Here is a 144179-nt window from a genome sequence, read left to right on the forward strand (position 1 = left end):
CATACATGTAACAAGATTCCTTAAGTAAAAGCACATTTAATTTTATTTGAATAGGTAATGTGAACACCATTAAGTGTAAAATGGGGTTCGTGTTGCTTAGTCTTTAGTTTTCAAGGTTTTGTCTTCTGTACTATTATTTGTCTGTTTGTCTTTTTATTTTTGGACATGGCTTTCCCAGTTTATTTCCAATCTCTGGTATTTTTCGTCCCTCTTTTTCAAGAATAAACAACTAAAAACAAAAAGCACATTAGATAGGCTTTCAATTTACGATTTTGTACGGATGAGCATGAATAGTAAAAAATATATATATGACGCAGAAAAATAATGAAATATGTCTATTCCAATAGTCTTTTATGTAACATGTATAATGTCAGTCAATAAGTCAATATCTTTGTTTTATTCTAAATTGTTCCAATGAAAAAAGTTAAATAACAAAAATACCAAACTCCGAGAAATATTCTAAACGGAAATTACGTAAGTAAATGACAAAGTAAAAAGCTCAAACACATCAAACGAATGGATTAAAGCTGTCATATTCTTCTGCGCCCTTATTCAAACACTTAAACTGGATGACAGTTGAACTGAGAATAAAATATCACTAGTTTGTGATGACATTTAAGTGCATTAAAAATGATGCCCCATCATATCTTACTAACAAGTTTCATTATGTTTCAGACAGAAATCCATACCCCTTGAGAAATGCTCAAGGAAACCTCATACTCTTTAAACCAAAAACAGAATTGTTCAAAAAATCTTTTATGTATTCTGGACCGTTCTCGTAGAATAATTTGCCAATACCGTTAAGAAATATTACAAATACTAATTCTTTCAAATACAAAATAACAGATCATTTATTCAAATCAACCTAGCTGTATAAATAATATTAAAAACTGATTATGTCATCATGTTTATTTTTTCATCACATTTCATCAAGTTGTATTGATCATTATTATCATACTTGACTTTTTATACTACTGTATGCAATGTATATAATTGCATTTTGTTTGATTTTTCATGATGAGGGCCTCAGGGAAGATTAGTTATATAGCTAACTGTGTAACCCTCTTGAAATAAAGTATTGTTGTTGTTATTCTGACTTGGTACAGGCATTTACTTGTGTAGAAAATGTTGGATAATACATGTTATAGTTAACTAAACCTCTCACTTGTATGACAGTCGCATAAAATTCCATTATATTGACAACGATGTGTGATCAAAACAAACAGACATAATACCATTTATAAATGTCAAACGTAGAGGTAGAGCAGTCATATTGTGTTATAATCTTAATAAATATAAAAACAAACAAATATGTACATAAAGAAAAACTAAATGGCATATAGACAAAGCACATTCGCATAAATGAAAAACAAGAATGCAAAAATTTTTAATACCACAACAGTATTTTGTGTTTAAAAAAATACATATTTTCAATTTATATTTCAATGTAACGATTGTTCATTGTTTCGGAAAAAAAAACGTTTTATTGATGGATCGTTTCGTTTTCTTTGATGCTTAGAAAAATTTACCACGTGGTATTGATGTGTGGTAGTGCAATTAAATCCTGAAAAAAATGTTACACGAACAATCAATCACAAAGATGCATTTCGTACCTTATTTCACCTTTCTGACATTTGTGATTTCAGCGTCACTAATGAGTCTTCCGTAGAAAAAACGATCGTTTGGCGAACAAAATCGAAATTCTGGTATCTATATGATGCGTGACTTCACAAAGATTCACGAAAAGGTACAATAAAAAAATCCGAAGCCCAAGGAAAATTCAAATTGGAAATTTCCTTATCAAATGGCCATATCAAAAGCTGAAACACATCGAACCAAAGGAAAACAATTAACAGTCATATTTTGTCTCGGTACATGCATTCCCCAATGTAGAAAAAGGATTAAACCTGGTGGAGTTTTTATTCCCCGAGGATATCACCAACCAAGTAGTCGGCACGTTTGTGTTGTTTTGAATTATCATTGATATGGTCATAATTATAAATTATAAATTTACATTTTTGAATTACTGACGCTTTTCTGTTTCAGAAATAGATTACTTAGCAGTATTTGGCAAAACCGTTTAGGAATTTTTGGTTCTCAATGCTCTTCAAATTTGATCTTTTCAACTTTGTTTTAATCGAGCGTCACTGATGAGTCTTTTGTAGACTAAACGCGTTTCTAGCGCAAATACAAAATTTCAATCCCGTTATCTATGATGAATTTATTTATAGCTAGCTTTACATCTCACTTGTACGACAGTCTCATAAAATTCCATTATTTTTTCACCGGTGACTGAACAAAGCAAACAGACATATTAGGTTAAACAATGTCAACAATGGGGGTACAGCAGTCGAGATATTGTTATAATCTAAATCACTATGAAAACATACAAGTATGACACCAAAGAAAATTAAAATTGCATACTAGTATTGACAAAGCACATCAGCAAAATCAACTAGCACAACTACCAAAAGCTATTAATATATCATCGAAACGACTTGACATTAATCTGGTCTGGCGTTTATTATAGTTGCGAATTAAGAATAAAAAAGACTGCACATTTGAAATATACATTTTTTAATATTTTTGGTAAGAAGTAATGGGTTTTCAAGCTAGTCTTCGATTTAAAAACTTCCGGGCCACTTCACTGATATGAAAAAATACACCGAACATCATCTCCTCTTGGAAATAGAAGTAAAATCTTATCTGTTCTCTGCGAGAATAATGAACCGTTAAAAAATGACTCGTAGACCTATAAATTATAACTGTGAATTTGTCCTAGTACTACTTCAGAGGAATCTCTGCACATAATCGTGAGATTGATAAACAAACACTTATTAAATGAACCCCTTGTCAATACATTTTATCATACAATAAATGTTTAAGTGTTAGTTTCACTCTGGATAAAAACAATATACATGTACATGTAACACTGAAATGAGCTGATGAGAGATGCATGTACATGTACAGTTAAGATGGGGTCAGCAATTTTAATTCAATTGTATATAAAAGATGGTTGTTTCGTGTATCAGGATTTAAAGGTGCATGTTTATGGCATATGTATGTGTATATTTTTATTTGTTTTTTTTTTCTTTTTTCTTCAATTGTATTAGTGCATGTACCTGTGTTGATAAAAAATGCTCTGTTGTTATTATGTTTGGGGTTTTTTTTTCTTTTTTTCGTTCCTTTACTTTCTTTTATTTAGCATGGGGATTATAAATTAGCATATTGACTTTTCTTATTATATATGCTATTCTTTGGTATACATTGTCTGACAATTTGTCTCTCTTAAAAACGAACAATACACAAATTTAAAATTAAAACGTGCAAATTGAGGTACAAATGAAGTTTCACAGAACTTTTTTGATATATCTTTCAGTTTTACTTTAGCACAAAAATATTTGCTCATTTTATTTATACTATGATGCTCTCGACACTTTTTTTTGGGGGGGGGTTGGGGGTAACTCTAAGTAAAAAATTGAAACATTGGGAAAACACTTTTACGTATAGATGCACATGTGTATGGTTTGTTGATACTGCTTGGATATATTGGGCTTATAGATATTTATATTTATTATTATTTAAGCTATTCTTGTTTAACCACTTGATAACATTATGTCGACTATAACTATTGGTAGTGTAAACTGCAGGGGTTTATCAGAAACAGTTAAAAGAATTGATATATTTACAAAATATAAGGACTTATATGATATAATTATATTAATAGACACCCATAGCACATCTGAAAAAGAAAAACAATGGCTGCATGAATGGGGATATGTGGGGAAATTTAGTTCTTTCTCTAGTAAAAGTAGAGGGGTAGCTGTTCTTTTCAGAAATACTTTTGAATTTAAAATCCATGGAGAAACCATAGATTTGTCTGGTAATTTTGTTATATTAGATATCACCATTCAGGACTATCGTATAACTTTGGCAGCAATATATGGACCGAATAATGATGAACCAGCCTTTTTTGACAACATAAAAAACAAAATATCCCACTTTGGCAACTCGTCAATTGTAGTCGTGGGAGATTGGAATGTTGTTCAAGATTATGAGATGGACACATTATATTATAGAAATGAAAATAACCCCCAGTCAAAAGCTAAGATACATGAGGTTATGCATGACCTTGATTTATTAGATATATGGCGCCTGCAACACCCTTTTGAAAAGAGGTACTCATGGAGGGGTCCAAATCGCAAACAAAGTCGTTTGGACTACTTCATGATTACCTCTGATATAGAAGCATTTGTAATTTCATCAGATATAGGAATTAGTTATAGATCGGATCATTCTCCAGTACTTATTGATTTAAAATTTTCAAGCCAAATTAGAGGGAAGGGTACATGGAAATTTAATAACAGTCTTTTGAAGGAAACTGAGTTTATTGAAAAAGTTAAAGGGGATATCAAAACTGTCATTGAAGAATATGAGTCTGATCCATCTATTGATATTGAGACAGAGGACAAACAGTTTAATATAAGCTATCAGCTTTTATGGGATATGATTAAGTTGAAAGTTCGTGGATCTGCAATCTCATTTTCGTCTTTCCGGAAGAAGGAACAAAATAATAAAGAAAAAGAATTATTATACAAGATATCATTATTAGATAAAAAACTCATAGAGAATAACTTGCCATCAGTACAACAAGAAAGGGAAGGGTTGGAACTAGAATTAAAAGTAATAAGAGAAAAAAATGTTAAAGGGATAATTACAAGAGCAAAGGCAAGATGGCAAGTAGAGGGGGAAAAGGGAAGTAACTATTTTTGTAATTTGGAAAAAAAACATTATACAGAAAAAATTATTCCCAAACTTATTCTGGAGGACGAATCTGAGATAACGGATCCATGTATTATTAGAAATGAACAAAAACAATTTTATAAAAAATTGTATACTAGTTCTAACCCATTGTTACTTGAGACTCACAGGAGCACATTTCTTCAGCATGACAATCCGTTTATTACAAAACCTATTGAGGAAGAGGTGAAATCATGTGAAGGACCTTTATCAGTACGGGAATGTCTGTCTTCTCTTAAACATATGAAGAACTCTAAATCACCTGGTATAGATGGATTCACTGTTGAGTTTTATAAATTTTTCTGGAATGATATTAAATTTCCACTAGTAAGATGTTTAAATGAGGCTTTCGAGTATGGAAAGTTCTCTATCACTCAAAGACAGGGACTCATTACCTGTATACCAAAGGAGGGTAAGTCAAAGTTTTATCTTAAGAACTGGCGACCTATCACACTGCTGTGTGTAGACTATAAGATAGCTACAGCCAGTCTAGCAAATAGATTTAAAAAGGTCTTGGTAAATATAATTAGTCAAACACAAAAAGGTTTTCTTAAAGGTAGGTATATTGGCGAATGTACTAGATTTATTTATGATCTAATGGAAAAGATGGAAGAAGACGACATTCCTGGACTTTTACTTTTAGTCGATTTTGAAAAAGCTTTCGACACAGTCGAATGGTCTTTCATATATGAGGCTTTGCAGTTTTATGGATTTGACCATACATTTATAAATTGGATTAAGGCTTGCTACTGTGATGCTTCTAGTGCTGTGTTGAATAATGGTTATATTTCAGAATTTTTTTCATTAAAAAGGGGGGTCCGTCAAGGGGATCCTCTGTCTCCTTACCTATTTATTTTAGTGCTAGAATTACTAAGTGCAGCTATTAAAAATGACCCTGAGGTTGCAGGTGTAACAATTAATGACTCTGAATTTCTGTTGAGTCAATACGCTGATGATTCTTCCGTAGTCCTGGATGGTAACCAAAAATCCCTAAATCAGTGTTTATACTTGTTTGATAAATTTTCAGAATGTGCTGGACTTAGGTGTAATGTTGACAAAACCGAAGCCGTATGGATTGGGTCAAAAAAGGGTAGTATGGAAAAACTTTTGCCAGAAAAAAATCTTGTTTGGAACCATTCTGGGAGGTTTAAACTACTAGGTATATGGTTTGAACTTGCTAAAATGGATAAAACTCTATGTAATTTTACAGCCAAGATAAACAGTATCAAGTCATTACTCAATACTTGGGCTTATAGAGAACTGACATATATTGGGAGGGTTGTAGTTATTAAGACTTTAGCACTTCCCATTTTGGTCCAAGTTCTGACTGTCCTTCCTAACCCCCCAGAAGGGGTTTTGAGGGAGATTCAGAATATATTTTTTAACTTTTTATGGAAAGGAAAACCTGATAAAGTGAAAAGGGCAGTGATAATGTCCGAACACTGTGATGGTGGTCTTAAGATGCCCAATATTTATTATTTTTGCTATAGTGTAAAAATGTCTTGGCTGTATAAATTATTAGATCCCCAAAACTACTCTCCTTGGAAAGTCTTGCTACTTAGTTATATACAAAAATTTGGGGGGGACAAGATTTTACACTTAAGTCAGGAAGGTCTACTTTATTTAGCAGAAAAGGTTAATCCATTTTGGCATGATATCCTGGTAAATTTTTCCAAGTTAAAAAATAAGCTTAAAGCTGAAAACAATACTGAAATTTTGACCCAGTCCATATGGCTGAATCCAAACATCAAAATAGATGGCAAGATGATTTTGAGGTTCAAATATGTTGAAAATGGTATATTCTTCATTAATGATCTTATGTCAGATAATAAAACATTATTCTCATATGATGAATTTAAAAAAAAGTATGATATCAATACTAATTTTGTAGAATTTTATAGTATTTTAAGTGCGATTCCAAAGAGATGGAAAAGTATAATAGAAGGTAGTTCAAAACTGGAAAATATTGAAAATAAATTAATAGATAAAGTTAAAAAGGAACCAAAATCTTGTAAATTTTTCTATACATTATTTTTGGAGGATAATAAAGTGTTATCTTTATCTTCCCGTGAAAAATGGGATAGAGATTTAAATATGCAGATTGAGGATTGGAATGCTATTTATTCCATGCCCTTCATCATAACCAGAAACTCTTTTTTGCAAAACTTCCAATTTAAGATTGTTCATAGGATTCTACCATGTAATTCATTTTTATTGAAATGTAAATTAAAAGAAACTGAACTTTGTACTTTTTGTTCAGAAATTAAAGAAAATATTTTTCACATTTTTTGGGAATGTAATGTATCACAAAACTTCTGGCTATCCGTTATAGATTGGATTAAAAATTATGGCATTCTCCTGCCTTTCAGTGCAAAAGAAGTCATTTTAGGTGTGTCTGAGGATTTTGTCAACAGTAAAATAGTTAACAATATTTTGTTGTATTTCAAATATTATATATACAAATGTAGATGTAAGAACATATCCCCCACAAAATGTGGTGGGGTAGAATATTTAAAATATTGGATTAATATAGAAAAATACTCTGTATGTTTCTTAACCCCTGTACAAAAAGTAAAAATGGATCAGAAATGGCATTTGTTAGAAGCAGCTTTTATTTAATTTATTTGATTAATTAACAAAATCTTTTTGTAATATTTATATCTATATCTTATTATATCCATATGACTTAATTGATTTATCAAGTATTACTTTATTTTTAAAATGTGTATCGAATACTGTAGTATGTAATTTCACATGTTTCATCATCAAAAATAAAATAATTACAAAAAAAGAATAAAAAAGACATCTGTAATTGTTCGTAGCAAATATACTTTGTGTAAAAACAATGACATTTTATGACTACCTACTTCTGGTTCGGGTCAATGAAACACTACGAAAACAAGATCCGCTTGTAGATGTAAACTTTCGCCAAGTCATTGACTAAAAGTACAATAGAAGTATATACAAAACAAAGTATGAAACACCAAATTATTTCAGTCATAAAAAAGCAATATGTCACTCTGTATCATATTTGTTAAAAGATAGTTGAGCTGCTTTTGGGATACAAATGTCACATAAATTTTTCAGGAATGATCATTTTTATTCTTATTTATTAAGCTTACATCTCAAAATTAACATTTCCAAGCGCAAAACAGTATATCATTATGAAATAATTGTATCGTTGTCATAATTATTGGGATCCACGTCGTTATACAATAATTGATGATTACTGACGTTAACCCGTTAGCAAACTTCACCTCTTGTCAATGCGACGGGTGTCATATGAGTAGAAAAGTTTGCTATTCATATTTCCCTATTTTAGAACTTTAGACAACAAAAAGTGTGTAGACTTACCAATTGTGTCATATTCCCGATTGTGACGTTTTGACTGTCTGCTGATTCGCATGACTGGTCATGCACGAACAGCAGAAGACGCTGTTACATAAATGTTTTGTTTTTTCTTGTGATTTACCTTCATTGTGTTTGAATTTCGATTCCTGTTTGATAGAAAAAAATTAAAAGCGACTATATAAAACTCCTCAATCAAAAAGAATTTTAACATTCCGAACTCCATAAAGTCCCTTATCAATAATACATTTTAATGTATCTATTTAAGTTCAGTGAATTCCATAAAAAAAAAACATGGCAGTCAAATGTTATCAAGAAGTAAAATAAGATGGAAACTTTACATTTCAAAAATAAGGGTTCGAATGATTCTTACAATTATTAGCGGTACCATAACAGAAAATAACGATATTTTTAACATTGCCATATCAGCGGGAGGGTTGGCCAGTCATAAAACTAACCATTTTATCTTCAAAAGTCCTGAATTAAGTCAGGAATCTTGCAGTTTTATCAAACAGTCCGTTTTTTGTGTATGTTGGCGTTTGTTTTTGTAGCAGTTAAGTGTTTCTGTTTGGTTTATTTTCCTCTTTTAGTTGATGTGTTTCCATATAGTTTGGTTTGTGACCCGGATTTGTTTCAGTTAAATCAATTTATGACAATTGAACAGCGGTACACTACTATTGCCTTTATCTATGTAAGTACAAAAGTTCTAAGTTAGAAGTGAATTGTCCGGATCGGCAATAGTTAGTCAGCACGGTTCACTTTTAAAGCATTTAAACATACGTTAATGTGGTAAGACAACTCTCTATCATAGACCAAATAACGTAGAAGTTAATCTTATCTAAAATGTGCCGTTATCAATGACCACTGAACAATAATCTGTCTATTGTTAGGGCCAATGTTATATTATAGTTCGTTTCTGTGTGTGTTACATTTTAATGTTGTGTTTCTGTTGTGTCGTAGTTCTCCTCTCATATTTAATGCGTTTCCCTCAGTTTTAGTTTGTAACCAGGATTTGTTTTTTTCTCAATCGATTGATGAATTTCGAACAGCGGTATACAAATGAATCTTAATCACAATAAAAAGAAACAAATATGTAAAAAAAACCCACAAAAATCCATATAGAACAAGAACATAAGCAACTCGAATGTATCCATAGTACACGGCTGCCTCACTCGCACTATCATATTCTATGTTCAGTGGACCTTGAAATTAGGGTTAAATCTCCAACTTGGCATTAAAATTAGAAAGATCATGTCATAGGTAACATGTGTACTAAGTTTCAAGTTGATTTGACTTAAAAAAATACCTTGACCAAAAACTTTAACCTGAAGCGGAACAGACGGCCGAACAGCAGACGCACAGACCAAAAAACGTAATGCCCATAACCCGGGCATAAAAATGAAAGACAAAAATACAAAAATTTACCATAGCACAATAACACAATGATAAAGCAAATTAATTGGGGAAATTGCATAACATTATCTCTAAAAAAAAAAAAGAAAATAACAATTAAAGTCATGGGCATTGCAATTGTTTATGCATTTTTTTTTCATATTTTTATTTGTTCTTTCCAAAAACACATTGAATGATTTTTAAGATAAAGTGCCATAAAAGTTTGGAAAACTTTTCCTGTTGAATTCTTAACACTGCAGTGTTTTGATCCACAAACACCTCATCTTGACCTCATGCAGTATTCCGGTTGTTCCTTTGTTTCTCTCGGTTTTAGTTTATAACCCGGATTGGTTTTCTCTTAATCAAACTATGACTTTTGAACACCGGTATACTACTGTTGTCTTTATTTGCACTTTTATGGTGTTTGTTAAATTATCAAGATGTGTTATGCTTTTCTTCAAAGACATACACGTGTCTCGTGGAATTAACTGTAATGCAACGAGGAATTATCAATTTGTTTTCAACTTTAAGCTGCCTAATAAATGTTTAATGTAGTAGTATGCAGCTGACAAATGTTAAAGATCTAGGCGTGAACGTCAAGATTGACAAATCACATTTTAATACAACATTAATTATCATTTTCTCTTACTTTATGTCTTTTCTTGCTAAAAATAAGTTACACTATAGATTAATCTTAAAGTTAAACTATACCAGCTGCACCCTCAAGATTCATTTAGCCATGTTTAAAGACGGCAAGTTCAATGCATCCCTTCGTATCATCAGCTGTCATAACGGTCTAAAACAAAATTAACATAACAGTAAATTCAAAAAGGGGGAGGGTCCATAACAGCTGACAAAATCAAACGTTAGAACTATACCAACTAACGGAACGAATGGGAAACATCTGTCATATTCTTTGATTTGTACAACAGTTCTCCGAATCGGATACGTCTTATTCCTATAGTATAAAGTTATCAAAGGTACCAGTCTGAGGATTATAATTTAATACGCCAGACGAGCGTTTCGTCTACATAAGACTCATCAGTGACGCTCAGATCAAAATAGTTATAAAGCCAAACAAGTATAAAGTTGAAGATCATTGAGAACCCAAAATTCCAAAAAGTTGTGCCAAATTCGGCTAAAAAGTTGTGCCAAATTCGGCTAAAAAGTTGTGCCAAATTTGGTATATCTGTTTTAACAATGATATTTAATCTGTGATAGCAACATGATTTTGGGTTTTTCAGCTATACTCATATTTACGGTAATTCCTGCCATGATTATAAATACCGGTGTAGTGGTTGTGAACAAAGGGAGCCGCTCTGACCTGTTCTTGTTCAAAGTGGTTTGAAGTGTGTCGGACTATAGCAGCATACTCGACAAATGATCTGATCAATACGTAGTAGTCTGTGTCGGCGTCTTTGCGGAGAAAGTATTTGTTATATAGGCACCTTCGTTTTGATATTGAGTTTTATTGTGTCATAGATCAAACGTATTCCTTCAGTTAACTTGTTTTTGTTTAAATTCTTTTGATAGTGTTAAGCCATTTCAATTGATATTTTATAGTGTACATTTTTATGTTGTACATTACTTTTTTGTTTAAATTCTTTTGATAGTGTTAAGCCATTTCAATTGATATTTTATAGTGTACATTTTTATGTTGTACATTACTTCTCAGGTCAGGGTGAAGGTTGGCACCTATTAGAACGCTTAACCTCACCACATTCTATATGTGCCTGTCCTAAGTCAGGAACCTGTAATTCAGTGACTGTTGTGTATTGCTGTTTCTCATATTTGGTTATTGCTACTTTTCATATTTTTTATCGTTTTTTGGTTTTGTAAATTTCAATTTTGTGTTGTGTTGTTGCACCATTTCCCAGCTCAGGGAGATTTTGGCACCAACAAAATAGTTCAAACCCTCTGCAGTGTTATGCATTTGTTCTATGTCAGGAGCCTGTTGTTTAGTGAGTGTCGTTTGTTGATGTCGTTCATATGTGTTTCTCGTTTTTTATATAAATTAGACCGTTGTTTTATTGTTTGAATTCTTTAACACTAGTCATGTTAGTGCCCTTTATAGCTTGTTTTTCGTGTAAGCCAATGCTTTGTGTTGAAGATCGTACTTTGATCTATAAGTATTGTTAACTTTTTGTGCGTTGTGACTTGGATGGAAAGTTGTCTCGTTGGCACTCATTCAACAGATTCTGGTTTATATACTAGGGGTTGCAGTCTGATGGCGTTGCATTTTCTAGATTAAAAATACATCTGCCACCTGCGTTCCCATTCTTCAGGGGGAAAGTGGTCTATTTGGGTTGTCACATCATCAGTCTCAGTTTAATTATTTAGGAAGACAGGCTTTCGCTTGCAATCAATCTGGCATCTGCAGATGTCATTGCTTAATTTGGCAGATTATCTGAGCTAATTTTTTGTAGAGAAAGACTTAGATCGGCTTGCTTGCTTTGTTTGTATAAACGCTAGCTCAAGCATTGTAATTTTAAGATTGACATCTGCAAACAACATAGAGAGGCAAAGTTTAGAAAATCAGTTTTATAATATACGCTAGGAAAAAGGTGTGATCCTAAGACAGTCTTATGGCAGTGTAGATAAAACATGAATGGTGTAGATGTATGTTCCTCTAGTGTATTGACTGTGCTCAATAAGTCTGTTATCAAGCTTACTAAGGTAGTTTCCCTTACTCCGCAGTGTGTTATCTTTATAAGTAACAAGGTTTGTGTTGTGCCATTCATCCGGTACCTTAACATAGTATATGGATACCTTAATAAAGGCAACAGTAGTAGACCGCTGTTCGAAATTCATAAATCAATTGAGAGAGAAAACAAATCCGGGTTACAAACTACTGAACTGAGGGAAACGCATCAAGTATAAGAGGAAAACTATGACACAACAGAAACACAACATTAAAATGTAACACACACAGAAACGAACAATAATATAACAATGGTCATTTTCCTGACTTGGTACAGGACATTTTAAGAAAAAAAATGGTGGGTTAAATCTGGTTTTGTGGCATGCCAAACCTCCCGCTTTAATGACAATGTTAAATATAACATTAAAATGACAACATTACATGACAGGATTACAATACAAATAAATGGGAGAAAATATAGGACAGAGAAACATTTGTGTAAGATATGGAGCTAGTGGATATGTTGCCTGTTTCGGATAAAGACTGGAACTTGGTCTGAGACTTGTCTATAAGTACAAAGATTGTCAACATCTAGGAATTGTGTGTTCTTCATTGTCTTGTATTATTCTTTCACGCCTTCGGTCGGTTGCGGATTTTCTCGCTGTGTTGAAGACCCATTGGTTGACTTCTGTTGTTTGCAATGCTCTTTAGTCGGGTTGTTGTCTCTTTGAAACCGATTCCCCATTTCATGTCTTTGTCAATTTTATTTTTTCACTCATGGTTTATAATATAGTGTTTATATAAATGCCTGTAAAATAGTCGTTTCTATATAAAAAGGCTATTTTGCCGGCTTGAATTAAGATATTTTAATCAGATCCTTATCATGATTAATCGTCAGACTGTGAGTTAATACAACTTGAGTGTTACGATTGAAAAGAAAACGTTGTTTTTTTTAGATAAAACTCCTTGACATCAAATCTACTCTTGCCACCAACTCTTTAATACGATTGTTCAGATATTCCTTCTTAAGTTTTGGCTTTATGAAATTTAAATATTTTTCCTGATGTTTAACATAATTTTACAAACAAACAAACAAAAAACAAATATTTTGTTTGCCAATCACGGCGCCCAAAATGTGCAGAATAATTACATTATAATTTTCAACCATAATGTAAAGTAAATTAAAAGTAATAGGTTAAACAAAGTACATAATATGATTGATTTTGATTTAATTGATTAATATAAAATATTAAAGCAAATGTAGTAAGCAATTTGTAATAACAAAAATATATAATATAATATGACCCATTGTCTGTTACTCTGGTCCCTTTATTGGACAGCACACCTCATAGTATACTAATAATTTAAAAGAAATCACTAATGTTAATGCATATATGATCATACATATCATTCTATATCTTTATATAGAGAAATCTTATTTAATATTGTATTCCTGTTTATATTTAAAACCTCTAATAATTGACAAACTATTATCAAAATGTTTTATCTTCATTTCCCATTAGCCAAATAAAAAGAGATTTGTTATCAAGTTTTGAAATATTTTTATTTTTACTATATATTTTGCTAAGAAAGGGATTTCTAACATTATCCAAAGTTTTACATGTAAAAAGAAAATGCATCTCATCTTCTATTTCCTCATCACAGAGTTTGCATATTCTATTTTCTAGTTTAATATTAAAGTAACGACCTTTTTCTATTTCAAGTTTGTGAGCTCCAATTCTAAATCTTGTTAAAACACACCTTTGAATATATGGTTATTTCAATAAGTATGGCTCAAAATTAAAATTTGGTTTGAATAATCGATAAGTTCTAATAAAATTGAGAATGGAAATGGGGAATGTGTCAAAGAGACAACAACCCAACCATACAGAAGACAACAACAGAAGGTCACCAACAGGTCTTCAATGCAGCTCGAAATTCCCGCACCTGGAGGCGTCCTTCAGCTGGCCCCTAAACAAATATATATTCTAGTTGAGTGATAATGAACGCCATACTAAACTCCAAATTGTACACAAGAAACTAAAATTAAAATATTACAAGACTAACAAAGGCCAGAGGCTCCTGACTTGGGACAGGTTCAAAAATGCGGCGGGGTTAATTAAACTTGTTTATGAGATCTCAACCCTCCCCCTATACCTCTAGCCAATGCAGAAATTAAAGTAAACGCATAACAATACGCACATTAAAATTCAGTTCAAGAGAAGTCCGAGTCTGATGTCAGAAGATGTAACCAAAGAAAATAAACAAAATGACCATAATACATACATAACATCAGACAACTAGCAGTTAACTGACATGCCAGCTCCAGACTTCAATTAAACTGATTGAAAGATTATGTCTTCATCATATAAATATCAGGCACAACCCTTCCCGTGAGGGGTTTAGTATCATATCCTCATAATGTATATGAGAAGAACATAACCCGTGTCATGCCAACAACTGGTTTTTAAATAAATGGGTTTAGTTCCGATGCAAAGACCCTATAAGTGAATCAATATTAACGCCAAAATATGCAATCTTTAATGACCTGACAACAGTATCTTAACTATATCCCTTCCTAATACGTCTATTTAAAGGTTTTGTTAGCTTTTGATGTGAATGCTAACATTTTTGTGCTTTATAAAGAATATTTCCATAAAATATTGGATGTGAAATACCTGAACGTATAAGAAGTCTGCATGTTGAGCTATATTTACGAATGATGTCCTTATACCGATGATAAAATTTAGTTAATGTTTTGACTAGTTTGTGATATCGAAATCCCTGGTGTAATAATTTTTCAGTAATACATAAATTACTCTCGTTAAAATCTAAAACATTGTTACAAACACGAGCGAATCGTACAAGTTGAGATATATAAACACCGTAAGATGGTGACAAGGGAACATCACCATCTAAAAATGGATAATTAACGATAGGAAATGAGAAATCATCTCTTTTATTATAAATTTTAGTATTCAGCTTTCCGTTAATGACATATAGATATCAAGATCGAGGAAAGGGCAGTATAAGCTTTATTTAAAGTAAGTTCAACAGGATAAATTTCTTTAGTATACATACTGAAGTCGTCATTATTCAGAGCCAAAATATCATCCAAATATCTAACAGTATTATTAAACTTGTGTATCAGATGTTGTTTTGATGGGTCTTTGCTGATTTTTGTCATAAATTGTAACTCATAGCAATACAAAAACAGGTCCGCAATAAGTGGTGCACAGTTAGTCCCCATTGGAATTCCGATAACCTGGCGATATATACGGAATCTCTAAAGCGAACAAAACATTTATCTAGTAAAAATTAAAGGGCAGATATAGTATCAAAGCATGTCCAATTGACATAGTCTTTTTGTTTACTGCTACTGAAAAATAGCATAAAAGACTTTAAACATATATATATTCACATTCTGACTTTTTAAATGTCTATTTAATTAGGTGTGTTATTTTTTTCTTAATGAGAATGTGAGGCAATGTGGTATATAGAGTAGAAAAATCAAAACTGTGAACAGATTAAAAATCACCAATATAAGCATGCAATTTATCAAGTACTTCCAACGAGTTTTGACACTCCAAAAGTAATTAATTCCACTATTTTCGAAGACCTTATTTGAACAATTTATTTTATCAGGTTTTTGATTGTACCAAGTGTACTGGTAAGAAGAATAGATAATTTAGTAGTGGAACAATGGCTTGAAGACGAAATAAATCTATATTTGTAAGGTGTTTTGTGTAGCTTCGGAAGCCAATACATAGTTGGGACTTTCATTGTTTTTGGTTCTGCTTGTATATAAGCGGTAGCTAAAAGTTTATGTTTGATACAGATGTCGTTTTCTGAAAATGGAGTCAGTTGGAATGTTGGTGAATTAGTGATTTATTTTTGTAGAACCTCAATGTAAATTTACGTCAAACAATTATAATATTATTAGCAGCTTTATCGGCCGGGACAAAAACAAATTCCTTGGCTAGTTCTTTTAGTTGATGTTTGATACGCGAAATAGGTTTATTGTGGTTATTATAAGAGTAAAATGTTCTTTAAAATATTGAATACGTATATCAACTATGTTCATTACTGAATTAAAAAAAAAAGAGTTCAAAGATTTTTTTGTCAGCTTTTTCCCGTTTTATCCATTTCAAACAGCAAGTACTGAGTGAGTCATGGATGATATTACGACACTCATTCCAATTAATAATTGACGGGGGACGGTATTTAGGTTCTTTACTGAGGAATGATTTTTTAAACGTTTAAAACTCTCGGTCTTGAACGATGTTAAGATCTCCTGTTATAATGTAGGATTTAATAATGTCCCCCATGAAAAAATGTCCACTGGACACATTTTCATAGTAAATATTGTCCCATGGACAATATTCACTTATTTAAATGTGTCCTGGACACAATTTCGTATGAAACTTTGTCCTCATGTATGAAAAAGTGTCCATGAACATGGACATTATTCACTACCATAATAATGTCCAGGGGGGACATTTTTTTCACAGGGCATTTTGTCCGCCAGGGCATTTTTTGATATGATTAAAGTATTAAATGATATCCATTGCCTTGTTATTACTGGACACATTTTAACTTTGAATTACGAACTTTAATTAATTGTTATTTCGACAAAGAGTTGATTCATTGCCACTCATACCAATTCATCTTCATATTTATATCTTTTAATATAATTATATACATGTATAATTCAAACTCAAATAAGTAGCATATGTACATATGCTGTACAGTATTATTTTCCTTGGGGGACACAATTTAATAACATTCACTACAAAAATGTGTTCTGTAGATGGACCATATTTCATAACTGTTGCTGTAAAATGCTATCTACTTAGGAGACAATATTTCATGGCAATGGACATTATTTATTTTCAATTGCCTTCTTTTCTGACATAAAAAATATAGTCTTTCTATAGTTCTCCAGACAGGGGCGTAGCTAGAAAGAAACGATGTGGAAGCAACTACCGCCGAGCGGAGCGAGGCGAAAAAAATTTGGGACCCTATTATGCAGAATTTCTTTTTTTTCGGTTTTCGGTCATAGGACGGTTAAAAGATGAGCTATATGTAGATAAAAATTTATGAATGTAAAACTATTAATAAATCTTCTGAATATAGTAATACATACACAACACATTTGTGATACAGAAATTGAATTCGTCAAAATTACATGCTAGGTCAGTTTCGTATGTTTCAGACATTGAGATATATTGAGATTTGTTCGTTTGTGCCGGATATTTCCTACAACACGATGAAGCAGATACAGCACAAAGAAGCGATTTTCTGATAACTTGAAGCGACTCCAGTTGCCTTATCATATGGTCTATGAACGCAAAAAATAATGAGACTTTCCAATACTGTTTTGGCGTGGTTGCAGGGTGATTGGCTCCGGTTGTCTGTCAACCACATCGCCTCGGCATATTTCAGTTCAACGATATCGAAGGGATCTGATAATTCTAATGCCGATTGGTACATCTCATTCCAAACTGATGAACTGTACACTGTAAAATGTGCTCCAAAACTACATATATTAGACTGAGTATTACAAATTCAAAGTAAAAATCTTGTAGAAGATACAAGTAACCTTCCGATTTTGTCATAATCTCAAAAAAAAAAATATTTTGAAACCAAATGTCGTTATTTAATGATATTTCATCAATTAAAAAAAGTGACAACATAGGTGTTTCCTTTAACATTCATTTTTTTTTTTATTTTGCCATTTCTTTTTTTTGCATGCCGAATCAATGTGCACGCAACTTCGGAGCTACGATCTTTTTCTGAATGAACAGCTTCATCAACACTTGTAACTAGGTTGTCAAACAAATATCCGGGATAGACGGGAAAGACACCAACAGTCTCCGATTCCGATTGACAAACTCATCTCTCTCTCTTCTGCTTTTTTTTTTTTTTTTTTGTGAAAACGAAGTGGATGCACGTGCTGTCGTGCCTCCGGGTAGCTACGCCCCTGCCAGATTTAATTTTACACTTCCTTCTTATTGTTATTCTTTCATTGTCATTACCATTTGCTTGAAATTTCTTAGAACTTTAATTTCTCTATATTCACCTCCATCCATTATATGTTTGTTTACATTTGTATATTAATCAATTTCGCATCAATCCTTCATATTTTATTTAAATTCAAGTATAATAAAACTTTTTAATGATCTTTGTATTACTTCCCTTGAAGGACACAATTTAATAGCAACTACTAGGAAAATTTGTCCTGTGAGTGAACACTATTTCATATCTTTTGCAGTAAAAATTTGTCCATTTGAGGGACACTATTCCATGGCAATGGACATTATTAAATACCAAAATTCTATGAAAAACTGTCCTCATGGACACATTTTCACAGGACACTATTATGTCTTACAATAACATGGGAAATGGGTCCATAAATGTATTCGGAATTACTATTGATGTGAGGTGTACTGTCCAAAAGTATCTCAAAATGTTCTACCATTTAGAATTCTAAATTTATATTGAATACGTAAATGAATTAAATATTTTTCCCTTTAAGAAACTATATTATCTTTAATACTTCTAGAGGGTAAATCTAACTCAGGGCTGTATGAATTAAAAAGGGTAGATTTGAACTATCGCCTTGAATTAGGTCAGGTTCATCTGCAGTCCTGGCGTTAAAGTCCCCTGCCAATATAATATCCCCATCGTTTGAGTGTTTAGATATATCTTTTCGCATTTAGTGAAAGAATGTCAGCATCTAATTGACGACTATAAATTGATTCCGCTGGTGGGTCATATAGGAAACATATATAAATATGACTTGATATTCCGAAAAAAATATTTATCTAATTTTAACCAGATGTAAACACTGGTTTCATGTTCAAGAAATTTTACCCCTTTTCATATACCTTTATATCTAAATAGCGCTTTCTACTTCTTGGAGTGGCTAGGCCTTATTAATGGCATATCCAACAGTTTATTTTACGTCAAATTCAGGTACTTTGAGGCAATTTTGCATATCACAATGAGTTTACATTAGACAGAATATATCCTTTTCAGAGACCAGACTAACAAACTCAGGGTCTTCAAACTTAATAAAATCTTTTGATTTGTACCCATTGATATTCCAACTAGCAATATGAAGTAATGTTTTTTCCATTTAATCTATCTTATATTGGAATATTTCTTTTACCAAAAAAGAGAATTAGTTAGTAGATTAGAACTGTAATTACGTTTTTGTTGAAAGTTAAAGTCAATGCAATATAGTGTAAACATTAAAATGAGATAACAAAAAAATAAATTGTAAAATCTTTGGTTATAGTCCGGATTATTTGTCCGAGTTCAATTTTACCTGTTATAATTTAAATATGGCAGCCTCCAGTGGAAAGAAATTCCTCATAAATTATTTTGCTTCTAACGACTCATTGAAGCCTGAAACGATTTTATTTTAGGTAAGGAGTAGGGTTGTTTTTAAAATGAGACAGGATGTAACTTATAAAGAGGACGAAGTCCGAAAAATTAACTATAAGAGTACTGAAATTTTGCTAAAATCATGAAAGTAAAACTCTATCTGTAGTAAAAGTATCTTTATTACTTAAAGGATAATGTACCCTTCTGTTGTTTATTTTGTTTCAATTAAAATGAGACAGGATGTAACTTTGAAAGAATACGAATTCCGAAAAAATTAACTATTGGAGTACTAATTTTTGCTATTTAAACATGTTATTAAATAAAACTCCATCTATCATTTGTCTATAGTAAAATTATTTTTAAGGATAATGTACCCTTCTGTTGTTTATTTTGTTTCAATTATAAACTTTTTGAAAATGTACTACTGCATTTTGCCCTTGGCCTTGTTCTGTAATATGAGGCAGGCATAACCTGTGAATGGGGACGAAGTCTGTATGTATTATTTTTTACTTCAAACATGTTATTAAAGGATAAGATATACCGTAACGTTCCCGATTTTGGTTCTGTTGTTAGGGATTTAGCTGTGACGTTCTTTAAGTTATGACGTCATATTCAATGTAAACAAAAGAAACGCTTCCATCAGGTAACGTTTTTTTCAAATCAAACAATTATTAAAATGAAACTGTATTGAGTTCCAATCTTATATTTTACTAGACTGATAAATATAATTTTTTTTCAAAGTCTCATGCAAACAAGACAGATTTCTGCGCAAATGCGGGGAAAACTGGAACAGGAACTAGATCTGAAAAAAAAAGTTAACGATTTTGAGTTCATTAGTAGAATGAAAAATTCGGGAAATTTTCCCGATTTTTTTTTTTTTTTATTGATTTTTCTACCGTAATTGGGGACTTTGTCCCCATAATATATGACAATTTGGTGTTTGATAGATAGACTATTTTTGCAAAGGTATGGTTCATGTATCTGCACAGAAGAACACAAAATAAAATTGCCATTTCACCATGAATAAATATTTAAAACTTTCTTGCAGGTTGACCTTTTTACCGATTTCACAAAACACAATGAATAATGAACCGTGAAATAAAAATGGCAAAACATGTTGCTCTAAAATAAACCTTTACCATACATGGCCAACATGGTCAACAGGTCAACTTTTCAAAATCCATATTGGGGATTTTTAAGTCCAAGAGGTACATGAGGTACTTATGCTCCTCTTATATTGCCATAAGTGTTTTTAATCTACATGTACAACTTAATTGTTTGAATGAGTATGTATATGCTTAAATACCCTTTTGACTCATGAATGACTGTTTTGAGGTGTCTATGTTATAAAAGAAAGATATTCAAAATTCTGGTCAACTACATATACTCTCATTGGGAATTGATAAAACTCCATAACTTGAGATAGTTGGCAGGTCTGGTAGTGCTAGCAATGATTTTGGGGAAACTACAGCAATACTTTCCTTAGGCGTCGACGTCAACTTCCGGTTGACAGGCTATCGCAAATCACATTTGTTCCGAGATAATGTTGTACTTGACTTACTTAATCCTCTTCGTTCCTTGTGGAACATAGGGCTGCTACAGTCACTTTCCACCTTCCTCTATTTTGGGCTATCCTTTTTGTTCGGTCCAGGTATATCCAATTTCCTCTAGCTCCTTGTGCCTTGATCTTCTCCAGCTGTGAATTGGTCTTCCCGGTCTCCGATGTCCTTGGGGATTCCATTCTAATGCCTGTCTAGTGATGGTACCTACAGGTTTCCTCAAAGTGTGCCCAATCCATTGCCAAGTTCTCCTCTTTAGCTGTTTAGTTGCTGGTTCCTAGTTGGTTCTTTCCCATAAGATTTGTTACTAATAGTTTCTGGCCACCAAAATTTACAAATTTGGCATAGGCATTTGTTGATAAAAACCTGGATTTGATGTTGTACCCCTGCTGTAAGTCTCCAGGTCTCTTCACCATAAAAAAGGACTGATTTAACATTTGTGTTAAAATTTCGAATTTTGGTGTTTTTCTGTAAATGCTGATGATAATGTAGTACTAGTGTTTGAATACTAATTCTAGTAAGATGCTTTTGAAGTTTTGATTTACTCAGGAACATATATGAGAGGGGGCAAGGGGTTTAACTGTTATGCTGTTATGGGGCAATTTAATTCTTTGTTATCTGTTATTTTGAAAATATATTTGCTGTTAGCTGTTATTGTCTTATTCTTTGTTAGCTGTTATTGGGCTTTTAGTTTTTTTGTTATCTGTTATTGTGATAATGTATTTGCTGTTAACTGTTATTGAAAATTGGAATGTTAGCATTTTTTTGACAGTCAATATTCGGTATAAATTGAAGATCATTGGACATTGGGGTCTACCACTACTAATATGTTTGTCCCGTATTCAGAGAAGGATTCCATTAACATATACCCATCATAAAGTGAGGTCCAGGACAATCCAAGTATATCTTATGATAACCCTTTGTAATAAATTCCATTTTTTTATGAATGTGTATTTAGAATTATCTTAATTTTTTGTATGAGAATAATGTTCCTTGTTTCCCCTACGAACATATAAAATTAAAACAATTCTTAATATGACAAAAAGGAAAACATATGGCCAGGAATATCTGACAAGGATCTCAATTAAGGACTAGGTCCTAACAACCACTTAACCTTTTATATAATATGGTACATAGACTCAGCTCTGTGATTCTTTTCACAGCAGAACCAAATGCATTGTACAATGAAAGTTCCAACCATGTACTTGGGTCCGAAGATTTATTTCGTTTCAAGCCATGGTTTCCCTACTAAACTATGTATTCTATTTACTAGTACACTTGGTACAATCAAAAACCTGATAAAAAATTGTTCAAATAAGGCCTTTGAAAATAGTGGAATGAATTGCTTTTGGAGTGTCAAAATTCGTTCGAAGTACTTGATAAATTGCATGCTTATAATTGGTCTTTTGATTTTTCTACGCTATATACCACTTTGCCTCATAGTCTTATTAAGAAAAATTCACACACCTCATTAGATGGTCATTTAGAAAAAAGTCAGTATATTCAAACTCTTTTAGGTCATTTTTTTTATTAGCAACAAAGGGACTCTGGCTTCATGTAATATATATAAACAATACACCAACGTTTCATGAGAACTGCTGAAAGCATTTTTTGAGTTACTTTTGAAAACTGGAAAATACAACCTTTTTCTAATGAATAAAATCCCTTAACTTAATAACATAAAATCTAAAATTAATAAAAATCGAAAGGGAGTTTGCAACAATAAATATAAACTTTTCAGCAAAGTTTCATGAAAACATTTTTGTGTTAATGTCTGAAAACTGGAAAATCCCTCCTTTTTCATTAATAAAACCCGTTAACTCGGAAACATAAAATCTAAAATTTATAAAAATTGAAAGTGACCTCATGTTAATAGATATAAACAATTCACCAAAATTTTTGAGATATTATCAATAAACTGAAGAAAAAAAACCCACCAATTTTATTGAATAAAAACCCATTACCCAGAAATAGATATAAACAATTTCCCAAAGTGTAATGCAAATTTGTTAAAGAGTTTTTGAGTTAATGTCCGACATGTTGACAACAGACGGACAGCAGTATACCATAGTACGTTCTGTTAACGAGCGTATAAAAAATATTATAATATATTGAGTAGTAATTTAAACACATTCTAGAAACATAAATTAATAGTAACAAGATTGTGTCCATAGTACACGAATGCCCCACTCGCACTATCATTTTCTATGTTCAGTCAATCGTGAAATTGGGGTCAAAACACTAATTTGGCTTTAAAATTAGAAAGATCATATCATAAGCAACAAGTGTTCAGCTTCATCAAAAACTACCTTGACCAAAAACTTTAACCTGAAGCGGGACGAACGAACGAACGGACGGACGAACGAACGGACAGACGGAAGAACGAACGGAGCCACAGACAAGAAAACATAATGCCCCTCTACTATCGTAGGTGGGGCATAAAAACATAGTCATAGAAAATGGTATGCATTACAAAGGATTATATATATCCGTAATAAGAAATACTGATTTGTGAAAGACTGTATTATTTTAATATTTCATTTACTGTTATCTGTTTTTGTCCATTTTAATTCCTTGTTATCTGTTATGAGCCAAATCAATTTGCTGTTTTGCTGTTCTTGGGACCCCCTTTGCCCCCCCTCATATATATTAAAGTTAGATATACTGTTCCCAGATTTACTGTACTCTTTTGAAAAGATTACAGCTTTAATAAAAAAAGGATTGAATGTTCATAGACATTGAATTCAGATGAATTTAACTTCATTTTGAAAATGAGTATCACAAAATCTACTTCTCTGATCTGTCATGTGCTGAAGAGAAAATCAAAAGAAATCTATAAGACAGCATTTCATTCATAAATTTTTCATGAATGAACATTTATTTACTACCTACGATATTTACAAATGTTTATTATAAAACTAGTAAAAGCCCAAGAATATCGAAAGAATCCGGTATGCAACATGTTAAAAGGTTTCGACCAAGCCGTTATTATTAGCCGTCAGATATTTGACAAGTGATAATGGTTTGATTGATTAATACACAGGTGACAGAGAATATATAATACCAGATAATCATATGGCTGAAATTATGTCTCACGCCAAGGATGATTTAAGGTAATTAATGGCTTTAATATAAAAGTGCATTGTTTTTGTCAAAACATCGATAACTTTGGTTTTGATGCAAAAAACATTTGAAAACTTATAATCATTTATTTGAATACTAGCTGTATCCAATGTGGATATCAGGACCTTCACTCGTTCAGCATGCTCCATTGGATCAAGCAGAAAAACATTGACTCAAAGACAATTCATATCCATATCACTAACCTGGGGTCCTGGCTAATCTTGTCAGTATGACACGCAGCCTTCTCAGTGCAGACTAAAAACCAGACTCCAAATGTTCCACAAAGTCATCAACAATGAAATTGCAATACCATCTCAAGATATACTTACAAAAAGCCAGTCTAAAACAAGATTTACCCATCAACAAACATACACTACAGACAAATTCAATGTAACAAAGACGGCTTTAAATTTTCTTTCTTCAGCCAGAAAATCAAAGATTGGAACAAATTACAACTTTAAGGATGCACTCACTCATGAGGTGTTCTTTAAAACATTCTCTCACCTAAACTTAATGTGCTTATTGTTTTTATCTTATAGTTATAAAAAAAACTGAAAAAATTGTAAATTTCATAAATAAATAAAAGAAAAAAATTGAAATTAACCTAAAACAACCTCATAGAGGCATGTGCCGGAAAGTAATCCTCAAAAAGTGGAATGTATTCCGAAACTAAAGAGAAGAAGTAACGATTAACAACTACATTTGTACACAAATTGTTACGATAAGGATAAGGCTTGCATTAAAAGCAATCGAGTCAGCTTGCCTTCTATTTCCGTTAAAATAGCTCTGAGTATCAAGACAAGTGCTGTTAAAATTTATTAACATGATTAAATAGCATTTACCCATGTTCTAGCAAAACAACTTTCTTAGTGCTTAACAATGCAGTGGCGGATCCAGAACTTTTTATCATGTTTATCCTCACACTTTGTGTCTAGGACAGTATGACCAATAATTAACAATGTGTCATCTTAACACAGATGGGATGATTACTAGTACATCACATGAATGGCTGAAAACCAAAAATCTCAAATGTTATTGTCTCATTGCTAAATTTCACAGCAGCAATTAAAATTTGTTACAGGATTATAAGCACCTCTATGAATCAAGTGTATATAAACTTTTTATTCCTGTCGTCATACTGCTATTGTTATGCCCCAACCGTATTAAGTTTTATGCCCTTGTTCTTATTTAAGTATGTACGTCTCTTACTTTTACGTGCGTTAGTAGATCCCAAAATTGGTTTCTGTTATCATGGTTATGATCTTACTTTAGTTTGCCTGAACAAAATTGTATGAAACTTATACACAATGCTATAACCATGATAACCACAAAACACAGGTCTCGTTTGAATTTTGTTGGCGTCACTTTTACCATTCTAGAGTTATGCTCCTTTACAATTTTTTGGAAAAGTTGCTGGAATTTTTAGTTTCCGTTCTTTAACTATAGTTTGTCTTAATGAAATGTTATGAAACTAATACTCACTGCTCATGACCTCAAAATACTGTTCAAAATGGAATTTTTGTTGTGTCAGTTATACCATTCTAGGGTTATGCCCATTTACAAATGTAAAAATATCTGATTTTTTTTTGTTTCCTTTATTTTCTTTAGTTTGCTTAACCAAATGTTATGAAACTTATACACAAAACTTTTAACCATAAAACCAAGATCAAGTTTGAATTTTGGTGGAGTCATTTATTATACTGCTTTAGGGTCATGCCCCGTTACAAATGGAAAAATTGCTGATTTTTTCATTTCTGTTTTTCAACTTGAAGTTTGCCTCAACTTAATCATGTTAATGTGTAGGAATGTATACACAATGCTTTTTACTCCAAAACTCAGATCAAGTACAAATTTTGGTAGCTTCTCTTTTACAGTTCTTGAGTTGTGACCCTTTATAATGTTAAATTCTAGCAGGGGCATTATTTGTGTCCCATCGAACATTCCCTATTTATTGATCAAAGCCTTTAATATAAATTCACTTTCATAACAGTTGCACTAATATAAGTTAACTGTCTCATTTGAAAAAAAAAGATGTGGTATTTTTATGCAAATGAACCAATACTATCCAAAAGACTTCAAAGGAGTAATATATACATGATATATTAACAACTATAGGCCACCATGCATACGTTTGTCAACAAACTCATACCATAGTAGTAAGCTATAAAAAGGCCCTGATATGAAACATGTAGAACAATTCAAACAAACAAAAATAACAGGTTAATCATTAACAAAACAATTTACTAAAAACAAATATGAAGGACCTAAATCAATAAAAAAAAAACTTAAATCACAGGCCCTTCACATGGCATGGGCACAGAAAGGAATTAACAGCGCTTTCTGTGAATTTGATTCTTTAAGAACTTCAGTTTAAGGTATACAGGAAAAATTGCAACATATGATTTTCATATGTTTTAAAAAACATATGAAAAACATATGATTTTTACATGTTTTTCATATGTTTTGTTCAACATATGATAATCATATGTTTTAAAACATATGTTTTCTGTCTGTTTTGAAACATATGAAAAACATATTCATATGAAAAACATATGTTTCATAAATCTTATGAAAAACATATGTTTTTCACGAAACATATGAAAAACATATGTTTTTTATGAATCATATGATAAACATATGTTTTTCTTTATGTTGAAAATTACGTGAAAAAGGTATTTTTGTGGTATTTGAAGAGCATATTTAGCCTATTATACTCCCAGATTCAGCATATTAATCTATAACATGTATAATCTAACACCATATATTAGTGATAAACCCTGATAGTTTTGCATGGTTCACAAATCTCATTAGTGATCTTAGATCGAAGATGTTGAATAAATGTGTAAACATACATATGTTTTGCCTATGTATAACTATGATATTACAACAAATGCATAAGATAATGCATGAATCTTTAAAGAAATGATATATGCCAATGCTAAGGAAAATGCATACTTAATATTATTAACTTAAAAGTACTTGTTTCAGTCACAATATAATCATAAACTTAAGTTATGAAAATATTGCAAAGTCAATAAAGTCAATCAACAACGCATAGGGGTTGTAGTAAAAAATCTCCACAGAAATGAGATGTGCAGACGCTTATATAATAACATGTCAAATACCATAGACTTACCATACATTAGGTGATCCCTCGTAAACCAATTCATCAGAAACTTTAACATGTAAGCTATAGAAAACTTCAAAGTCAATAGACCATGACTGAAGGGGCTTGGACCAAGTTATCTTCATTGAAATGATGAGTTTCAATACTATTATTTTCTAAAAGAAGTCATTTGTATGTATTTCCCATAGGGTCCTATGTTAAAGTAAGTCCCCTGCTGGTGGCCATTTTGGATGATGGCTACAAAGTAACAGCACTTTGTCAGCACCTCATAAGGAACATTTATGCTATGTTTGGTTAGCACCTCATAAGGAACATTCATGCTATGTTTGGTTTGATTCCGTTCAGTGGTTCTCCAGAAGAAGTTCAAAATGTAAAAAGTTTACACCGCCTGATGCCAAGTGATGAGAAAAGCTCATTGGAAATGAGATGTGCCTACGTCAGAAACAGTATTCCTTAGTCCTGCTTTTTGATTCAAGGTGACACAAAAACCAGAAAAGAAGGATTTTTTTTTTTTTTTATATATTGATTAAACAAGACACCATTGTAATATGTATGATTAGACATGGTGAATGTGTCCAAGAAATAACAACATGAAATCTACACAATTCAACTCAAGCATAGGTACACTCTTTATAGTACGAGTTAGTGTTTGGTACAGAAATATGTTGGTCATTTCTCATTGTGAAAGTTTTTCCAATGTTACTTGAAATATAGATAATATTAGGCAGTTGGAAATTGAATCTGCACAAACTATCTATGACAAAATAAAAGTAATAAAATTGAGAATGGAAATGGGGAATGTGTCAAAGAGACAACAACCCGACCAAATAAAAAACAAAAAACAACAGCAGAGGGTCACCAACAGGTCTTCAATGTAGCGAGAAATTCCCGCACCCGGAGGCGTCCTTCAGCTGGCCACTAAAGTGATAATGAACGCCATACTAATTTCCAAATTGTACACAAGAAACTAAAATTAAAATAATACAAGACTAACAAAGGCCAGAGGCTCCTGACTTGGGACAGGCGCAAAAATGTGGCAGGGTTAAACATGTTTGTGAGATCTCAACCCTCCCCCTATACCTCTAACCAATGTAGTAAAGTAAACGCATAACAAACGCACATTAAAATTCAGTTCAAGAGAAATCTACAATTGAACAGTTGAAACAGTTTATTATTAATATAAACTATTTTCCAGAGACTTAAATATATATATAAAACATGTAACTGAAAATTTCAGTGATCCTCAATAAGTGTTTGATGTGTCAAAAAATATGATTCTTACTATATCTGATTCTGGCTAATACAAAATATTGCAATTTTATTCAAGGAATGACTGTAATATTTTTTCTGTCTAGGAAGAAATAACAAAAAAAGTTTAATGCACACTGAATAAGGCGCGTAGTGGGTTATTTATCAGTGTGCACCACATTTTGTATGTTATTCCAAATGGACAGAAAAAATATTACAGTCATTTCTTATAACTTAATTCTAAATTCCATTTTAAACTGTAGAAAAACATGAAAAAAGTTGATGATCACAGTCACATGACTAAATTATGTCTATGAGCAGATAACAAAATTATGCCAGCCAATCATAAGACGCATTACATCCAAAATTAAATTATTTATATATATATATATATATATATATATATATTTATATCAATGAAATCAGATACAGCAAAACCAAATTATAGTTAACTCTCTAGGTTTATAATTAAGGAATAACAGTACTGTAGTTGAAGAGTTGCCACCGTCAATTGTAGATTTGACGGTCGCAAATGCAGTTTTATTTAATGCTAATTAATTCTGTTCGAAATTTTCGTTTCTTAAAGCAAAAAAGTGGACAAGATTATTGTTTTCAATCCAGATACGGCCATAATTTTGTTTTTAAAAGGCAAAAACCAGAGTCCGATTTTTTCTTTCAAATATCTCAGACTGCCTTCTCAAACAAATTGTTCGTATCTAGAGCTTATGTTGACTGAGGATCATCATTCAGTTATGTTATTTCTAGTTAAAATAGGCTGAGGCGTTTTGGGTAACACATGTTTTCGTAGGTTAATAATCATGATTGCTTTTTTTTTTATGAAAGTGTAACTTGATAGAGTATATACGTTTCTGTCTCGTGGAATTGTGAAATAGAAGGCAATACATTCTTGCTCAATCCTGTGGCGCTTTTTTATCCATGTGTTACTGTAATTTGAATTTCAAAATGACTGAGTGACGTTTTTACGGCGAACTGGTCAACTCCACTATAGCGAATCACACGACTTTAACATAATCAGTAAATACCAGCAAAAAACATCATTTAAGGTAAAGAATTGTCGCGTGAAAAAAAATACACGGGAAATGGCAAAGTTCTCGAAGTCTTGTCTGATTAATCAGTTTACAAAAAAAAAATGTCCAAGCAAAGGGGGCGTATGCCCCTCTACGCCCCCTTTTTTGCCCCCACCCTCTGGAACCGCCACTGACAGTGATACTCAAATTGCAGACTCTTATTAGTAATAACAAAAATCTGTGTTTTCTGTGACCTCATTTTGTAAAATATATGTACATGATATTTTATTTATTACACTCTAACTGTCTAACAGTTACATTTAATTATTCTCTGATTTAGAATAATTCTCGTTTGTCAATTTTCCAAACTTCACCATCATGCCCCCTTCAGCACAGTTATTTAATAATGAATGGAACAAAATGTGAATGAGTTATAAATAATAGATAATTGATTGAATATATATTTAGTTTTTCTTTATTCTCATGATTCTTCTGGAGACACTATATATGCTCTGAGAATAATGATTCTTTATTCTATATTTTTGCTTTTTAACTAACTTTGTTGGTTTTTTGTCCTTATTTTATTCCCCATTCTCGATTCCAGACTAAGTTAACTCTCACATAAATGATATGATATTATACGTAAATGTACGAAAGCTTGGATCCTCGAATACGGAAAACCGGAAATCTTTTCACCGTGGTCGTTTTTGTGTAATATGACGCGAAAGGACGCTCGTCTGCTGATGGTTGAAATGGTCAGACGTTGACACAAAGAACTTTGGTTTTTCAAACAGATGGTTAAAAAAGCTATTGTAAACAGATATACTGAAATGGGTTACATTACCGATTAACTGGAAGAAACCGGAGAACGAAACATACATTTAAAAAAGTCATCGCAACAAAAGTGTATCCGGATAACTTTTTTGTACTTGTCCAATGAAAGGTAAATATAATCATGCACATTTTTAGGACGATGTTAGACTAGTTTTATACTTTAATGAAAAAATATATAGTCACTTTATCCACGTCATGCATGTAAACCCCGAAAATCAGTCAAAAATTGACAAAAACGGAAGCAAGTAAGCTCGCCCCACTGGCACTGGTAAAACGCCAAACGCCTCACTTTTTTTTAACAACACGGCCTGTTTTTTAAATTGCTCCACTCTTTTTTAGGGAGCTCAGTCTCATTCATCTACCATTTGAATTGTATGGGAGAAAAGGGAGTGGTTGGGGGTTGGATGAAATTGAAATATCGAGGACGAGTTTTGAGTAAAAATCTAAAAGACAGGACCCCCCCCCCAAAAAAAAGTAACGACAATGCAGGATAACATTTCCATCATAGCCCCCCCTAAACCCTTGAAATAAATATAATTTGAACTTCAGCTTTTATCCGACAGCTTATATGTCGGATAAAAGCTCCACAGAGCTGAATTATGTTGTATTGTTATATACAGTATGTATAACTGACTTTAAATAAATCTTTTATGCTTTTATGCTCATACTTCAATCCCTAATTATACTCCTGCCAACAGTCATGACAGTGGCAACTCACCTTACTTGGGAAAAATCTAAATGAATACAACATCAATATACAGTGCTCCAGCTAGAAATCAAAAGGGGCAGGGTGCCAGTGGAGGGCAGGGCACTTTTTTATGATAGGAAAAGGCACTGCTCATTTCTTTCGTTAACGTTTCTGTGTGTATCACAAGTTCATATTCTTTTTTTTTACTGTATACATGGTATATATGTTGTCAATAAAGATGCATAAGGTCCGAGACTGCAATTGTCGTCCCTTGATTTTCGTTATTCACGAATATAGTCCCTAGTGTTGACAGTGGGTTACTTGCCATTAATTTTTATACCCCTTCCAAAACTATTTCTCCATGTTTAATGCCTCAAATTGCAAGAAAGGGGGTGAAATTATAGTGTAAAAAAATTTGGGTCCCTAATTTTTTTTTAGGAAAGTAGAGTTTGGTCCAGCTGAAAAAGGTTTAAAATTAGCACCTCGGAAGCTGTCAAAAGATTTCAAGACGCCCTATATATAAAATTGTCCATATTTTGAGTTAGAGATGATGAAGTTTTCTATAATTTTGATATAACTTGTCCCAAAAGTAGTACAGCACACTGTAAAAATTTCATTGAGAAAGCGCAGGTGGGATTTTAAAAATTATATATATATATATGTTATAAAGGTCTGCCAACTTGCCCTGCCCTACTTTAAAAAATGAAAACTTATCTACCCAGATTTAAAAAAGAATGTGACTGTCTCCAGTAAAACTGCATTTGCAACCGTCAAATCCACAATTGACGGTGACAACTCTTCAACTACAGTACTGGTATTCCGATTCTAATTCATAACAAAAAGATATAATACGATGGAGTTTGAAAAAATGTATAAATTTGACATACAAAAAAAAATCTGTGAAACTTCATGAATGATTTTCGCGCAAAGACGTCATGGCTAAATATGACTTCATGCAAATGAAAACTGACAAATTGGAGGTTAATAAGTTGCCTCTTCGATTCAAATTTGGATAAAATCACTGTAAAACAGTGAATTGGAGAAGGTGTTGTTCTATTAATGACAACATTGTAGTAAATCAAACCTTTGTTGATCCAATCAATTCAATATTGCGGCCCCCTCCTTAGTTTTGCCTTGTCAACTGGGGAAATGTATGTATTTTATATTAGAGAATACATTTATTTAACTACTCGTATATGCTTAATATTTTTTGTGATTTGCCAGATAATTGCAAAGAAAACTGTTAATTGTATCATAATATATCTTATAGGTTTTTTAGCCAACTCAAAATCATGCTTTTAGGACCCCCTTGTTGTACTGAGGAAGTGGACCACTCAAGAAGATGAAAGGTAATGTAAATATAAAAATAAGAAAATGTAGTATGATTGCCAATAAGAAAAGAGAGGAATTTGTAAAAGTGAAAATTCACTTGTTTTCCAATCCTAATACTAATAAAAGTGTCTTATATTGTAATGTTTAAATTACCTAATTATTTAAAAAAAAAAAATTGTTTACACTAATGAGAAAAGACAACTCTCCATCAGAGATCAAATGACTTCAAAGTTAACAACTATAGGTCACCATACATCCTTCAACAATGAGCAAAGCCCATACATTATACCATATATACTGTAAATTCTGAAATATTGTGTGGATTTATTATTGCCACCATTGCCATTTTCAGTGGCAGATCCAGAAATTTTCATAAGTGAGGGCCCACTGACTGCCTAAGAGGGGGCCTGCTCCAGTCATGATTCAGTGATTCCCTATATAATCAACCAAATTTTTCCCAGAAAAAGGGGGCCCTGGCCCCACCTAAATCCGCCTCTGATTTTATCATTTAAGACTTAAATGCAAGTTTAATTTTTAGGATTTTGAGAAAAATCCTGTTAAATTCATAAAAAATATTTCAAAATGCGAGTTTAAATTATTGCCTTTACAACTAAACTCTGTCCACACAAATATTCACTCTTGTGGTTAAAGTTTTTGAAATTTTAATAACTTTCTTAAACCATACTGGATTTCTACCAAACTTGACAGAAGCTTGTTTATGATCATAAGATAGTATCCAGAAGTAAATTTTGTGAAAATAAAATTCCATTTTTTTCCGTATTTTACCTATAAACATGATAAATGGACTTAGTTTTTCTGCGGGAAAACATTACATACACTCTGTGGTTAATGTTTTTAAAATTTAAATAACTTCCTTAAACTATCCTGGATTTCTACCAAACTTGGACAGAAGCTTATTTATCATCATAAGATAGTATCCAGAAGTAAATTTTGTGAAAATAAAATTCAATTTTTTCCGTATTTTACTTATAAATGCACTTAGTTTTTCTGCGGGAAAATATTACATCACTCTGTGGTTGTAGTTTTAAAAATTTTAATAACTCTCTTAAACTATCCATGGTTTGTACCAAACTTGGACAGAAGCTTGTTTATGATCATAAGATAGTATCCAGAAGTAAATTTTGTAAAATGACAAATCCATTTTTTCCATATTTTACTTTAAATGGACTTTTTTTCTGCCAGGAAACAACACATTCACTCTGGTTAAATTTTTAAAAATTTTAATAACTTTCTTATACTATTTTTTATTTGTACCAAACTAAGACAGAAGCTTGTTTATGATCAAAAGCTAGTATCTCGAAGGAAATTTTGTTAATATTTTGTACCTGTGTATCTGTATTTTACTTTTAAATGGACTTAGTTTTTCTTCCAGTTAACATTACATCCAGTCTGCAGTTAAAGTTTTTAAAACATTTATAAGATTCATAAACTATCCAAGATTTTTTACCAAACTTGGACAGAAGCTTCCTACAATCCAAATATGGTATCAAGCGGAATATTTTTATTGATTTTTTCCCTCATTTTTGTTGATCTTGCAATTTACAGCAAAAGTAGGCGAGACGCTGGGTTCCACGGAATCCTTACAAATTTTTAGCAATAATCATGCTAATAAAAACCTCACAACAATTTCTGAATTTACAGTAGTCTGGTATATAAAAAGACCCTAAATGAAAACGAAAAATTTGTAAAACAATTCAAACTGAATTACAGGCTTCTGACATGGGACAGGCACATACTAATTGAAGGATGTGATGGGGCTATTGGGGGCTAGACTATATAGCTAGCAGTTTGTGGTGCCAAACCCACCTAACCTGGTACATGTATATTGATGTGAAAAGGGCTTTAAACTCACCAGATCTATATACAGTATACAAAAAAGAAATGCATCTAACAAAAACTCACACAAGACATGTTTTTTGACAGTAAATTTATTCACACATTGACATTGGCAAGATACATGTACATTGAAAGGTTGTTCTGTTTGTTAAATGCCTGAAGTACAAATTATAACACAAATGACAACAGGCCCGAGAACACAGTTCTTTCGTAGTGCATTAAATTCAAATTAAAAAAATCGCACCTGCTCTTTCTCAAAAAGTTTTTTACAGTGTAGTGTACTACCAGTGAGACAAATAATATCAAAATTATAGAAACTTCTACCAGCTCTAATGTTCACGAGTTTAGTCTTTCCTATATCAAAATGGTGTATTTTAACATGTTTGCCTATTAACTTAAAACAGCAAAACAAAATCTATAAATAAACATCTGACAGTAATTAATGCCTAGAATCATTTGTTTAACTGTATACAGTAGAATAGATAAATTAAAACCAGAAAGTTCATACTGTACATATATTTATTAGCTAAGCTGTTGATCTTCTTTCTGTTGTTTGCTTACATGTTCTTTGCATTCACTCAAAAGTAAAAGTACATATAGTTCTGTAAAGGTATAAATTAGTGAGCATCAGTTCAATATGTTCATACTAATTACTACATCTAGTTTTTGTCTGGACTTCATGGACTTCTTGATTAAATAATTTAGATTTTATTCAATTTTAGCTTGTTACCAAAAGAATGGAAAGTACAGTATTAAAACCACTGGTGAACATGTACTGTACATGTAGGTGTGAATGTCCTGCAAAAGAACTGATATCAAAGTATGTTCATCTCCAGAATTGCAGTAAATATAAATAATTTGATGCACTCTGTTCTCAAGTATAATTGTACATGTACACTTGCTTATTTTTCTCTCTTTCCAATGTCAAGTCGGGGGTTAAGAAATTTTGTTATAGCTCACTAGACCAGGTCTAATTGGTAGCAGGATTTTACTAGCCCTGTTGGAAGAGCTGCTAGCCCAACAAAACTGACCTGCTGGCCCGAGTATGACTTACAAATTCAAAGTTTGCTGCAAAATACAATGACTTCTATAAACTTTACAATTTTTATCCGTTGTACAGTAATTTTTAGCTAATTGGATAATCAAAACTATGTCAGCAAAAAAATATCCCATTAGCAGATATATTCAACTCGTTGATACATGTGATAATTGAATATTCCTTGACTATTCTGTAATAATGAGTTGACCAAATCCCGATATGGTACAACTCTTGACCACTGCTATAGTATATTGGTATATAAAAGGATTGGGGTGATTTTTATCAAATACATAATTACGTTTGTGTATTAAAAAGAATTATGAAATGCTCATATTTGTTTTCAGTTTTAAAAATTCTCTTTATTAAAATAAATCAAATGACCTCAAATATTTATGTGAATAAATATCACCATCCATAGTTTATGTCTTTTATAATTGTTTTATAAAGGAAGTACAGTAATATTTATATATAAAACGTATACATTTATCACGGGTAAGCTAATTGTGGGCTATAAATTGACTACAAACTGGGCATGAGTCTCTAAACTGAAATAGTATTTGTTAGAAATTTTATTTCTTTAAAATCGAATTCATTTGAATATCAATGAAGATAATCGCTAAGATAGAACATGTAGAATGGTGATGAGGGGATTTTCCACTTTCTATTTTGAAAACGCCAAGAATTTTTTGTTTCTAGTCCGTCGGGCATATTAAGTTACAAGTTTTGGTTGCCCGAGGCCCAAACGCTGTAGTGTCGGGCTAGTGGATTTTTAAACCCCTGCAAGTATGCTTCAAGGCATCCTTACCCTGATCCCCTCCTGCTCCATACACACACACACTCAGAAGTTCAATTAATCAGCATTTACATTGTATATTACAAACCTACCTAGTCAGACTGGCCTATACAATGTATATATTATGAATTGACAAATTTTTTGTTCTTGTTTTGAATACATAAAATATATGCCACTGGACATAGTTTCCGTACAATAACTTTAGTTTAAGTAAATGGATCTCTATCTCTATGAAATTTAAATACAAGGTTTGAACCCACAAAAGGAAGATTGGGATTGATTTTGGGGTTATGGTCCCAACAGTTTAGGAACAAGGAGCCCAAAAGGGGTCAAAATAGGTATTTTCCTAGGTTCCAGACAATTACTTGTGTATAAGTGTATGGATCTTTCTGAAATTGTACCACAAGGACTTGAAGGTTCCATACCAAAAAAAAAAAGAAGGTTGGGATTGATTTTGGGGGTTATCATGGTTATGGCACAAACTGTTTATGAATTAGGGGCCAAAAACAATACTTCTCAAATACTTTGTATAAGTTGCTTATTTCTAGACCAATTTCAATGGGGTTTTATTCTTGAATTCTTGGGGTTCTTTAATATGCTGAATCAAACCCTGTATTAAGTTTTTTTTAATTTGGTCCCCGTTTTTATAAATATTTGCGTTCTTATATTGGTATCACGTTGTCGGCTATATAAAATGTACAATATATACAATGCAATATTCACTTAACTACCAACTGATAAATTAAAGCAATCTTCACCATTCAGTGATTACAAGCTCTGATTACCATTCTAGGGTTATGCCCCTTTACAAGTGGAAAAATTGAAGAATTTTTAAGTTTCTGTTCTCTTAACTTAAGTTTGTCTCAACTAAATTTAATGAAATGTGTGCTTATTACCTCTAAACTCAGTTTAAGTTTAATTTTTGGCAACTTCACTTTTACAGTTCTTGAGTTATGTCCCTTTATAACGTTATATGCTAGCAGGGGCATCATCTGTGTCCTTTTGGACACATTCCCTATTTATTTTTTTAGAAGTTACTATTAATTCTAACCATGACTGTATAAATAAATTTGGTGTATTTACTGTCTTCTGATTGGTTAAAATTATTAGTTTTATTTTCAATGTTGTCAATTTTGATGGAGACACGCCCACTCTGGCGTTGTGTATTCATACGCCAACATATGTGTGTACGCTGTTATTGTTAATATATATAATATAAAAAGTTCGTTGAGCCTTATTTTTGATAGAAATTTATTTATAATGAATGGCAATAACTTATTTTGATTTTATTGAACCATAAAACTAATTTTTGACTCTTGACATTTTACATAATCCGCTTCACGGATTATTCAATGTGAAGAGTCAAAAATTAGTTTTATGGTTCAATAAATTCAAAATAAATAATAGCCATTCATTAAATGACATTTTATATTTTAATATTTTATGATGTATTTAGTGAGTAGTTATTGTTGCAAACTCCATTAGAATTTTGAATTGAGATCATTTTTGGAATAAGAGAAAGGGGGACGTGGAAAAAAAATTGGGGTGGGGGTCATTTTAGATTTCAGAATTTAAAAAGAAAATTTCTTCAAATATTTTTTCTTTGAGAGGATTAATATTCAACAGCAAAGTAAATTGCTCAAAAGCAAAAAAAAAAAAAAAAATTAAGTTCATTAGACCACATTTATTCTGTGTCAGAAACCTATGATGTGTCAACTGTTTAATCACAATCCAAATTCAGAGCTGTATTCAGCTTGAATGTTGTGTCCATACTTGCCTCAACCTTCAAGGTTCGACCTCTGCAGTCTTATAAAGCTGCACCCTGTGGAGTATCTGGTTAAATTGGTCGCCATTTAGGTCCAAATGCCATACATATTATATACACAGGTAATGTGTAGTACACATGCATGAATAGAGTTAGTTTTCATTATTTAAAAAAAGAGGAAAATATGTAGTATCATTGCCAATGAGACAACTATTCATCAGGTCAAAATGACTGAATGTTAGCAACTAAAGATACAAAAATAAACAGAGTTTTTCATTCATTTAATTAAAAGCATTCACATAAGTATATTTTTTTACATTTTCTATTATAGGTAATGCGATGTAGTAAAGAAGAAACAATGAGATGGAGTTAAGGAATGAATTATAAAGAATGAACATGATGAAAGAAGGAACATAGCCAAAAAGATACTGAAATAAAAATAAATAAATACATTTATTAATACATAAATTTGTATGTTTTTAATTAGCACAGATCAACCAATATGACATTTGATAGTGATATTAGATTTTCACATTTAGGACATATAAGAAGATGTGCTATGAGTGCCAATGAGACAACTCTCTATCCAAGTCACAATATAGTTCAAGATACAGTCCTCAATACGAAGTGTAGAGTTATATAAGATAACTGGTACAGATGATTGCCAATGATACAACTCAAGTGATTATTAGTAATTCTATGGCCTTGAAATGGGAGTAAAAACCAACTTATTAGCAAGCTATGATGGACCAGTTTATAGAATTTATAAATTCTTTCAACCTTATTAATCATTTTGTTATTCGACTTACAAGTTCAAGGTACATAGACAGCTAGATGTATTTCTTGCATGCTTGATTATAATTCTGTTGATAATGATTTTGTGAGAAATTTTGCTTCTCAAAAGTTGCTTGGACATGGCTATGAGTAAGTCAAATGAAAGTCAGCTTTCAAGAAATTTCAAGGTCGCCATAATGTCTGACAGTTAAAATGATTGTCAGTGCTTTAGAAATTATATCTCATATTTTCCATGTGTTGTTCAAGTACATGGCATGCTATATACAGTGTCTAAAACTTAACTTGTACTTTAAAAGTATGCTTTCTATTGAATAGATATGTAATTTCATATTTACTCTCACATGAAATTCATATTTATATCATTATGAGTATCAAATTAGAAAAAAAACCCAACATATGAAAAACATATGTTGAGATCCTCATATGAAATCATATGATTTGATGGCATGAAAAACATATGTTTAACATATGTTTATCATATGATTTTTTAAAAACATGTGTTTATCATATGTTAAACATATGTTTCTCATGTAGTAAAAACATATGTTTTTCATGAGTGGTTCTCAACATACGTTTGACATATGTTTTTGAACATATGAAAAACACATGAAAAACATATGAAAACATATGTTGCAATTTTTCATGTGATATAGCAATAGAAAATATCAAAATTTTATATGACAAAAATATGAAAAAAAGTGATTTTTGAAAATTGCTGAAGAGACAATGGTTTAGTTTACTGTTAAATACATTTGAAATAATACACATCTTCAGTTGCAAACTTCCCTGAGGTGCTATCCAGCACTTTGATTGTGAAACAAGTTTATAAATTGAGATATTGGTTCAAACAAATATGGATCAATCAAGTACACCTTCTAGAGTGCGCTTGACTTTAATGATGGTGTTAAACTCTAATTAGAATGTAAATTGATAAATGCTTACACCTTACACCTGATACTTACACCTCACACCTGATACTTACACCTTACACCTGATACTTATACCTCACACCTGATACTTACACCTTACACCTGATACTTATACCTCACACCTGATTCTTACACCTCACACCTGATACTTACAGAAAATCACTTGTATCACACTACTTATACTTTATATCTTTTATACATGTACTTGTAGATTGCTAGAAAGAAAGAAACACAATTTGGAGTATGGCTCGTCCCAAAGAAAAAATTCCATCTTCTAAAACAAAAACATTTTTAGAACGCTGTCAACATGAAAAAGACAACTTGAAACAGAGTGTTATCAAACAACTTCAAAAAGATTTAGGAAGGTAAAACAAAAGTTTGCACTTTTTAGAGTTTCCTGATGATTGATTCTGGAATCATTTTTTTTTTATCTTTTGATAATTTTATTTTTAAAATGAAATGGAGAATGGACAGTGATGGAAATTGGGAGTGTGTAAAAGAGACCACAACCCAACCAGACAGAAGAAAACAGCCAAAGGCCACTAATGGGTCTTCAACACAGCGAGGAAATCCTGAACCTGGAGGGCTATTTCAGCTTGTGCTTAAGCAAAATTGGTTGTCATACAAAACTTCCAAACATATAAATGAATCAAAATTAAAAAAAAATATACAGGACTAACAAAGGCCAGAGGTTCGGCACAAAAAATCAGCTGGGTTAAACATGTTTTGTGAGATCTCAGCCCTCCACCAATGAAGAATAAGTTACTTGTAAATTTATTGTGTTATCAGTTAGATTACATTATTTTCATGTAAATCAGACAGGAGGGTGTTATCTACTCCATGTAAATCAGACAGGAGAGTGTTATCTACTCCATGTAAATCAGACAGGAGGGTGTTATCTACTCCATGTAAATCAGACAGGAGGGTGTTATCTACTCCATGTAAATCAGACAGGAGTGTGTTATCTACTCCATGTAAATCAGACAGGAGGGTGTTATCTACTCAGACACTTTGAGAGTCTTCTGATAACAAATTTGTCAACCTATACATTTCCTTTTTGAATAGACCACTTGCACATTAAATGGCGTTTCACTTTCAAATCTGCAAAATATATTGACAAGAAATAGTTGGGGCAAAAGACATCACAGTTTTTGCTTGTTTAACATAGCAATTCCTCAACACAAATTGTTTCATTCTGCTATAATATTGCAATAACAATGTTATCATTTAAATCTTTGACAATTCCAAAGATTCAGTTTTATTTACGAGATAGAGGGATAGTGGCAAATGGTTATAAACAGAAAGATTTGACCAGTTTAGCTGAGGCGGTGGAAAATTTGACCATTCCGTATGATCCCAATTTTCTAGCAGACAATGTAGTATTAATTAACCAAGATACGACGTAGACTCTACCATACAAGATCAATCTGTGTTCATGGTGTTGTACTTTGACCTATAATGGTTTACTTTTTACACATTGTGACGTGGATCGAAAGTTCTCTCATTGACACTCATACCACATCTTCTTATTTCTATCTTCTGACTATCGAATGCTATTAAAGTAATAACCATCCTGTACACCTGTAGGAGTAGAAGTTTAACATGCTGCACATGCTTATTTTTATGCCCAACCTAAGATTGCCCCACTTACGATAGTAGAGGGGCATTGTGTTTTCTGGTCTGTGCGTCTGTTTGTCTGTCCGTCCGTTCGTCTCTCTGTGCATCTGTTCATCCTGATTCAGGTTAAAGTTTTTGGTCAAGGTAGTTTTTGATGAAGTTTAAGTCCAATCAACTTAAAACTTAGTATACCTGCTCTCTATGATATGATCTTTCTAATTTTAATGCTAAATTGGAGTTTTTACCCCAATTTCACGGTCCAATAAACATAGAAAATGATAGTGCGAGTGGGGCATTTGTGTACTATGGACACTTTCTTGTTTCAGTCTATTACACAATGAAGAACACTCTGACCTGATGATAAGAGCAGAAGGAAAAGAGGTTAAAGTTCATAAGTTTATTTTGAAGTCAAGGTAAGTAACTGAACCCATGTTAATTCAAAATTGTGAACTTGCTTAGCTTTTGAATAGTTTTCTTTCACATCAAATGTAATGTCCTGGTTTTTTTTCACAAAAAAAAACATTACCATTAAAATTGATTGCAAGTAATACTTAAATGATAGCATTTCTTGTCAGATTCTTTCTTATAAGACATGTTGTAACTTAAACTTTATATTCTATTTGAGATGCTAGAAATTGGTCCATGTACATGAAACTTGTTGTTAACTTTATATACTATTTGAGATGCTAGAAATTGGTCCATGTACATGAAACTTGTTTTTAACTTTACATTGAGAATGAGAACTTACATCAATAATCTCCATTTATGGTTATAGTCCTATAGCATGTATAGTTTTATTTTGTGCCAATACATCACTTCAAAATGTTCAATGTATTTTTGTACTATTTAAAAGAGATTTGAAAATGAAGTCATGGCTAATAAAGACCAGAGTAGTAAACCGTTGTTTAAAAGTCATAAATAGATTGAGAGAAAATGAATCCTAGTTACAAATTAAAACCTGGGGAAAATACATCAACTATAAAAGGGTAACAAATGGACAACACTGAAGAGCATCAAAAACAAATACCATTGGACATGCAAAGAAATAGACTATTTGATAACAACATACTAACTTGGTACAGGACATTTTTACAATAAATTGTTGGTGGAACCTGGTTTTATGGCTAGCCAAACCTCCCACTTATATGGCAATGTTAAAAATTTCACCATAATGACAACACTATGTAACAGACGTGGCCTAAATACAACACAAGCAAACTAGAGAAACCAACAAGCAAACAACAATAGTTGTTACAATATGTAAACCACAGAACAACAACAAACCTTTTCCTTAAACGACAACTCTAAACAAAACAAACAGTGACACATTTTTGTGATGAATGTATAATCTTGAAATTCATACAATTATTTTCACAATACTAGTCCAAAAAAATATAAAGACCACTAATATGAGCCTTTTAATTTTAAAATACATGTATATGCATATAATTACATTAGATGTATGTTTCATTATAATACAATATTCTGATTGGCTAACTGCACATCATGTGTTATTCCTTAAGCAATTGCATTACACAATAAAATTTATCATTCATGATAGCATGCATATGAGGTCCCACAATAAAGTGCACAGGTGAATTAAATAAAAAAAATTGATAAAATTCGTGTTTGCATGATCCTAGCTAAAAAAATGTAATTATAAGTATTGGATGCTTCTTTTTGTAACTTCATAGGGTTGTAAAAGCGTTGACCGTAAGCACATTTTTAGAATGAAGCACTTCTACGCTTCATACAACATGTACTTCGGTCAACTTTTTTACACTCCAATGAAGTTACAAAAAGAAGCATTCAATTCTTAAATATATACCATGGATTTGAAAATTTAATGTCTTGGTGTCATACACTGTAGTAATTGCAGACTCAGATAGTGTACAAGTCCAATACAATGATTTAGAGCTTAGAGTGTTTTTATTTTATGTAGATGTCCAGCAGTATTTGACCGATTTCTAGAACTTTCCACAGGAGAAGATTCAGATGTACTTGTCATGCCGTCATGGGTTACATATAAAACTGTTTTGTTTATTGTCAGGTCAGTACTTGTCATGCCGTCATGGGTTACATATAAAAATGTTCTATTGTCAGGTAGGTTGATTATAACAGATTTTTTTGACAATATGTGGTAGTCATATTAAGATAAAATATTAACAGTTTAATCAGATAGTTACTTTACAATTTCAGGTTAAAATTGAACAAGTTTAGCATCCCGTAACTGCATTCCCTTATTTTTGTCAATCCTGCCACTTTTGTCGCAGAAAGCTTGACATATGGCTAGTGATCCTGCGACGGCGGTGACAGGTAGCTTTAGTTACTTCTTAAAAGCTTTATATTTTAGAAGGTGGACGACCTGGATGCTTCATACTTTGTATACAGATGCCTCATGTTACGAATTTTCCGTCAGTCACATGCCAAATGTCCTTGACCTCATTTTCATGGTTCAGTGACTACTTGAAAAAAAAGTTAAGATTTTTTGTAATGTTTAATTTTCTCTTATTATAAGTAACAGAATAATTATGTTTGGTATGTTTGTACCTTGCAAGGTCCTCTTGCCTGTCACAGTTTTCACTTGACTTCAACCTCATTTCATGGATCAGTGAACAAGGTTAAGTTTTGGTAGTCAAGTCCATATCTCAGATACTATAAGTAAATGTTCTAGTATATTCGGTGTATGGAAGGACTGTAAGGTGTACATGTCCAACTGGCAGGTGTCATCCGACCTTGACCTCATTTTCATGGTTCAGTAGTTATAGTTAAGTTTTTGTGCTTCGGTCTGTTTTTCTTATTCTGTATGCAATAGGTCTACTATATTTGGTGTATGGAATGATTGTTAGGTGTACATGTCTAGCTGGCAGGTGTCATCTGACCTTGACCTTATTTTCATGGTTCATTGGTCAAAGTTAAGTTTTTTTTTAGTTTTGGTCTTTTTATCTAAAACTATATGCAATAGGTCAACTATATTTGGTGTATGGAAATATTTTATGATCTATATGTCAGTCACGCAGGTTTTATTTGACCTTGACCTCATTTTCACGGTTAGTTGCTGAGTGTTAAGGTGGTATGGGAGACAAAATAAAAATGATAGAATTTGTTCATACACTGCCAAAAACGTAGTATCTATTGATATATGTTGAAATATAAAATAAAAATGATAGGTCACCGCGCATTTTCTCAAGCTACAGGACGCGACAAAATGACACATTTTGTAAGGATTATACAGGAAAAAACACCATTTTGTGGTTAGAAACTAAACAAAATGATAGAATTGTTAAATACTTAAGGAAAAGATAGCTTTCAGACAATGCTTTGAGAATTTCAAAAGAAAAGATAGGGTCACCGTGAGTTTTTTCCGGCTAAAATACAAAATAGGAAAATTCCATGTAGAATCCTTCAGAAAATGCACTATTTTAGAGTTACCTCCCCTTAAAATGGCAATTAAAAAAAAAAAAAAAAACACAAAAATAATCAATTTTGGCAAAAATATTAATATTTATAAGTTATATTCTTATAAATTGGTTCTTTTAAATGAAAATTCATCTTAAATATCTGCATTCCTGCATCAAATTTTGCTAACTTGATAGAAAATATGGACCTTTGGTTCACTGTTTTTTACAATCCAAGATGGAGGAAGACACCCATACCACCTTAAGTTTTTGTGTTTTGGTCTGTTTTTCTTAAATTATAAGCAATAGGTCAACTATTTTTGTTGTATGGAAGAATTGTTAGCTGTACATGCCTGCCTGGCATGGTTCATCTGACCATGACCTCATTTTCATGGTTAATTGGTCATGTTTACTTTTCTTGGTTAATGTTAAGTTTATGTGACAGTTGTAATAAAGCTTTATATTTAAGACTATCAACATAATATCACTCATTAGTAAAGAAGGTGAGAAATTTCAGCATGTGCACTCTTGTTACATTAATTTTGGAAATTCATGTGAAATATTTTTCATCATTTACAATTGTTTGTGGCATATAAACTTGTCTTGGAAAAAAACTTTTTTAACTTTTGATAAAGACTTCAGATATTTGATGGATTAATTGATTATTGGTTGCTTAACATTAGATATTAGATATGTTGGTGATTTTTTTTTTAGATAATATATTAAATGTTATTTGGTAGTGATATTTATTGTTCTATTCTCTAAAAGATTGTAATACAGACTTCATTGCTACAAATTATATATTTACAGGGGAAAATGTTTCCACAAAAACATTGTTAGTTATATTAAGGTAGCACAATACAAAGATTTTATATCCCCAATTCCCCAGTTTTAAAATGCTGTAACTTTCTTTATAATGCTTGAAAATTTTAAATAGTGGTATTTATGGATAGCTAACAGATTACTCTTTCAAATTAATGCAATGTTAGTATTATACAACAATTACGTAATCAATTATACTGTTAACTGTGTCTACAAAATTTTACAAGAAATTTCCACTTTCAATTGAAATTAGCTACTCTATGGTTACCCCGAGAGGGATGATTTTATTCTTTGTTGTTCCTAGAGCCATTATCTACAAAAGGTTGTCTCAGATTTCAGATAGAATGTATAGATCAAATTTTACACCTGATCAAACATTATAATCTACTTTTATGTGGTAAGGATGTTTACACTAATAACAGATTTATGAGTGAATGGAATATGATAGGGATAATTTGAGACACCCTTTTGTAGCTTTGCTGTGTTGATTAAGATTTCTTTAAAATGTCCTGTATAGTTATAAAGATGAAAGAGCTAAATTCATTCAAGTGAACTGACCACAATTTTGTCATTAATTGCATAATAATTGATTACATAATGATTGCATGACAAAAATATTGCAATTATTTTAAAGATTAATCTTTTATCTATCTATACATATATCTTTTATTAATTTATATGCATTCTTAAGAAAGTAACAGCATTTTAAAGGTTGGAGATTGGAAGTAAAAATAACTTTTTACTGTGCTACCTTAATGTTATTATTAAAAGTAAAGCAAATTGTTCAATGGAACAATTATGAAACAAGATTTTAATAAATTATTTTTACATATCTAGTCTTGACTGTTATAATTTAAGATCAGCAAAAGTAATAATTTATCTACTCATAAATATACATTAGATTTTTTTTAAGTTGTGACGAATAAACTCATCTTGGGCAGAATATTTTCATTTGAAAGAGACTACAAATTTGATATGTTGATGAAATACTATGAGATGACATATCACATACTATTAGTATTATGACTACCTCATTAGCCTTGTCTGTAAGTTACAGCATTAAATCAAGGTCAATAAAAATTTCTTTTATTTTTTTTAATTTTGAAACATGTAACAGAGTTGAATAACATTTAGTGTGGGGCTACCTTCAGGGGATCCACAGAGATTGTCAAATTATAGTTTCTGGGGACCATTTCAAAGTTCAAAAAGTATTTTTTTCCATATTCACTCCAAGGCATTTCAATGTATTATATGGTTCATGTATGTCTAAAATTTAAAAGATTTAAATAAATTATTGTATTTTTTGTAGGAAATTATATTTTGTTGAAACAGAACCATTAGATGAAACTGTTGATAAACAAGACGAGATTCTAATGGACTATCTTAAATCACTGTTGTTTCAGCACCAAACTGTAGCATCTAATGGTTGTGAAAAGTCAAATAACCAGCATCAGATTACCATAGAGGCTGAAAATGGTGAGAATGATATCTCAAATAATCAATGTGAAAATCATGCTGATATTGCCAATTCAAACCTTTGTCAAAAAGAAACCACTTCCCAAATTAAACAAGAAGGTGAACCATCACATGGAGGAGCTTCAGAAGAAGATCTGACTATTAATAGTATGAACAATGTAAATAATCTAGAAAAGATCCACAAAGATAGCCAAATAGGAAATGGATGTGTGAATTCAGGGGAGATAAACAATGTACAGTCCTCATTCTCTGACATGATTAAGTTGTCCTATGGTTTGACTCTACCATATGAAACATGTAATAGAGTTGGAGAAGACTTGTTGAGGGGCTACCTTCAGGAGTCCTACACAGATTGTCAAATTACAGTTTCTGGGGACCATTTCAAAGTTCATAAGTAAGTTTTTTTCTATGTACACTCCAAGACATTTCAAAGTGTATAGATCAGATTAATCTCATTTATCAGTACATGTACATGCAATTTATCATTTAAGTAGTTAATGCATTCTAGACTTTATCTTCCATAACATACACCAAAATATTGTAATTGCTTAACAATGTCCTAAACATTAGAAATCAGACCAACATGACCAATGGGGTTACCTTATTCAACTTTTGATTGAGCTCATAAATCTTACAGCAAAATAGTCTTCAATAATGAATTGTATTTTTCCAATAACCATATTAACTTTTTTTTTATCTTATGTTAAAAGTTTACAACTTAAATTCTTAATGCTGTAAATTCAGAGTTTAATTCACATGCTTACAATTGCTAATATGACATTGAAAAGCACCTACATTTACATAGGCTAAACTGGTTCATATACATGGGATTCCAGTACATGTATATGTTATAGTAGAATACAATTAACAAGATATATTGCAATGGTTCCCCTGTAACATTTGATTTGTGCTACTTTATAGTAGTAGACATATTGTGTACACGGACTTGACTTCTAGTTAAGTAACAATTTATATTTGTATTGCTGATGGTTATCTTACAGTTTTAAACCTTACTTCTGCTTAAAAGAAAATGTACAGTATATTAAAGATTTGATTCAGTATTCCGCTATATCATAGATTGACATGTATGTTTTAGATGTATTCTGTCATCAAGATCCAGTTACTTTGCAGCAATGCTTGGAGGGGCATGGAGAGAAACAGAGTCTGATATAAATCTTGAAGGGTGAGCTATTTTTAAAAGTGATTGAAAAATAATATTTTTTCTGCAATTGAGAACAACAGAATTTGAGATAGATTTACAAAATGAAATGATAACATAACACAGGCGCGGATCCAGAGGGGGGGTTCCAGGGGTTGGAACCCCCCTTTTTTTGGACGATCAATGCATTTGAATGGGGACATGTAATTGGAACCCCCCCCCCCCCCCCTCCCTCCTTTGTCCTGGGTTAGGAACCCCCCCTTTTTAAAATGGCTGGATCCGCCCCTGTAACAGCCAATACTTTGACTGTTACCTTGTGAACTAGCATGTTAAAAATCATTCTCAGTGTGTTGGTCTTGTACAAAGCAGGGTTAATATTCATATAACATTGACATGTTATCGTTTTGAATATGCGCTTAATATGCTACTGAATAATAAACAGCAAACTATCATCATTATCTTCAAATTTTAGTATGTTCTGAAGCTAACAAAAAGTATTCAAATAGTTAATGATAAAGTTTGACTCCAGAACAGGATTTATGACATCATACTGTTATGTGCAAAAGACTAGAGCAATGACTTGAAGACTTTTCCATGTTAAGCCTCGGTCACACCTTACGGGATAGCACAAAAAGACGCCTAACGGTTGAAAATAAAAGTTGTCCATCAACAAAATTGTTATCCGTTGTGAGTCCATTGATGTACTGACCGAATAAAACGTACGTGTTACGGATGCATAACGGACACACACCGGATATGCAACCTACGAGAAATGGACAGAACAGATGTACGGAAGCATACTGGATAAAACAGATGAACAAGATATACGGAAAAATCAAAGGCGACAATAATAATACATGTAAATCGCATAAATATTAAAAATGTCTCTGTGTAACTAATTTTGCTTTGTTCTTCAAAATTCAGCCCAAGGGCAGTGTCTGGCCTGAATAAGAACTGCTTGATTGTGAAGACGTGCCTATACTCTAAGATCGATTATGAATAATAAGAATTCATGAACCTTAAGAAATCTGACATACCAATAATTGGCCTTTTTGACGCGAAATTTTCAATTGGCATTTATTCGTTTCTGATCCGTTCATCATCCATTTTATCCGTTATACGTCCGTTAGAAGTCCGTTTCTCCATTCAACATCCGTTAAACATCCGGTAGAAGTCCCTTGGTGAATTTATCTTCCAGACCTCCAACGGATGTATAACGGACACGTAACGGGTACAAAACAGAAACGAAAGGGACGAGTACCGTACAAAACGGACAACTAACGGACATTCAATGGACATTTTATCCGTTGGACATCCGTTCAAAGTTTTGAACATGCTCAAAATTTTCCACCGGACAGACAGGACATTGACGGATAAAACATACGCTTAACGGACATGCAACGGATATGGACGGACGTCTAACGGATAAGAAGGGACGTCTTACGGACATGAATTGATTGAAAAAAAGTTATCCGTTAGGCATTTGTTCGAGCTATCCGGTAAGGTTTGACCGTGGCTGTACGCAAAGAGTATGTTCCCCATTAGAAAATTGGTTTTAACAATTGTATGAGCATTGGATGTGACTTGATATCTACTCTTGTATATTTTTAAGATTTAAATTATGATAACAAACGAGCATATATATTTTGGAATACACTTTGTATGTGTATGTATCTTAGTGTATCTTTTGTAAATGTATGCCTTTTTGGGTTTCACTTGTATGTGTTTTTATTTTAGAGTATCTCCGAGTGTTGTAGAACAACTTTTGTTATACCTGTACGGTGGAGTTGTAGACCTGATGGAGTCCTGTGCTGTAGAGGAGTTTATTATGACAGCAGACATGTATGGTTTAGAAGGTATCAAGACAGTAGTAGTCAGTTATTTGAAGAGAGATTACTGTCATATGTTTCATAAGGTAAGTACATCTGTTCTTTATCTGTCTGGCTTCAACAGATATTCATCAATTTTTTTCATACATAAACTTCAATTACCTTATAAAACATACCTTTTTTTATAAAGAAAAAATTGTATAGTAATGATGTATTGTCGCTGTAGGCATTTGTTATCTGACATCAATTTCAAACTGAGTGTTTTCTTTTCTGGATTCAGCTGAAAGCCATGGCAATCCTTATAAGACTTATAGCAATAGTTTCTTAATAAAAATCAAATTAACCTTTTTTATATAAAAAAATAAATGAAAGGTCAAGGTCACCTGATACAATTTAGATTAATCAAAATTAATTGAATACAGTGAGGGGATACTAATTTTTGTACAGATTTTGTGTAAAAATGGTACTTATGAATTTTACAAATGCATTAATTCTATGTAGAAAATCGGTAGCATAAAGTAATATTTAGCATGCCAATTTTCATGTTAAAATACTCAACTTAACTTGAACAGAAAATTTCACTCTTTAAAACAATTTAACCTAATCCTTTTCTTCTGTTCATTAGTTGTGTCCAGGTTGTGAAGAACTACTACCAGAGGCCTTAACAATAGCTGTAGCATTTCGTATGGACCCACTAAGGGATAGGTGTGTAGATTGGATCAACAGAAATGTACTAAAGACATGGAGATCAAAATCACTCGCCAAACAACCACAGGAAGTACTAGATGTTTGTTATCAAAAGGCTGTCGATGAAATGGTAAATGAGAATTAGGAGTTTTTGCTTTTTACAAATAATTTGGAAGTAGTTACTATTTTCACTGATAAATTACAAAACAAAAATATCATCCGACACAAAAAATCTTTTCTTGAAACAAAACTGAAATTCCAACAAAAATAAATGAATAAACAGTGATTGATGACAATAAACAGTGATTGATGACAATACCTTGCATTAAAGATAAACTGATAATAGTAGGGAGGCATATTGTTTTCCCTCTGAGAGACCAACTTTTTGTTCCATGTCAGTTTTGGCTTATGGTGGTAAACCATGAAATTGAACTCACCTCAACTTTATACACCTGTTGATAATAGTGAGATGTGATTGATTACAAAAACAGACAACAATCAACCAAAAACCAAATAATATTGGATGTAAGCAATATAGGTTACAGTAAGCTTTAAAACAAAATAAGCAAAGTTCATACTGTATAGTAAGTTATATAAGGACCCATCATGACAAAATTTAATACAATTCATACCAATGGTCTAATCTATGTTCAAACATTAATGGGGGGAAAATATAGTCAGCAAACACCTTACTTTTAAGTGGCACATAAAAATTGTGGTGAGGTTAAACATGGGAGAGTGATGCAACAGCACAACATGAATTCTGAAGCAGAGGCGGATTTAGGGGGGGGGGGGGGGGGGGGGCAGGGGGCCCGGCCCCCCCTTTTGGGGAAAAAAATTGGTTGCTTATATAGGGAATCACAGAAGCATGACGGGCCCCCACTTATTTAAATTTCTAGATCCGCCACTGTGAAGGGGAATAATGGCGGAATATTGTGACAAGAGTCCTCATGACTTTGATGTAAACAACAATAGGTCACTGAACAACCTTCAACATTGAGCAAAACCCATACCATACAGGCAGCTGTTTAAGGCTCTGACATGACAACATGTAAAATATTTTTTATATGGATTACAAAAACTTCTGTTTTGAGTTGTGCAACTAAAAATAAATAATATATAGATGTTGATAATTGTTGAAGTTACAAAAGTAGCATGGATTAAGGGTAGAAATGTTTAGAAGCAGTATTTTTATCTAATCATATTTTATTTATATGATTATAGAACGAAGAGTCAGTGTTTGAAATCCTGCTAAATTGTGAGAACTTGAACCAGAACGTTCAACGACTGAGATGGTGTGAACCCTTATTGTGCCTCATTACAAAGGTCAATGATTCCGCTATAGAGTTCATCAGTTGTAACTTTGTCCAAGTATTAAACAGTTCAGCATTTTATAAACTGGATAAGGTTAGTTCACATAGGCATGAAAGTTAGAAAATACACAGAATAATATTGAAATTTCTAAAAATAATCAACTAATTAAGCAGTCCAAGTGATTTTGTGTATAAATTCTGACTTTGAGTGCAGAAGGTCTTTAGTTCAATCCTTAATAGGGTCAAACCAAAGACCTAAAAATAAGTGGCTTCTCCTTTAAGAACACAGGGTGTGGGGAAAAGACCAACAATGATTGAACCAGTTACATAAAAAATTGTTGCAGTTTGTTATGTTTTTGTGGTATATTTTATTGAAGGGGGGATTTGATCAACTTCTTATTAACATATATAGTATTGCTCACTAATAAAAAACTATATTTTATAGGGACTTGGATACAAGATCAGCCTACTTAAAGATATTTTTGATGTTGTGATAAAATCTCTGCCAATCAACAAAGCTTGTGAGGCATATCATTCCTTGTTACTCAACTGTATACAGATCAAAGAGGTTGAAGAAGAAGGGGTATGGAGCCAGGTAAGACTTTACAGGTGCATTTCCCTCCTTGATCAAGTATCTTTTAACCTGTATTGTCAGTTGATATAAAAAAGAAGATGTGGTATGATTGCCAATGAGACAACTATCCACAAAAGACCAAAATGACACAGACATTAACAACTATAGGTCACCGTACAGGCCTTCAACAATGAGCAAAGCCCATACCGCATAGTCAGCTATAATAGGCCCCGATAAGACAATGTAAAACAATTCAAACAAGAAAACTAACGGCCTTATTCATATAAAAAAATAAACGAAAAACAAATATGTAACACATATTAAACAAAGGACAACCACTGAATTACAGGCTCCTGACTTGGGACAGGCACATACAGAAATAATGTGGCTGGGTTAAACATGTTAGCGGGATCCCAACCCTCCCGCTAACCTGGGACAGTGGTATAACAGTACAACATAAGAACAAATTATAAAAATCAGTTGAAAAAGGCTTAACTCATCAGATGGACAAAAATAGTGGCGTGGCCGGGTACTTATACATCCCGACACAAATAGACGCAATGAACAGATCTGAGACTATCGCAGTTATCTGACAGCTAGTTCAAAGCCGCTAACAACTAATAAAAAAATCATGCATCTAAGACTAAACTATCAATCCGTACACATGCAACATCCAATGGATTTAGTGTAAAGACGTCATAAACAGCCAGAGAAAGACATGACCTTGTGCAATGCCAAGTTACAGGTATCGACAGATTGTAGATCCATGAATATGTATATGTATATAACATACTAGTAATATTTAGTTAGCTTTTAATTTACTGATTACAAAATCAATATTTATACCAATAAAACAATATTCAATGATCTTATAGTATCTCTACAGTGTTGAATAGGTAACCTTTTAGAATAAGTTTATTTAAAGGAGCGACAAGTTTACATGGATCATTTCTAAATTTCCAGGCACGGCTAACAACATTTTCGTAAAAATGAGGATGTGCTATCCCGTTTGAAATAAGTTTTCTACAGGTACAACCAAACTTCAAACCCAAATCTTTATATCTATGGAAAAATTTAGTAAAGGTTTTAAGTAATTTATGGTAACGATACCCCCTGGTTTAATAATTTACCAGTAATACATAGGTTGCATTCTTTAAAATCAAAAACGTCACAACAGACACAGGCATTGTGAACAAGTTGTGAAATATAAACACCGTAAGATGGTGCCAAAGGAACATCACCATCTAAAAATGGAAAATTAACAATAGGGAACGAAAAATCGTCTCTTTTGCCGTAAATTTTAGTGTGGAGTTTCCTGTTTAAAACCGAAATATCTAAATCCAGGAAAGGACAGTTATTACCGAATAAATTTGATTTATTTAAAGTAAGTTCCTTGGGGTAAATTTCAGCAGTATATTGAGAAAATTCTTGATTATTTAACGAAAAAAATATCATCAAGATAACGGTAAGTGTTGTTGAATTTATCAATTAAATGCAATTTCGACGGGTCTTTACTGAGTTTTGTCATAAACTGTGATTAGTATGTTCCACCAAGAGTAATCATTTCTTGCTGGATTGAAGACCCATTGGTTGCCTTTTGCTGTTTTCTGCTCTTTGGTCAGGTTGTTGTCTCTTTGACACATTCCCCATTTCCATTCTCAATTTTAATAAGGCCAGATTTATTATAGATTTAATGCAATATAGCAATTGTCTGGATTTATTATAACAAAATGAGTGACAAGAGAATTTATTATGCAAAAAATGAAATCAACCTTATCTACACAAAAGTTAAGGAAAAATGAAATAAAATAAATTTCGTACTGTTTGAATAGCTGCATGAATGACAACATCAATATTTTTTGTATGTACAATTTTCCAGTTAAATGAAGCACTTATAAAAACTATTTTAGAAATGATATTTATACATGTAAATCCATTGTAGGATTTTTGCGATTTCATTACCTTCCTGTTTCAAAAGTGTGAAGATTTTCTAAAGCTCCATGTACATCAAGTTATAAATACACCAGGTTGGGATTTACTGTCGAAAGACACACAGGCAAAATTACTGCAAGGTAAGAAATATAGATACATATTACTAAATTTTGACTACAGAGTTAATTGTTTTTGGAGAGGTTACCTGCTTTTTGATAGGGCATCTTGTTCTACATCAAGTTAGAGAAATGAAATTCAGAAATTATTGTGCGTGTTTATTTTTGGGATTTTTTCATTTTAGACTTAAACACGATTTTAATAATTACGATTTTGAGAAAAATTCTGTTTAATTTATATAAAATATTTCAAAAATGGTAATTTGAATTATTGCGTTTACAACTCTGTCGCATTTTTTGCATTAATAAAAACCTCGCAATAATTTCTGAATTAACAGTATATAAAATGACTTAAAATATAATGTCTCAGAGATACCTGTCTAATAAAAATACACAGCCAGTTTCCAAAAAGATAGGATCATAAATTAACAAATGCTTTCACTGTATAATCTAAAGAACTTCAGAAAACAAGAGTAACATGTATATCAAGTGTAATGTTGAGTCTCTCATGATCCCTGAGGTTTTATGATAATGATACAGGATTTTAAATCACAAAAGTTCTTTATTTTATTCTATTTTTACAGGTGGAAACTTTGTTGTGTTGAAAAATCCAAGTCCTGATCCAAAGAAGTTAGCAAAGGTAAGGTTCTTCACAATAGATGATGTTCTTTTTTATTCTGTCCATCCATTTTCTTTTTCCCATTTTGTTAAAAAATATATTTAAATTGACACTATGGCAATGGTCATGTGTAAAAAATGCAGTTTGATTTCTAGAACTAACCTTTACTGAATGGGTCCAAGTCTTGCTCAATCATTAACTGACGTGGAGGAAAACAGAAGCCTGCGCTTGACCATATCCAGTATGTAATTGATTTTTCAAACCAGACAATTAGTTTCCTCCACAAAAAAAAACCTTATTAATGTTGAATTCTAATATGACGTCCTTATTACGCTTTGTAAACAAAGCAGTGTTCTAATGAGCACAAAATATGTTTGACACATGCGCACAAACTTACTGTTTAAATTAACGTTATTTCCATCGTTATCCTTTAAAATATATACATTTAGGCAGCTAACATAAACTTTTATAATATATTTTTATTAAACAACATATATTTATCCTGCTCGTAGTTTTTAAACTTATCAAATATGAAATGCAATGCACAGAGTCCTCGAGGAGGAAACGGGAACAGCCAAACATTTTTACGGTAATTTCGTACTCCTCGACCTATAAAAATACTGTATTTGTCCTATTAGAATCGAAATAATTCCTTCATGTCATGCTCTATGCTCATTTTAACATGGGTAGGCATTATATTTGACCACATTTTACACCTCGCTAAGGCTCAGTGTAAAATATCGACAAATATAATGCCTACCCATGTTAAAATGAGCATAGAGCATGACATGAAGGAATTATTTCTTAAGTATTGAAAGGGGTGTGTAGGATCAACCAACAGTAGTGCTGTTATGAAACCGTTGAAAATATTCTTCAGATCAATTAAAAAAAATATCTTCCATTTAAAGTTTTTAAAAATTCAATTGTAGAATGCATTTATTTGGCTTTATGTATATCATTAAACTTTTTCGATATAACAGTAAAACTTTTCCATATCTTTTTCGGGAAAAAACATTTAACAATATTTTCTTTGATTTCAGTGCCGATCAAAATATCTGAATTATCTAGGTCAGTATAAGCACTTTGGCTTTTGTAAATATTGCAACTATATTTTATGCTTAATACTAAATTATTTAAGAAATAGCATAAAATTTTAAGGGTTGAGTACACACAAAACTAGTTTAACACAAACCACAAGTTACATCTGAAACCAAACATATGTTAAGTGTTTCTAGTTACTAGTCAGCCACAATAATTAAGTAGATCTGATTCAATAATTGATAGTATAAAAATAGTTTTAGAATTAAAAATTCCTTCAAAAATACAAAATGTTTTAATAAATACCCATATTTTTTTTTTTAATTCATTCAAGGTTCTTCTTCTGTTGTACTTTGCATGTGAGATCTCTGTATAAGCAAGCTTCGGAATGGCTTCCATGATCATCACTAACATTCAGCTTTTTATAATCATTAGGGTTAACTAATTTGAAATGATTTTTTCATTCAGATGGTTACATTTAATGCATGCACCGCAGTTGAGGGGCCTTAGTGTTACCCTTGTCCCTCCATACATATGTCTCAGAATTGTGTCCATTCTCTTATTTAAGTTTGCCTAAACCAAATATTATGAAACTTATACACAATGCTTATTACCACAAAACTGAAATGAGATTTGAATTTGGGTTGCATAACTTATACTCTTATTTAGTTATGTCCAGGTATAATGTTATATATGCAAGCTAGGGTATCGTTGTGTTCCATGGACACATTATTCATTTAATTAAACAAAATTACCCGCTCACATCACCATATGACAGGATAACAGCTTGGACTGACCTTTTGAACAATAATAGTACTATAGCAATCTATAAACTATAAACTGCTAAAATTTTCAGATTATGTGTTAAAATATTATCCTCTTTTAACAAAAAACAACATGCTATCATTTTTATATTTGTCAATCTGTCAGTGCACCCCTCCCCTTGTGTTTGGTTTTTTTCACAGCAACCAAAAGAAATAGCTTCATCTGATCATGTGATACCATGTGACATGTTTTCAATTCAAATTTTCAAAATTCATTTCCATTAAGGTGGTACCCAACACTTTCACTAAAATTAATTTGGCTGGTTTAATTTTCATAAAATTTTGATAAAGTATTTACTTTGACCCTTTGACAAAAATATAAAAATTTCTAATAAATTGAACTAACCAATTTATCAGAAAAATTACACTGGTTATATGGCCTCAGAACACAATTATTCTTCCCCTTGGCTACAATGCATTTTTTAGTTAAAGTCAAAGTGAATTAAAAAATTTGCACCGCCACAAACATGAAATAAATTTAACTGCTTATAGACCATTATTATTCTAATTAAATATGCTTGTCCCAGGACAATCCATCAGTGCTTTTTCTTTTGAGGGCCCTATTAGCATGCCAATGGTAGGATTTGAATCTTGAATAAATAACGAAGGCTAATTTCTACCCTACTTTCATTTTGGACAAATCACTACTTTCACTTTCAACAATAATTTTTTTCCACATGTTTTACTTATTTCAATATATATGCAACTGATAGGACCACTTAAATAGTAAACATTTCAAAGAAAATAGTAGACAGATTACTTGGGAATAAATACCCTATATAATAATTGGGAACTATATTCCTAGACCACGAACAAAGGGAATTAATTGTGATCTGAGGCCATATAATAGCAGTTTGACAAACACTAATTTTGATCATTGAGAAGCTTAATATTCCCTTAACAACACAACGTAATTAAAACGTTTAGCTGATTTTACAGAGTTACCTCCCTGTAGTGTTAGGTACCACCTTAAATAATACTTTTACAATTTTCTTCTATCTAACTTCTTTTTGTTTTTGTTTTTAGTTTTAGTTTTTTTTTCTTTTGGTAAAAGGGTATTGCTGTGACTCTTTTTTCCTTTTTATGAAAGCCATTTTGTATGGATGGTTAACTTTACGAGTAACAATTTGGTATGATATTCAATAAGTAACTTTTTATTCTTCATTAATTTTCATATTTCTTTTTATTGTAGGCACGAACCGTAATTAGAAGAAATTACATACCAGTTCTACCTGTAAGAAAAACAACAAAAGTTAAAGCAAAGACTGTTTCAAAACCTAAAGATCATGGTTCCACAACTCACCAAAGCATACCCACTGATCAAAACAATGGTAATGACACTAAAAGAAGGGAGACAACTCATGATCAATCTGAAAATACAGGGGAGGCAACTGCAAGTGGAGAATGTGCTGTAGGGGGTGATTTAGAAGTATTAGGAGCTGGTGTTCAAATGGAGGCACCAGTAATTGACCAACTGGTCTATAATGTTGAGCTAGCTGAAGCAACAGATTTTACCATTGAAATAATTCCAATACTAAATTTTACTTTTCATAGAAGTCAAGATTATTAATTATTATTACCGGTATCCATTATATTATATGCAGATTTTGTAATTAGTTAAAGGTTGTGAAAGTCATTTTGTTTCTTGATATATTTTCACCATATAAGCTTCAATCACTGATGTTGAGATTGGGGATTATTGTTTATATAGCATTTCACACAGATAAAAAAAGGTACTGAGTGCATCTTTTAAGTATATTATATACATCTTTTGAAATTTAAGATAAATACCTTTTTAAGGCTTATTTGGTCTTGCATATTTATTGGGGGAAAAAATCCATTCTTACTTACATTTTCACATGGTCCAATGTATGTACTATTTGTAAACCATGTTTTGTTTTCATTATGTCTCACAATAAAATACAGTAAGTACATGTCTATACACTGCCTAAATGATTTCCAAGTGTTGCTATTACAAAAAGTACTATGTATGTTTACCATCTCACAATGATTAGATATAGGAAGATGTGGTGTGAGTGCCAATGTATGTATGTCTTGCATCCTTTTATAGGTCTTCCATCACCAGAATTAACAATCATATGGAATTTACTTTGGTAATTCTTAAGACTGAACAGAAAACAAAATTTGACAGTTTTTGTTTATTAAACTTTAAGTAAATTGGAATTTTTTCACCAAATTTTAGAAACTTTTTTTGTATAAAATGTATAATTATTTGCCTAGACCAATTTATAACCAAATGAAGTGAAGAAGACTTTTCAATAGCTTTCTTCATCTTCATTGTTACTCATTTGAATCCACTCACTCATTCAGAGCTTGCAATATTTGTGTTAGAGAGTTGCTTTGGTTTAAGACTTTTTTGTAAAGGCGGGGGGGGGGGGGGGGGGGGGGAGTAGTTTATACTTATCAGATTTGATATTTTGTTATAATGATATGCTGGAACTAATCCTTTAACATATGATGGTACTGTTCATGAGATATACAAGCTCTATGCAAAATATTTGGACGGCTGTTATTTTTCTCCAAAATTGCAGAAAATATGGAAGGCATCAGTTGATAATATACGTAGAGTGTTAGATTGCTAGTCCAGTGTTACAAACACCTTAGAACTTATTAAAGTACCTGTCCAAATCTAAATAACAATGATTATTATGGATCATTTAATTTATGATTATTGAAATTAATTTATGATTTAGTCATTATCTGTGATAGTTCTGTTAATTTTATATTTCTGTTTTGTTATTTAATAAAACATGTTTTCACAGTAAAAAGGCTTGAGTTAAATTTATCATGTTGTTTAATGTCCATATAACTACCTAAATGGCTGAGAAATTACATGATTTTCAATCTGCAGGATTTGTCTTCAAATGAATAAAAATTGTTCTGGCTGTTTTATGTCCATTCTCTGAAACAGGCTTATAATTGTGGTTGTCAGAGACTCTTTCATCTACATAAGACTCATCAGTGACGCTTGAATCAAAACAGTTGAAAGGTTTAATTAAATATGAAGTTGAAAAGTATTAAAAAAGATAAATTTCAAAAAGTTGTGCAAAATAAGTCTTGACAATCTAAATGGAATTAAGAGTTTTGTTGTAGTTGGATTATATTTTCAGATGATTGGACATAAACAAATCTCCTTTGAAATAGATCAGAATTGGGTTTGGCCAGTAGTTATGGTCAGTTGTGGGCAATATCTGCTTCTTTAAACAAATATCACAAAACAACTATAAGATGAAAATTGTCTATCTTCTACCTCAGTACCATATTACAGCTCTTGTCATTCATAGAAAAGTGTAAGCACATTCAATGTAAACATCTATAGTTGACATAATTTGTGTTTCATATGTAATACCCTAAGGTATGGCAGTTTTTTATATACATGTACCGGGTATATAGAGATTCTAGAATAAATATATAGCTTCTGCTATTAAATGAATTAAACACTTGATAAACTAATTTAGGACAATGATGGGGGACACAGTTGATGAAGTGGTCATTTATTAGCATTAGTTTTTTCAATGCCGGTTATTAATGATTATCATAATTGCAAATTCAATCTGTAATATACGAATTAACTTTTGACTATATTTGCTTATTGGTCAGTTGCAAGTATTTCATGCTCATTTTTAGCAAACATACAAATGTACAAATAATTCTTACAACAGTTGAATTAATCGTTTACTATGTAAATTGTTTTGTACTAAGAAACTCCAATGATGCTTTTATATTAATCCAAATATTGCCTGGCAGGCTATCAGTAGAATTGACTTCCTTTTTTCAACTGTCAGTCTGGTATTGTGAAAGCTCTTCAAATCATAAACTGGTTGTCAGGTTTTTTTATCGAATTTTAGGTTTCGAACATCACTAAAGACACAAGAACAAGAGACATAACGTCCAGTGTCAAATATTTCATGCATTATTTGAACAGTATTATGTTAGCAAAAATACATATTTCCTTTCGGGGCCTTTTATAGCTGTTTATGCGGTATGGGCTTTACTCATTGTTGAAGATCGTACGGTGACCTATAGTTGTTAATTTCTGTGTCATGCGGTCTCTTGTGGAGAGTTGTCTATAGGTTCTATTATCATACCAGAAATTGAGGATTGGACGTAAATGTTTACGAAGGACACATTTCTGAGTGTTACATATATCTTAAACTTTCCAATTGCAAAGATTTAGGACAATGAAAGGCTGTATGAATTTTTAAAATGCCTGTCAGAAGAAATAAATTGCTAGAAACTTTTTGCCATGTTTCAATTCAAGGTACTGTAATTGTTTTGTTTAATCCAGAGAAAAATAAGATATTTAAATATACAGAGATTATCAATACTTTACTTTGTCAGCATTAAAAAAAAATGTTTTTGAGTTATCTCCCTTTTGACAAAACTGTTAAGGTTAAGATTTAGAACAATTATACAACAGGTAGAATAAGAATGTAAAGATTTAGAACAGAATGTAGCAACAGGACTAGCAGGTATGACTTGTGAAGAGAGAAGAATAGCAGCAGTGGTTGGTGCACTGATAGCAGATGCAGCAGGTAAAATGTGCAATTTTAATATGTGATTGGGTCAAGGAATAGTAAATTATGAGTTAATATAAAAAATACAATTTGGGCATGGTAATCTGAAAATAAATGTAAGCTGATATAATCTCTTTGATTTTATTCCAATACAGTGGTACAGAAATTTTAAATGTATGTGTTAGTTAAAAACTGGGTTCATAATTATCATCCTTTCTTTAGTTCTTTCTAAACTATATTATTATTGTTAACTCTAGATTAATTTCTAGAGTGGGGTGCTCATTTTCGCCACATCTTTCCATGTTTTCTACAGTTTATGTTCAGGTCTAAATGTTTTTGAAGTATACTGATATTTCTATATGAAGATAACTTCAAATGCAAAATATACTTAAGCTTGAAAACCGGTTTGTTTTAAGAAAATCATCTGAAAAGTTAGATTAAAGGGTGTTTGAAATTTCTGGATGTTTTGTCAATGGGGGACACATATTCGCCGTTTTTACACATCTATTTAGAACCAAATAACCGCAGCTTTTAACAATTTTTATTAAATCAATTGCATTATAGATGAATAGCAGACATTCCAAAGGTATAAAGAATTCAAAATTAGGGCATTCAGTCAAATATTTACTTAGAAATACTTCTTTGAAATCGTGTTTTTTATTCAGGAAATTGTCCGAAAATTGTTGTCCGTTTTTCAGTCATTTTCGGTAGGAGCCGCAATTTTGTCTCAGTTTAAAAAAATATTATATTTGTTATAAAAATATAATTTACGGGTACATTTCTTCCATTTCAGCCATCCTTTGAAGTTTTTACACCTCAAAATCCTTAAACGGCGAAATTGTGTCCCCGGCGAAAATGAGCACCCCACTCTATATTAAAATGAATTTGATAAACATAAAAATTGATATATATGTTTTATATAATTGTATCAATAAACCAATTTTTTGAGACGTTTCGGCCATTGGCCTTCTTCAGTTCTTTAATATTGATACAATTATATAAAGTATGTTCCTTATTGGAATTTTGAAAACAATGATATATTTTTCACAGCACAACCACTTCATTGGAATTATAACATTGACAAACTCAACACAATTATTGGAGATCAAAAAGAAATTGCATTCTGGGAACCATCTGCCAATCCATTCTACTGCAGACCAAGAGGAAGTCACAGTTGTTATGGTGACCAGTCCTATGTCATTTTAAAGTCATTGGTTACAAATTATGGTAAAATCTTAGCTATATATCAAAACAAATTTGTATTTTGCAATTATGTTTTTCATGAAGGTCACTGGCAATAAAAAAGAAATCTGTTAATTTATTACTCTTGAAGTCATATTTTGTACTTGGCAAGGACAATTATTCACCACACTAATGATAACCATAGGAAGACCATCATGATTTCCTATTAGAATTAGTGCGAGTACAATCATGACTGGAAAGTATATTTTTATATACTGCAGCTGTGCTATTTGAGCAGTCAAATTGCATTGACTGTATATTCATATGTGATATACAGTCACTGACCGTATATCGCCTTGTTTATGACGTTGACAATGAGTTTCCATAGAGTTTTATTTATGATGTCAATAAAACATACAGGTTTGCGGAAATTTTATGTCTTCCGCTCAAAATTAAGAAATTATGGTTTTTGCCCTAAATAACTCATTTAGAACAGTTATAAGAGTTGCAGTATATAAAGAATAACCATACATTGTCTCAACATATCAATGTTATTTGTACTTGGCTCAAAACAGGTAGAAATGCTCAGCACAGCCTCGCTTTCTACCTGTTTCTAAGCCTTGTACAAATAACATTGATCAGTCAGGATTATACTTTGTCAAAATTATCTCCCCATTACGCCAGTTCATTTTCACAATCGTAGAAATGGAAGCCATTGTAAGGATGATGCGTTGCCAATTTTGCTCTTGGAAGCCGATAAATTTATCCACATTGCACCATTATGATCCTTATATGTCAGTTGTATTTTAAAAGACAAATGTATCAACTAGCTATATATAGCTAATGAGCATCAGTTAATGATCTTGTCTGCACTGAGTCAACTTAAAACTATTGTCTGATCGGTTGTCAGGTGGAATTTTCGAAAATTCATAAATATTTAAAAAAATTCTAATTAAATATTTCGTGGAAGGGCAGACTAGAATTTTTTAGTGGTTGAAGACTATAAACCCTAGTTATCACACACACAAAATTATAATTTTTCGAAGATATGCATTTTCATCATCCAACTTGAAAGACTGTCGTCAAGTACTTTTAATAAAAAAAAAATAGCTATTCGAAACACACCTACTCTGTTTTTGTGATTCATCAGATAGGTATTTCACTTGACCCATATATTTCATCTTTTAGTACTGTGATTTTTTTATGTTATAAAGTCAACCTGTAGCTCTGATATATAAAAATGATAGTATCTGAAGCGAGACAATGTATGAACTATTCTTGCTTTGTACGATATCAAGACAAAATATTCAACTCAAACACGCCCTAACATAAAAAGGTGCACTCGATTTTCTCTTTTCGATACAATTGTTACCCATTTTTAGGAATTTTATCTTGAGTCACATAATGGAAGGGCAGACACGAAAACTACTGAACTAATAAATTAGTTTTCTCGTTTGAATTGTTTTACATTGTCTTATCGGGGCCTATTATAGCTGACTATGCCGTATGGGCTTTGCTCATTGTTGAAGGCCGTACGGTGACCTATAGTTGTTAATGTCTGTGTCATTTTGGTCTTTTGTGGATAGTAGCCTCATTGGCAATCATACCACATCTTCTTTTTTATATGATATGTTTTCCGTCTGTGGTAATTTTTTTTTTAAATTCGGAGTTTATGCATTTTCTACATCCAACTTGAAAGATACCCATGTCGTCGACTTGATATCTAATTGTTCTGCTTAACTACCGTAGGTACTCGAGTATAAGTCGATCCGCTTATAAGTCGAATGCCCTTTTCAGCTGTAAAATCTAAGGATTCAGTCTTGACCCGCCTATAAGTCGGTTTAAATTGGGACTTTTTTTTCCGTGTTACGACCAACTATGTTTCCATAAACAAAAAATCAAATGTAAATACTGGGCGTTTTAAAGCTTCTTGTTCGCCTCAGAACGAATAAAATTACATTAGAAGAAAATATATAAGTGAAAACTGCGATTTAAAATAAAAATCATTGAATTATTTAATATTACGAATATTATCAAAATTGGGTACAGCGGAACAGCCAAAACAGTATCATGTATAAGGATTTCACGGTTAACAAATTTACCGAATCGAAGGCTCAGGGTAAAATAATCAAATATAAAGGCCCAACCCATGGTTAAATGAAAACAAATCTACGGCTGCCATGAATTATTTCTTAATTTTAATACAAACAGTGAAAAGTTCAAATAATCATGAATATGTAATTTATTTAGGTTTGGATGTCCGTAATCTTCAGAAATCAACGTATGAATTCTTCGGACCAAACACAGATTATGATGATAAAGACAACAAAGAATATCAATCTAAATCAGGTATGTATCGTAAAAGTAGCTGATGCGACATCTTTTATACTGCAATTAAAAGAAAGTGGAAAAAAATCATTAAATATTTTTGTATCAGATAAAAAATTGTAGTAGTGATAGAAACAATATGAGATTCAGATTTTCAGCTTCCATTGTAAACATCCAGGTCAAACTCAGTATAGTAGTACATTAATTATACTTCTCTCGAATATTCAGAACTAGGAGTCATATATGTCTACATTTTAATATGTTTTCCTGCAGACAGTTATTTAACTCAACTAATATGTTACTGTTAGGCAGCAACCAATCAATTTTTTTCACAAGTCGAAAATAATTTTTTTCTTTCAATTTTAGCATTACATATAGTGGCAGCTGAGGGGGAAACAAACAATTATTTTTTTCTCCAAAAACTGGAAACAAACTTTTTTTTCCAAAAAAATCCATAGCCCCCCCCCCCCGAAAATCAAACGGTTGCCTTATCTATACTATTTAACAAAAAGACCTCATTTTGTGTTTTGTGTGTCCCTTCTCTTCTTTCCATAATAAATTAATCATCATGCCTCTGTGTCCAATAGGTACCATGCATAGTCGTATTTGTCATCCATTCTTATGATTATTCAGTTTGGGTTTCTATATAATATAGCAGTGATCGCCGTGGAGAAGAAACTTGGAATTGATAGTTTTATAGCAAATATACTTTATTTATAATATAAATATGTCCATAGTATACAGAAATGCAAAAATCATGGAATTTAACAGAAAACAAAAAAATAACTGACTTTTTTTTTAAAAGGGAGGAGGGCTTAAAATTATTGTCCTGTCACCCAAGTACATATGTCTTTTGATACCTTTATGAAATTCTCCAGACATAAAATCTTTTACAAAATTTCAACCTACAACAGTTTACATACTTTCAACCAAGCTCTAAATGCCCACAATTTCACGGGTGTAATCTAGTAATATGTAGAGAAGAATTTTATTTGGTCGGGTTGTTGTCTCTTTGACACATTCCCCATTTCCATTCTCAATTTTATTCATAACTTGGTTCACAATCCTGATTGTCTCTTTATTTAAATCTAAACCCCACATCTCTTCATTCATTTTGATTTTATGTTTTTTACAGATGTTTCCAAGAAAGTATATCCTATAAAAGCTGGATGGAGGCATGGTAGTATAAAAGAGTTCCTTAAGAAATATGAGCAGGGTTTGGAAGACACAGGTTTGTTGTTATAGTCCATTTTTTATGTTTTACTCTTTTTATATATTTTTTGTTGTTGATAGTCATGAAAATTGATAGGCATTTTCCTGAAATGTTTAAATTTAAATTTGATTATGAGAACAATGGAAGATATCTAGGCCTAAGGGGAGGGATGGGATAGAAGATATATAGGCCTAAGGGGAGGGAGGGGATAGAAGATATCTAGGCCTAAGGGGAGGGAGGGGATAGAAGATATCTAGGCCAAAGGGAAGGGAGGGGATAGAAGATATCTAGGCCTAAGGGAGCTACCATTTGATTTTTATGGGGGGGGCTAGGATGAAAAATTTTGTCCTGCATTTTTTTTTAACTGTAATCTCTGTCCTGCCTTTTTATTTTTCACTCTGTTCGGTCCTGCCTTTTTTTTTTTAGTTTATCCTGACTTTTTTTTACCTAAATTGTTGTCCTGACTTTTTTTTTTTGCAAGTGTCTCATCCTGCCTTTTTTTTTTACTCAAAACTCCTGTCCTGCCTATTTTTTCAATTTCATCCTAGCCCCCCCCCCCCCCCATAAAAATCAAATGGTAGCTCCCTAAGGGGAGGGAGGGGATAGAAGATATCTAGGCCTAAGGGGAGGGAGGGGATAGAAGATATCTAGGCCTAAGGGGAGGGAGGGATGGAAGATATCTAGGCCTAAGGGGAGGGAGGGATAGAAGATATTTAGGCCTAAGGGGAGGGAGGGGATAGAATATTAAAGTTAATTTTGTGATTGTTTCTATGATGAGTTTCTTTACAACCACTGGGTTGATGCCACTGCTGTTGGATTTTTATTCTCAGAGTGTATCACCAGCCCAGTAGTCAGCATTTCTGTGTTGACATTTATTATCATTGATATGGTCATAATTATAAATTACCTATTATCAAAACTTTACATTTTTTAAATACTGATGCTTTTCTATTCAGGAATAGATAACCTTAGCTGTATTTGACATAACTTTTTGGAATTTTTGGCCTTCGTTGCTCTTCAACTTTGTAGTAGTACTTTATTTGGCTTTTTTAACTTCTTTTTTTTTTTGCGTCAGTAATGATTTTTTTGTAGATGAAACATATGTCTGTGTATGATCCGTATCTATGATGAATGTTTTTCTTCGCCTTTGTTATTACAGGCTGTGATAAGGATGGACAGATAAATTGTGTTCTAAGAATTGTTTCTCTGGTTGCTTTGTATTAAGGGGAGGGAGGGGATCGAATATCAAAGTTACCGTAATAGTATTTGCCTTTGTTATTACAGGCTGTGATAAGGATGAACAGATGGATTGTGTCCTAAGGATTGTTCCTGTTGATACTCTGTATTTAGGGGAGGGAGTTAATTGTATTGGCCTTTGTTATTACAGGCTGTGATAAGGATGAACAGATGGATTGTGTCCTACGGATTGTTCCTGTGGTTGCTCTGTATTTAGGGGAGAGAGTTAATTGTATTGGCCTTTGTTATTACAGGCTGTGATAAGGATGAACAGATGGATTGTGTCCTAAGGATTGTTCCTGTTGTTGCTCTGTATTAAGGGGATGGAGTTAATTGTATTGGCCTTTGTTATTACAGGCTGTGATAAGGATGAACAGATGGATTGTGTCCTAAGGATTGTTCCTGTTGTTGCTCTGTATGCTGGTAGACCTGATATGTTAGAGAAGGCAGAGAGTGTTATCAGAGTTACACAGAATTCTGACACTTCTGTGGCTGTCGGATTGGCAGCAGCAAGGTAATTTATGTTTTAAGAGTAATCTGAAATGTGGGATCTGAGTAAAACATAATTGTGACTGTCAGTGTTAGTGTAGCACAGTATAATATGTTTGGGGAAAGTTGGTGACTGATGAACCTTGAACAAGCAAGGTAATTTATATATCATAAAGTCTAAGATAAGAGAAGCACTGAGATATCAGACATATTTGTGGCTGTAGATCTGGATGTTAAGAAGAGAAGCACTGAGATATCAGACATATTTGTGGCTGTAGATCTGGATGTTAAGAAGAGAAGCACTCAGATATCAGACATATTTGTGGCTGTAGATCCGGATGTTAAGAAGAGAAGCACTGAGATATCAGACATATTTGTGGCTGTAGATCCGGATGTTAAGAAGAGAAGCACTGAGATATCAGACATATTTGTGGCTGTAGATCCGGATGTTAAGAAGAGAAGCACTCAGATATCAGACATATTTGTGGCTGTAGATCTGGATGTTAAGAAGAGAAGCACTGAGATATCAGACATATTTGTGGCTGTAGATCTGGATGTTAAGAAGAGAAGCACTGAGATATCAGACATATTTGTGGCTGTAGATCCGGATGTTAAGAAGAGAAGCACTCAGATATCAGACATATTTGTGGCTGTAGATCTGGATGTTAAGAAGAGAAGCACTCAGATATCAGACATATTTGTGGCTGTAGATCCGGATGTTAAGAAGAGAAGCACTGAGATATCAGACATATTTGTGGCTGTAGATCCGGATGTTAAGAAGAGAAGCACTGAGATATCAGACATATTTGTGGCTGTAGATCTGGATGTTAAGAAGAGAAGCACTGAGATATCAGACATATTTATGGCTGTAGATCTGGATGTTAAGAAGAGAAGCACTGAGATATCAGACATATTTGTGGCTGTAGATCCGGATGTTAAGAAGAGAAGCACTCAGATATCAGACATATTTGTGGCTGTAGATCTGGACGTTAAGAAGAGAAGCACTCAGATATCAGACATATTTGTGGCTGTAGATCTGGATGTTAAGAAGAGAAGCACTGAGATATCAGACATATTTATGGCTGTAGATCCGGATGTTAAGAAGAGAAGCACTCAGATATCAGACATATTTGTGGCTGTAGATCCGGATGTTAAGAAGAGAAGCACTGAGATATCAGACATATTTGTGGCTGTAGATCCGGATGTTAAGAAGAGAAGCACTGAGATATGAGACATATTTGTGGCTGTAGATCCGGATGTTAAGAAGAGAAGCACTCAGATATCAGACATATTTGTGGCTGTAGATCTGGATGTTAAGAAGAGAAGCACTGAGATATCAGACATATTTATGGCTGTAGATCTGGATGTTAAGAAGAGAAGCACTGAGATATCAGACATATTTGTGGCTGTAGATCCGGATGTTAAGAAGAGAAGCACTCAGATATCAGACATATTTGTGGCTGTAGATCTGGATGTTAAGAAGAGAAGCACTCAGATATCAGACATATTTGTGGCTGTAGATCCGGATGTTAAGAAGAGAAGCACTGAGATATCAGACATATTTGTGGCTGTAGATCCGGATGTTAAGAAGAGAAGCACTGAGATATCAGACATATTTGTGGCTGTAGATCTGGATGTTAAGAAGAGAAGCACTGAGATATCAGACATATTTATGGCTGTAGATCTGGATGTTAAGAAGAGAAGCACTGAGATATCAGACATATTTGTGGCTGTAGATCCGGATGTTAAGAAGAGAAGCACTCAGATATCAGACATATTTGTGGCTGTAGATCTGGATGTTAAGAAGAGAAGCACTGAGATATCAGACATATTTATGGCTGTAGATCTGGATGTTAAGAAGAGAAGCACTGAGATATCAGACATATTTGTGGCTGTAGATCCGGATGTTAAGAAGAGAAGCACTCAGATATCAGACATATTTGTGGCTGTAGATCTGGATGTTAAGAAGAGAAGCACTCAGATATCAGACATATTTGTGGCTGTAGATCCGGATGTTAAGAAGAGAAGCACTGAGATATCAGACATATTTGTGGCTGTAGATCCGGATGTTAAGAAGAGAAGCACTGAGATATCAGACATATTTGTGGCTGTAGATCTGGATGTTAAGAAGAGAAGCACTGAGATATCAGACATATTTATGGCTGTAGATCTGGATGTTAAGAAGAGAAGCACTGAGATATCAGACATATTTGTGGCTGTAGATCCGGATGTTAAGAAGAGAAGCACTCAGATATCAGACATATTTGTGGCTGTAGATCTGGATGTTAAGAAGAGAAGCACTCAGATATCAGACATATTTGTGGCTGTAGATCTGGATGTTAAGAAGAGAAGCACTGAGATATCAGACATATTTATGGCTGTAGATCTGGATGTTAAGAAGAGAAGCACTGAGATATCAGACATATTTGTGGCTGTAGATCCGGATGTTAAGAAGAGAAGCACTCAGATATCAGACATATTTGTGGCTGTAGATCTGGATGTTAAGAAGAGAAGCACTCAGATATCAGACATATTTGTGGCTGTAGATCTGGATGTTAAGAAGAGAAGCACTCAGATATCAGACATATTTGTGGCTGTAGATCCGGATGTTAAGAAGAGAAGCACTCAGATATCAGACATATTTGTGGCTGTAGATCCAGATATTGAAAGGTTAAAAAAGTCTAGTCTGGTAATATTTGTATATTATGAAGACCTACTAAATATTTATATAGGAAATTAACTAAAGTTATCTATTTTAAAATATTTTTATATATCACCTTAGCAAAACATTTTCTTATCATCAATATTTGGGTTTTTTCCTACATTTATTGCATAATTTTCAGAATACTAGAGCAGTATATATTGTATGGTAAGAAGGAAATACTGTATTGTATAATTTTCAGAATACTAGAGCAGTATATATTGTATGGTAAGAATGAAATACTGTATTGTATAATTTTCAGAATACTAGAGCAGTATATATTGTGTGGTAAGAATGAAATACTGTATTGTATAATTTTCAGAATACTAGAGCAGTATATATTGTATGGTAAGAAGGAAATACTGTATTGTATAATTTTCAGAATACTAGAGCAGTATATATTGTGTGGTAAGAATGAAATACTGTATTGTATAATTTTCAGAATACTAGAGCAGTATATATTGTATGGTAAGAAGGAAATACTGTATTGTATAATTTTCAGAATACTAGAGCAGTATATATTGTATGGTAAGAATGAAATACTGTATTGTATAATTTTCAGAATACTAGAGCAGTATATATTGTATGGTAAGAAGGAAATACTGTATTGTATAATTTTCAGAATACTAGAGCAGTATATATTGTATGGTAAGAAGGAAATACTGTATTGTATAATTTTCAGAATACTAGAGCAGTATATATTGTATGGTAAGAAGGAAATACTGTATTGTATAATTTTCAGAATACTAGAGCAGTATATATTGTATGGTAAGAATGAAATACTGTATTGTATAATTTTCAGAATACTCGAGCAGTATATATTGTATGGTAAGAAGGAAGATGCAATAGAATGTGTAATAGAAGAGTTAAATAATCCTAACAGATCCAATCCTCAGGACTTAGATAAAGCTTTGGCTGGACAGTTGAGAGAAGTTCTACAGTGCAAAGATATTGACCATAGAACTGCAGCAAAGAAGTTCAGGATTGACTGAGGTAAACAAACCAAATTAAAATCAGCAATGTCGCTTGTTTCTGAATCCTACTATATAATGTATTATCTTTAGATTTATATTATTGTAGTATTAAACCAATTTTTAAGACATATAATTATTTCAATAAGACATTGTTTAAACTGAATTAAAAAATGATATAGGCATTGTTTCTCTGTGATGTTTAGGCCCATATGATACAAGAGTTGCATCCATGCTCAAAATAAAATTTATGCAAAAAGGGGGTTATGAAATGGACTCAATGAAATTTTGAATTTAGTATTGTTCTTTTTTTTTCTTGACTGTAATCCCAAAGATCTATTCAGAATCTGTTTTTTCAGACGAATACAAAACTGTTTCCTCGCTTTACATTCAGGGTATTGCAAAAAAATTACATTGTACAAGAATGAGATATATATGAATTAACCAATGTGAACCTATATTTCAGGTATACCTGGTGCATTCCAGTTAACTACTCATGAGGTACTGACTGGTTCCAGTTATACTGGTTCCATACAAGAAACCATGAGGTCTGGAGGGTGCACCTGTTCAAGGGGAGGCTTTGTTGGAGCTTGTTTTGCTGCTCAGGTAAGATTAGTCTGTGAAAATGAGGTAAAAGAATAACAACAAGGAAATTAAAATAAGTAGCTGACAGAACAGACACCATGGCTTAAAGGCTAACAGTGAACAGACCACAAGAAAAACTAGATATTGAGCAGCATTAACACAAACTAACACATAGAAAACAAGAATGTGTCCATAGTACAAGGATACCTCACTCAAACTATCATTTTCTTTGTTTAATAGACCGTGAAATTGAGGCCAAAACTCTAATTGGGCATTGAAATTAGAAAGATCATATCATATGGAATATGTGTACTTAGTTTCAAGTTGATTGGACTTCAAGTTCATCAAAAACTACCTCGACCAAAAATTTTAACCTGAAAGGGGACATAGAGAAGAACTTATGGACACAAAGACCGAAAAAGATAAAGCCCCTCTAAATAAGATGCTGAGGAAGGGTGAGCAGGTCCTGTTCTCTAGAGCTCTTTTAATGGTGTTAGTTTGATACTATTAAAATGGAACTTTTCCCAAATTTCAAATCAGTTGGTGTAAATGCACATTATTGTGTAAGGTAAACAATTTAACAAGTTGAATTATTTGTCTGCAGTGATTAATCTTTATAATAGTGTTTTATCTTTGAACTGAGAACATAAACTCTATCATGACTCACCAGTATTGTATTTTTTTACAGAATGGCCTTGCTGGTATACCAGATACTTGGAAAGAGAAGACATTGAATTATAAAGATGTCAATGAACTTTCTCAGAAATTGGTGAAGATACCATTAGTATAAGGCTAAACCACTGGACCAGTTTTCTTAAACAGATTAAATTGTTATGAAGACAAAATGACTTTTAAATTTGAGATTCTATACATTTACAATATATTCTAATTTAACTTGCTGAAAAATTGTCTTAATACTCGTTTTCTAGTTAAAAAGAGGAACCACACTTCATTTTTAAAATCATACTACGTTTTTTGTTTAATATATCAACCTATAATATAATATGAATGAAGTATATCTATAGAAAAAGCAGGATGAAGAAAAGCAGGATGAAGATTATTTACCTAAACTGAAACGCAAAATCTTTTTTTTTCTGAAAAAAAAAATGTCAACAAGTATGACAAATTTGTTTCAATCCAAATTGGAGAATGAATTTTGATTTCTTTAAGAAATAATGTTGACTCAATTTTGTTAGAAAAAAATAGTATATTTGTGATGTATGAAGATGAAAACATCTTTTTAACACAGGTAATTACAAGAAATAAAGATTATCTCGAAATATTTATAAACATCATAAATTTTGTAGACAATGAAAGTATTAACTGATGACAAATTTATTCTAATCCTATTTATAAGGGGGGATAACTTTAGATTATTATTATAACTTTAATATTTACCATTCTGTCTGTAATATTTTTATGAATAGTTTATAATAGAATGTTCTTGTAAGGTTTATTCTTTATATATTTGAAGATGTTTTTGTCATTTTTAATTTTATACTAGCATACACATGTTTATTTACAATTTTACATTGATGATTAAATTTGTTATGTTGTTTGCATCAGACTATTTTAAAAATCCATGTACCAATACCCAGAAGACAATATATTTGAAATAATTACTATTGACACTTAAAAAAAGGCTCTTACAACTTTGGTTGATGGACCATTTCTGTCAATTTTGATTTAGATTGTTAAAAAGTTTCAAATATAAATAATGCATTTTATTGTATTTTTTCCTAAGGTTTATATGGCAAGCCGTTTTGCTATTTATTCTTACTTCAAGATATCTCATAAACTTTATAAGATATCTCATATAATTTATCAGATATCTTATATAATTGTCTTTATAAGATATCTCATAAACTATATAAGATATCTTATAAACTATATGAGATATCTTATAAACTATATAAGATATCTTATATAATATACTTTATAAGATATTTTATAAACTTTAGAAGATGTCTTATAAAGTATATAAGATATCATATAAACTTTATGAGATATCTTATATAACATTAAAAATATCTTAAATAACATTAAAGATATCTTATATAACATTAAAGATATCTCATATAACATTAAAGATATCTTATATAATATATGAGATATATTATAAAAATAAAATTATATAAGATATCTTATATATTAAAGGAGATATCTTATATATTATATAAGATATCTTACATATTATAGGAGATACCTTGAAATTCGAATAGATAGTAAAACGGCTTGCCATAGGTTTATTCTATTCACTCTATAATACTGATAAGCACTTGCATTCTGATATCTGTATTCAGATTTTTGGATAGTTAATTTTACAAGTTTTGGTAATTAGTGGGATAATCCTATAGTCCCCTATATACAATGATGTACTCTATAGTACTGGTTTAGTCAGGAAAGTAGTTTGTGTATTGCATGCAAGGAAAGTCTCAATATGACAAAGGGTTACAATCCACTGGCAGCAGCACGAAAACTATTTTTCATGGTTCAGCAACTGCTCAAATTTATTTAGTGCTTTTGTCATTGAAGTACTCATTTATTTTGAGTAAAAGATGTAAATGTCTGCCTCACCTTGTTCATCTGACCTTGACCTCATATTTCATGGTTCCAAATCCAAAGTTAAGTTTGCATGGTTCAGATACTATTAGCAATATTATGTCAATTAGCTATTCTTGGTGTATGGAATTATTACGTTTTGTAAATGTTGTCGGATAGGATACATTCAAACTTGACCTTATTTTAATGGTTCATAGGTTAATGTTGAACTTTTTTATTTGGTCTTCTTCTATCTGAGATACTATAAATAATAAGTCAACTATATTTGGTGAATGAACAGATTGTAAGATGTTCATGTCTGTCTGGCAGGGTTCATTTGACCTTGACCTTATTTTCATGGTTTATTGATCAATGTTGTTTTTGTGTGTACTATTAAGAAATAGTGTTACTATCTTTGGTGTATGGAATTATTGTAAGGTGTAAATGTCTGTCTTGACTTGTTCATCTGACTTGGACCTCATTTTTGTTGGTTCAACAGAGTTCAAAAACAAATGATGGTCCGAAGGTTTTGACCACCAAAAATTGGAAAGGACAGACACAGTTTGGGAATTTTGCAATAAAAATAATAACGAGGACCAGCAGATTTTCTTCAAGGACCACCACAGAAAAAAATATTTCAAGATCTCAACCATCAGCCAATATTAAATTTGCATGGTTGTATCTTTTTCTTAGATACTATAAGCAATATGTCAGCTATATTTGGTGTATTGAATTATTGCATTTTGTACATGTTGGCTGGCAGGATTCACTTGACCTTAACCTCATTATTTATATGGTCAATTGGTTAATGTTCAATATTTTTAATTTGATCTTCTACACAGATACTGTCAGCAATGGGCTATCTATATTTGGTGCATGGTATGAATGAAAGGTGTACCTGTCTGTCTGGCAGGGTTCATGATAGATTTACCATGCACAGATGATATTCAGGGCAAAAGTATGTGATCCACTATGAATCTGATAGGTACAGCTAAAAGGATGTGCTATACTCCCTACAGTTCATGCTAGATAGTAGCAGGATGTGCTATACTTCCTACAGTTCATGCTAGATAGTACTCATTATCAACAATGAAGTGGTCAACAGTAGAGAAAATTACCTGCATCATTTATCTAAATAAAAAGTTTCTTTATACAGCCAATTAACATAAAACAACAATCAACCTTCAAACTGCTTTTTTCTGTGTTATTTGGTCTCTTTTGTGGAAAAATTGTCTCATTGGCAATCATACCACATCTTCTTTTGTATATATTCTCCTGATAACAACTTTGCTAGAAAAAATTAGCTTGCCACATGAAACACAAAATTAATATTATTACTTTTTTAATAAATAACAATCTGAAATTTTGGATTTGAGCCAAAATTCCTGTGCTTATATCAACATTTGAACTATTGATTTCTTCCAGATTCATACAGGTTCTTACATTGTACATAATAAAACAAAATCCTAAACCCTCCGATTGTCATGAGGTAATAGGTAAATTGTCAATAGGGCAGTTCATAGAAGAGTTTTTTAACCATGAATCAATACAGTCTACATGGAAAGCGTGTTGGCATGGTAAATATTTCTTAATTTGTCCTTTTTCATACAAGTCCATACAGATTGGGCAAACTTCAAGTTCGTCATTACTCTCAACGGTTTCAGTTTTAAATGCACTTAGTTTATCTACGGACATAGTTTTAGGTTTCACACGAGCTTCATCAAGACGCAATAACATATCGTAATCCTCCGGTGTCAGTTCTCGATGCTGTAAGTCCATTAACAAATTAGCCAATGCTGTATCAATATCTGATGGTAAATTGTCTTTGTGAATAGTATGTGCCAGACACTGAACTGGTGCAGGGCGGAATGTTCGGTTTGGTTGGTGCGGTTTATTTGTTGATGGGTTAATAGAATAATTGTCTTTCCCTCTAGCAATGTCACGTTTAAGAATATTTTTTGCTTTTTTTGGACTTGGCATATAACATAGTCTTTGAATGTCCAGCTCCATCATTTTATATACCCTATGATTCACATATATTGCTTTGCGTCCCCTATTGTTCAAAACACTTCTACAATATTTCGTTTTCACTTGTTTATGTGCTTTTATAACTTTCCTGTCTCTATCTAATCGAATGTATCTTTTATCTCTTGAAGTGTTTCCTTCTAGTTCAATGAAATTCTGATATGGTTCAATAATTTTTTCTACAGTTTCACATTCATTCTCAATTTTACTCCACAAAGCGTCAGCAACCACATTAAATTCAGAGTTATCTCGAACTGGTCTGGGAAACAATGAAATGTTAAATCCAATTTCAGATGGTTGTAGCTTCTTCCATTTCTTCTTCTTTTTAGGTTTTTCATCAGAATCATTGTTGTCATGATGTTGTTCACTTTTGTCTTTGTTTACATTTTTATCTTTTTTACTGTCACTTTCTCTTAACTTGGTTTTAGCACACACTGGAGATCCTTCTGCCATTTTTGCCTCCCCTTCTGTACTTGTATTTGGCGTTCTTCGATTTTCGGGAGTTAAATTTTGCTGACACTGCACTTGGCCTTGAAATTGATTTTGTTGGAATTGGAACTGAGATGACCTAAAGGTGCAATCTTTGGCTGACAAAGTTAAAGTCTCCATTTGATTCTTTAGAAAATCACTCGATGTTTGTGACAGCAATGGCCAGAATGGCCTTAAAATGTGAGTGTAATACATGTTTCGACTTTTATATCGGGATATTGCACAATTAGGTTGTAACCAACCTTTTGTTTATTTTTAGTAAAGTGAAAGTCCAAAAATAGAATTGACGATAGATTAAAAGCCGTTGATTGGTTGTTTGATTTGTACGTGACTTTGCGAGAGTTAAAATATTGGAAATCCCCTTTTGCTGTTTATATATAACCCAGACACAAGAAAGTAAGGGTTGACCATGCTGCAGTATAAATGAACGTTTACAAAAGTTTATATTCCACTATTTCGGTCATTTGTATTTTAACTAAATTTAACAATATAATTAAACCGTAGTTAAATGTTAATATTTAATTCAGATGGCGAAAATCAGTTAAAAAACTTTAAAAAGTGGTTTGCAGTTTGCAAGGGGGAGATAATTTTCCTTAACAGTCACACACAAACAAGCAGTACACCAAATTCTCAATATTCCGCTCCCACCCACTCGTCGACCTAGGAGCCAATCGTGCAACAGACGAGGAAGAGGTAGAGGTCGTGGCCGTGGCCGTGGAGATTCAGATTAACTTTGTATAATAATACTAATGTCAATTTTATTCTACACATATATAATGTATATTGTTCATATTCATATCACATAATTCTCTTTTTATTACAAATACATGTATATGCAGTAGAACTTGCATGTTCTATTTTTTTTTTTTCCATATAAAATTCAGGATGTCATAAATGAACAAAAATTATATTGTAAACTTTTAATATTGTTCATTATTATTTGAAAAGTTAAAAGTCATATATAAATTCAACTTAGTTCTAAATAACATAGTGAATATCAAATAACGCAAGGATTGCCTTAATTTTATTCCCTTTATTACAATTGAATGTGTGAATTGCACACAAGGGAATTTTGGTACACTACTAACTAAGTTTATAAAAAGAAAGATAAAAAAAGGAATCAAAATCAAGTCAAGGACAAAAACAACTGATTTAACTTGACGGCCATTTAATTCTAATTCTTTAATTGGCACCTTATAAAAAGGTTTATCTTTTGCATATATTCTTTATCATATTGTTTATAAAATATTTATATACTTGGAAAGTATTTAAATAATTCTTTTTCATTTTGTTTTTAAATTTCTTTGATATTTAAAATAAATACAAGAATAGAAGGGACTATGTCACCAAGAACAGTCACATCATTAAAAATGTGCTTTCTTAATTTAGGGGGCCTTATGAACAAGGAGGGTAACAAAACGGATGATCCCCTTTTCTTAAACAAAATTGATAAATATGATTTGGCTTTTTTTGCTGAAACACACATTGGATATGAGTCCAATATTCATAGAATAGGTCCTTTTAATTGTTATAATGTATGTAGACCTAAATAAATGATAAATACTGTAATACTAAGGATGGGAGAGTGTTTGCTTGCTTTGTTGATTTTCATAAAGCTTTTGATAAAGTAATACATACAGGAATTAGAATTAAGCTGTTAGAGATTGGGGTTAGTTCAAGGTTTTATAGCGTTATAAAGAATATGTATCTTGAAACTAGATCTTGTATAAAAATACATGATAAAATAACTGAATTCTTTCAAACAAAGCTTGGTGTTAAACAAGGAGATAACTTGAGTCCTAACTTGTTTAAAATATTTATAAATAGCCTTCCAGACTATTTTACACGAACCAGAGATCCAATTATGCTGGATGGCAAACTCATTCATTGCCTTATGTATGCTGATGACATTGTAATTTTATCTAACTCAGCTGAAGGACTACAAGAGCAATTAAATGAACTTCATAATTTTTGCAATGACTGGTGCTTAGATATAAATACTAAAAAAACTAAGGTGTTGATATTCAACAAGGCAGGCAGACATATCTCTGAAAAATTTATTTTCAACAAAGATGAGCTGGAGTGTGTATCTAATTATAAATATTTGGGTATCCAATTTAATGCATCATGTTCTTTTTCATATGCTCAGAATGATTTATACCAAAGAGCCTTAAAAGCATACTTCAAACTATGTAATGATTTTTTAGTGCATAATCCTACTGTTAAAAATGCAATTCATGTTTTTGACCATACAATAAAGCGTATACTTTTATATGGGTGTGAAATTTGGGGATATTTCAATCCCTTTACTGCACGTTTAAAAAAAGAAAACATCACAGTGGATACAATTTACTCAAGGATACTTTGTGAAAAACTTCATATTAAATTCTGCAAATATATTTTAGGCGTTAATAGGAAGAGTACAAACTTTGCAGTTTTGTCTGAATTAGGCCGTTTTCCACTTCACTATAATATAGTCAAACATGTTTTAGGATATTGGCATCGTTTAGAAAATATTGGCTCATCATTTCCCTTGTTAAAAGCTGCATATAATTGTTCTAAAAAGCTATTTGAAACAAAAAAAACCTCTTGGTATGGATCAATTAATATTTTAAGGGAAAAAATGTCAGGCATTGAAAAACATATTCTTGAAAAACACTCAACATTTAAACTACACTGTGGTCAGATAGTTAAGGGATACTATACTGCATTGTGGAAAAAACAGCTAGACATACATAAAGATGGTAAACTACGAACTTATGTAACATTCAAGTGCAACTATGGTTTTGAAAATTATTTGTCAATAATTCGACATTTTGAGCAAAGGAAATGTATTACTAGATTAAGAATATCTGCTCACAAATTGCAAATTGAATCTGGTAGATACCAGGGTACTCTTCGACAAAACCGAATTTGTCTCAGGTGCACCTCAGGTGAGGTTGAGGATGAAGTTCATTTTTTATTTAAATGTGACACTCATTTATTAAAAAGAGAGGAAATGATGCAAAATATATTAAAATCATGTCCAAACTTTCAAAATTTAAATATTGATAACAAATTAATTTGGATACCGATAATGAATAATGAGGATCCTAATGTACTATTTGCATTTTACAAATATATAGAAGATACTAAGAATTAAAGTACAACTTAATCTGCAATAACTAATTCATTATAACTCTTTAATATGAATTTGGATACCCTGTTAAGCCTGCACAGATCATAAGAAGAATTTCAAATTCTTTGGCACCGTCCCTTGATGATCTTTGCTGGCTGGACACAGAATCTATAATCTTAAAAATATGTTTTTAAAATATATTTTCAATAATTAAGGAGCTTGACTCATCTGCATTAAGTACAAGTAGGGACTCCCCTTTAAGCACCGACTCTTGGTGCTTTCTGCAGATAAGTCATAATAAATATCCTTTATTAAATAAACTTTGTTATTTGCAGTATACCTCATAGTCAAATGTGGGAGTGCTTAATTGCTTTGTTTTTTTTTGGGTTCTTTTTGTATTTTTTTTTTTTTTTTTTTTTTTATATATATTGACATTTCTCCGCACAAACTACTAATGCCTCATGTTTGTCTTCTCAAAGTAAAGATACACTTACCGGGTGCACTTGAGTCATTTTCAACATAGTATTCATTGAATAATAATACATTGCTACTATTTTGTTGAGTGTATTTTCTGTGTTATATTATTTTATTTTATCATTTTTATACGACCGCAAATTTTGAAAAAATTTTCGTCGTATATTGCTATCACGTTGGCGTCGGCGTCGGCGTCGGCGTCGTCGTCGGCGTCGTCGTCGTCGTCGTCGTCCGGCGTCCGAATACTTTTAGTTTACGCACTCTAACTTTAGTAAAAGTGAATGGAAATCTATGAAATTTTAACACAAGGTTTATGACCACAAAAGGAAGGTTGGTATTGATTTTGGGAGTTTTGGTCCCAACATTTTAGAAATGAGGGGCCAAAAAGGGCCCAAATAAGCATTTTCTTGGTTTTCGCACTATAACTTTAGTTTAAGTTAATAGAAATCTATGAAATTTTGACACAAGGTTTATGACCACAAAAGAACGGTTGGGATTGATTTTGGGAGTTTTGGTCTCAACAGTTTAGGAATTAGGGGCCAAAAAAGGGCCCAAATAAGCATTATTCTTGGTTTTCGCACAATAACATTAGTTTAAGTAAATAGAAATCAATGAAATTTAAACACAATGTTAATGACTACAAAAGGAAGGTTGGTATTGATTTTGGGAGTTTAGGTCCCAACAGTTTAGGAATTAGGGGCCAAAAAGGGACCCAAATAAGCATTTTTCTTGGTTTTCGCACCATAACGTTAGTATAAGTAAATAGAAATCTATGAAATTTAAACACAAGGTTTATGACCATAAAAGAAAGGTTGGGTTTGATTTTGGGAGTTTTGGTCCCAACATAATAAGGGGCCCAAAGGGTCCAAAATTAAACTTTTGTTTGATTTCATCAAAATTGAATAATTGGGGTTCTTTGATATGCTGAATCTAACTGTCATGACTGTGTATGTAGATTCTTAACTTTTGGTCCCGTTTTCAAATTGGTCTACATTAAGGTCCAAAGGGTCCAAAATTAAACTTAGTTTGATTTTGACAAAAAATGAATCAGTTAGGTTCTTTGATATGCTGAATCTAAAAATGTACTTAGATTCTTGATTATTGGCCCAGTTTTCAAGTTGGTCCAAATCGGGGTCCAAAATTAAACTTTGTTTGATTTCATCAAAAATTGAATAAATGGGGTTCTTTGATATTCCAAATCTAACTGTGTATGTAGATTCTTCATTTTTGGTCCTGTTTTCAAATTGGTCTACACTAAAGTCCAAAGGGTCCAAAATTAAACTTAGTCTGATTTTAACAAAAATTGAAATCTTGAAGTTCTTTGATATGCTGAATCCAAAAATGTACTTAGATTTTTTATTATGGGCCCAGTTTTCAAGTTGGTCCAAATCAGGATCTAAAATTATTATATTAAGTATTGTGTAATAGCAAGTCTTTTCAATTGCACAGTATTGCGCAATGGCAAGAAATATCTAATTGCACAATATTGTGAAATATAAAAAAAAAATTTAATTAGAGTTATCTTTCTTTGTCCAGAATAGTAAGCAAGAAATATCTAATTGCAAAATATTGTGCAATAGCAAGATTTTTTTTTAATTGGAGTTATCTTTCTTTGTCCAGAATCAACTTAAATCTTTGTTATATACAATATACAATGTATATTCACTTTTTACTACCAACTGATAAATTAAAATAATCTTTACCATTCAGTGATAACAAGCAGTTTTTTTACATCTTAATATTTTATGATGTATTTAAATGAGTAGTTATTGTTGCAAACTCCATTAGAAATTTTAATTGAGATTAGTTTTGGAATAAGGGAAAGGGGGATGTGATTAAAAAAATTGGGTTCAATTTTTCTCATTTGAAATTTCATAAATAAAAAAGAAAATGTCTTCAAACATTTTTTTGAGAGGATTAATATTCAACAGCATAGTGAATTGCTCTAAGAGAAACAAAAATTTTAAGTTCATTAGAACACATTCATTCTGTGTCAGAAACCTATGCTGTGTCAACTATTTAATCACAATCCAAATTTAGAGCTGAATCCAGCTTGAATGTTGTGTCCATACTTGCCCTAACCGTTCAGGGTTCAACCTCTGCGGTCGTATAAAGCTACGCCCTGCGGAGCATCTGGTATAACACTTGTTACATATCTTTTACTGTGTGTGTATTGCATATGTTATTGTTTATAATAATATTGTCTGTATCATATGCCCTCCTGGGGCCCTAATTTGGTAATAAAAATATTCTATTCTATTCAAACTACTAATTCGAAAAGTGACTACTCTTGAGTTTATTCTTTTCATAACAAATTAACATCAAAACGTAGGGAGAGGGGTCAATAATTTTTTAAAGGTCCTTCTAAAGCACAAAATTCTATTGAAACTGTTTCATTAATTTGTCATACTCACAGGCACTTAATTATGTTTCCAGGGGTGGATCCAGCCATTTCAAAAAGGGGGGGTTCCCAACCCAGGACAAAAAGGGGGGGGGGGGTTCCAACTATATGTCCCCATTCAAATGCATTGATCGGCAAAAAAAAAGGGGGAATGGGGGCCCCCTCCCCCCTTGGATCTGCCAATGGTTTCTTTCCATGGGAAGGTCGACTATATATCCATATAAATAGAAGATATCATTATAAATATTATGTGTGTTGAAAAAATTGGGTATACATGCTTAAGATCTGTGTAGGGGTCAAAAGAAGAAAAAAAGACAATTGGACTTGTGCTGTAACTCGTCAATATTTAACCTGCTTAAAATCCAAAGCTGCATATCTATCTATCTGTAAATATCTTCTGCCAATCAAGGCACACCTCCTGGAAACCAGAGTACGGTATATAAGAAATGTTAGATATATACACTGAATATCCTCCACCAATATATACAATGTACAGTAAATCTGTAAGAATTATTTACACTGATAAAAGTTCTCAGTTATCCACACATAAAATAATTGTGTCCAATCTTAAAATCTAAAATGATATTGTAAAATTGCATTTTAGATATTTATATATTGCATAGAGGTGAAATGACTACACTATAGAAATAACTTATGTTTAATGCCCCATTTTCTATTCTTCTTCTTCGGTATAATGTTCAGTAATTTGTACCCCTTATGGTGCAATCTGTTATAAAGTTTACGGCACTTTATTACCGTATCAACTGTTACAGTAATTATAATTGATAGATCAGCAACTCTCACATGTCTGCATGTTCTTAAATAAACATAATTAAATAGATCAATTGAAGTTCTTATACACATGTTGTCATTCTGTAGTCTGACCATCAAACGATGTACTTGTTAATAAATTAGTTATAGAAACTTGATTGTATTATTACATAGCAAATATATAACACAATCTATATATAAGATGTCTACACAGTGGTTCTAAATGAATGTTAAAATCATTAGTAAGCTCTATATGTGCTGAGGTGATACAGTAGGCATAAGGATTCACTACGACAGTGATCAGATCTATTTCTACAGCATAAGAAAGAACAAATTTGGACAATGTTTTGAATTGTCAAAAAATAGCCATTTACATGATGTAAGACCAAGTGTACCATTTCAGCTCTATCAGAAATCATTTGAAATATACAAAATTTCCGATGTCCATTTGTAATGTCCAATATTATGGTTGAATTCTTGGTAATTTGAATCTCTATTCTCATGTTCTTGTCTAGTTCTGACTAAAATCTTCATTAAACTTTTGATTGTTTTCTTTTAGATGGAACAAACAAAGTTGACAATGGAAGAAGAGCCTAGTCTTGTGTCTAGAGTGTATTTAGATCTATGTGAAGGTAAATAAAATGGGGGGAAAATCATTTATAATTTGACATATTTCAGTATGGAATAATCTCCATTTTGAACACTCTGAAAATTGATATGAATGATGCACTAAGAATATGAATGAAACTATCAGCAAATCTAGCTATAGACTGAATTCAGCATCTTTCAGAGAATTTGATATATTCACTGACATAGAACAAAGCTGGGACTAGTATACTAGTATTACTTATATATTCACTGACATAGAACAAAGGTTTTCTACAATTGAATAAAAAAATTGTCATTCTTGCAAAGAAGATCCAAATTGGTCATTTTTTTTCTTCAAATTTTTCAAAAGTCCCAAAGATCACATCATTTACATCACAATTACAAGTTACTTCACAAATATAGGGTTTGTTAAATTATATTTTAGACAATTGGAAGTCCTCACTTATAATTAAGAAAATAAATGGCGTACAATGGGAGGCAACTCTCATTGTACATAATTGATGACGCCTTGTAAGAATTGCTTCCCTTTGATGCTTCATCCGGGTTCGTATTGCCATGTGGTTTTGGGCGGAAGAGCATGTTCCAGGCCACTTTTATTATATAAAACATTTTTTTTTTTTCTTTTTCTTTTTATTGTTAATTTTTTCTAATTACTTTTATTATTACCCACATTGGGGTTCAGGTGCTTCATATTCACATTTTGTTCATTGTAGCTTATTGATACCATGCTTGGTATAACTATATATGCATTACTATAATAAAGCACCTTTCGCCAAACACTATTAGTTGTCAATTGAAATACTACATCTAGTATGGATAGGATACATGAAGAGAGTTAGAATTAATGCATTGGAAGTAATGAATAATTATAAAAGGCACTGAAAAGAACTACAAGTCTGTATTGGAATTGAAGTTTACGATATCAAAATAAATATTCTGCATAATATTGCAAATAGAAGAAATATTCCTGTATTTGTTCCTTATGGAATAAAGGTTGAAATATATTTAATGTATAAAATAGCAAGAGACAATAAGACTGTAGCAGTCCGTTATCTATTTTTCTTCTTTGAAATCAACATTTAGAGTGATTTTACATGTACCTTTATTTTTCATTCCTAGCAAGAGGATGGTGGAATGTAACAATTCACAATCAAGCAGACCAGTCATTTATATCTGGACATCCAAACAGACATGAACCTAGACAACTTGTTTTACCCATATCTAGCCACCAGATGGTATCTCCCATGCAGTTTCAGCATTACATTCATACAATTAAATTGGAAGATTGTAAAACAGAAGGGTAAGGGTTGACTTTATCAGAAAGCATTTAAATATTTCTCAAATCAGGTGAAGAAAAAAAAGATGTTGCCATGAAAAATTGTGAATTCTGATATTATGATGTGCATAACTGATTGAAAATGATAAACAGTGGACAATTCATGAAGTACTACACAGAAATAACACTATCAGATAACAGTTGCAAGTTCTAATTTATGTAACACTGCTGAGAAAGCCTGAAGCGTTACTGAATTAAGTTATATTTTTCAGGTTAACTTTGGCTATTTGTGAACCTGATACAACAACTGTGTATTATAAGATATCTGACGGACTCATTCAGCCAGAATCACCAGAGATTACAGATGTTAAGAAATGTGAACGGTATCAAATATTCCAAAAAAGGAAAGCAGACTTAGATACAAGTGTACAGTCGTACACCAACAGATTGAAAAGAAAACAAGAAGAAGGATGACAAGTATAACAGTCAGTACATGGGGAACTACAGTACACCAACAAATCATTATTGTATCCTCAAGAGATAAACATTTGTTTTATCTTGCCCAAGGAGCATTCTGATAAACAGATCTAGATATATACTTATAAAATAAAGTTAAATAGTTTTATCTTGAAACTATAATAAATCAGGTTTTTATGCCGCACCTACAATAGTAGAGGGGCATTATGTTTTTTCTGGTCTGAGCGTCTGATCGTTCATTTCGTCCGTCTGTTCATTCATTTCGTCCGTCCTCCCACTTCAGGTTAAAGTTTTTGGACAAGATAGTTTTTGATGAAGTTGATGTCCAATTCAATCAACTTGAAACTTACATGGTAGTACACATGTTCCCTGTGATATGATCTTTCTGATTTTAATGCCAAATTCAAGTTTATACCCCACTTTTACGGTAAACTGAACATAGAAAATGATAGTGCCAGTGGGGCACCCATGTACTGGGGACACATTCTTGTTTGTTTTAGCCTTTTACGTTTAAAGAAATTACATTTTGTGTTAGAGGTTTTATTAAAACAGATGAAGTTATATTTAAGTTATATGCAGTAAGTTACTTATAGAATAAATTGGTTATCTATAAATAACCTGTCCTGTTCATGTTGTTATGCCCACCTAGGGGCATTATGTTTTCTCTGTTTGTGCAACTGTTTGTTTGTCCACCAGTTGTGCTTCAGGTTAAATTTTTGTCAAGATAGTTTTTGATGGAGTTGAAGTTCAACCAATGTACCCTATGATATGATCTGTTTGATTTTAATGCCATATTAGAGTTTTGACTCCAATTTCACGGCCCACTGAACATAGAAAATGATAGTGTAAATGGGACATCTTTTCATTTTTTTTTGTGTAGATTGCATTTATGTAATCTAAACCCTAATAGGCTGGCTTGATACACTCCAGTTTTCCACACTGTACTTTTCACTAATTTTGAAATTCAAACCTTGACCTCACACCTGCGAAAATAGAACACACGTACTATAACGTTGAATGGACTGATCAATATTCACGTAGCTGGTCAAGGTCGTTTAAAGCGTCCATCGTCGTATTTGCGTACATGATTGTGTTCTTGATTAAGCAATCACAATTCTAGCTTTTATAAATGTGCATGTGAAATTCATTGGTTTTATAATTTTCTGCAATTGATAGTAAAATTTTAAACTTTAAAATCTTAAAAGTTTTCACATCGAAATCTTTAATTCAAATTTGTCCTCTGGATCAAGGGACGACATCGAAAGTTCAATGAAAAACTAAAAAAAACTCAATCCACATGTAAACTCAGATATTCAAGTTACAAAATAGTGTGTATGTGTATAACCATACTTGTCATGAAAGTAACAAAAAATGTACATTGTGTCTGAATCTAGTACCTGTTCTAAAAATTATTTAGTTATGTCCTTGTAAAAGTTATATTTCAAATGATCTTCCCTTTTAAATAAAGAAGATGTGGTATGATTGTCTATGAGAAAGTCTAAAAGGCCAAATAATGACAGAAAGATAATTCAATCAAGATTACTAGTAATCGAAAAACAAGCACTGAAGTACAGGTTTCTGACAAGGGACAGGCACATACAGAATGTAGATGTCATTAAAAAAAATGTTTCATGTGCCTAACCTGGACAGTGGTGTACAGAACAACATACAAAAAAAACCACTTTAGAAATCAGTTGAAATGGGCTTAACTCATCAGATCAATAAAAGCTCAAAAGCAGCTAACAAAAACACTTAAAGACAGAAAGTACAGATGTGTGAGTACTTACAGTTACTGAAAACTAGTTCAAAACCCATTACTGATAAAAAGTATGATAAAAAAGAAAAGATGAAATGTTTTAATTCGTGACAGAAAATCTATGGATATAAGATGTGGTATAAGTGCCAATGAGATAACTCTCAATCCAAGTAACAATTTATTAAAGTATTATCGGTCAAAGTACGATCTTCTACACAGAGCCTTGGCTCACATCGAACAGCAAGCTATGTAGGAACCCAAAAATGACTAGTGTAACACCATTCAAAAGGGAAAACCAATGGTCTAATCTATATAAAAAAGGAGAACAGAGAAACATTTATGAACCACATCAACAAACGACAACCACTGAACATCAGGTTCCTGACTTAGGACAGGTGCAAACAAATGCAGCGGGTTTCAACATTTAAATAGGTACCAACCTTCACCCTTACCTGAAACAACATCACAACATAGAAAGACACACTATAAAATATCAATTGAAATGTCTTAACTCAATCAAAAGACATAAACACAAGTGAACATACACTAAATAAACCCAAAAGGCAAAGACTAGCACGTTTATTTTTATAATACATCTGTTGATTCAAATCCACAATACTCATTCACATACACAAAGATTTCACATTCTTACAACACAGATGTAGTGTTGGAGTAATGGTAAACACAGAAGCTCTGCATGGAAGCAATGATAACCCAAGAAGTACTCAAGATTATATAACACCTGTCTGTAATGCATTTGCATCTTTGGTTATGTTTCATTTGTATGTCTCTATTAGTTTTCTCAATTTAATTATTTTACTGTTGTCATTTCGATACTCCTTTATACTTTGCCATATAGTATAGGTATTGCTTATTGTTCAGATGACCAATAATTTTTTACTTCTACATTGTTTTGTCTAGTAAGTAAGTAAGTAAGTAAATTTTATTTAGAGTCGACATATATATACATAATAACAGAGAAAACATGAGCTCTGGTGAGCTCTTTAACCGACTATCACATAAAAAACATGCAGCATCATGCAAATACTACCAAATAAAACTAAAAAAACATGCAATATAATGAAAGCAACTCTATTTGATTTGTGAGCCTCCAGAGTCAAAGTTCATGTGGCAAGTGCCTCTATGTGCATTGAAACGGGGGAATCAGCAAATCACTTGGGATCATAAAATATAACAGACTAAAAGCATAAAAACAATAAATAAATAAATATAAGCACTAGCATTTAATGGCAGATATATTAAAAAAAAAATGCAGAAAATTGACCAAGATTTTTATTTTTGTCGCAGAAAGCTCGACATAGGGATAGTGATACAGCAGCGTTAACAACAGCGGCGGCAGTGTTAGCTATCTTTTCTAAAGCATTATATTTTAGAGGGTGGAAGACCTGAATGCTTCATGCTTTGTATATAGATGCCTTATGTTATGAAGTTTCCGTGTCACATGTCCTTTGTCCTTGACCTCATTTTCATTGTTTAGTGACTACTTGTAAAAAAAAGTTAAGATTTTTTGTAATGTTGATTTCTCTCTTATTATGAGAAGTAGGATAACTACTATTTTGGTATGTATGTACCTTGCAAGGTCCTCATGCTCGTCAGACAGTTTTCACTTCACCTCCTCATTTCATGGATCAGTGAACAAGGTTAAGTTTATGGTCAAGTCCATATCTCATATAGTACTATAAGCTATAGGTCTAGTATATTTGGTGTATGAAAGTACTATAAGGTGTGCATGTCCACTAGCAGGTGTCATCTGACCTTGAACTCATTTTCAGGGTTCAGTGGTCAAAGTTAAGTTTTTGAATTTTGGTCTTTTATTTTCATACTATACTTGGTGTATTGGATTTTTATAGTTCGTTCTTATGTTGTTCTGTCAAACCTCTATCCCAGGTCAGGGGGAAGGTTGGGATCTCGCTAACATGTTTAACCCAGCCACAATATGTAATTTACATTTTGAACTTCTTCTAGAGAACCACTGAATGGAATGGAACCAAACATGGCATGAATGTTCCTTATGAGGTGCTGACCAAGTATTGTTACTTTGTAGCCGATCCATCATCCAAGATGGCCGCCAGCGGGGGACTTAGTTTAACATAGGACCCTATGGGAAATGCATACAAATGACTTCTTTTAGAGAACCACTGAATGGAATGAAACCAAAAATGGCATGAATGTTCCTTATGAGGTACTGACCAAGTGTTGTTACTTTGTTGCCGATCCATCATCCAAGATGGCTGCTAGCCGGGGACTTAGTTTAACATAGGACCCTATGGGAAATGCATACAAATGACTTCTTTTAGAGAACCACTGAATGGAATAAAACCAAACATAGCATGAATGTTTCTTATGGGGTGCTGACCAAGTGTTGTTACTTTGTAGCCGATCCATCATCCAAGATGGCCGCCAGCAGGGGACTTAGTTTAACATAGGACCCTATGGGAAATGCATACAAATGACTTCTTTTAGAGAACCACTGAATGGAATGAAACCAAACATGGCATGAATGTTCCTTATGAGGTGCTGACCAAGTGTTGTTACTTTGTTGCCGATCCATCATCCAAGATGGCCGCCAGCGGGGGACTTAGTTTAACATAGGACCCTATGGGAAATGCATACAAATGACTTCCTCTAGAGAACCACTGAATGGAATGAAACCAAACATGGCATGAATGTTCCTTATGAGGTGCTGACCAAGTGTTGTTACTTTGTTGCCGATCCATCATCCAAGATGGCCGCCAGCCGGGAACTTCGTTTAACATAGGACCCTATGGGAAATGCATACAAATGACTTCTTTTAGAGAACCATTGAATGGAATAAAACCAAACATAGCATGAATGTTCCTTATGGGGTGCTGACCAAGTGTTGTTACTTTGTAGCCAATCCATCATCCAAGATGGCCGCCAGCGGGGGACTTAGTTTAACATAGGACCCTATGGGAAATGCATACAAATGACTTCTTCTAGAGAACCACTAAATGGAATGAAACCAAACATAGCATGAATGTTCCTTATGGAGTGCTGACCAAGTGTTGTTACTTTGTAGCCGATCCATCATCCAAGATGGCCGCCAGCGGGGGACTTAGTTTAACATAGGACCCTATGGGAAATGCATACAAATGACTTCTTCTAGAGAACCACTAAATGGAATGAAACCAAACATAGCATGAATGTTCCTTATGGAGTGCTGACCAAGTGTTGTTACTTTGTAGCCAATCCATCATCCAAGATGGCCGCCAGCGGGGGACTTAGTTTAACATAGGACCCTATGGGAAATGCATACAAATGACTTCTTTTAGAGAACCACTGAATGGAATGAAATCAAACATGGCATGAATGTTCCTAATGTGGTCCTGACCAAGTGTTGTTACTTTGTAGCCGATCCATTATCCAAGATGGACGCCAGCGGGGGACTTAGTTTAACATAGGACCCTATGGGAAATGCATACAAATGACTTCTTTTAGAGAACAACTGAATGGAATGAAACCAAACATTGCATGAATGTTCCTTATGCCGTGCTGACCATGTGTTGTTTCTTTGTAGCCCATCCATCATCCAAGATGGCCGCCAGCATGGGACTTAGTTTAACATAGGACCCTATGGGAAATGCATACAAATGACTTCTTTTAGAGAACCACTGAATGGAATGAAATCAAACATGGCATGAATGTTCCTAATGTGGTGCTGACCAAGTGTTGTTACTTTGTAGCCGATCCATTATCCAAGATGACCGCCAGCAGGGACTTAGTTTAACATAGGACCCTATTGGAAATGCATACAAATGACTTCTTTTAGAGAACCACTGAATGGAATAAAACTAAACATTGCATGAATGTTCCTTATGAGGTGCTGACCAAGTGTTGTTACTTTGTAGCAGATCCATCATCCAAGATGGCCGCCAGCAGGGGACTTAGTTTAACATAGGACCCTATGGGAAATGCATACAAATGACTTCTTTTAGAGAACCACTGAATGGAATAAAACCAAACATGGCATGAATGTTCCTTATGAGGTGCTGACCAAGTTTTGTTACTTTGTAGCCGATCCGCCATCCAAGATGGCCGCCAGTGGGGGACTTTTGAATGAAATTAAACATGTTCCTTTCCTTATCAATGAGGTTGTGTTGTCACTTTTAGCCAAATTTTATATTTTTTCATATGATTTCAAAAACCCAAGTAGAATCAGGTGAGCGATACAGGCTCTTGAGAGCCTCTAGTTGTACATAAGGCCGTTAGTTTTCTCATTTGAATTGTTTTACGTTGTCATTTTCGGGCCTTTTATAGCTGACAATGTGGTATGAGCTTTGCTCATTGTTGAAGGCCGTACGGTGACCTATAGTTGTTAATTTATGTGTCATTTTGGTATCCTGTGGAGAGCTGTCTCATTGGTAATCATACCACATCTTCTTTTTTTATATATAGTTAAGTGTTTGTGTTTTGGTCTGTTTTTCTTATACTGTATGCAATAGGTCTATATTTGGTGTATCGAATGATTGTAAAGGTGTCCATGTCCAACTGACAGGTGTAATCTGACCTTGACCACATTTTTATGGTTCAGTAGTCAAAGTTAAGTTTTTGAATTTTGATCTTTTTTATAATACTATATGCAATAGGTCTTCTATATTTGGTATATGGAAATATTTTATGATGTAGATATCTGTCTCACATGTTTTATTTGGCCTTGACCTCATTTTCACGGTTCATTGTTCAGTGTTAAGTTTTTGTGTTTTTGTTTCAATGTGTCAAATTGTCTTACTTAAACTATAAACAATAGGTCAACTCTTTGTTGTATTGAAGGATTGTAAGCTGTACATGTCTGTCTGGCATGTTTCATCTGTCCTTGGTCTCATTTTTATGATTCATTGGTCAATGTTTAATTTTCTTGGTTAAGTCTGTTTCTTTGAAACTATAAGCAATAGGTCATCTATATTTAGTGTATTGAATAATTGTAAGGTATACATGTATTTCTTGTTCGATTTATATGACCATGACCCCATTTTCTTGGATCATGTTAAGTTTATGTGATAGTTGTAGTAAAGTTTTATATAAGTTAGGACGAAGGGGAGACATTTCAGCGTGTGCACTCTTGTTTCAGGAGGTCCTTAAATATTTCCTGATATCATTAATTGATGGAGCTCCATAAATATATAATTCAGGATATCCCTAAAAAAACTGAATGGATAATGTGTCAAAGAGACAACAACCCTACAAGAGAGCCGAAAAACAGCCGAAGGTCACCAATGGGTCTTCAACACAGCAAGTTAATCCCGCGACCGGACACGGGCTTCAGCTGGCCCCTTAACAAAATATTAAAAATGTTTTGTTGGATCTCACCCCCCCCCCCCCCCCCCCCCTTATACATATATAAAATGTAGAATAAACAAACACAAAGCAATACGAAAATTTAGGACCTACATAACTTGAACTCTGAATGTCCTGAAATTTGACATATATATAAAATAAGCATAAGTGTATAAAAAGACGTGGTATAATGGTATATAACCTGTCAAAATTGGGTTACAAAAATAACATAGTCCATTTTCGAAGTTACAAAAACAACACAACCTTTTAGGAATTTAAATTTACAATAACCTCATATAAACATAATATTTGCCTGTTTAGATTCAATAATTATTCGAACGATTTTAAATAGCTTAAATTTTTTAATATCGCATTAATTTACAGATTTGGTAACCGACATTTATATTTGTATCACTGTTTGTTTTTCCGTTTACTGTTGTACTGATAACATAAATAAAACCAGTTAGAGATGAAAACAAATAATGGAAGTGAACCCAGGGTCAACCATTGTCACTCGTGACTATATATTATAAGCATGTGTGACCTTAATGATTTTGCAAACGATTTCAAATTTCTCTTAGATCTCAAATCTTATTTAAAAGAATACATAGAAACAAATGCTTCAAAAAATGTCGGAGACGAAATAAATAAAGGGATACATTCCAAATTAGTGGACGGTCGTAGCATCAGAATAGTACTACCTCGTGGGTGTGACGTGCTTAGAAGTGTCTCCCTTGAAAATGACTTAAATTTTGTTGGCTTTATTGGTTTCAACAAACCAGCAGATCAAGTGTCAGAAACTCTCAGGGATAAAGTGTGGGATATTGATGGGAAACTAATTGAGGAATTTTCTAACCATGAAGATATTATTGCGTATCTGTCTGCAGAACGAACCATAGGTGGAGAATGGGGTAATTTGGTACTTCTTCAATCATTTGATGCCATTGAAAAATGGAGGGATTGTCCAGTTCATCATACAGCTATCAAGTATGTTAATATACAAGTAGCCAGTCTATTTACCTGTTAGTCTATTTACCTGTTTCGACAAATACATAAAGTTAGAACATTCAAAGCTAAAAGTGTAAATCTTGTTTCTCCAAACCGGTTGACAAACAGATACTATTAATCCACCAATTTTATATTATACTGTCTCAGTCTGTTTGCAACAAGTACTTCTGGTTCACAATGCTATTGTCCTTCTCTTAAAAGTGATGTATATCTTAAAGGATAGCTATTTTTCCCGGAGTGCAAACGGTAGACAAATATACACCTAATTTTCTTAGTTGCGTCTTATAATATTGGTTGTATGTATAATTCATTTATTAACAATATACTCTTCGACACAACATACTAACTGACTCCACATAACGAATTTTCTTTTAAAAAAAACCCTTCGAAGATTTCAGGCTTGGAATTTTTGTAAGACAGGTGCGAGTTTCGTCTATATTAATGACGCTCGAATCGAACAATTAAAAGGCCAAATAAAGTACATAATTTCGAAATTGTTTGCCAAATACAGCTAAAGTCATCTATTCTTATTTAAGAAAATAATTTCTTTTTTAAACAATTAAAAGTTTTTGAATATTTTGATATTAGAACATCGGTAGGCTGTAGTCGCATTAATTGAGTCTGTTGGTACCTAGTATGTGCATCTTCAACTGATGTAGATATGCAAATTTTACAATCGTGTTCTTGTTCTGTCATAAACCAGGGCAATAGTTTTCTGGTTTGTATTTCGTTTCAGGTTTGCCACGTCGATCGGAGCATTTTATAGCTTACTATACATAATAAGTTATGCTTATTGTTGAAGGTTGTAAGTTGACCTATATTGCTCACATCCATGTCATTTGACATCTTATTTCCTTATTTAACCGGTCATGTACATGATATTTTAGGGCAAATGTATCATAAAAAGATAGCAGGTCAAATCTTATGGATGTATATAATAATAATCTTTTATTCGTAAGCAATACAGCTTATAGAACTTAAATATTACAAATATTCAATTACATCAGTGAAATATATTTACATTTAAACAATTAGTCAAAAAATCATATAAGTAAGTATACCCATATAACAGTACAGTAGATAATAAGTAGGAGCATACACATGAGGGGGAGGACAGGGGTAAGGGAGACAGGGAGAAAGGGGGTAGGAGAAAGGAGAAAGGAGAGGAAGGCTGGGAGAAAGGAGAAAAAGTTGGAGAAAGGAGAACAAATAAAATATCTCTCCTTTTAAAAAATGATCTAATATTTCAAGAAAAAATATCTCAAAAGGAGATGTTTTATTCTAATGGGAGAAAGGAGAACGGGGTAGGAGAAAGGAGAAGAGGGGTGGGAGAAGGGAGAAGGGTACCCCCCTGTCATCCCCCTCACACATGATACAGTTAATAATTGTATTTATATACCGGTATGTCTTAGGGATAAATTAATGTTGTTTTTATTTCAGTGAAATTGCTCCACTTTATTATACACGGGTTAGGATCCATAGAGGTCGAATTCAAAATGGAAGCATCAGTCCGGACCAGACATTATTTCTAGATTATGACGTCATGCCTACAAATAGATGTGTGAAAGTTTGGAATGAATAAAAACAAAATAATATAACATACACGATTTATAGCTAACCACTGGCACGTCCATCTTGTCAGTTTTATTATTAGTGATATCAGATTGTTTTGTTTAAGGAAAAAGTGCCACCCGTTCTGCTTTGCTCCTTATGACGACTTTTCATTGTTTGTTAGCGACAGGTGCCACCATTCTTACCTTTACATATCACATGAGTTCACCCATGATTGTTGTCGGATGTAATGGCTAAGCTAAGTCTGTAGATCGGTATATCTTGTTTTTTTTATGATTTGTTAACTGCTGATTGCCTTTTGTCTTTTCTCTTTGCAATGGTCGTACGTGCATTTTTGATCTTATTGTCCCTTTTGTATCGTTTCTGTCTTAACAGCAGTCAGTTTAACGAAACATCTATATGGAATTTGAACCCAAAAAAATCTTAATTGATGCGACTGAGAGCTTACATGATATATACGTATTTCTTGTTGAAGTGCTTGCGTGTCTTTTGTGGTTTACCAGAGATGGTGGGTTTCTCAGTCTCTGACGTATATAACGCACAACCCCAAATGTAGCATATACCCCAATATACACTTTTGCATTAAAACTGCAGTTATAACTACTAATAAGTGTAAAGCTTGGTGCATTATTTCGTGTTTATAAATATATATGACATAACTGTCACTATAATAGGTTATAGAACAAAAACATATTGTATTTCCTTTGTACCATTGTGTCCTATCTGTTTGACGACCAGATATCGATTTTGTTTTCATTAATACTTGTAAGATCGTTAAAAATCTTATAAACCATGTGGCTTAGTATTTATGAAAATTAACATTAAAACATGTCCTATGATATAAATGATTTTGAAAACGACTTTTATTTTCTGTTAGAGATTAAATCATACCTAAAACAATATTTAGAAGCAAACACTACTTCATATGAGGACACATTAAGGAAAGGGATATATTCCAAATTAACGGATGGTCGAAGTATTCGATTAGTTTTGCCACAGGGTCGTGAAGGGCTGAGAAATATTTCTTTAGATGATATCAATTTTGTTGGTTTTATTGGATTTTCTAAACCTGCCGAGCAATTGACAGAAACTCTTAAAGATGAAGTCTGGAAAATTGATGGGAAACTTATAGAAGAATTTTCTAATCATGGAGATATTTTAGCGTATGTAACAGCAGAACGAACTGTAGGAGGGAACAGTGGTAACTTAGTTCTACTTAAATCATTGGAAGCTATAAAGGAATGGACCAACTGTTCAATTCACCATTTAGCTATTAGGTAGGTTTTTTTTGTTCCGAGTATGTTTTTGTTCCGAGTATAAAACTTCCAATTATACGAAAGTCAACATATATTTGCATTTATTAAGTTTAATGAATATAAATGCACATTTTTACCCATCTGGGTTGAAGGAATACATACCTTAATTTGCCGATTTGTATAATTCAACGGCAAATGATATTGCAGGAAACCTTAAAACTTTCTGAATAGAATAAGACATTGTAAAAGAGACCACAACAAATCGTACCATATGGTTAATGTTTTCTAGCGACCGCGCTGAAGTACTCTAAAAGTCTAGAAAACTTATAACGAAACATGGACTGTTGTAAGTCAGGGCAAATAATACTAAGTATGTCAATCGAAACAGAGACGGTGTAATTCACGACATCATTCTGCAAAGGAGAGGCGAAAGATACCAAAGAAACATTACAACACATAAGACGACAATAAACTGACATGGAAATTAAAAAACAAAACAAAAAACAAAGTGCAGCATACAAAACGCAACATATAAAACTAAAGACTGAGCAACAACATCCCCACCAAAAACGGTGAGTGTATCGGGTGTTCCAGAAGGGTTTATAACAGATCCTGCTCCACATGCGACAACCGTCGTATTGCTCATTTAATACAAATCCGGTGATAATTTTAATTCGTTAGGTCACATTCGGGTGGCATTAAGGTGAGAAATAGAAACAGAGGTTTGGTTGTGAGACAGAACAGCCAGACGAGGGAAAAGAGAATCATGATATTTATAGAATGAGTATTATGTTTACACACTACACGTAGTCTAAAATGACACAGTAATACTGTTGAATATGAATGTTTAATGTACTTTGTATTTTCTTTTAAATGTGTTTAAAAGTAGACTATACCTGATGTTCAGTAGATGTCGATTTTTATGTGGTTTATACGTGTTTCTCGTTTCTCGTTTTTTATATAGATTAGATCGTTGGTTTTCCCGTTGGAATGGTTTTACACTAGTATTTTTTGGGGGGCTCTTTATAGTTTAATGTTCGATGTGAGCCAAAGCTCCGTGTTGAAGGCTGTACTTTATCCTATAATGGTTTACCTATATAAATTGTGACTTTGATAGAGAGTTGTCTCGTTGGCACTCATGCCACATCTTCTTATATCTATTCTCTTCCCTTTACTCGTTAATTATATTTTCTTTATTTCAGAGAAATTTCTCCTCATTACTATTCTAAAGTGAGGATTCACAGAGGTCGATTTGTAAACGGAAAAACCTGTACATACCAGACATTGTTTATAGATTATGGATTTACTCCTCCAAACAGATTCGTCAAGATCTGGGTTTAATGGAGAATTGGAATGTATGAAGGAAGGACATCTGAGTATTTAAGTGTACATTGGCATATACATTCATACGCTTACTAAAATAAACTCACTGCAATCTAACTAAAAAAGGTTGGTGCACTCATGTAATCCAGAAGGGTGTCTTTAGTGACGCTGGTAATGTTCCGCATTTCAAGTTAAATTTGACAATATGTAATACTAAGTATTTGAGTGTGATGTAATAAATGGGGAAAATTTGCGGGATTGTTTTTTTTCAACAATTGGTCGACTAAGATATACCACACCGGTCAACCAAGTCGAGATATGTCCGTATAACTGTTCAAGAAATGACCCAAACTGTTGAGATTAACACGAACACTAGAAAATCGTATCTGGCTTGAGATTGATGCTCTCGTGGAAGTAATATTTGAGTTTTAAATATTACTTCCATGATGCCTATATACAGGTGCTGATGAAAAGTTGTTATTTAAATTGTTCTAAATTGGAAAGATTACAATGGGAAAATTGAATCACCTTCTCTTTTATAAATTTAAATTCTCACCACTCCCCCCCATCCCCACCCCACACCCCTTATTGAATTCTATATATGAGTCATAATATCATTTATTTTTTTCTTCATTTAAAAGGGTCGACATCAACGTAGGTTGCTCAATAGGATAAGAATCAAAGAAGTTTTAACAAAGTATAATTTGTCCTTTCCTATAACTAGATATTTTATCTTCGTTGGTCTTATTTTATTTATGAGCCAAGGTTGGACAATAAAATCGTAACGTGAAGACAATTTCTTTCAGTACCAATGACGGCCAATAATTTTCATGTCTATTTTCATGCAACGAATATTAACATGCAGAAAATTTTAATCACAAAAAAATAAAAACTTTAACAAGTAGTTTGATGATGTTTAATTACTGATGAAAAACATTTCATATAGGATGATACAATACAATGCAAGCCATTTCATAGCTACTTGTGTATATGATATAATATTTGATAAATCAATCCCACATGCGCTTGGGTATATGATACAGATATTTTATTTTTTTTTAATTTAAAAAAAAATATCTATATCATATACATGTACATTTTCCTTTAGCGCCTGTCATCAATCCACATGTCAAAAACATTCGTATTTTTGTATGATAAATATTATACTCGTATACAAATGTGAATTGTTTGAACTTTCTATCTACTCTAGTATGCGCACTGTGACTTTGAACGATACATACGTGCACTTGTTAAACGACATCATTGATCAAAATATAGAAAACATTCATGTATTTATTATAATCTGCGGGGGGAAAAAACATACAAGTCATGTATTATTAACAATTAAACGACTAAACATCTAAATTAAACGTTTCTGTGGAAGTTAAAACTGTATTCTTGCTTATAGAACTGGAGACAACGTTAGAATGCGAACAACATGCGTACCTAACGTATTCCTTTAAGAAGGCTGCATCAGATGTCCAATTGTAGTTCGTGCTTCATTTCGGAAACATATGTTAATCAATTTGTGACATTCTGTCCCTTGCAAGCTGTTTTGAGTATTTGTAGATAGGAGACACACACACATACCGTTCAATATGTTTATTTCTTTTTCCAAAAGAAACCATTAGTTGTGGGACCGCCTCCAAAAAAGTTGTCGAACATTCCCGGTTGAACGGGATCAATACAACATCCAAATCCATATCCGTCTCGACAACATTTACGTTCATAAAAGCAATCATCGTCTCTATGACAACGTCCATAGCAACTGGCATGTACCGCATCAAAACTGGGACAATTTCCTTTTTTTGTGGAAGGATATGTAGTTGCAAAATACATTGCCCAGTCATACGGTTTTGTTGTTGTCGGTATTGGAGTTGTTGTTGCTATGGGAACTGGAACCGGAGTTGTTGTCAATGGTGCTGGCTGGGTTGTTGGTATTGCTAAAAGAAAAGAAAATAAAAATAAATGCTTTGAGCCATGAGCGATTGCATTTATTTGAATGTAAAAAATGTTATGTATAACAACACTGCGAATAAACATACAATAAAAATTGAGAATGGAAATGGGGAATATGTCAAAGAGACAACAACCCGACTAAAGAGTAGATAACAACCGAAGGCCACCAATGGGTCTTCAACACACAGAGAAAATCCCGCACCCAGAGGTGAGCCTCAGCTGGTCCCTATATACAAATGTGTTATAGTTCAGTGAAAATGGACGTCATACTGAACTCCGAAACATATTAATGAACTAGAATTAAAAAACATACAATACTAACAAAGGCCAGAGGCTCCTCACTTGTGAGTTAAACATGTTTTGTGTGATATCCCCCATCCCCCTATACCTCTAGCCAATGTAGAATAAAGAAACACATTACAGTTCGCTTAGTAAAACGCAGTTTAAAAAAAATCCGTGTCCTTTGTCAGAATAGGTAACAAAAGAAATTAAGCAACATGACAATGATACACAAATAAACAACAGACTACTAGCAGTTTCTGACATGAGAAGAACAACCCGTATAATATAGAATTGATAAACATAATCATGCGAGACATATAATACAATTGGTAATTTGAACATTAGAACATAAGTGTTGTACTGATAGTCCATTTTAGGTATCTCACCTTTAAAATAATAAGGAGTGGACCGGACTATTTAATGAAAAGTTTAGGTGCAGCGATTGTAACCGACCGACTAGAAAATCTTGTATTTTCCCAACCAGTTATAGAAAATCTTTTATTGTCCTTATCCAATAAGTAAATCAGTCAGCCTACCCCTGACCTTGTTCGTCACATTGAAGTCTTCTTTAAAAGTTTGTTGAACTGAGGGTGTACGAGCCTTGTCGACGAATTCGTGATAAATGTTATAATTGTTGTGTTGTTGCTTGATCCTGTAGGGTGTATTTTAAACACACAAAAAAGATTACTTTTGTCAGAAACTGAGAAAGTGACTAAGATTAAACGACTTATACGGCTACATAAACACAGAAAACACACATAAATAATAATAAACTTTGTTGTCGTAAAAGAGAGGCGAAAGTCACCAAAGGGATATGTAATCTCAAAAGTAGTACATCTACAACTAACAACGCCATGGCTAAAAAACCAGAAGACATACATACTAACAACAGTACACAAAGCACAACATAGAAAGCGAAAGACTGAGCATTTATTATCACAGGTACTTCAGAAGGGTAAGCATATCCTGCTCCCCATGTAGCACCCGTCATGTTGCTCATGTTAGAGCAAACCCGGTATTAAGTCTAATTTTATTCGGTAGGTCACATTCGGGGGAAAAGGGACTGGATTGTAGGTATGACAATTGGAACATATCATCTGTGAAACGGATATTCTATTGTGGTAAAGCATGTAAAAAGAAAAATAGCAAAAATATCGATCTACGATTAAAGTTCATAACCAAATGGAAAATTAAAAATCTCAAACACATCAAACAAATAGATAACAACTACCACATTCCTGACTCGTTACTCAAATAACTACTTAAATAACTACCACATTCCTGACTTGTTACTTAAATAAGTACCACATTCCTGACTTGTTACTTAAATAACTACCACATTCCTGACTTGTTACTTAAATAACTACCACATTCCTGACTTGTTACTTAAATAACTACCACATTCTTGACTTGTTACTTAAAAATAAAGCTTCAGCGTTGTGACAAATAAAATGCAAATAACAACATTGTATACAGCAAATCTTATTACAATCAACTAATCAAGAGTCCCTTATCCTCAATTCCAGTGACCGTTTTAAAAAGGAGCCTAGATGCTGTACTTGTTGAAAAACGTGGGATTGATTATAATATTAAAAAAGAAGATGTGGTATGATTGCCAATGAGACAACTCTCCACAAGAGACCAACATGACACAGAAATTAACATCTATAGGTCACCGTACGGCCTTCAACAATGAGCAAAGCCTAAAAAACATACCGCAAAGTCAGCTATAAAAGGCCCCAAAATGACAATGTAAGATAATTCATACGATAAAACTAACGGCGTTATTTATTTTTAAAAAAACGAAAGAAAAACAAATATGCAACACATAAACAAACGATAACCACTGAATAACAGGCTCCTGATGTATAATGTATATTATAGTTTTTTGTTTGATAGTAAAACGCATCACGTCAATATTGTGAGAAACATTTTCAGACAACTTATTGTTTCTTACTTTTTTATTTCTTTCGCAATGAAAGAAGAAAGGAAATTCGTCATCTGTATCTTTCATAGAGAAAAAAACACAATAACGAAGACGTAATGAACTTCAATACAAACTGTAGCAACAGGTAACGTAGACGTGATCTCGCGGTCTATATATGGTAGTGTCGTTCATTATCTAAATAATTCTGATTTTCTGTTGTTTTATTGTCTTGTCACATTTTGTTTGATATCATGTAGAAATTTGAAACAAATAACATACAGATATATTATGTAAGCCTTCTAGCACTTATGTTACAATATAAAAAAAGAAGACGTGGTTTAATCCAATCATACATAAAACAGTTGAAGGAGAAAAATCTGAAATGTACCATTAAATCATTAGTATCTGATAATTTTGAGTGAATAGAAATAAGAATATGTGCTATGAGTGCCAACATCATTAGTATCGGATAATTTGAGTGAATAGAAATAAGAATATGTGCTATGAGTGCCAACATCATTAGTATCGGATAATTTGAGTGAATAGAAATAAGAAGATGTGCTATGAGTGCCAACATCATTAGTATCGGATAATTTGAGTGAATAGAAATAAGAAGATGTGGTATGAGTGCCAATGAGAAAACTCCCCATCCAACTCACAATGTGTAAAAAGGAAACAGTTACACCTTAAAATGGAAGAAATCACCTGATTTTTAAATGTTCTACCAACAAGTATTTCTCTGGCAAAATCTTGATAATTTTGCAGCATTTTCATTAAAAAGTATGGCACTAGTGTTGTCAATTGACATTAAAAAGTATGGCACTAGTGTTGTCAATTGACATTAAAAAGTATGGCACTAGTGTTGTCAATTGACATTAAAAAGTATGGCACTAGTGCTGTCAATTGACATTAAAAAGTATGGCACTAGTGTTGTCAATTGACATTAAAAAGTATGGCACTAGTGCTGTCAATTGACATTAAAAAGTATGGCACTAGTGTTGTCAATTGACCTTAAAAGTATGGCACTAGTGCTGTCAATTGACATTAAAAAGTATGGCACTAGTGTTGTCAATTGACATTAAAAAGTATGGCACTAGTGTTGTCAATTGACATTAAAAAGTATGGCACTAGTGCTGTCAATTGACATTAAAAAGTATGGCACTAGTGTTGTCAATTGACATTAAAAAGTATGGCACTAGTGCTGTCAATTGACATTAAAAAGTATGGCACTAGTGCTGTCAATTGACATTAAAAAGTATGGCACTAGTGTTGTCAATTGACCTTAAAAAGTATGGCACTAGTGTTGTCAATTGACATTAAAAAGTATGGCACTAGTGTTGTCAATTGACATTAAAAAGTATGGCACTAGTGTTGTCAATTGACATTAAAAAGTATGGCACTAGTGTTGTCAATTGACATTAAAAAGTATGGCACTAGTGTTGTCAATTGACATTAAAAAGTATGGCACTAGTGTTGTCAATTGACATTAAAACGTATGGCACTAGTGTTGTCAATTGACATTAAAAAGTATGGCACTTTTGTTGTCAATTGACATTATAAAAAGTATGGCACTTTTGTTGTCAATTGACATTTTTTTCTTTCAAAAATGTATACAAATTCAAACTCTCTCCCAAAAAATCTAGTTTGATCAGCAGCAAAACAAATTCTTTATTTCATTTTTAATATGAAAATAAGAAGATATGGTATGAGTGTCAATGAGAAAACTATCCACTTAAATTTAAATGAAGTGGATTTAATATATGTTTTCAGAGTGAACAAGGATGTGTCCATAGTACACAGATGCCCCACTCGAACTATCATTTTCTATGTTCAGTGGACCGTAAAATTGTGGTAAAAACTTGTGGCATTAAAATTAGAATATCATACCATAGGGAACATGTGTACTATACTTCAAATTCATCAAAAACTTCTTTGACCAAATACACTAACCATAAACCGTTTATCTGAAGTGTGACAGACGGAAAGACGGACGGGCGAACGGACGAAAGGACGCACATACTAGAAAACATAATGCCCATCAATGGGGCATGACAATAACTTACGAGGATTTGTGAAAACGTAGACTCTGCCTTGATTTTGACGGTGTTGCGGTAATGGACCAGCATGGAATACACCTGCACGTGGTTGTTTCATCTGCCCAATTGGTCTAAATCTGTTCGTGGGGTTGGAGTGAAATGATTTCACAATATTTGCTAAACAGCAAAGGACATACGACCATATCTGAAAAAGTAGAATAAAACTTTTACAATACAACAATTAAAGTTTTTCAAGTATAATGCTACAAACCAGGTAATATATAATGGGTAAGGGCAACTGGAATTTTTATGATTTACGATTCTTAAAGTTTAAATGGCAACAAGTAGATATTATCAAGAAAGTCAGTTTTCAAATTAATTAAGACAGATTTTAAAATAGGTGTAATTTTTTTGACTTTTCTTTTAATGTCACTTTTGGGTCACATAGTTCCTTAGGTATTCGATTCCTTCACTCCCAAACTTTTGGTCAGTTTGAGCGTTTCTGATTGGGGAAAATCCATAAAAGCGCTTTGTATGCAACAATTTAAAGTGCATCTTTATTTACACCTGTAATAGCACATTTAGAGTAATTCACAGCAAAATCTCAGCGCTCTCAGAGCATTTAAGAGCAAATTCAGTGTTTGTCGTCTGTTTTTTTGTTCGTAAGTGCTTCTCGTTTCTCTTTTTTTATATAGATTTGACCGTTGGTTTTTCCGTTTGAATGGTTTTACACTAGTAATTTATGCACAAATACAACTTTTATGCATCTTACCAATTGTTTGTCTATTTTATGGGTGACAAATTACGGGCGGAACAAAACATACTCTTTCTATTTCTTAAGGTGATTATTCTTTAATTAAGCATCAGCAATCTAGCCCCTGGTATGATACACTGTTTCTTTTTTCTAGTGAGAAGGTGACAGGTTGACGGACAGTGATTGACCGGTTACAAGCAGACTACCTGTCATTTCATTTGTCCACTAGTGTAATGTTTATGTTAATATGTCGGTCAGTGAATAACATGCAATCATTTATTTACAATAAAAAAAGTATAGCTATAGTTCAGTTACTAGTTTAATGACAGTATAATATGCACTACTTGTAACCAGTAATTAACTTGTGTAATATACATTCCGATTACAATCAGATATGTAGTAGTTTCAAGTTTAAATCGACCCTAGGTGGTCATCTCGAACTGGACGCTAGGTGTGAGTTCTTTAGCCTTCCAGCAATTATAAAAGATAGAAAAAGCAATAAAAGCGTCTGATTGTAATAGCGTTGTTCCGATTTTAACTGCTGTCTCGTGTATCATAGATTCATTCCTAGCAACCCCTCGGGTTATGACAGGAACGATTTTGACCGTAAACGTGCGAACTTATTACTACACAATACCCCCCTCAATGACAATTAAATGTTTGTCTCAGAAATGAAGAATTAATATTCTTCTACAGAAGATTAGTCTTTATATCCCGTGTAGTGTAAATGTCACACTTTGCACGTTAAATAAACATAAAGAGTTAGTATAGGTGGTCGTTTGCAATTTTTAAATTTCTGCCCCAGTCTAACATACCCCACAGTCTTTCCCGCCCGTCGTCCCCTTTTAACCTATTTTATTTCATTATTTTTTTTTTTTTGTATTTGTTCTTGCTTAGCCTGTGTCCACAGTGAACTAATTGCAACTCGACGTTAAGGGGGCACTTGCTACAAGACACATAAAAAAAATAGATGAGGATTTTTGGGTTCAAAATTGAATCATTAATGAAAGGGAAATATCGTAGTGAAATAATAATTTGCTATCATCAGCTAATACGGTTCAATATTGTCAAATAAAGCCAAGAACCATCCATGATGAATTATTCACTTGCAAGTGAATAATTCGACCTAATTGAATCCGTATTCATGTGAACTTCAATTTAAACCCTTAGCTATAGATGAATTATGCATGATTGATGCGTGTTAGGCTTTTAAAAGAAAAGAATGTCAACCTTGAAAGTGAAAAAGGGTAAATCATTTGATTGACTGATTCGATCCACAAAAAATCATTCGAATACAGATAAATCGAAAATTAACATATTTTTTAGACCTTAAAATTGAAATCAACAAACACAGAAAAATCCATTTGCACGAGGTCCATATATCTATATCTATTTATATTCATTTTTATGTTTTTTATCGTAATATGTGATCGTCGATTGTTTACGGGGTCATCTCGATAGGTTATTAGATGGCGTCAAGACTAAAATACACACGAAACTAAGCTACATATCATAGAGCCCATGCCCAGTAAATTGTTTATTTTTAATTTTTATAATTTGGATAAATGTTTTACATTGTAGATAGATAGATAGATCTTTATTCTTATTAACTAAATAACATAGTTACAAATATGAAAATATATACAATACAACACGTTTTGTTTGTTATAAATCTAATATGAGAATTTGAGTCAAATTGGTGAACATGAATGTGACAGCTAGTGTAGTTTTAAACAAGCTACATCCAATTCAGATATGATCAAATTAAAGGAAATCGAGAGCAGTCTCTACGTTCTGTCAAAATTCTCAGCATTGACCGCAGCAATGAGTCATTTGAGTTTTGAATCTATTGTTACTAGAGTAACGTCCAGTGGATAATATTTCAAGCATTTTTACTACTAGAACAAATTGACAATTGATTCAATATGTTTCTTTTGGTTGTGTCAAATGGAATGACCAAGATGAAAAATTGGAAAATTTAGGCTGCCATTATAAGAGGGTTTGCTTTTACTGAGATGTAGAATGTTTGATTTTCATTTGCTATAGCTATATAGAGTTAAATCATTTAATCTTTTTAGTGAGGGTCTTTTGGAAGTAACTTAATATATTACACTTCAAAAGGAAATGTTTCACGTCTTCATGAATATTACATAGATTGCAAAGCTGATCTTCGATAGAAATTATGAAATATCTACCGTTTTCAATTTGAATGTTATGATAAAAGTTTTTTGAAACACATTCGGATAAAAAAATCGTGGTACATTTTTATAAAAAAAAAAAGCTTTTTATCATGACTATTTTAAGTTTTTTTTCAATCATAATTTTAATTTAAATGGGAAATTTTACATTTGAGCATCTTAGTTAGAATAATCTTTGAATCGAAAGAGATGGTGTTTATTTTTTTATAGATTTATGGCATTACTCATTCATTTCAATAAAAAGAAAAACAAGAGTTACTGTTTAAAAGCATGTTTTAACTCATTAGTCATTTTCAGAAGAAGAAAATATAAACATCCAGTCTCGTAAAATTGAAAGGCGAAAAAGGCGAAAAAACGTATACAATGAAATTACCATCATTTTTTTCGATTTTTCTTTCACTTTTACCATAATTGACGGTCAAAAATTCCTTGAATCCATAGAAATAAGATTTAATTGAAAAATAATAAAAATATCACAATAAAATCTGAATCTTTTTTAAACTAACAACTTACCACAATTTTAACATCCATGACTGACCCTCCACGCACCGGTATGTTGTGAACAGATGATGTATTTTTTATTAACCGTTGATATATTCACCAACCTTGCCAAAGATGACAAGTGACAATATAACATGTAGTATTATGCCATATGCTGTGAAGTGAGGGACGAACGTGATCAAACAGGTGCTTCTTCATACATGACCTCTCAATTTCCGACATTACCTAAGGCAGTTAATATACAAAAAATATTATGATTTACTTTGTTCTTATCACCAGGGCAAAATTACGAGAAAAAATCTAAGAATTAAAAAAACCCGAATGATTCAGAGAATACGCCATTTTATAGTAAGGAGCATGCAATTAAATGAAATATTGTGTAAATGTCAATATGACTTATCAGCAACTCCATTTGACATTTGGAATGTGTTATTGTCTTTTCCATACAATATTACAATAAAGGAGGTTTATAATAAATATGCAGCCAATCTGTACTTGTTTTCCACTTGGAATATAACAAGTAGTGCACGGTATGAGTGCCAAAGCAAAATACCAGGCGTAAAATTTGAACAACAATACTAGATATAGTATAATCTGTGTCATAGAACTTAAATTGCATAAAAGAAGGATAAAAGGACACTGCTTAAACTTATTTGCTTTCTTATCGACATTTAATTTTAAAAATAAAGATCATTTGTGGTATAATGTACATCATAAGAGATACCTGTACCTGAAATGTAATTGGGCAATAATTGACGAGTACATCTTTGGTGTGATGCTGACACATACCTCCATACTGAACTGCATTCCGATTCCAAGTTCAAGACGAGTGCACAATTTGGGCCATTGATCCTTAATCATTTTCGTTTTTGTGTACAACACGTACAAACATTGCTTCATTTTGTTCGCATTTTCATTTTTGGCAACATAAATTCTCGAATGCACATTGATTAAGCAAAGAATGGATATAACTCCATTATTGCGAGGCACCATAAAATATAAGTGAAGTGATCTTTGTAGATCAGATTCATTTTCGAAATGCTTCTATGCACTAAGTTATATTCTTGAAGTCAAAGCCCAACCAAATTTCTAATTCTGTACCTTGTGTTCCCCCCCAACCTTTTTCAAATATTGTCAATGCACGATGTTTAAAACCTCGAATATACACGCAAAAGAAAAGTTGATCGTGTAACCTATAAGTACCTATTATTCGATTTTCATATGCGCCATTCTGTTTAATGTTATTTTTAATATGAAATTGATTTAAGAAAATGTTGTTGAAGTACATGCAAAATAATGTTTTCTGTAATCATAATAGTTATTTATGTCTCAGTAAATAATGAAGACAGTATATTTTTGTAAGTCATGTGTAACATGAAATGTGACATGTTTACATATTTTCTTTTTTATATACGACTGGAAAATGCTTTTAGTGACCATAGATTCGTTTTGCCAGTTAAAAAAGGCAAATAAACACTTTTGTTTCAGGTAAGGGTGAAGGTTGGTACCTATGTAAACGTCTAAACCCGCTGCATTTGTTTCAACCTGCACAAAGTCAGGATCCTGAATAGTTGTCGTTTGTTGGTGTGGTTCACGAGTGTTTCTCTTTCCTTGCCTATATTTATATATATAAGACCGTTTTTCCTGTTTGAATGGTTAAACACTAATCATTTAAGGGCCGCATATAGCTTTCTGTTCGGTGTGAGCCAATTATCTCCGTGTTGAAGACCGTACTTTGACCTATAATCTTATATTTAAATGAAGTTTGTTGAAAGTCGGCACATACAAACGCTAGACAAAACAAAAGGTTCCCATGAGTCTAAATCGATCACTTGGTAACAATATCAGGCAATAAATTCGCACTTGATACAGGTTTTTTAAATTTTGATTGTATTTTAATATTTGACACATGATATTTTTCTGACACAAAATAACTATAGTCAAAGAACTTGAATTGGTTATGAGATTATATTCATTTTTTTGCTTTTGTGCAATACACTATGCTGTTGCGAATTGACCCCACTACCCCCTCCCCTTAAAAATATTTGAAGACATACATAAGCATGGCTAAAATAAATTACTTTCTGCTTCATCAGCATTTTGAAAAGTAACTTCTAAAAATAAATTGACAGCTAATCACCTCAAAACAATACAATATTTCTTTATATATAAATACATAATTTAAAAGCAGTGTAAGGGAGGTAATTCAAAATGTTGTGTTTGAATTACTTCCCTTAAAGATAAAAATCTATTCACTTACACAAAAGTTATTATCCGGAAACCAATGTGTCTTCGGACGACGACGACGCAGACGCAAACGACATCATACCATTATACGACCCCAAATTTTGTTTGGGGTCGTATAGAAAGCAGTGTAAAGGAGGTAATCCAAATTTTACTTTAAAGTAATTGTCCATTACCCAGGACACCCTTGTTTTCCCCCCTTTTTGCCCCTAATTCCGAAACTATTTGAACCATAAATCTCCAAAGTTAATCATAACCATCCCTTTCTGGTATGGAACCTTGTGGCATAATTTCAGAGAGATCAATACACCATTCCACAAGTTATTGTCTGGAAACTAGAAACATGCTTATGTGGGCCCTTTTTGGCCCTGAATTCCTAAACCGTTGGGACCATAACCCTTAATATCTATTCCAACCATACTTTTGTGGTCATAATAGTTAATCAAAGGTACCAAGATTATAATTTAGCACGCCAGACGCGCGTGTCGTTTACGTAAGACTCATCAGTGACGCTCATATCAAAATATTTATAAAGCCAAATAAGTACGAAGTTGAAGAGCATTGAGGGTCCAAAATTCCCAAAAGTTGTGCCAAATACGGCTAGGGTAATATATTCCTGGGATAAGAAAATCCTTAGTTTTTCAATAAATTCAAAGTTTTGTAAACAGGAAATTTATAAAAATGACCACATAATTGATATTCATGTCAACACCGAAGTGCTGACTTCTGGGCTGGTGATACCCTCAGGGACGAAACGTCCACCAGCAGTGGCATCGAGCCAGTGGTGTAAATAGTTAATCAAAGGTACCAGGATTATAATTTAGCACGCCAGACGCGCGTTTTGTCTACATAAGACTCATCAGTGACGCTCATATCAAAATATTTATAAAGCCAAATAAGTACGAAGTTGAAGAGCATTGAGGGTCCACAATTCCAAAAAGTTATGCCAAATACGGCTAAGGTATTTTATTCCTGGGATAAGAATATCTTTAGTTTTTCAATAAATCAAAGTTTTGTAAACAGGAAATTTAAAAAAAAATGACCACATAATTGATATTCATGTCAACACCGAAGTGCTGACCACTGGGCTGGTGATACCCTCGGGGACGAAACTTCCACCAGCAGTGGCATTAAACCTTGTGTTAAAATTTCAAAGATTTCTTTTCACTTATACTAAAGTTATTGTGGGAAAATCAAATGTTTTCGGACAATGACGACAACGTGATACCAATATACGACCTCAAAATTGTTTGAGGTTGTATAAAAACTCCTATAAGGGGTCAGTTTACCATTTTAGCCTTGTTGACTGTTATGTTAATCTTATGTGTTTTGCTTAAGATTCTTTTTGTAATGACAGATTCTTTCCATCACTTATAATTTCTTTGGAAGATGTCAACAGTTGATGGAAAAAATCATTTCAATGGTAATAACACATAAAAGCTGTCAATTAATTATTTCAATAAACAAAATAATCAAGCTGGAAACAGTATATCAATATATATGTTCCTGTTGAATTTCCCTTATAGAAACAGCAGCCATGTGTGTTGATGATACAAATTCTTAAACTAGTTTCTGTAAGGATTATTTCGTCAATTTAGAACAGATTGGTAAAATACCAAGTCCTTATTTGCCATACAGATTTGACCACCTTTATTAACATCTGGCACATTTTACTATTTAGAATTTTTTAGACCAGTATAGTCTTTTACACTGTATAACATGACCACATGCAGTCTGACACCAAACTTCAATAAATTGCCTCGCCAAGCGCAGCTGGATACGATCGCAGAGGTCCAAACCTGAACAGTTGGGCCAAAAATGGACACAATATTCGAGCTTGATACAGGTCTGAATTTGGATTGTAATTTGACACATAATAGGTTTCTGACACAGAATAACTGTAGTCAAAGAATTAAGAATTGGTTACATGATTTGAACTTGTATATATATATATATATATATTCAAGTTTTTGCTATTGTGCAATACACCATACTGTTGCAAATTGACCCCCTCCCCCCCCAAAAAAATAATAAAATAATAAAAAAAAAATACCCCTGCCTTTTTTTGTGCAATACACTAAGCTTTTGAGAATTGCCCCCCATTTTTGGATAAAAAAAAATTGAAGGAATTTTCTTTTTAATTTTTCAAATCTTTAGAATTCTCCCACAATTTCTTTTTTACCCCCCCCCCCCCCCCTTTTTCCCTTTTCCCCCCAACCCCTATTCCAAAAAGAAAAGATATGGTCACAATGGATTTTGCAACCATAATTACCCATTTAATAATTAACGAAGTGCTCCACAGGGCGCAGCTTTATACGACCCCAGTGGTCGAACCCTGAACAGTTATGGCAAATTTAGTCAAGCTTGATACTGTCAGAATTTGGATTGTGATCAAATTTTTGACAAAATATAGCTTTTTATCACAAAATTAATGTGGTCAAAGATCTAACAAATCTATTGCACAATACTGTGCAATTGAAGATTTCTTCTTGAAAATTTTCAGAATTCGAAATTTAAAAAATTTTGAAAAAAAGGAATCCCTTAAAAAAAATGGTAAACAAAAAATCCCCCTCCAACTTTTTGAAACCCGGTTACCCCCCTTGAAGCAATAACCCTTAACCTCAATCCCATGCTTTCCTTTGTAGTATTGAACCTTGTAGTACAATTTTAGAGAGATCCATACACTTAAGCACAACTTTTGTCATGATTGTTTGGAAACTAGAAACATGCTTCTTTTTGGCCCTTTTTTGACCCCTTATTCCTACAATTTTGGGGCAATTAACCCAAAACTTAATCCCAGCCTCCCCTTTGTTATTTGGTACATTGTGATACAATTTCAGAGAGACCCATACAAATACACACAAGTTATTGTCTGGAAACTAGAAAATGCTTCTTTTGGCCCCTTTTTGGCCCTAAATTCCTAAACTTAGGCTCCATAACCCCTAAAATTAATCCAAACCTTCTACTAGTGGTTTTAAACATTGCGATATAATTTCAGAGCAATTGAAATACTTGTGCACAAGTTATTATCCTGAAACTAGAAAAATGCTTGTTTTGGGCCCCTAATTCCTACACAGTTGGAACCATCATCCCCAAAATCAATCTTAACCTTCCTTTTGTGGTATTAAACCTTCTGAAAATATTTCATAAGAATCTATTCACTTAAACAAAAGTGATTATCCGGAAACCAATGTAGTCTTCCGAATAATCTGTCTCTTCATGTTTATTTTTGACATTTACTATTTTCTATTTATCATTTGGATTTTTCATAATTTTTTTTAACACTTGTCCAACACGTTTAATGCTTCGCTGAGCGCAGCCTAATACGACAGCAAAGGTTGAACCCTTAACAGTTGGGGCAAATTTGGATACAATATTCTAGCTTGATACCGTCTGAATTTTGATTGTGATCAAATTTTTGATATGATATAGGTTTCTGACACAAAATAAATGTGGTCAAAGATCTTACAAATCTATTGCGCAATACTGTGCAATTGAAGATTTCTTCTTGAAACCTTTTGAAAAAATATGAATTCTTTAAAAAAAAAAAATCCCCCCTCCCCCAACTTTTGGAATCCTGCCTGGGATCAATTACCCTACTACTCAATCCAATTCTTTCCTTTGAAGTATGAAACCTTGTTGTACAATTTCAGATAGATCTATACACTTAAACAAAAGTAATTGTTTGGAAACTAGAAAAATGCTTGTTAATCTCTGAGACACAAACCTCCTTGAACAATTCAAAACTCTTCCATGTGATTGGATTTCATAGAAATTCCAGCATCTAATATGGCATTGTTCAGAATAAATTTCTGCAGATATCTGTCATATTGATCTTGTATATTTCTGTATTTCCCTTATTAGGTATTGCAATTATGATTAAAAGCTACATCATAAATATGAATTACAATTGTACACAACCATTTTATGGCATTTTTAATTTATCATTGTTTGTCTTTTGAGTGTAATTAATCAGTGTTGGAAATGGAAGGGTATAAATTACTCACTACTTTTCAAACTATCTTTACAAATTGTTGCAGGAATAAATCACTGAACTAATTTATCAGACCATTTCATTTTACTTCCATGATCAAATCATATTTTTTTACAGAGGCAGTCCATTAATTCCATCCTCCATTCCACTGAACAAACTTTATAGAACATGCTATGGCATTAAGTAGGTGGTTGCCTAACATAATTAAAACTTAATGAGGGACTCTATAAAAATGTTTAAAACAAGGCTGCAGTTCTTCATTAAATGCAGGTATAGTTATACTAGTTAAACTGTAATAAAAACAAGATATAACAAAACAACTGTTTTATTTTCCATAAAAAATCATTTCAAAAATTACATAAATTGTTAAAGCCACCAAACAAATATTTGTTTGGCAATAATATCTATGGATACTACAACAATTTTACCAGCTGAATTTTTAATCTTACGGATCAGTATAAATTCAACATTTTGTTCAAAGCCTTGCTTACCAGCAACAAGAATAAAATGTGAAAATATGAAAAATTGAAGCACTGCATAAAATAAGTTATCATAAAAGAACATATTTTTTTTTTATGTTTTATGGTTTCAGGCAAGGATGTTTTATTTTTGAAAAAATGTTTTTTTTTACCTCCAAATTTCTTTTCTTTTTATTTTATTGTGTTTAGTGTTGCTGTCTTATTGACCTATAAACCTCCTCTTATTCCAACTCATTGGGTGACAATAAAGTCTGTATTATAGTATGAAAAAAAAATAAAGTCTGTATTTAATTGCATGCCTTTGCTCGATTAGTATTTACAGTATATAAATAACATAGCTGAGAGGGTGATAGAGCCGATTGGTACCCCTCGAAAAAGAATTATCAACCTTAGCTTCGCCTCGGTTGACAATGTTTTCTCTGGGTACCAATCGGCCCTTGGCTTCCCCTCGGTTGACAATGTTTTCTCGGGGTACCAATCGGCCCTTGGCTTCCCCTTGGTTGACAATGTTTTCTCGGGGTACCAATCGGCCCTTGGCTGCGCCTCGGTTGACAATGTTTTCTATGTGTTATTTAATTTATTATACTGAATGTCCAATCATTATTGTGGTTTACAGATTAATTTTGTTTTAAAAGTATTTTCTATGACGTCACGTAGAAACAACGGTACGGGTATAAAAAAAAAAAAAAAATTCAGCAAGATGTGTTATTTTTTTTATTTTGACAGTAAAATAATAAAATCTGAGCCAAAAGTATTCAATTACTTGATGTTGATTTTTGATTGGTCTGGACAAGAGGGAACATTAAAAAAAAATTGTCACCCTCTCATCAGCCATGTGATAGAGTAAATTAACACCCTTGTATTAGCCATTCAAAATATGGCATTTTAACGTAAAGTATAATAATAGAAAATAATTCCTTAAGTCCATGAAATAAAAAATGTTCTTCTCACATTGTCAAAAAAAATGATATCCCTCTCATTTATGATTATATGTAGGTAAAAAAAAAAATGCAGAATGGTACTAAAGGTAATATGAAAACTTACAGGTTAAAAAGAGGCCAAATTATTATGGCCAAAAAAGGGAAAAAAACAACACAAAGACTACCAAAGGTCTACAAAACACTAAATGTGTAACATATAACAAAACTATTTTACACAAGATTCCCTGTTAAGTGTGAAAGCAAAAGAACTGTATTTGCATTTCATGCACAGCAACTGAGTAATTTGTTATAAAAACATTTCCACAGAATGTGACATACATGGATTAAGACATACATATGTATTTAGACAAATGTGTAACTGTACTACAATAATCATAAAAAATAAGCAACACAGATAATATAACATAATAAAACTCATTAATATAAAGTAAATTGTCTACTTCATTTAATTTTTCATTTCCATGCCGAGGTTCCTTCATACAAATGTTGGCAACCATTTTCATTTTATATTTTAGCTCTTGTTCTTTCAATATGTCCCATTTTAATAAAAGTAACCCAATTATTCAAAATATTGTTTTCACATGTGTTGATTTATCTTTATATGATAAGATTTGTATTCAACTCTATTAGTCATGTAAATAATTTGATCTGCAGAATATATTAGTCTATGTATAACTTGCTAGCACACAAGCCTAAATTACATTATGGATGTAAAACGATTACAGATATTAAGTGATGACAAAATATTGAATATCTTTTAAGAAGCATATCATTATAAATATTTCATTCAAGTTGTATTGCACGCCATTAATTTATAACATATATGTTATCATTAATCCTTTGTTTCACTGTCAGTTTGATATAATTCAAATTGAGATCAATGCAGTCATATTTTCAGATACTAAACAACACATATTACGCTAAAAAAAGACTTATTTTCTGCAACAGAATCGATCCTTTTGTGATGAAAAATTCTCTGATCGACAGAATTCTATATTTGTTTTTAATATTTGCTCTGTTACAACTATCACAGATAGATGTAAAAAAAAAATCTTCCTGTTATCCACCAGATAACTATCTGGTTCCCACAGGAAGTAAGTTCCATCCACATCATTCTGGCTAGGGTTGACTCACTGTGTTGGTAACTGTTCTACTGGTGTAAAGAACTTATAGTCGGCAGGGAACAAGTCATGTGCTCTTGGATACATCTGTTTATAGGCCTGTCTGATTGTTACTTCTGCTACTCCAGCAATGTCACCAATCTCTGTAATATAAATCAACCATCAATATAATTATTTTGTGTGTAGAATCATGTTTTGTGTGTAGAATCGTGTTTTGTGTGTAGAATCGTGTTTTAGAGCTTTTTTCATGATCATGATTGAGCAATCATGAAATGCCGAATGGGGTCAAAATCGTGTAGTTCAGGCCTAAATCATTAATTTGGCTGGTTTCCAATATTTGTTTTAAATCTTGCACTTATTTTGAAAGTCAACAACAATACTGTAATGCAAGCATTATGAAACAAACAAAACAAGAATGTGTCCATAGAACATGGATGCCCCACTCGCACTATCATTTTCCATATTCAATGGACCGTGAAATTAGGGTTAAAACTTTGAATTGGAATTAAAATTAGAAAGATCATATCATAGGGAACATGTGTACTAAGTTTCAAGTTGATGTGACTTCAACTTCATCAAAAACTACCTTGACCAAAAACTTTAACCTGAACTTCGCACTATCATTTTCTATGTTCAGTAGACCGTGAAATTGGGGTCAAAACTTTAATTTGGCATTAAAATTAGAAATATCATATCATGAGGAACATGTGCACTAAGTTTCAAGTTGATTGAACTTCAACTTTATCAAAAACTACCTTGACCAAAAACTTTAACCTGAAGCAGGACGAACGGATGAACGAACGGACAGGGGCACAGACCAGAAAACATAATGCCCCTCTACTATCATAGGTGGGTCATAAAAACAACATCATATAGCATTTAAATAGTCACAGCTTAAATAAAATATCATATGACATGTTAAGCAGTGATTGCAATTCTGTAAGATACAGGTTAACCAACATGTTTTCCTCTTCTTGTATATTTCATTTTCCTTAATTAATAATCATTCATTCTTAACATCAATATCTATAAATAACAGTTTTTAGAGTTTTAGAAAAAAAAAAAGATAATTAAACCTTCCCTATATCAACATTAAATAAACCAGATGCTTCGCAGGGCGTAGCTTAATACGACCGCAGAGGTTGAACCCTGAACGGTTGGGGCAAGTATGGACACAACATTCAAGCTGGATTCAGCTCTAAATTTGGATTGTGATTAAATAGTTGACACAGCATAGGTTTCTGACACAGAATGAATGTGTTCTAATGAACTTTAAATTTTTGTTTTCTCTTAGAGCAATTCACTATGCTGTTCAATATTAATCCTCTCAAAAAAATGTTTGAAGAAATTTTCTTTTTATCTATGAAATTTCAAATGAGAAAAATTTAACCCAATTTTTTAATCACATCCCCCTTTCCCTTATTCGAAAACTAATCTCAATTAAAATATTCTAATGGAGTTTGCAACAATAACTACTCATTTAAATACATCATAAAATATTAAGATGTAAAAAAAACTGCTTGTTATCACTGAATGGTAAAGATTATTTAAATTTATCAGTTGGTAGTAAAAAGTGAATATACATTGTATATTGTATATAACAAAGATTTAAGTTGATTCTGGACAAAGAAAGATAACTCCAATTAAAAAAAATTCTTGCAATAAGATATTTCTTGCTTAATATTTTGGACAAAGAAAGATAACTCTAATTAAATTTTTTTTTGCTATTTCCCAATATTGTGAAATTAGATATTTCTTGCCATTGCACAATACTGTGCAATTGAAAAGACTTGCTATTGCACAATACGTAATATAATAATTTTAGATCCTGATTTGGACCAACTTGAAAACTGGGCCCATAATCAAAAATCTAAGTACATATTTAGATTCAGCATATCAAAGAGGCCCAAGAATTTAATTTTTGTTAAAATCAAACTTAGTTTAATTTTGGACCCTTTGGACCTTAATGTAGGCCAATTTGAAAACGGGACCAAAAATGAAGAATCTACATACACAGTTAGATTCGGCATATCAAAGAACCCCAATTATTCAATTTTGATGAAATCAAACAAAGTTTAATTTTGGACCCTTTGGGCCCCTTTTTCCTAAACTGTTGGGGCCAAAACTCCCAAAAATCAATACCAATCTTCCTTTTATGGTCATTAACCTTGTGATTAAATTTCATAGATTTCTATTTACTTATACTAACGTTATGGTGCGAAAACAAAGAAAAATGCTTATTTGGGTCCCTTTTTGGCCCCTTATTCCTAAACTGTTGGGACCTAAACTCCCAAAATCAATACCAATCTTCCTTTTGCGGTCATAAACATTGTGTTTAAATTTCATTGATTTCTATTTACTTAAACTAAAGTTATTGTGCGAAAACCAAGAATAATGCTTATTTGGGCCCTTTTTTGTTTAAACCAAAACTCCCAAAATCAATCCCAACCTTTCTTTTGTGTTCATCAACCTTGTGTCAAAATTTCATAGATTTCTATTAACTTAAACTAAAGTTATAGTGCGAAAACCAAGAAAATGCTTATTTGGGCCCTTTTTGGCCCCTAATTCCTAAAATGTTGGGAACAAAACTCCCAAAATCAATACCAACCTTCCTTTTATGGTCATAAACCTTGTGTTAAAATTTCATAGATTTCTATTCACTTTTACTAAAGTTAGAGTGCGAAAACTAAAAGTATTCGGACGCCGACGACGACGCCTACGACGCCAACGTGATAGCAATATACGACGAAATTTTTTTCAAAATTTGCGGTCGTATAAAAAAGCTTTGAAATTTATGCTTAATTTATTGTTCTGATCACCAATTATTTTTAAAAGAAAATATATAGCAGGGGAACTTCTCAGGAGGAAAAACCTTCTTAAAATAACAAATGGGTTATAATCACAAATTAATATTTAAGTAAAACTCAAAATATACTTTGTTTACTTATGTTGAATATGTTTAAGACACTATTGTTACCTTTTTGGTTCTTTTTGTCAGCTGAGGCCTGAGATGCCATATAAATAGCTGATGCAGCAACAGAGATAGGACTCCTCCTACAAAACAGAATCAGTAATGTTTTTATTATCAATATTCTAAACAGCTAAGAGTGTACTAAGTTCAGTCACTTAGTATGAAATAATAGCAGATGCTGTGACTTGCTACCCATTAAATGTTTATCTTTCCATAGAGATATATGTCAGTGTTCTAGTTCACACCAACTGTAAAGTCAGACATTATTGAGAGGATTTTATTAATGCGAATAATGGTACTTGGTGAGTATCCCAATATAAGAATTTAAAATTTGGTACCTAAACATTGATCTTTATGCAGATTTTTTTGTAATCGTAATACTTAAACTCACTGTTTCGTCAATTCTTGAAAATCAGAATATTATATGCCTGCAATAATTTCTAAATTTACAGCATATCAAATTTTTGTTTCAGGTATTCTTTGAAAGGATTAACCAAAAAAACCTAATTTAACAGCAATATCCAGTAAATTTTTGACACTTAATTTTCAGTTTGAAATTAAGAAGTATTTTTTAAACTAATTGCTTGTCAACAACACACATTAATTCAGGGGTGATCATCTGAAACATTTCCCTTAGCTTCCATTCTCCGCTATAAAAAAATGTTAAAATGTAACAATTTTATTTTTCATGCATCTGTTCTACAAAGTTGTAGTGGTCACATCTTGAATATCTGATCTGATCTTTTTTATATATATATCTTTATACATTACAAAATATATATTTCAAATTGATTTAAAAAGTGTAATACATGTATACAGATGCAATAATTTGACTAAGAATTAATTATGACCTGTGTTTCTCAGTTAACTAGAGGCTCTAAAGAGCCTGTGTCGCTCACCTTGGTCTATGTGCATATTAAACAAAGGACACAAATGGATTCATGACAAAATTGTATTTTGGTGATGGTGATGTGTTTGAAGTTCTTACTTTACTGAACGATTTTGCTTCTTACAATTATATCTATAATGAACTTTGCCCATTAGTAACAGAGAACTATATTTGGTAAAAATTTACATATATTTACCAAATTAATGAAAATTGTTAAAAATTGACTATAAAGGGCAATAACTCCTTAAGGGGTCAATTGACCATTTAGGTCAGGTTGACTTATTTGTAGATCTTACTTTGCTGAACATTATTGCTGTTTACAGTTTATCGCTATCTATAATAGTATTCAAGATAACCAAAAACGGCAAAATTTCTTTAAAAATTACCAATTGGAGGGCAGCAACCCAACAACCAGTTGTCCAATTCATCTGAAAAATTCAGGGCATATAGATATTGACTTGATTAACAATTTAACTTCTTGTCAGATTTGCTCTAGATGCTTTTAATTCATAGTTATAAGCCAAAAACTGCATTTTACACCTATGTTCTATTTTTAGCCGTGGCGGCCATCTTGGTTGAATGGCCAGGTCATCGGACACATTTTTCAAACTAGATACCCCAAAGATGATTGTGGCCTAGTAGTTTCAGTGGAGATTTTGTAAAAGATTACTTAGATTTATGAAAAATGGTTAAAGATTGACTCTAAAGGGCAATAACTCCTAAAGGGGTCAACTGACCATTTTGGTCATGTTGACTTATTTGTAGATCTTACTTTGCTGAACATTATTGCTGTTTACAATTTATCTCTATCTATAATAATATTCAAGATAATAACCAAAAACAGCAAAATTTCCTCAAAATTACCAATTCAGGGGCAGCAACCCAACAACCGATTGACCGATTCATCTGAAAATTTCAGGGCAGATAGATCTTGACCTGATAAACATTTCTATCCCATGTCAGATTTCCTCAAAATGCTTTGGTTTTTGAGTTATAAGCCAAAAACTGCATTTTACCCCTATGTTCTATTTTTAGCGGTGGTGGCCATCTTGGTTGGTTGACCAGGTCACGCCACACATTTTTTAAACAAGATACCCTAAAGATGATTGTGGCCAAGTTTGGATTAATTTGGCCCAGTAGTTTCAGAGGAGAAGATTTTTGTAAAAGATTAATTTAATTTATGAAAAATGGTTAAAATTGACTATAAAGGGCAATAACTCCTAAACGGGTCAACTGACCATTTTGGTCATGTTGACTTATTTGTAGATCTTACTCTGCGGAACATTATTGCTGTTTACAGTTTATCTCTATCTATAATAATATTCAAGATAATAACCAAAAACAGCAAAATTTCCTCAAAATTACCAATTCAGGGGCAGCAACCCAACAACCGATTGACTGATTCATCTGAAAATTTCAGGGCAGATAGATCTTGACCTGATAAACATTTTTATCCCGTCAGATTTCCTCAAAATGCTTTGGTTTTTGAGTTATAAGCCAAAAACTGCATTTTACCCCTTTGTTCTATTTTTAGCCGTGGCGGCCATCTTGGTTGGTTTACCAGGTCACGCCACACATTTTTTAAACTAGATACCCCAAAGATGATTGTGGCCAAGTTTGGATTAATTTGGCCCAGTAGTTTCAGAGGAGAAGATTTTTGTAAAAGATTACTTTAATTAACGAAAAATGGTTAAAAATTGACTATAAAGGGCAATAACTCCTAAACGGGTCAACTGACCATTTTGGTCATGTTGACTTATTTGTAGATCTTACTTTGCTGAACATTATTGCTGTTTACAGTTTATCTCTATCTATAATAATATTCAAGATAATAACCAAAAACAGCAAAATTTCCTCAAAATTACCAATTCAGGGGCAGCAACCCAACAACCAATTGACCGATTCATCTGAAAATTTCAGGGCAGATAGATCTTGACCTGATAAACATTTTTACCCCATGTCAGATTTGCACTAAATGCTTTGGTTTTTGAGTTATAAGCCAAAAACTGCATTTTACCCCTATGTTCTATTTTTAGCCGTGGCGGCCATCTTGGTTGGTTGACCGGGTCACGCCACACATTTTTTAAACTAGATACCCCAATGATGATTGTGGCCAAGTTTGGTTTGGTTTGGCCCAGTAGTTTCAGAGGAGAAGATTTTTGTAAAAGTTAACGACGACGGACGACGACGACGGACGACGACGACGGACGACGGACGCCAAGTGATGAGAAAAGCTCACTTGGCCCTTCGGGCCAGGTGAGCTAAAAATGGACATTTAAAAACTGTCCTGGATGTTTCTATACTGACTTCCTCTACCTATCATGTGACAAGATCAAATTCAAAAGCTCTCCTAGCTATATGTCAATCTAATTAAAATTAAATATCCATACTCATTTTTTAAGCTTGGTCGCTCGCTGCCTGGGAGCGACCAAGAATGCAAAATAATCCAGTGCAGAGATTTAATTTCAATTGGATTGAGCTCTATGTGTGGTTATTATTTACATTTATTAATTCAACTAACCCTTTGACTAGATCCATTTTTACCACTTTCCCAGCTATATGTGTGGTTATTATTTATACTTATTAATTCAACTAACCCTGCGACTTGATCCATTTTTACCACTTTCCCAGCTATATGTGTGGTTATTATTTATACTTATTAATTCAACTAACCCTGCGACTTGATCCATTTCTACCATTTTCCCAGCTCTATGTATGGTTATTATTTATACTGATTAATTCAACTAACCCTTTGACTAGATCCATTTTTACCACTTTCCCAGCTATATGTGTGGTTATTATTTATATTGATTAATGCTACCTACCCTGCGACTAGATCCATTTCTACAGCTTTCCCAGCTATATGTGTGGTTATTATTTATATTGATTAATGCTACCTACCCTGCGACTAGATCCATTTCTACAGCTTTCCTAGCTATATGTGTGGCTGCTTTCTGTACTGATGTTGGCAGACCCAAATTTGAACAGAATCTGGACTGAAATTAATAATAACATTGCTAGCTTTAATAATAATTCACTTATATCTTTTCTGACTCAAGAACATTAATAAATGCTTAGTTCAGTTAAGAAATAATTCATGGAAGCCATATATTGTTGGAAATTTACACATGGCCTGGGCCGTGATATTCGAATTTTATCCTGAGCGTGAGTTTTATTGCTTTTTAAAACAATAAAATCGGCAGAGGGTCTGCAAAAAGGTTCCAATACATGTAGATTTACGTGGGAAGTATATTGTAACAGCCATTATTATGCATATCTCTAAGTCTGCGCTAAGTATATTTTATCAAGAATTTTATCAGTGTTGTTTACAAAGCTAAAGAAGAACGTCATATTAGAATTGACGTTTAACCATACTTCAATTCTTGTCATTGCCAAATTCCAAGAATCTTGTATCTGATGATTCTAAGCTTTAGTTTAATGGTATACAATAGGACTTTAAATCCAAAGTTTATTTAACATGAATTTGTATGATCAATTCAAAATTTTAAGTAAAAAACATGACAATATTTTAAATAGTGTTACCTCCCTTTGTAACAGAACAGAAAGATTCATGCACTAAATTGAGTACAAGTTTTTGCGTGGCATGGATATGATCGTAAAAAATATTCATCAAGCTACAATTTGTACTGTGAATGCCATAGAAACTAGAAAATTGCCAAGCAGAATTAAAGTTAAATCCAGTGACTTGTCACAAGAATAAAAGTTAAACTGCATAAATGGAAACATAAGACATCTATAAGTCTTTTTATTACATACAAAAACAAAACATTTAGAACTAATCAAATCTTACCATAAAATCTCCCGTAGTAATCAGCTCTACATTTGTCTCAAGATTCTTCAGGATCAGTTTGAACACTCTACCAATCTCTTTCTTAGATATCTTGGACACAGCACATATTTCTACAAAATAGAATCAAATTAAAATTGATTAAATCAAATAAATTCAGTATATATTTAACTAAACATGTAGTTCACAACCGCTTTAACCATCCTGTTGTATAATTGAACTCTAAAGCAACAGAAGCAAGTTCATACACCAACTTGAGTAAAGGAAAAATACTGAACAAAGCAATGATAATGCTTTTTAAAAAGTAAAATTAAAGGTGTAAATCATTTTTATATCATGATTTATCAGTGTTAAGACTGAAAGCTTACAATATTCACTGTTGCTTATTTTTTTTTAAATTCTACTGATATCAAAAATAACATAAATTTAGACAGTTGAGGATACTACTTCTCTTTTTAGCAAATAGATGTCTTAAATAGTTAATATAGTAAGTCCAAATCAAAAACATCAAGATAAAATTGAGAATGGAAATGGGGAATGTGACAAAGAGACAACAACCCGACCATAGAAAAAAACAACAGCAGAAGGTCACCAACAGGTCTTCAATGTAGCGAGAAATTCCCACACCCGGAGGCGTCCTTCAACTGGCCCCTAAACAAATATATACTAGTTCAGTGATAATGAACGCCATACTAATTTCCAAATTGTACACAAGAAACTAAAATTGAAATAATACAAGACTAACAAAGGCCAGAGGCTCCTGACTTGGGACAGGCGCAAAAATGCGGTGGGGTTAAACATGTTTGTGAGATCTCAACCCTCCCCCTATACCTCTAGCCAATGTAGAAAAGTAAACGCATAACAATCGCACATTAAAATTCAGTTCAAGAGAAGTCCGAGTCTGATGTCAGAAGATGTAACCAAAGAAAATAAACAAAATGACAATAATACATAATCTGTTTTCTATTATACTTATTTTGAATGGATGTAAAATTTGCTATGAATATACATTTGTTGCTATTTACCTTTGAACGTCCTAGGAACACCTTCTTGTCGACAAGCAATGTACATACAGAATATTTACCTTTGAACGTCCTAGGAACACCTTCTTGTCGACAAGCAATGTACATACAGAATATTTACCTTTGAACGTCCTAGGAACACCTTCTTGTCCCACAAGCAATGTACATACAGAATATTTACCTTTGAACGTCCTAGGAACACCTTCTTGTCGACGAGCAATGTACATACAGAATATTTACCTTTGAACGTCCTAGGAACACCTTCTTGTCGACAAGCAATGTACATTCAGAATATTTACCTTTGAACGTCCTAGGAACACCTTCTTGTCGACGAGCAATGTACATACAGAATATTTACCTTTGAACGTCCTAGGAACACCTTCTTGTCGACAAGCAATGTACATACAGAATATTTACCTTTGAACGTCCTAGGAACACCTTCTTGTCGACAAGCAATGTACATACAGAATATTTACCTTTGAACGTCCTAGGAACATCTTCTTGTCGACAAGCAATGTACATACAGAATATTTACCTTTGAACGTCCTAGGAACACCTTCTTGTTGACAAGCAATGTACATACAGAATATTTACCTTTGAACGTCCTAGGAACACCTTCTTGTCGACAAGCAATGTACATACAGAATATTTACCTTTGAACGTCCTAGGAACACCTTCTTGTCGACAAGCAATGTACATACAGAATATTTACCTTTGAACGTCCTAGGAACATCTTCTTGTCGACAAGCAATGTACATACAGAATATTTACCTTTGAATGTCCAAGGAACACCTTCTTGTCGACAAGCAATGTACATACAGAATATTTACCTTTGAACATCCAAGGAACACCTTCTTGTCGACAAGCAATGTACATACAGAATATTTATCTTTGAACATCCACGGAACACCTTCTTGTCGACAAGCAATGTACATACAGAATATTTACCTTTGAACATCCTAGGAACACCTTCTTGTCGACAAGCAATGTACATACAGAATATTTTACCTTTGAACATCCAAGGAACACCTTCTTGTCGACAAGCAATGGACATACAGAATATTTACCTTTGAACATCAAAGGAACATCTTCTTGTCGACAAGCAATGTACATACAGAATATTTACCTTTGAACGTCCTAGGAACACCTTCTTGTCGACAAGCAATGTACATACAGAACATTTACCTTTCAACATCCATGGAACGCCTTCTTGTCGACAAGCAATGTACATACAGAATATTTACCTTTGAACGTCCTAGGAACACCTTCTTGTCGACAAGCAATGTACATACAGAATATTTACCTTTGAACGTCCTAGGAACATCTTCTTGTCGACAAGCAATGTACATACAGAATATTTACCTTTGAATGTCCAAGGAACACCTTCTTGTCGACAAGCAATGTACATACAGAATATTTACCTTTGAACATCCAAGGAACACCTTCTTGTCGACAAGCAATGTACATACAGAATATTTATCTTTGAACATCCACGGAACACCTTCTTGTCGACAAGCAATGTACATACAGAATATTTACCTTTGAACATCCTAGGAACACCTTCTTGTCGACAAGCAATGTACATACAGAATATTTTACCTTTGAACATCCAAGGAACACCTTCTTGTCGACAAGCAATGGACATACAGAATATTTACCTTTGAACATCAAAGGAACATCTTCTTGTCGACAAGCAATGTACATACAGAATATTTACCTTTGAATGTCCTAGGAACACCTTCTTGTCGACAAGCAATGTACATACAGAATATTTACCTTTGAACATCCATGGAACGCCTTCTTGTCGACAAGCAATGTACATACAGAATATTTACATTTGAACGTCATAGGAACACCTTCTTGTCGACAAGCAATGTACATACAGAATATTTACCTTTGAACGTCCACTGAACACCTTCTTGTCGACAAGTTATGTACATACAGAATATTTACCTTTGAACGTCCTAGGAACATCTTCTTGTCGACAAGCAATGTACATACAGAATATTTACCTTTGAACGTCCTAGGAACACCTTCTTGTCGACAAGCTATGTACATACAAGCAGCTGCTATTGCATCATTACTTCTGCCTTTCAAAGCTTTTCCATCATTTACTTGTTTAAACAAATTGTTAGCTCTATCCTACAAAACATTTAATTTACTAATTATCAAATGACTTATAAACTTTTTTGTTCAGTTAAATTTTGAATGGAAATGTTAATTCCTGTTTCTATGGGATGTTGACAACATATCTGGCCAGACATGCCGTTGTCAGTTTTACTCATTAGAGTTTGCCATCTTTGTCAAAGTGAAACCCAAATTTAGCCATATAAACCGTAATTCAACAATTCGTTGCAAGAATTCAGCAGCCACCCTTCTATTTCGTTATCTCTGAAAACAGTTTTTTTTTCCTACATTAAAAGAACCTGTCAGCTACTAAATTCTTTTTATATCTTTAAGATCTAGGTAACTTATCAATTTTTTGGAAAAATATTCTTTTTGCAATATGCACTCAGAGCTTTTAATTGCCACCATTTTTGTGTTACTGTAAATTAAGAAATTATTGCAAAGTTTTTATTAATGCGAATAATGTGACTTGGTGATTATAGCAATAATGAAAAGTTGCAATCTAATAAATATATGTGTATGCAGGTTATATTTAAATTGCAATAATTAATCTCACATTTTTGTCCATTTTTCAAAAATTGCAATAATAAATGCATGCAATTATTTCTGGCAGGAAGGATGATACATAAGTTTACAAAATAATGTTAATCTAACCTCAATCTATACACATAATTCTGATAAGAATGACATTTGTGTTCTAATAAACTTACAGCTATCATTTTAGGGAGGTTAAGTCTGTCTCCCATGTTTCCTATTTCTCTGAAGGCGTTTATCAAAGCTCTGTCAGCACTACTCATCTGTAAAATATAAATAACATCAATACAACTAAACAAAACTTTGCTGTTACAGAAATCATCCATTCAAAATTGCTGATACTAAAAGTTTGGATTTTTATTTCAAAAGAGTTTAGCGATATGTCATTTTCACCAAGTATTAAATATGAGATTAAAACTGCTTAGAATCTCATGAAATTCATGATAAAAATATGATAAACTTCAGCGAATATGGAATATACAACAGTATAAACTGACTGAAAATCTGCCAACATATCTGTAGGTAAGGAAGAAGAGCCCTTACAAATGGTTGCAAGCTTTTTATACTCTGATGGACTAAACAGGACAACGAACCGTTTTTAACGGGGAAACGAACGGGGAACTGGAAACGGGCCTGACAAGTACAAAAAGAATACCAGACTGCTAGAATTAAGTACATTAAAATGTAAACAGTATGTTCAGGAACATAAAAATCATCTTAGTACAATTAACAATCATAATTTGTATCGTTTTAATGTAATAATCCTGTAATTATCGATCTACAAACGCTATAGTAATCATACACTGTTTTACGGTAGTGGTACATAAAGTTCACCTGAGGTTACACACAGTTGACCTAATTTGCATAATCAATACACAAAAATCTGTGTGCCAGAAATAGCGGCTGATGCTCAAAAGTGAAAATAACAACATAAGTTACCTGGATTATACAACAATAAAAACGGTTGAACACTGGGAAAAAGGAATGAATAGGACACTGAAAGCATAATGAATTGAATTAAAAAGGTGAGAACCGGTGTCAAACTTTAAAATAGGCAAAAATCGAATCATAGCCAATAACAGGTGCTTGAAAGAAAAAACACATGTTATCAAAGGAATTTCGCTTGGCCAAGTCATTACAATATTACTTACAGTTCGTCTGTTTTTGTACATTGGTTTTCCATGTTCGTCATACGACATACTGGTCGGATCTACTTGTATCATTGTACTCAAATCTCCTCCATCTAACAAAGGATTCTGTTAAAACAAAATGTGGTATAATGTTATATATTCAACGAAACAAACACATTTTGTTTAGAAATATGCAATTTGAGACATTTTGAGAACTACAATGTACAATATCAAGACAAAAGTTGTTCTGATTTGTTTTACTCCATTCAAATTTGTAGATTTAAGAAAGAACACTTTGAACTAATTTTACAACTGTTTTGTTATTTTGTTTTTTAAATTTTGATCGTTTTATTAACATGGTTAATCTTAGTTTTCAGATTTCATAAGTTAAACATAAACATAGTTTTTTAGAATCACAAATTACTATATATATATGAATGTTACCAACAGTAGTCACGGTAGTGTTGTTAAGTATATTGTTAAATCATTACCTGAAGATTGCCAGAAGGCATGAAAGCGTCAGTGACAATATTTCAAGGAACTGTTATGATTTGATGTGAAATGCAGTTTGCAAATTTTACAAAATCATACAAATCACCCTTAACAGTTTTTATCAGACTCTGGAAGATAAAGAGCAGAAAACATGGTCTACTGGATATATATGTTGATTCTTTAATGTCTACTTATATCTTTATTCTTGTAAACCAAAGTACAATGGTACAGAGAGTCTGAGGGGTTTACAAATGTAATATGTTACTGTCCATTGACATATGCCCTCATCTCCATTTATACTTAGGAATAAAAAAGCATATCAATCAATTAATCATTTGGTTTGACACATTTGTATTAGTCCACGTAACCTAGGTTTATTTCCTACTTCGATTGAAAATACTCATAAAACCTGTTTTATTCCCAACCATGCCACAATCTAATACACATTTACATGTAAGACAGGGCAATGAATATGAGGCCAATGAATTTATGCATATCTTAAGGTATTTGATCTACATCACATTCTACCATATTATTTTTTTTAGAATCTAACCTCTGCAGCTCCCACACGAGATGGATCCTTGTTTCCCGTACTTTTCTCATTACTGAAGGTTCTCCATTCTGTACCAACATCTACAACACTGTCAACAAAAAATTAACATACATTTGTACATATGTTAAACTAATAAGCTAATATCAATTCAGTTTTTGAGACTGTTATGATATTGTAATTATTGTATTAATTTACGTTGGCCTGATTTGTGTTGTGTGGCCTGATAGTTGTTTACAGAATAATCTTAGAACTGTGCAGTTCAGAAATCACTGGAACAATCACAGAATGATTGGAACTTTCCATTTGACTTACATAATGATTCCAAAATGATCCTAATAAAAGATGCGTTATATAAACTTCTACATTTTACTAGAAACTTCCGTTGTAACTTTCTAGGACAGTCCATTCTAGAGTGTTCTAGAATTTTCTGTGACAACTATATATATACAGACACTAAAGTTAAACTCTTAGACTTAGACATTGATAAACATTAATATTCATAGCATTTGGATTGACACTTTTATTCTACAAACAACATCATACTGGATTGTGACCGTAGTAGTGAACGTAATATTCAGATTGGATTCCGAAAGATATTCGGATACAGATAAAGATAAAAGATTGGACTCACATTTTGACAGTTAAGTTGACAGTAATATTTGTGTAATACTTCTTGTAAACTTTTGTATAATAAATATTGTTAAATCTTATTATTGATTTGTGTCTTTTGTTGGCTACAATTTAAAGGTAATTTCTGGACGTAACAAGACTTCTGAATCTTACAACAAAATTGGATTTCAATTGCGAATTGAACTTATCTCACATTATGTAAATGTAAATGTCTGCATTGTGTAGCACAGATTTACAGATGTCATGTCAACACTGACATTGCGATTTCCAACAATATCATTGGCAAGTTTTGTCTGATCTATTCAACTTGGATGACCAATACGGATGGTTGTCTGGCCTTCTTCACCAATAAAAACCAGTCAAGACTGTGCTCAAAGTGACATAAAACACAAAAAATATTTTTTCAAACAACTAAGACCCCGTTATAGCTGTGGAATGTTTGATCAAAAGTGTGATGGAAAAACAGACAAATTTAACCAGGAGTACCATACTCTGGGGGATGGGTACTCTCAAAGAAAGAGTACAAATGTATGATGGTAATGATTACAACAATAAGTAACTTTATCAATCTCAACCACAAGTAATAATAATTACAACAACGATTAACTTTACCGATCTCTGACAACAAATAATAATGATTACAACAATGAGTAGCCTAAAAGCTGCCTTACCGATCTCCGACAACAAGTCCACATTCAGGACAGATCATGTCTCCAGCATGGTAATCTTCTACTAAGTTAGCATAAGGATGTTCTGGACAGCATATCTGTTTGGTCTTTGGTCTGAAAAATATACCATAAAGCTTAGCATAACTAACAGTCTACTACAACATAGTAATAGTAATTGTGTTACTGTCATTCATTGAAATATATTTATCATGTGGGGATTGTGCAACAGAAATAACCAGATGCTCCGCAGGGCGCAGCTTTATACGACCGCAGAGGTTGAACCCTGAACGGTTGGGGCAAGTATGGACACAACATTCAAGCTGGATTCAGATCTAAATTTGGATTGTGATTAAATAGTTGACACAGCATAGGTTTCTGACACAGAATGAATGTGGTCTAATGAACTTAAAATAATTTTTTTGCCTTTGAGCAATTCACTTTGCTGTTGAAAAAATGTTTGAAGAAATTTTCTTTTTATTTATGAAATCTGAAATAAGAAAAATTTAACCCCCCACCCCCCATTTTTTTTTTCACATCCCCCTTTCCCTTTTTCTAAAACTGATCTCCATTCAAATTTCTAATGGAGTTTGCAACAATAACTACTCATTTAAATACATCATAACATAGTAAATTTAAAATGTAAAATAAAGTGCTTGTTATCACTGAATGGTAAAGATTGTTTTAATTTATCAGTTGGTAGTAAAAGTGAATATACATTGTATATTGTATAAAACAATGATTTAAGTTGATTCAACTACTATTCTGGACAAAGAAAGATAACTCCAATTGAAAATTTCTTGCTATTGCACAATATTGTGCAATTAGATATTTCATGCTATTGCACAATACTGTGCAATTGAAAATATTTGCTATTGCACAATACTGTGCAATTGAAGATTTCTTGCTATTGCGCAATAGTGGCAATTGAAAATTTCTTGCTACTGCACAATACTGTGCAATTGAAGATTTCTTGCTATTGCTGAAGACTGTGCAATTGAAAATTTCTTGCTATTGCACAATACTTTATATAATGATTTTGGATCCTGATTTGAACCAACTTGAAAACTGGGCCCATAATCAAAAATCTAAGTACATGTTTAGATTCAGCATATAAAAAAAGCCCAAGAATTAAATTTTTGTTAAAATCAAACTTAGTTTAATATTGGACCCTTTGGACTTTAATGTAGACCAATTTGAAAACGGGACCAAAAATTAAGAATCTACATACACAGTTAGATTTGGTATATCAAAGAACCCCAATTATTCAATTTTTGATGAAATCAAACAAAGTTTAATTTTGGACCCCGATTTGGACAAACTTGAAAACTGGGCCAATAATCAACAAGAGCTGTCAAAATGACAGTAAACCAGATTCTTTAACATTTATTTGTGTTCTGGCATTTATCAATATTACAAGGACCAAAACTCCTAATAGGAAATTTTAAAAGGTTTCGTTGAACGGTTCATGAGTAAATGCACAGACACAACATTTTTTAAACTTTCAAGAACCGTTACTCCTGAACGGTAAAATCAAAATCGTCATTATTAAACTTGAGCTTCATTTTGTTATCAGTAACAACATATTAAAATTTTAAAAGGTTTGGTTGACTGGTTCATGAGTAAATGCATGGACACGACATTTTTTAAACTTTCAAGAACCGTAACTCCTGAACGCTAAAAGTAAAAATCATCATTATTGAACTTGCCCTATGTTATGTTGTTTACATATATAAACTTTGGATTTACAGATATTTTCAGTCATGGCTCAACCATTTGGGTAAAGGGCAACATTTGGGTAAAGGGCAACATTTTGCATAAAGACACGATTACTGATATATTATCAGAATAAAAGTTAACAAACTTCAAAGAGTAGGATCTTTAGAGGCCATTATATTTGTATTGACTATTTAGTTCTAATTTGAACAATGGTCTGAAAATGTTGCCATTTATGGTCAGATATATTTTCGTACCTCATATGAATTCCTACTAGGCATGCCTACCTCATATGAATTCCTACTAGGCATGCTTTCGTACCTTATATGAATTCCTACTAGGCATGCTTTTTTAATGGAAAGTATGACATCACAATGCCCAGTGTCAGTTTACTGATGTAGAAAAAAAAACCAAAAAAACTTAAGACTTTTAACTTAAAAGGGGGAAAGTTCATTATATCTAAAAAAAACTTTTCTAAAAGAGGTGTCCAATTATTTTTAATAATAAAGAAGATACAAGTCCAGTAATATAACAAAATTCTTGGACTTATTTGAACCATATACCAGTAATGCCAGATAGATTTATAGTTCTTTGGGAAAAGTTTCTTCAAATAATATATAATAATATGTGCTCATTTGTTACTTTGTACAAAAAACACCAACAGGTACCACAACACCAGTAGTGTCACTTCCATGATTGACTTTCTTCAATGGAAGTCACTTGAAACTCGCAGAACATCAATCAAATAACAATGATGTACAAAATCTCACACAAACTCATTGCAGTACATGTAGATCTAAACCTTACCTTATACCACAGCCAGTCAAAAACACCAGATTCAGAATGATTCACCAGTTCCCTTCAATACGAAACATTCAGCACTAGAACAGATTACTTCAAGTACAGCTTTCTTCTATTCACAGTTGAACTGTGGAATTTATTTCCACTAAACGTCATCAGTGTTAAACCCTTGATCAGTTTAAAATACTGATCCAAAGTCAGTATATTTACACGGGTGTCATTCGGTTCAATGAGAGAAATGATCGTGAAAGAATATCTAACAGTGGTCAAGTATTGCGAGACGATCATGAAAGACATTTAATGTTAATTCTAGTTCAGAATCTGTGAAAAAAATCGCTAAATTTTAAAAACATGGAACAAATCGGAACAAAAAAATATATCTGTAATATTTAAAATATCATTTTGGTTGGGCTTTTTTGCGGGGAAAATCGCGAAAGATGTATGGAGCATGTCATTTTTAAGTTCCTAAAAATATGATTTGCTTGACCTGTACTTCCTGCCACAAGATTGATGATTCTAAATGGAATGTACACAAAGCAATGGAGGCCGGAAGTGGGATTTTGTGAAGTTTTAGACATGAAGTCAGGATTGAAACGGTCATTAGAAAATTGGCATTTTTTTAGCAATACATGTACTTACCTTTCGACATGTTTTTTTATTCAAAAGAGTAGAAAAAACGTATTCTGCACTAATTTTCTACGCTTGAAGTAGCATAGTGACGTCAATTAGTAGTTTCCGGAATCCCCGTGAGTTAAGTTCAAACACAAATACCGAATGAACAAACAAGATGACCGATTTTTGACTACGGTAGGATAAATATGTAAATGTGTGGGTTTTTTTGTTTTTTTTTTCGACAAAATTATTTTTGAATTATTGCACTCATGAATTGTTATATTTTATTAAGAGTCTGTTTACGATGCATCGACGTATAGTCATCAATGTGCTGATGGATCGTCTTATGTCATGATGTAGATGTAGAAAAGGTGATTTTAACAAAAAAAATATTTCTATCATAATTTTAAGAAACATTAAAACCCCTCATCACAGGAATAGTCATTACATTGAGGGGTTACCCCTCATTTGAAGGGTTGTTCTGATGATTATCCCCAACCGACTAAATATAAAATAAATTCTTAACGGGCGATGAAAGTGGGGTGATTTACTCAGATAATTTAAACAGGTAACAGGTCTATAGGGGGATGTTTCAATTTTTCTAGGAAAGTCTCTTTTCCACAATTCTGTTATTGGGTAGTTATTGTCGCATACAATGTGTGTCTTACCCTCTGCTTGTTGATGCCATGATTCGAAATGACGATTCGGCTATTTCTGATTTCTGACGGTAAAATTAATTTATATATAGCGGAAATTTTCCCGGATTCCGGGTTTCCCTAATGCCCTGACACTAATACCCTGACATATGTCACGACCAATACACATTGACTTTCGCAATGTCTTTTCCAATATTTATTCTTTTTCGAAATTCCAATGTGATCTACATTACATCTTTGATACATTTCCACAGGTCGATTAGAAAAACAGGAATGCAAATAAAATCGATCAAAAATAAATAGTTTTGTTTTAATTTCAAAGGGATGACTTAACTTAACATTTAGAACCAGAGACATCTTGGTGGCTCATGAATTGCTTTTAGATTTTTACAATATATTATGTGTCTCTGATAAATTTAAAATCAAATATCGAATTTTTTTTATTTGAAAACTTCGATATTTAATAACACACCGAAATGGGCTGATGATAGACTGAATATGAAACTATGACAGCTATATTGTCTTATTAAACGTTCAGTGGTAAATATTTATTGAATTGTCAGGACTGGAACAATTAAAATTTGAATTCACTGATAGGCTCTGCAAAGCAGATTCTTTTTGGTTTTTCAGCTCCATATGTATTTATGCACCAACCATCCATCTTTTCTGTGGGAAAACAGGTTTTTTTTTTCTCGACACAAACACTCATTTTGAAAATATCAAAAACATACAGGAACTAAAATTTCAACAATATTTTTTTCCAATTCAATGTTGAATCCCTTTTCACCCTAAGTTTCAATGAAAACCAACAAATGGATTTATTTTCAACTTTCCTTCTGAAACATTTAAAAAAGAATTAAAAAAATAGAATCTGCAATTTATCTAGAAAATCAATTTCCCCACCACAACAGATGAATGGCAGGCGTCTTATAAAACTTAGTTTCCCAGTGTTCCTGGTAAAAAAGGTCAGCCGAAGCAAGGCATAATTATAAGTATGAGTTGATACCTAAGTATCTTTAACAGGATTAAGTTACTACCTTAAATATCGTTGTCTTCGGAGGTGTTGACACATTAGATATCTTTGTCTGATGGAGGTGTTAAACATTATACATCTTTGTCTGACTGAGGTGTTAACAGCTTAGATATCTGTGCGATGGAGTGTTTACACCTTGAATATTTTAATCTGTCGGAGGTGTTAACACATTAGATATATTTGTAAATCGAGGTGTTTACACCTTAGATATCTCTGTCTGGTTGAGATGATAACGCCTTAGATATCTTTGTCTTCGGAGGTGTAAACACATGAGATATCTTTAAACGATGGAGATGTAACCACCTTAGACTTTGTCTGATTGAGGTGTTAAACCTTATACATATTTGTCTAATTAAGATGTTACCAACTGAGATATCTTTGTAATATGTAGATGTCACCAATTTAGACCAATTTTATCTTTGTACGATGGAGGTGCTTTAACATCTTAGATATCTATGCCTGATGGAGGTGTTAACACCTTCAAGATATTTATCTGATGGAGGTATTAACACCTTATACATCTCCGTCTGACTGAGGTGTAAACACCTTAGAGATATTTGTCTGATGGAGATATTAAAACCTAATGTATTTTTGGCTGATGGACGTGTTACCACCTTATATATCTTTGTCTGACGGAGGTGTTTAAAAAAACCTTATATATCTTTGTCTGATATAGGTGTTACCACCTTAAATAACATTGTCGGGGGGAGGGGTGGGGGGTTAACACCTAACACCTTGAATAATTTTATCTGACGGAGATGTTAACATCTTAAATAACTTTGACTAATGAAGGCGTTTTTTAACACCTTATTTATTGTTGTCTGTTGCAGGTATTAAAACCTTATATATCTGTGGATGTGGATGTGTTACCAACATAGATATCTTTGTCTGATGGAGATGTTAAAATCTTAATTAACTTTGTCTAGTGGGGGTGTAAATATCTTAGATATCTTTGTCTGATGGAGACTTAAAAACCTTAGATATCACTGTCTGATATAGGTGTTACCACCTTAAATAACATTGTCGGGGGGGGGGCAAAGGGGGGGGGGCAAAGGGGGGGGGGGGGGGTTAACACCTAACACCTTGAATAATTTTATCTGACGGAGATGTTAACATCTTAAATAACTTTGACTAATGAAGGCGTTTTTTAACACCTTATTTATTGTTGTCTGTTGCAGGTATTAAAATCTTATATATCTGTGGATGTGGATGTGTTACCAACATAGATATCTTTGTCTGATGGAGATGTTAAAATCTTAATTAACTTTGTCTAGTGGGGGTGTTAATATCTTAGATATCTTTGTCTGATGGAGACTTAAATATCTTAGATATCACTGTCTGATGGAGGTTTTACCACCTTAAATAACTTTGACTGATGTAGATGTTATCACCTACGATATCTTTGTTTGATGGAAGTGTTTCTTAGATTTATATTTCTGTTGGATGTATTACACAATATATCTTTGTCTGATGGAGGTTTTACATAAGAAATCCTTGGTTAGGCGGATGTGTTACACAAGATATTTGTCTGATGGAGGTGAAACATGAGATATCTTTGTCTGATGGAAGTGTTACATAAGATATCTTTGTTCGATAGATGTGTTACAAAAAGAAATGTGTCTGATGAATGTATCACATAGGATATCTTTGTTTGATGGATGTGTTATATAAGATATCTTGGTTTGATTGATGTGATATATAAGATATCTTGATTTGATGATTGTGCCACATAAGATATCTTTGTTTGACGGATGTGTAACATATGATACCTTGGTTTGACTAATGTGTTACATAAGATATTTGTCTGAATGAGGTGCTACATAAGATATCTTTGTCTTGTGGATGTGCTACATATGATACATTTGTTTGATGGATGTGTTAAATAATAAATTTTGGTTTGATAGATGTTTTACATAGGATATCTATGTTTGATTGATGTGTTTCATAAGATATCTGTCTGATTGAGGTGCTTCATAAGACACTTTTGTCTTGTGGATGTGCTACATAAGATATCTTGGTTTGATAGATGTGTTATATATGATATCTTGGTTCGATGGATGTGTTGGATATGATATTTTGGTTTGATAGATGTGTTACATATTAAGATATCTGTCTGATAGAGGTTCTAAATAAGAATTTTTGTCTGATGGATGTGCTACATAAGATATATTTATTTGACATATGTGTTACACGGGATATCTTGCTTTGATAGATATGTTACATAGGATATTTTGGTTTGATGGATGTGTTACATAAGATATTTTGCCTTTGACGGATGCGTTACATAAGATATCTTGGTTTGATGGATATGCTTTTTTTGTTTGATGAATGTGTTACATATGACATTTTGACTTTGACGGATTTGTTAAATAGGATATCTTGGTTTGACGGATGTTTTATAAGATATCTTGGTTTGACGGATGAGTTTCATAAGATATCTTTCTTTGATTGATGTTTTTCTTTGTTTGATGGATGTGTTACATATGATATCTTGGTTTGACGGATGTGTTACAAAGGGTATTTTGGTTTGACGGATGTGTTACATAAATTATCTTGGTTTGACGGAGGTATATCATGATATCTTGGTTTGACGGATGTGATACATAGGGTTTCTGGTTTGACGGATGTTTTACATAAATTATATTTGTTTGATGGAGGTGTTACATATGATATCTCAGTTTGACGGATGTGTTACATATGATATCTTGGTTTGACGGATGTTTTACATAAATTATATTGATTTGATGGAGGTGTTACATGATATCTTGGTTTGACGGATGTGTTGCATTGTGTATCTTTGTTTGATGGAGGTGTTATATGTGATATTTTTGTTTGACGGATGCGTTACATATGATATCTTGGTTTGATAGATGTGTTACATATGATATCTTGGTTTGATGGATGTGTTACATATGATATCTTGGTCTGATGGATGTGTTACATATGATATCTTTATTTGATGAATATGTTACATATATTATCTTGGTTTGGTGGAGATGTTACATGAAATTTTGGTTTGACGGATGTGTTACATTATGTATCTTTGTTTGATGGAGGTGTTATGTATGATATCTTTGTTTGACGGATGTGTTACATATGATATCTTGGTTAGACTAATGTGTTACACAAGATATACTTGTTTGAAGGACGTATTACATCAGATATCTTTCTGATTGAGGTGCTACATAAGATATATTTGTCGTGTGGATGTGCTACATAAGATATCTTTGTTTGATAGATGTGTTAGATAGGATATCTGTCTGACTGAGGTGCTGCATAAGATATTTTTGTCTTGTGGATGTGCTAAATATGAAATCCTGGTTTTATAGATGTGTTACATATGATATCTAGGTTTGATGGATGTGTTACATATGATATCTTGGTTTGATGATTGCGTTACATATGATATCTTTGTTTGACGGATGTTTTACACATATCTTGGTTTGACGGATGTGTTATATATGATACCTTGGTTCGATGGATGTGTTACATATGATATTTTGGTTTGACGGATGTGTTACATATGATATCTTGGTCTGATGGATGTGTTACATATACTATCTTTATTTGATGGATGTGTTACATAAATTATCTTTATTTGATGGATGTGTTACATAAATTATCTTGGTTTGGTGGAGATGTTACGTGAATTTTTTGTTTGACGGATGTGTTACATTATGTATCTTTGTTTGATGGAGGTGTTATGTATGATATATTTGTTTGACGGATGCTTTACATATGATATCTTGATAAAACTAATGTGTTACATAAGATATATTTGTCTTCTGGATGTGCTACATAAGATATCTTTGTTTGATAGATGTGTTACATAGGATATCTTGGTTTGATGATTGCGTTACATATGATATCTTGGTTTGACAGATGTGTTACATATGATATCTTGGTTTGATGATTGCGTTACATATTATATCTTGGTTTGACGGATGTGTTACATAGAATATCTTGGTTTGACGGATGTGTTATATATGATATCTTGGTTTGATGGATGTGTTTCATATGATATCTTGGTTTAACGGATGTGTTACATATGATATGTTGGTCTGATGGATGTGTTACATATGATATCTTTATTTGATGGATGTGTTACATAAATTATCTTTATTTGATGGATGTGTTACATAAATTATCTTGGTTTGGTGGAGATGTTACGTAAATTTTTTGTTTGACGGATGTGTTACATTATGTATCTTTGTTTGATGGAGGTGTTATGTATGATATATTTGTTTGACGGATACGTTACACATGATATCTTGATTAGACTAATGTGTTGCATAAGATATATTTGTCTTGTGGATGTGCTACATAAGATATCTTGGTTTGACGGATGTGTTACATAGAATATCTTGGTGTGACGGATGTGTTATATATGATATCTTGGTTTGACAGATGTGTTACATATGATATCTTGGTTTGATGATTGCGTTACATATTATATCTTGGATTGACGGATGAGTTACATATGATATCTTGATTTGATGATTGCGTTACATATGATATCTTGGTTTGAAGGATGTGTTACATAGAATATCTTGGTTTGACGGATGTATTATATACGATATCTTTGTTTGACGGATGTGTTACATATGATATCTTGGTTTGACGGATGTGTCACATATGATATGTTGGTCTAATGGATGTGTTACATATGATATCTTGGTATAATGGATGTGTTACATATAATATCTTTATTTGATGGATGTGTTACATATGATTTGTTGGTCTGATGGATGTGTTACATATAATATCTTGGTCTGATGGATGTGTTACATATGATATCTTGGTTTAATGGATGTGTTACATATGATATCTTTGTTTGACGGATGTGTTACATATGATATCTTGGTCTAATGGATGTGTTACATATAATATCTTTATTTGATGGATGTGTTACATATGATATGTTGGTCTGATGGATGTGTTACATATAATATCTTGGTTTGATGGATGTGTTACATATGATATCTTGGTCTAATGGATGTGTTACATATAATATCTTTATTTGATGGATGTGTTACATATGATATGTTGGTCTGATGGATGTGTTACATATAATATCTTGGTTTGGTGGAGATGTTACATACATTATCTTTATTTGATGGATGTGTTACATAAATTATCTTGGTTTGGTGGAGATGTTACGTGAATTTTTTGTTTGACAGATGTGTTACATTATGTATCTTTGTTTGATGGAGGTGTTATATATGATATATTTGTTTGACGGATGCGTTACATATGATATCTTGGTTAGACTAATGTGTTACATAAGATATATTTGTCTTGTGGATGTGCTACATAAGATATCTTTGTTTGATATATGTGTTACATAGGATATCTCTCTGATTGAGGTGCAACATAAGGTATTTTTGTCTTGCGGATGTGCTACATATGATATCTTGGTTTTATAGATGTGTTTCATATGACATTTAGGTTTGATGGATGTGTTACATATGATATCTTGGTTTGATGATTGCGTTACATATGATATCTTGGTTTGACGGATGTGTTACATATGATATCTTGGTTTGATGATTGCGTTACATATGATATCTTGGTTTGACGGATGTGTTACATACAATATCTTGGTTTGACGGATGTGTTCAGAGGCGGATTTAGGGGGGCCCAGCCCCGCCCCCTTTTTGGGAAAAAATGTGTTTGCTTATATGGAGCGGGCCCCCTCATAGGTCAGTCAGTGGGCCCCCACTTATGAAAATTTCTGGATCCGCCACTGGTGTTACATTAGGTATTCTGGTTTGACTGATGTGTTACATATGATATCTTGGTCTGTTGGAGGTGTTTCATATGACATCTTTAATGGATGTGTTACATAAGATATCTTTGTTTAATGGATGTGCTACATAAGATATCTTTGTTTGATGTAGATGTTGACACTTCAGATATCTTTAATTGATGGATGTTTTACCCACGATATACTGATTTGTCTGTGTTACATGGTTGTATTGTTTATGTATGTGTCATTTTTTTTTGCTATTAAATAACAATCCAACTGTTTAGAGTAATCGAGAGAAAAAAATTACTACTTAAAACTATAATGAAAGATTTATTTTTGTAAAACTAAAACATAAAGTAACTGGCAATATTTCACATTATATATAAGCAGTTGTTGGCATAGCTTGAACACATAAATCAGTTAAGTAGACAAACAGTTTTCTTGTGTATAGACATATTGACTTTAAAAGCTTATTTCAAGATATAAACTGTTAGATCAAAAGTATATTGACCGATTATAAATCTTCTTCGTTTATGTGTTCATTGTACTGTTGTTCCCGCACAACCAATGGTTTCAAACAAAACGCCCGTATCCTCCGAACGGACTGTTTCGCAGCTGTTCGTATCTCATCATCACTTAACCAGAGGCAAGGTGTAAATAATGATGTCAGAGTACACAGTATCAATGTTGCTTTGAAGACCTCCAAACCTGGAAAGCATCGGTGAGATCTACAGGTTACCATTATAAACATATTGACCAAATAAGGGAACCAGAACAACATTGTAATACAACTAACAATTAATGTTGCAATGGTGGAGGATCTAAGATGTGGAGTGATGTGACTTCCAGGAGCCTCTGGTTCGTCCAGTCGATACCAAACAGGGCGTTTTACTTTGTAAATAATTAACATGATAACAGTTGTCAAGATTAACAGTAAATTTGGTATCAAGTATGCAACAACGGCTGTCGGAACTAGCATATCGTCATGTAATATAAAACCACAAGTATGGCGGAACACGACACCCATCGTCTTAACGCTTGATAATAGTAATGGCAGGAAAACACATAATGTGAAAAGCCAAGGCATAATGAACAGAAACAGTTGCACAAATTTTATAATCTGTAGTTTATCCGGATACAGCTCCAAAATTTTCGACAAGAATCTGTCCGCGCACATCGTTGTAATAACTAAAGAAGAAAATCCAAAATGTGTAACATCGAGGATAACATACGTTTGACAAAGTACATGACCATGAAGCCAAGCATAGTTGTGCGTGTAACTTATTCCGAACGGAAGCACTAATACCCCAACGATAAGGTCAGACAAACATAAATTTAAAACCCTCCAATAGAATAATTGTTGTCGTATCTTTGAGTGACAGAGTATTAATACTGCAAGAGAGATATTTAGCAGTAGAACAAATACATTAACTAAACAGTCCATTATAATCAGCAGTGTATCTTTGTCCCCTATTGCTGGAGAGGCATCGATGGTTAAGTCATCGCTCTCAGTATAGTTAATGGCAAAATTAATCTCCTCCATTGGAAACATCTGAAACGATAACAGTTAAAAGATAAACACAGTTTTCAAATGATTTTTATAGTT

The 144179-nt window shown here is 32.6% G+C and overlaps 9 protein-coding genes across 19 annotated transcripts in view; 5 read left to right on the top strand and 4 right to left on the bottom strand.

Annotated features, from left to right (window-relative positions):
- Nucleotides 1-18368: 18368 nt before the first annotated feature.
- Nucleotides 18369-59883, top strand: LOC139511239 (BTB/POZ domain-containing protein 8-like). Of its 8 annotated transcripts, XM_071297834.1 has the most exons (15): nt 19518-19614; nt 24176-24245; nt 39902-40055; nt 41634-41720; nt 43250-43357; nt 46837-47397; nt 48100-48186; nt 49900-50077; nt 50617-50808; nt 51903-52085; nt 52437-52586; nt 54508-54637; nt 55198-55253; nt 56273-56300; nt 58287-59883. In XM_071297834.1, exons 3-15 carry the CDS (start codon nt 39934-39936, stop codon nt 58301-58303), a joined length of 1899 nt encoding a protein of 632 aa, XP_071153935.1. In that variant the 5' UTR covers nt 19518-19614; nt 24176-24245; nt 39902-39933; the 3' UTR covers nt 58304-59883. The 8 variants fall into 8 exon arrangements, with proteins under 8 accessions (XP_071153934.1, XP_071153931.1, XP_071153933.1 ...); XM_071297833.1 differs by lacking the exons at nt 19518-19614; nt 24176-24245 and adding an exon at nt 18369-18424; XM_071297832.1 differs by lacking the exon at nt 24176-24245 and having other exon boundaries at nt 19505-19614.
- Nucleotides 59884-61502: 1619 nt separating this feature from the next.
- On the top strand, nt 61503-73897 carry LOC139511240 (crystallin J1A-like). The gene is made up of 8 exons (XM_071297836.1): nt 61503-61650; nt 62683-62859; nt 65065-65163; nt 66278-66373; nt 67949-68105; nt 71584-71774; nt 72219-72358; nt 73026-73897. Exons 1-6 carry the CDS (start codon nt 61590-61592, stop codon nt 71771-71773), a joined length of 780 nt encoding a protein of 259 aa, XP_071153937.1. The 5' UTR covers nt 61503-61589; the 3' UTR covers nt 71774; nt 72219-72358; nt 73026-73897.
- A 2306-nt stretch (nt 73898-76203) lies between these two features.
- On the bottom strand, nt 76204-77674 carry LOC139511241 (uncharacterized). Its single transcript, XM_071297838.1, has one exon. The coding sequence runs from the start codon at nt 77585-77587 to the stop codon at nt 76361-76363; it is 1227 nt and encodes a 408-aa protein (XP_071153939.1). The 5' UTR covers nt 77588-77674; the 3' UTR covers nt 76204-76360.
- Nucleotides 77675-77754: 80 nt separating this feature from the next.
- LOC139511242 (uncharacterized) lies at nt 77755-86666 on the top strand. 2 transcript variants are annotated; one of them, XM_071297840.1, is made up of 4 exons: nt 77755-77788; nt 84716-84788; nt 85885-86065; nt 86314-86666. In XM_071297840.1, exons 2-4 carry the CDS (start codon nt 84716-84718, stop codon nt 86513-86515), a joined length of 456 nt encoding a protein of 151 aa, XP_071153941.1. In that variant the 5' UTR covers nt 77755-77788; the 3' UTR covers nt 86516-86666. The 2 variants fall into 2 exon arrangements, with proteins under 2 accessions (XP_071153941.1, XP_071153940.1); XM_071297839.1 differs by having other exon boundaries at nt 77768-77817.
- Nucleotides 86667-93985: 7319 nt separating this feature from the next.
- Nucleotides 93986-96198, top strand: LOC139511243 (uncharacterized). The gene is made up of 2 exons (XM_071297841.1): nt 93986-94577; nt 96039-96198. Exons 1-2 carry the CDS (start codon nt 94126-94128, stop codon nt 96178-96180), a joined length of 594 nt encoding a protein of 197 aa, XP_071153942.1. The 5' UTR covers nt 93986-94125; the 3' UTR covers nt 96181-96198.
- Nucleotides 96199-96329: 131 nt separating this feature from the next.
- LOC139511244 (uncharacterized) lies at nt 96330-99000 on the top strand. Its single transcript, XM_071297842.1, has 2 exons — nt 96330-97447; nt 98629-99000. The coding sequence occupies exons 1-2, from the start codon at nt 96999-97001 to the stop codon at nt 98765-98767; spliced, it is 588 nt and encodes a 195-aa protein (XP_071153943.1). The 5' UTR covers nt 96330-96998; the 3' UTR covers nt 98768-99000.
- Nucleotides 99001-99651: 651 nt separating this feature from the next.
- LOC139511245 (uncharacterized) lies at nt 99652-108598 on the bottom strand. Its single transcript, XM_071297843.1, has 3 exons — nt 108419-108598; nt 104981-105158; nt 99652-100692 (listed from the first exon to the last, which is right to left on the bottom strand). The coding sequence occupies exons 1-3, from the start codon at nt 108434-108436 to the stop codon at nt 100352-100354; spliced, it is 537 nt and encodes a 178-aa protein (XP_071153944.1). The 5' UTR covers nt 108437-108598; the 3' UTR covers nt 99652-100351.
- A 6355-nt stretch (nt 108599-114953) lies between these two features.
- Nucleotides 114954-135914, bottom strand: LOC139511246 (transcription initiation factor IIB-like). 3 transcript variants are annotated; one of them, XR_011661990.1, is made up of 11 exons: nt 135804-135913; nt 132013-132123; nt 130712-130799; nt 129688-129792; nt 128713-128799; nt 127888-128017; nt 124857-124966; nt 123947-124041; nt 120163-120239; nt 115677-117328; nt 114954-115491 (listed from the first exon to the last, which is right to left on the bottom strand). XR_011661990.1 is itself a non-coding variant. In XM_071297845.1 (11 exons), the coding sequence occupies exons 1-11, from the start codon at nt 135821-135823 to the stop codon at nt 117195-117197; spliced, it is 957 nt and encodes a 318-aa protein (XP_071153946.1). In that variant the 5' UTR covers nt 135824-135914; the 3' UTR covers nt 114954-117194. The 3 variants fall into 3 exon arrangements, 2 of the variants coding, with proteins under 2 accessions (XP_071153946.1, XP_071153945.1); XM_071297845.1 differs by adding an exon at nt 127593-127613 and having other exon boundaries at nt 114954-117328; nt 127909-128017; nt 135804-135914; XM_071297844.1 differs by having other exon boundaries at nt 114954-117328.
- A 6969-nt stretch (nt 135915-142883) lies between these two features.
- The window catches only part of LOC139511248 (C-C chemokine receptor type 8-like), a 2843-nt gene continuing 1547 nt past the window's right edge, over nt 142884-144179 (bottom strand). Inside the window, exon 2 of the mRNA XM_071297846.1 lies at nt 142884-144125. Within this exon, the coding sequence (XP_071153947.1) occupies nt 143088-144125 (1038 nt within the window). The 3' untranslated portion in view covers nt 142884-143087. The remainder of the gene's footprint in view (nt 144126-144179) is intronic.

The sequence above is a fragment of the Mytilus edulis genome, chromosome 2 (genome assembly GCF_963676685.1).
Source record: "Mytilus edulis chromosome 2, xbMytEdul2.2, whole genome shotgun sequence".
Classification (NCBI taxonomy): domain Eukaryota; kingdom Metazoa; phylum Mollusca; class Bivalvia; order Mytilida; family Mytilidae; genus Mytilus; species Mytilus edulis.

Bases quoted from the DNA above. Each gene is read 5' to 3' on its own strand.
- LOC139511239 (XM_071297830.1), top strand. From the start codon at position 39,934: ATGGCTCGTCCCAAAGAAAAAATTCCATCTTCTAAAACAAAAACATTT. The intron at 52,086-52,436 runs GTTAGTTCACAT...TATATTTTATAG, and splicing joins CATTTTATAAACTGGATAAG to GGACTTGGATACAAGATCAG. The intron at 55,254-58,286 runs GTAAGGTTCTTC...TTTTTATTGTAG, and splicing joins ATCCAAAGAAGTTAGCAAAG to GCACGAACCGTAATTAGAAG.
- LOC139511240 (XM_071297836.1), top strand. From the start codon at position 61,590: ATGACTTGTGAAGAGAGAAGAATAGCAGCAGTGGTTGGTGCACTGATA. The intron at 62,860-65,064 runs GTAAAATCTTAG...TAATTTATTTAG, and splicing joins GTCATTGGTTACAAATTATG to GTTTGGATGTCCGTAATCTT. The intron at 66,374-67,948 runs GTTTGTTGTTAT...TTGTTATTACAG, and splicing joins GCAGGGTTTGGAAGACACAG to GCTGTGATAAGGATGAACAG.
- LOC139511241 (XM_071297838.1), bottom strand. From the start codon at position 77,587: ATGTATTACACTCACATTTTAAGGCCATTCTGGCCATTGCTGTCACAA.
- LOC139511242 (XM_071297840.1), top strand. From the start codon at position 84,716: ATGGAACAAACAAAGTTGACAATGGAAGAAGAGCCTAGTCTTGTGTCT. The intron at 84,789-85,884 runs GTAAATAAAATG...TTTCATTCCTAG, and splicing joins GTATTTAGATCTATGTGAAG to CAAGAGGATGGTGGAATGTA. The intron at 86,066-86,313 runs GTAAGGGTTGAC...TATATTTTTCAG, and splicing joins GAAGATTGTAAAACAGAAGG to GTTAACTTTGGCTATTTGTG.
- LOC139511243 (XM_071297841.1), top strand. From the start codon at position 94,126: ATGTGTGACCTTAATGATTTTGCAAACGATTTCAAATTTCTCTTAGAT. The intron at 94,578-96,038 runs GTATGTTAATAT...TTTTTATTTCAG, and splicing joins GTTCATCATACAGCTATCAA to TGAAATTGCTCCACTTTATT.
- LOC139511244 (XM_071297842.1), top strand. From the start codon at position 96,999: ATGTCCTATGATATAAATGATTTTGAAAACGACTTTTATTTTCTGTTA. The intron at 97,448-98,628 runs GTAGGTTTTTTT...TCTTTATTTCAG, and splicing joins ATTCACCATTTAGCTATTAG to AGAAATTTCTCCTCATTACT.
- LOC139511245 (XM_071297843.1), bottom strand. The intron at 100,693-104,980 runs GTAAGTTATTGT...CTTTTCTTTTAG, and splicing joins CTACGTTTTCACAAATCCTC to CAATACCAACAACCCAGCCA.
- LOC139511246 (XM_071297845.1), bottom strand. From the start codon at position 135,823: ATGGCATCAACAAGCAGAGG. The intron at 130,800-132,012 runs GTAAGGCAGCTT...TTTTGTTGACAG, and splicing joins GGACTTGTTGTCGGAGATCG to TGTTGTAGATGTTGGTACAG. The intron at 129,793-130,711 runs GTTAGATTCTAA...TTGTTTTAACAG, and splicing joins CTCGTGTGGGAGCTGCAGAG to AATCCTTTGTTAGATGGAGG.